The following is a 144,179-nucleotide window of genomic DNA, read 5'->3' on the forward strand; positions in this document are numbered from 1 at the left end:
TGGTTAATACACCAGCTGGATTCCTGGTAGATGTGACGTGTTCATTACCAACTCCACAAGGCGGTCAGTGAAGTGCGAGAGCATGTAATTAAACTGTCCCCTGTCCAGCTAGGACCCGATGTGGTATCAAGTTTAGAGTGCAGCGCCAGCCTGTAGAGGCTTCACTCCAACATAGACTCTGTTGCCATGTTGTTTGGCAGAAAGTCTTATTTAGTAAAGATAATATAAACACTGTTTTTGGGGACTCACAGCAGGATTTCCGTAACATTTTTTATAGCAAACATTTTAGCCTTGATAAACAACATTTATGCTGTTCCAGTGTTTGTTGTTTGTTTGTATGTGTGTGTGTGTGTCACAAAGAGACAACATACGATTTACTGAAGTTTGAACTGTTCTTGGTTCTTTCACAATAAAACACCTTTAACATCAGTATATATCCTCAGTGTTGGCAAGTGGAAAATACAAGCATCAAAGATTACACTCTGACAGGTAATTAGGAAGAGGTATTTTTTATTCAGGGGCAGTGGCCTAAGTTATAAGTTGTCAACATCTGTGCTGTCAAACAGAAAAAGCCAAGTGAACAGCTAAGCCACAGCGCCCTCTTTTGGTACAGGGTAACTACACGTCACTAAAAAGTAAACCTTTTGAATCCCCAGTTTAATAGATTTTTGTTTTTCTCATCTCACCTTTTCCACATTTTCATTTACATCCTGGATGTTGTTACTTAAATTAACACGAGTTTACACACATAAACAATGGGGTCATTTTGGACATTTGGATGCTGAGGCCTGCTGAGCAGCATCACTGAATCATTCTGACATTGATTCAAGGTAACCTTGTATAAAAGCATTCTCTACATTCTTTATGTTCATTTGATGGAATCCCTACACTCCCTGTCCTCTATTTTATCACCTGCCAATATCTGCCATGTCCCCTAATGTGCAGCTCTTTTGTTCATGAGTCAATGAGAAGATTTACTGAGTTGCGTTACATGTATTGATCATCATTGGGAAATTCAATTTGACTCAGCAGAGCAGGGTGAAGCTTCTCTCCAACAAACAGTGACCACCACACACCGGAATGTCCTTGCTGCAAGGCAACAGCGCTAACTGCCAAGTGACTGTGACAAGCGCTTGCTTATCTGCAATTGCATTCTGTGTTGGGATCTGTGCACAGTGCAAAGACAGCAGCATTACAATTACAAACGTGCCTCTTATCACTGCTTCAACCCCACTGCTGCTGGTCGTTTTTGAAAAGTTAAATCTGTGGTTCTTAACCTTTTCGAGCCCCACTCCCTCAAGAATAATGAGGTTGGCATTTACGCACCCCCACCCCCCTCGACGACAAGAGAAAGCACTGCAAACCGGTGTTAAATAGCAGTTTTGACGCACCTCCCCCCGGCTGATTTTGAGTAATTACTGTGAATGCTCTGATTACTTGTAAACAAATAATGCTTTGCTAGCACCTTGTCCAATGTGCTCCTGGCTCTGTCGATTTTTGATGTGTTTGTGACTTTTTTTTCCTCCCCTTTCCCGCCGGAACTGCATCCTTTCTGTGTTTCAGGACCTCCTGGTTTACATGAAGCTCTGAATATATAACAACACATGTACCAAACTTCACACATCATTGTAAAAACCATTCCCCAGTCTAAAATATGTTTTTTCTTTTTTTCTCCCCAACCATCTGGCGACCCCCAGAAAGATGGAGAATCACTGAGTTAAATGACCTTATCTGCTCTGTCTGCATCACATCATTTGTTTACCAGCCTCTACTATAGACACGTTCCCCTATTGTTTCATTAGTTGCACTGTGCAGTGCAATGTAATGATGATGGTGTTTTTTTCTTTATCATAACTTGACCAATACCTAAAAAACTTGGATCAGCTGGACTCACGCCAACACGTTTTAATCACTGTATTCACTTACACAGATCAATTAATTGCACCATTGCTTTATTGTACAAAAAACAGCAAAAAAAAGTAAGCCAACATGGAAGATAATTCCTTAAAGAGCTCATGATAAATTGGGCAAAATCCATTAGCTGATGAAGATTGTGTGATATGATTGAAAGCTCAAGAACAGCTAATGGATCTGTGTAGCGAGTGTATCGTCAACCATTCTGTTGGAACTTGTCTCCCTCTTTAACATTTGTTACACACTCTCTCCCCCAGCTCTGTTTTTGTGTTTAGTTAAGTCAGCAATTATTTTTTACCACCACTGTCTTATTGCAAAACACTTTGGTTACTTAGGAATTTGTTGACAGTGTTGGACATTGTTGACAGTCAAACATTACAACACATTTTGTTCTTGAAATGTGTGTGCGGCTGTTGTTTGTTTTTGCATGTCATGTATTTGTGTTTTATTGAAAGTGTGAATTTCAGACCAATTTGTTCAACATCTGCAGTGAAACTTGTGTAACGTTCTACGACATCCTTTGCAAGCACCCTTGTTTGGGTTTGATCAGGTTGATGAAAGCAAAATGTGACATTTAATGACATGATGATGATGTATTCACCAGGTGGCAAAATGTCTGGCTTTCAAAGCCCTCGTTGAAAAACCAACCACCGTTTGATTTTGTATCAATACCAGGTCACAGTACAATGTGTCATAGGTTTCTCAATTGTGTGTAGCGGTCAGTCAAAGTCATTAGTTACCTCATGCTCCCTTTTCATTCTAAGCCGTATTGATCAAAGTTGCCTCAATAGCTATAGACGTGAAGGTGGAAGAATGAGGTTTGTAATGATAATACCTCAGCAGCATGAATGTGTAACCCATGTTCAGGGTGTCGATGACGGAGTTTCTTTGACCAGATTTGTTCCTTTTCTCTATTTCTGTGCTATACTTTTGGGAGACCTGAGTGGGTGAGCTGTCAAGACAATAAGAGTTGCTTCAGAGCAGATGAGCTGACACTGATCCAACTGGAAATAGCGTTCTCTGGAGGATTTCACCAATTCTTTTGAGACAAAGGAAGATAATTGGTTGTGTTATGTATGTGATGAGTATATTGTCTTCAAACCACGACTAAAGTAAATGGAAATGATTATATTTGGGGCAACAGTGATGGTCATGTGAAATTTCCCGTGATAATATTTTTCACCCATGAATTGTATGTCTGCATGTAAAGCTCTCACAATTGAACAAGTGGTGGTGAACATGTGGGTGGAAAAGTTAAATAAATGTCCATATGGAAAAGATCAAACTGAAAGTATAAATAGAACTCCTCATACGTGCTACATAAAACTACAAGTATAGTGAAAAAAAATTCACACATGAAAACCATCATGTGTCCAACACATATGCTTTGAATGTATATGTGGGTTTTTACACAATTTTTGGGAAATGCGTCACACAGATATAGGATTTCAGTGTCCCCATTCCTACTTTATTGTAGGATACATTATATTGCTTGCTTCTTTGGAAGTGAAAATGTGAAGGAAATTGTTTATCTGATTTTGTATTAAAAAAAACACTAGAGAAAGCTCATTGGCCAAGATGGAAAAAAAACTGCCAATGAAAAGCCAGTTACTGTTTCAGGAAGAAATCTGTGGTTGGAAAAAATGAACCAGTATAACGATAAGATGAAGTGATAAAAAACCCAATTTCATGTCAATGTAATATTTGATAGATTTGCAGCTTCAAGGGCCAGATCTGTGTCCAACGTCCTGCATGATTGCACATTTCTCACTTCACTGAGAACAAATTTACATCTCCTTTCATTTAACATATGACATACATGCATCTACAAATTGACTTACTATTGAGTGGTACTCAATGTTACGATGGCAGCTTGCCAAGCTTTTTATAAGGGAATTTCATCATTTTATATACTTAGCTACCTCTTACACCCCTAAACATGCTTAGAATTTGTCTCATGTTAATATGCTCTTATCTGTTTTGTTGCCTGCAATTGATGACATTTGCCAAGCTATTTGGATTTCCATAACAAGACCTAAGTACCATAACCAGGGATAGTGGTATGGAGACAAAGTAACAGGCTTAAAGGCACATTTAACCTTTCAGAGAGAACATTTCAAAAATAAAAGCTTGTCCTGTATTTTTTGAGGAGAGATGATAAGGAGAGACCCTGCCAGATTAGAAATAGACTGGAGATTATGCATATGTCATGAACACAGTCTCAGCTGTTAATCTTCTGCATCTTATTTTGAGTTCCCCATGGAGAAGCAGTAGGGTGCAATCTTTCTGTATGGTGGATGAGCAAATGTATGATTACACAGGTCTGTTTATGACAGCTTTCATGTTGTTCATTGTCTCTCACCCCATGAATATTGTATTCCTGGTGGGAAAGAAGCCTGGGCTGATTAAACTTGATGATATTGTTAGGGTAATAACATGACCACAGAAAGATGAATGTACAGAATTTAAAAAAGGAAGGAAGAAGAGGAAGTGGAAAAAGGCAAATCTTTAAATATTCTGAGTACTGTACGAACACATGTTCATGCACAAGTTTGTGAAACAGGTACTGAATGTTTGTTACGAGTAAAAAAACAAACAACTTATGGTTATGGTTTCATTTTTGCTTCAATCTTTGATTTACTAAGCAAAGCAACACAGCAACAGATTGACATCAAGTACACATTAAGGTGCCATGGACCCCAGGTTTCTCCCACTCGGTGTCTCTATGTTTCAAGCACACATGCATTTAGTAAAATTAATCATAGGCACAATATAAACCTAAAAAACAGATTTTAACTCTGGGGTCCCTCCATTAGACAGGTCCTCAAGATTAGGTATTGATGCTGGGGTTTAAAAAAACTATTGTTTCCAAGGTCAAGGTAGCACTTCACTTTAAGTCCCAGTTTAAAGATTTTTAAGCAGTATGTGGGCATTTAATAATGATAATAATAATAATAATAATAATAATAATAATAATAATAATAATAATAATAAGAGGTTTTTAACACACTATAAGGAAGTTGAAAACAGCTGCATTTTACTTGATTGTCATTCATTATCTCTTTATACACTGGCCTCTATTTGGGTGAGGAGTTATAGTAGTTGACAAATACATTGATATTCACTCACATCTGCTTCAAACTACATTATAGTGTCTTATAAAACATGTATTCCATGTTCATATAAGCCATACTGCTGGTGAATGTTAAATAGGGATACTTTGCTATTAATATTTAAGTACACAATGGGTGGACATAAGGCCGCACAGCTGTACAATGAGCGCAGGCGAGTTAAAATTTTATTTGGTGACACTGTCAACAACATGATATTCCACATGACAATAAATGACATTTTGCAGTTGCTTTGTGCCAAATTTGCACTCTGTGTGTGGCAGTGACATATGGCAGTGAATGACTTTACTGCTGAAACATCTTTCTCTCCACTGGATAATGCATATGCTCTATGTTCTCTCAGACCTGTTGCTCAGATCACAACAGCAGTGCATCACTACGTGTCAGCGGTGAAAGCTTTTACACCAAAGATATTTTCAGTCTTTGTTTGCTGCTCGGTGTGTGCTGTGTTACAAACAGCAGAGCCTGTGCAGTAATTACTGAATTGTGCAGTTATTCTGCTATTATAGCTGTGGCCCTGCAGGGTTTAATAGATGGAACATTTCACTCAGTTGGCCACAGTTAAGTGCTTGTTCACTATTGAGATCACACATGCATAAAACTGCATTTTACTCTCAGCTGTTAAAGTATAATGGAGCTAGTGTAGCCACTGATTTTACACAATGGCATTTTAGCATTGTATTGTCAATATCTGCAGAATTCATTAAGAGCATGTTTTTGTGTTTTCGTTTGAGAAAAAGGCATTTTATATTCAAACAGTCGGACATCTTCACACTTGAGTTGGCCTGAAGAGGACATCACACTGACCACTGGCCTCGGAGCAGCAGGTAGTAAAACTTTCGGAATCAGAAAGGCCACATTTTCAATGGGAACCTTAACACTACTAGCCTCGTGAGACCATCCTGATCTCGCGAGCTCCAGTTTTCCACTCGCAGATCAGTCTGGCATCTTGAGATAGAGAAAATTTGGAGCCGTTCGCCAAACGACCGGGCCAATCAGCGTTGGTTTTGAGGCGGGTTTAGGTGGTGATAGACAGATGGTTTATCCAATCAACTAACCAGTATTTTCAGCCAGCGGTAGCCCTAATTCTGTTAGCTGCTCGCTAATGCTTTTTTCTCTTGGATCCTTATTTTGGAATATGGACCGGGAACCTGAAAGGGTGCCTTTTATTTGTAAATTCTCGTTACACAAACGGCAAATATCCTTTACCGACATGTTGCTTGCTTGCTGAGCTAACAAGCTATGCTTTGCCTGCAGCAGCAGGGGCTTGTGGTTGTATTTTCATACGCTTCGTTGATCTGATTGGTTGATTTGGCACGTCTAACACCAACTTAGATGATAGACAGATGGTTTATCCAATCAGCTAACCAGTATTTTCACCCCTTCCCAAAAGTTCTCCAACGGAAAGTTCCCAGATGTATATGCTGAGGAAATGCGAAGCAATCCATCTGGCGGAGTCAGGTTATTAACACTACGTGCTTTACAGAATATAAAGGGCAAACCATTTACCACTGGAGAAGGACAGATCAGCTCAAAAAACAAATTTAACGTTGTTTTATCAACTTGATACCCTTGGAATTTGGAGAAAAAGTACCAATACTCCATTACAAGTAAAAGTCATGCATTTAAATTCTTACTTAAGTAAAAGTACAGAAGTATTATCAGCAAAATGTAAAGTATTGGTTCTGCAGTTAATTGTCCCCTGTGACTGATCTATATTTGACATTATTAGATTGTTACTAATGCTGAATTTTACTGTTGACTGGCTTGTCAAAGTGTAGCTTGTTTTGTTTTTGTTCTGTAACTGTACATACTGTAAGGTAGTTTAGTTAAATGGTGAAGTGGGATCAGGCCCCTGCAAAGGGTCCCAAGATAAATCTGATGGGTCATGCATGACATGATTAATAGGAGAGGAGAAAAATTAAAGTTCTGATACACATATTTGTAGACTTTTATCTAATTTTAGTTTCACCTCTGTGGACTCAAACAGTTATCTTAATTAAACTAGAGAGGGGAAATCACTTTTGGTGGAACTGCTAACAGCTCATATACACAAAAGTAGCACACACGCACACATGCGCACACGCACGCACACACATGAACACACACACACACACATACACACACACACACACACACACACACACACACACACACACACACACACACACACACACACACACACACACACACACACACACACACACATTTGCACATGTGTGTGAGCGCCCCTACAGGTGCATGTGAAAACTAACAGGGAGTTAGATCTCTCTGGGGAACTGACCCCAAACAATAGTTAACATCCCTGTGTATGATTACAACTTTTCTTTGTCAGTGAATGACTTATTGACAAAGAACATATATGTGTGTGTGTGTGTGTGTGTGTGTGTGTGTGTGTGTGTGTGTGTGTGTGTGTGTGTGTGTGTGTGTGTGTGTGTGTGGCGTATGCAGTATATACTTCATGAATAGCCCATTAAACATGCTATATTTCCTTATTTTGTGTAATAACAAAGCTGGTTGTTTTTACTTTTCTCAATACTTTTCAACATACTGCAATGAAGTCAGAAGAAAAAAAAAAAAGGTTGCTCTTGCAGTTATTATTACTGTACCCATACAGCAGTAGGTCTGTGGGACTTGAAACAATAAGTAAAGCCAATGTCAACACAACAGGAGTTAAATAAAACAGGTCATCATCAGAAGTGTCAAACATTAAAAAAGCATGAAGTAAATTGCTTTTATTGCCCCGAGACACACTCAACACTGTATGCCAAACCATCCGCTGTTCAATTTCCAAACTTGAGAAATGTGTTAGATGCTCTTGAAGCCTTAATGAAAATTACACTAAAGCAGCAGATGGTGCCTGAGATAAAAACGGATTTTTTTCTGCATTATGTCTCGGTAATCCAATCCTACTAGATGCAACTTTTGAGAGACTGCAGGGGGAAAAAGTGGTTTGGCAAAGGCCCTGCGATCTGTTGAATGTAGAGTTTGTTTGAGGGGTGAGAAAATATGTCATTTCGGAGTCGTGGTTTATTCCAACGTAAGAGAGTGCGCACCAATGAGAGTCTGTTACGCTCCACCCTACCTGCCTCCTTTCCGCCCCCCCTTTTCCATCCACATACTCACTACTGAACACGACCTGCCGCTTGCCACATCTGGAGACGCTTCCTAACACGGGAAACTTCAACTTTTGCGTTTACTCTGAGCAGAAACACTCAGGCGTTTGCGAACTGTCAATCCGTCAGGGATAATTTAGCTTTCTCGTGATATCGTAAGTAGATTCTTGAAGCCAAGTTGGCGTTTCTCTCTTTCGCTGAGCTTTTTTACATCACCATTGCTAAACAGAGCCAGTTTGGGAGTTTCATACATTCAGTTGCTGTGTGAACTGCCACGCTAGATTGTGTTATAATTAGAACGCGGTTTCTGGGAATAACATAAAAAGACACATGTGTGCTTTCATGAGTAAAAAAGAAGGAAATGGAACAGCAGCAGTTCGTTGATTAAGTTGATTCACGCAAACAAATCTATGAAGGATTTTTAATTTATCGCTTTGCTCTGTCACAAGATTATTATTATTATTATTATTATTATTATTATTATTATTATTATTATTATTATTATTATTATATATTTTTTATCGTTAAATGTTTAAAGTAAACCCTGTCTGAGACCACAGCTGCTGCTTCACTGCCGCCTGCACGATATTAGCCTACATGACTGCGTTGATGGTGACATGAGTCAGAGGGAATCAAATTCAACAGCGACTTGTGATGGAGTGATACCTTTCTGGCTTATTTGTGTCCAACACTGATCTAACATTTTGGAAGAGAGAACTGGAATAAGCCATAAGGCGCACAGCTCCATACTGAAGTGTTTAAGTTATAGTCTGAGGGGAAATTTAAAAGACCTAAAAATACAGCGTTGGTTTCTTCCCTACAAAGAATCATTTGAACTTCCCACCGCAGAGCGAGAGCGACATAAATAGTTCTGACATGTGGATGTAATTTCAGAAGAGGAAAAAAGACAGATGCAGAGAAATAAACAGAGCGGGCTGAGCCTGAGCATATAGATTATAGGAAATTAAATCGAGGGCAGAGCGAGGCGATTACAGAGTTATGATTTCACAAGCCGCCATAAGCATCGATAGGCCAGATGGAGTAAAAAAACACACGCGTTCCACTTTGAAGAGAGTTAAGTAGATTAAATTATTTCATCTGAGCATCATCAGTGCCTGTTTGAGCCCCGCAAGGACTTTTGGAGGTAGAGTTGCCTCAGGTCAGGGATGGGATCCGCTCTGCTGCTCCACAATCTGGACTTTCTTCTCATCTCACTACTCAGCGGTTTCTGCCTGGTAAGTCATTTTATATGTAGCCCATGTAATACACCCATGTAATATCAAAATATTATTTTAATGTTGCGTTTGTGGACTCCAGTGGTGCACACATCACTGACAGCATTTTAGAGAGCAGGTAGAAGAGCAGCTGTTATTCCAGCAGTTCATATGTAAGTGTTTAGCATTATAAGATGTTGGAGAAAATGTAATGCCAAATCCATTTTTAATCAGAATGCATGTTGATCATATCTGCAAAATTTACTCCCAGCTTTTGCATTTCTACAAAATCTGCTCACTGCATCTCTTGCAAATCATGATTAAGGTAACATGTGTTTGAGTTTAAGGAAAGATGTTGACCTCCAGAATGAAAAACAGACAGAAGTCAAAAGCTTTGTACCCACATCACCTCCTCACCTCTAATGTTCTCTGTGCATCACACTACTTCTGTTGCCAGAGAATACAGGCTGAATTGTATGTGAGCTTAAACTATTGGAGACACCTTCGGGTATTAATAAAGTTACCTTGACCTTGACACACACATATTGACATACTGGATTGGTCTGTAGGGTTTGATAGGGCTCCTAACAACATGCTGCTGTGATTAGTGATTACACGCATGTTCCATTAAATGCATCTTCCCACAGTTACAACAGCACTTTGTTTGTGTTAAGCAGTGGATGGTAACCTAGCTCCTGTAATAGGCAGGGCATTGTGTTTACTACAGATTGTTTCAAGGTCTCACCTGACTGAATTGAAGCAATTCTTGCAGTGATGATGGGAGTACATTTTTCATTCACAACTCCAGTAGCACCTAAACAATTTCACAGCTGTAAGGATTTGCTTTTTCTCCACAATGTGATTTACAATTGCGCTCTCAAATATTGCCATAGCTGTATCCAGAGGGCTGCTGCGCACACACACACACACACACACACACACACACACACACACACACACACACACACACACACACACACACACACACACACACACTGTGCAGGCAGAGCAGAGCAGCGCACCAAGTTGGTTCTGTGTGTTTTGGCTAAGGCTGTTGTGCATTCAACAGGCAGTTCGCCCAGGCTCTGAGGTACAGTGCATTTTCCCAGTGATGTGGTCCATCACTGTACCGCAGTGGACCTCTAGGCTCATTGGTTTAGATGGCAGAGGAAAACAATTATAACATTGCTATGTATTTATAGCTGATTCAACATTCAGTCGTTAAAAGGCTCTGTCTGTGCATGATGTTTACCCTTTTTTAAGTTTAGTGTTTGCTTAGTCTTCCCCACAAAAAGTATTTTTTTTCCAAACTGTGACCAAACGGTACATAGATTTCACTGAAAGCCAAAGCTGAGAGTGGAAAGTCTATGTCTCTGTTTAAAGAAATAATACATTTTAAATTGAGACATACAGTTGTCAGACTACAGGTCTGCGCCACTTTCCAGAGACTCAACATATCAATGATGATATCCTGGTATCATAAGTACAAATATTCACCACTACAACACTATGAACTGGTTGGGGCCATACGTGTTATCCAACATTTTTATCTGAAGGAAATTGACTGATACAAGAACAGATAAGGTATCTCTCCATTGTGTTTTACACCTCAGCAGGCATGCCTGCAGTGGCAGCTCACAGACAAGCACTACCTCACAGAGTCTTTGTTCACTGTGACTGGCTGCCTCGCTTACACAGTTATTGCATTTATTAAGGGAGAGTACTGCTGTCTGGAACCTAGTGAGCATTTAATTTCTCCCTCATGACTGTGTTTTCCTCCATTATGACTTGCTTGTGTCTGAAGGACTACAGCTGTATCTGTATCTACCTGCCATAACCAAACATTATATCAGCACTGTGAACCCTGTCATGTTTTGTAGTGCACAAGGCAGTTTTGACTAGTTTGACTAGATGTGGAAAATATAAGACTTTAAGCTCAGAACTTTTTTCGCAGAGAAAGAGTGGCTTGGTTCCTCAATGTGACTGAAATTTCTAGATTAAGTAGTTTAATCCATGCTGTGTTCAACCTGAATACTTGTAGGATCACTGTAGTCCACAGTTTCTTCAAAATACATTTTGACATTTGGAGAGAAATGTGTCATAAAATCGCTTATGCCCCGAGTTTATCATTTAAAAGCCTTTATAGTTGATAGTCCTAAAACAAACACATACTGCTCCTTGAAATAACATTTCAGAGTAGCTTTATCCATTTCAAATTAACCTCAATGGAACTTCACAACACAGATTAGAGTGTGGGATAATCTCATCTCAATCTGTCTCTGGTAATTAGGGGCAGCAGATTACTTCTCACTAATTCATGTGAACTGCTGGTACATTTGTGAAACAGGCTTAATATTGAAATGTATTTTTGCATGGCCCTTTAACTGATCTCTAGTGTGACTTATGACATTTTTTCCACTTTTGTCTGGGTTTTTAAGTGTGTATCTGAAGGAGCATGCAAGGAAGAATCTCTTTAAATCTAGTTTCTTTTAATTATACTTAATCTGCATTGTCATGCAGAGTTATTTACCATAAATGTTCCTGAATAGGAGATGATGCAGCTGACCTTACTGTGTAAGGTGATATTTTCCTTTATTGTCTCTCTATGTAGGCTAAACATATTGCTGCAACATTCATACATTAATTTAATGCATTTTATACACTCAAATACTTAAGAGATTTTTTTCTAATTATAAGATTTTATAAAAAATCATGTAATTAAATTAGTGGTGTGATAATGCTGCCACAATTATTGTAGTACAAATATTTTCCTCATTGCCCACCCTTAACTGCAATGTCTTATTATCTTTCAAGCATTCGAACAATAGTTGAGTTGATTTCCACTTTAATGTTAAACAATGATTCATTACCATTTGAAAAACAGTTGATGCCTCTTCACGAAATTACAGCTGTCATGAAAGTTAAACTCTTCCTATAATTGCCACTTTGGTTGTAAACGGAATCTATTATGTTTTTCCGTATTTTCTGTCATATCTATAATGTTACAATGTCAGATTTTCATGTTAAATGTAGCCAAAGCTTCAAATAATGAGGTAAATGTATTTCAGAGAAATCCCCGTGAGCAAAAACCTCAGATTTCCCCATTTTCTGAACGCTCTGCTTTCAAAAAAAGTTTTTTTCTACTCTCGTTCTGTGTCACGTAATTCGGAGCTGGGTTGCTTTGATTGGTCGTCTCCTCCAGGCAGGCTACTGAAGCGTTTTTTTAGGCTAACGTTACTGCAGTGTTTTTGCCACAAGTACTGTAGCTATATGCCACGCCAGATAAGCTGTAATCTTAGCTACCAATGTTGTTCATTTCTCCACGATTTTGGGTCACATTACTGCTGAAACGTATACGTTTGGGTAGTATTTGGTTTAAAAGCCTTTATCTTATTTTTGACAGTAGAAAGTGCTGCTATATTCTATTACTGTCCACTGCTAAGTCCATATGTAAATCCATTTTCCACTCGGTCCAATGAATAGCTTTTACTTGAGGTCCCTCATAGTCGGACTGAGCTTGGCAAGACTGCTTTCTCGTTTGCCGCTCCACATTCCTGGATTGCGGCATGCACAAAGCACCTTACAATTGGCCTCTCCCCCATCTATCAGTCAGTTTAAGGTTTTGATTCTTGTGTCTGTTTTACCTGATTGGTTTATAATCCTTTATTTGCGTTTTCCACGGCACAAAGTCCTGCTGTATACTCCGTTGAAGCCACCGACTCTACGGAGACCTTTAAAAGGAATTGCTTTCAATTTTGTCTTTGAATTTTTCTCTTGTGAAACCCCGTCTGACACCAGCTGTTTGACAATATACTATATTTATTATATATATATATATATATATATAAATATTTTTTTTGTATCTCTTTTCGGTGTAGTAATTTGTAGACGGCCCTAAGCACTTGTCTAACTTCAGGTAGCAGCAGCAGCAACAGAGAGCAGAAGAGAGCAGGCTTAGTGTTCATAAACTTCTGGTGTACTTACAAACTTTCCAATCCATCGTTTTATGTGTACATAACCTATATGTACTAGTGTAGACGTTTGGTATCATTTCGTGCATTATTAGTGGGGTCATTTACGAGATACAAACGTGGGTCCATTAGCCCCTGCGCTAAGCTATTCAGCTGATAACTCTCCCAATGTTAGACCCAGGTGAAAAAAGCTTCTGGGGGGGTGTTTGGCTCGAGGTCATGGTGCAAAGGACCCTAGGGTGAAATTACTCTGAACCATCACTTTAATGGTTTTCATCCAACAGGGATTATCCACTGTCTTTCCAAAGTGCAGGGTGATGAGAATATCTGGTTGTTTGGAGAAATGTAATAGTGTTTATTGTGTGTGCTTCACTGTCTGGGCTCACTTCAAAATGTATCATACTCTGGCTAAATAAAGGTTAAATAAAATAAAAGTTGAATTAAATTAAAAACTATTGGGCTGGTAGGGGGAGGTAGCAATGCATTCTCATGAACGAGTTCGAAGATATCAGGAAATGTCAGTCTCTTTGCGTATAGCCTGTTCATTTGTGGTGGCTCTACATCTATGACAGCAGAATCTCGTTGGATCCACTTAAAATTGTTCTCTCCATCACAACATTACGGGACTGCTATTGTGCAGAAAAAAAACTATTTCAAAGGAAGATAAAGAGGCAGTTTGGTTAGCCATCTCTGATGCTGTCCCTACCGATCATTGAACTGTGCAACAAGTGTGTTGCCCCCGGCCATGAAAACACCAAACATGAGTCACCCTGTGTGCCCTCACTTCCCTGATTTCTAAAAAACTGAGCCTGAAGTGCTATAATCCACCAGTTTACTATGCTTCCGTCTCTACTTTTACTTCAGTTTCACACATTTCACACATGTGAATATGACTGTAGAGACAACTGAAATTACTACTTTAGCCGGTGGCCATACAGCAATATGATATAATACAGTATAGTTAGCTAGTAAGGCTTTGCAATAATTTCACATTATTCTTTATTGACCTTTAGCCCAATTATACATTGTCATTTTATGATCTTTTCATATTATCATTCTACACATTTCTGTTGTCTTAATAAGGGGTTTTCGAAGTCTGAGAGCAGTGAGACTGAACCAAAAAAACTGTGAAAGTGTGTGTCACCAAAAGAATGAGCTGAAAGATGTTAAAACACTTCTATATCTGAAGGGAACTGCAAAGTCAGCTAATAATTATTTGTGAGATCAGTAAGATCAACTCTTTTTGCATTACACATCGTCATTTAATCCATTGTTAAGATATTGATTAGTGCAGCTTTAGAGCTTTGCTTTACACATATGAGAAGTTTGGTCACAGGTAGTCTTACAAAAATGCTCTGGCTTTTTTGTTTGAATTTCTTTAAACCAATTTCTTTAAACCAATCTTAACCGTCCTGGGCGGGGCTAGGCCCGGTGCCCTTGCAAAATAGATAGCAGAGAAAGCAGAAGGGGAGGGACATCCAGTGTGTCAGGCTTTATCCCAGCAATGTACATCCGTTGACCCAGACTAGATCTCAGGTAATGTAGAACAGTTGTTTTAAACACAAGTTTGATTATTTAATATGTGATTTTACACATTGACATATTGTGACAGTTTATGAACATTAGTGCATGTCTTTGTGTACACTGACCTAATAAGCATTGGTTGCATTATCATAGAAACTTTGATAATGTATTTCTTTCTTTTTACTTTTTCCCAACATTATGAAAAGGCTAAAATTTTGTTGCATAAATCGTTGATACTCATCTCATTGATACCATTTGGTGGCAATTATCATTCCCACTCTCATGCTAAAGCAGACAGCATGCCAGTTGCTTGTTCTAATTCCAGTTTGGACTGGTGTTAGTGAAAACAGTGGGTTCACAGTGGGTTATTGCCCTGTTGGACTGTTGGAATGTTGGATTGTTGTTGAATTGTTTGGTGTCCGTCCTGCAGGCTGCCTGTATCTGTATGTTCTGTTCTTATTGTCTAACATGTAGAAAAAGACTACACCCCATTGTTATATCAGGTAGTGGCAATCTACTGATTGTAGGATCTTATAACAAGTTGCTAAAAGTATCACATCAACCAAACACTTCACCACAATCACAACCCCCTTAAAAATGCTGACAGCAATTACAATACTTCTTGTAGGCCACTACATGTGTTTTAACTCTTACAAAGCACTTCTTATGATAACATGATTTATCCTACTGGTCTTGGGTTTGTGTTCTTGGTATATATAAATGCTTTTATTCACTGAATTGTCATACTTGGTGTGGAAAATTACCCTGAAACAATATACATTTAACAATCCCTAAAAGTTGGATGTAAATGAACAGTTAATGTTACGGGTGACAACAGGTCAGGAAAGCTTTTGAAGTTGTGTTGAGGTATAGTTAAGGATAGTGCCACAGAGTTTGCAGCTCCGTGGAGACAGTCCACAGACACTTGCACTCACTTCTCGAGTGAAATGTCACATCTTTGAGTCCCTGAAGCACACCAAAAATAACCCATTTTGAGAGTAGCATGTAATTCCGTGTGATGGACTATGGTGAAATGGATATCAGCAGTAGTTTACAAAGCTGAAGGATTTGAGAGGGAGTATTCTGTAAAGTGCACAGATGGTATGTATACCCACATTGGTTAAAATGTAATTTCTCCATTCAAATGAGATTATGTGGTTGGCAGATTTGAGACATCCTGTTTTGCAATTTAGTTTTACAGCACGTAATGTGGATTTAAGCTGCATGGAGGTGTAAACTCTGTATCAGCTGCTGTACATGGCTTGTCGCTGTAGATTGTGAGTCACTTGCTGTCGTCACTGGTCAGTTAACATGTTTGCCTGAATTTTCCTGGGATCAGCATGGGATTCTGCTCACAGAGGCAACTTGTAGTGGGAAAATACTCTTCACACACATATCATTATGCTCTGTATTTCACTGCAGAGCTTTACAGTAGCTGAGAGGATTCCTGAGATAACTGCAGAATAATCTAATTTCTTGAACTTTCGCTTAGAAACACATACATACGGTTATCTTTTTGTATTGACTGACTGACACATTGCTCTGTTTTTAGAGGGCCTGTGAGTCAGACTCATAACGTGTGCGTTAATAGGAGAGTCTTCAGTTTCCCCAGCATGGTAAGGTTACACCATGGCTGTGTTTGACTCAGGAAAGGGCTTGTTTTCTTGACTTACCGTGACCTCTGCTTTTTTTTTTTCTTAGCTTTTCCACTTGAAAAATGGTTGAGTATGTGTAACTCAATGCCACTTTTACACCTCACTGAAAAAGTTACACTTCTAACAGATATTTTAATGATGTGCCTCTGCCCTATGATCCTCAGCATTCATGCAGATCTGCAATTTGGCTGTTTACTCAATGAGTTTGAGTTATTAGCAACATAATCTTTTTTCCTTTTTTGTATGCCTTTTTTTTTAACCTTGACTTAATGATGCATTTAAATCGGCTTCTTAGTGCTCAGTGATCCTGTGAATTATCATCTTCGAAAGCTGTTAAGTAGTAGTTTGACAAAGATCAGTGAAGGCAAAGGAGGCAATATTTAATGAGGCAATAGATGCTTTAGTAAACTACAATGACATTTTCTCCCCTCTCACTATTTTTCTCACTGTGAACTGGGGCTGCACACATCCAACTTTCTCAGTCCCAATACCTGGGCTTTGGGCATCCAAGTACTAATCCGATACCAGTGTTTAATTGGTGGGATGTATACCTCACTGTGTGGTAGTGACTAGGATATTTTTTTGTGTAAGGCAACATCATTACAAGGTGCACCTGAATGCACTCCGAGTTTACGAGCAGCACCTGAACGCACCATGAAGTCCCATGCCATGCTGTGTCTTCTCTGTTGTTGTCTTTTTCTTCTGATTTGGGCAAGTAGGCTGGGGTGGAGAGAAAAAAAACACAATATTAACATAGAATGGAATTAAACAGATCAATTGTAACTAATACTTGATCTAGCTATTTGATAAGGTGGTCTGGCTTCTCTCTTACTCACTCAGTTTTGAGCATGTCCAACATGTCAATATTGTTTTCACTTAAGCATTGCACTAAGAATTTGTTGGAATAGCATTTTCTTATAGCTAAACAAGTCTAAAAGTCAGGGTCACACTGATTGATTGCCAGACCTATGAGTTTGTGTCCTACAGTATGTGGTCCTTTTTCATCAGTTACCTGCTGTATCAATATTGTGGTACAGACTTCCTTGCAGGCAATATGCTTGGAATCCCGAAGTACCTCAGTTGAGTTGACATGTGAAAATTCTCAGCTATGTTGAACCACGGTTCTGCTCAGCCCTGCCCCCATTGTTGGTAAAGGGATTGAGTTACAAATATACAGAAGCTCCCAGACTCATTCTACTCTCCTAAATGCAACATGAATTGAGTTTGTAGACAATTCCAAGTCAATTCCCCCAATTATCAAGAGCAGGAAGAGTAGGATTTCACACATCTGATCCAGTTGTTTACGTGAGTTGGAAGCCGCTCAAATCTTGGACAGGAATACTCCCCTGGCACATGGCTCATGGCTGAAAGGAGGCCAGATTTCTTAAAGGACCTTTATTAGTTTCATTGCAAAACTCTGGGGCTTATGGGTTTGTAAGTATCCAGTTTACAGCTCAAGATATTCCAGCAATAAGTAAGAAATCCTCACATGGCAGCACAGGGGAAGTCTCAGCCAATTTAAATTCAAATAACACTGCAAAGTTTGGCAGAACTTTTCTGCGTATAGAGCTCCATGGCATTTAACACATGAGCCAATGAGAGCACAAACTCAGAATGCTGTTGCAAAGTTAGAGTTTGAATCATCGCAGATCTGAAGTGCTGCGTATGAATATACTTGTAAGGACCGGGAGGAATTGAATTAATCTGTGGGACTGACATTTGCAAGTGTAATGTTAATTGTGCATCGAAGGCCAGACAGATGATTAATTCCGAGTGTTATTGCAAATGTTTTTGCATGAGTTCTTCCTCCAACATTAGAAGATATTGCTCATCGGTCGAAGTTCTCCTTGTTTTTCCCTGGTAGACTGGTGACATGTGTGTTGGGACAGACTCTAACCAACCCTGTGGCCCTAAATGTTCAGTGGCGAGTAAGAAATTAATGGATGGGTGGGTGAGTGAATTAGTTAACTAACAAATTAAAAAAACACAAAGTTCTAGTTGATTATATTTGAGCTGTCAGTGTAAATGTTGTTGCAGGTTTATTTCGGAGAGTTAAGTTCATGTTTTTATCAACTAAAATCTATGTTTTAAAGTCAAACAACAAAATGATGTTAGTAAATTAGTGCATTGCACAAATCATACAGTGCATGGTGTTAGTCAGCCAATTATACTTAAACTTGCACTATGTCTGCATTTATGTGTGTTTACATGTGCACATGAGGCATTGTTTGAACTGTAGCCTGTGGACTTGCTGCTGTATGTACTGTGTGGTAACCAAGCAGTGTTTTAGTATTTCATAATTTATCAAAATTATCATGTGACTTTAAAGCTGGAACATCCCTTAGAGTTTGTGGCTTATTTCTGGAATTATTTGTATTGCTGATGTAATGATGCATTGTAGTTTTTGGAAGAAACAGACCTTTGTATGGAAAAAGGTTTATTTCATATGTTATTATGTTATGTTATCAATGATAATTCATAAGGGCTACAGTAAAGAGCTATAAAAGTCAATCACAAATCTACATTCAGAATATACTGTAATAAATATTGGAGGCTACAACATTGGTTTGGGAGATTTCCATCGTTTTTTACCCACAAATTCCATGTCCAAAGTGAAAACTTAAAGGGGAACTTCACCGCTTTTACACATCAAAGTCTAAGTCTTGGGGAGCACAACTGCGTATGTGAAAAAGCTGCATTAAGCCTTTTGTGGCTCCAGAGGGAGCTGCGCGAAATCTGATAAATTGCCTCAAGTGATGTCACTTAATTGTGCCTCAAGTAACGTCACTTGAGTCAGTGTCGGTTGGGGCTGATGACTACACCTTTAAAAATGAAAAGCATCTGTGTGTGTGAAGTTAGAAAGAAGTGAGCTTACCAGACCTCTGTAGCCCACTGCTTCTCTCTGCTTCAGGCTAGCATTTTGAGGCTACATTAGCCGCATAACAAACCAAGAGTCAAACCAGTGGAGTTGGTTTTGACAAGAAAGAAGAATATAGGGAATAAAAAAGAGGATATCTCTGGTTTTGCTGCAATGATTTTCAAAGAATTGAAATTGTGGGGTAATGAAGCTGATTTTGGTCTACAAAATAGGGTAGTTTGGTTTCTGGCTGTCAAAATTGACCAAAAATTTTGTTTGATTATTCCTTAAAGCGCCCATATTATGCTCATTTTCAGGTTCATAATTGTATTTTAAGGTTGTACCAGAATAGGTTTACATGGTTTAATTTTCAAAAAACACCATATTTTTGTTGTACTGCACAGCTCTCTCTCACTGCTGCAGATCCTCTTTTCACCTGGTTTCTGTTTTAGCTACAGAGTTTTAGCTCTTTTCTTCTTCTTCTTCTGTACTATCTTTGATTGCACTCGCACATGCGCAGTAGCTCAGATGTAGATCATGTTAGCTAGCTAACTCTAGAGACAATAAAAGAAAGGCTTTTTCTCCAATTTTGGTCAGTTACAAGGCAGGATTAGCTGGGAGACTTCGAAATGAGGGCGCACATGTAAGTAGTTCTTTTGTAGATTATGGTGAATTTGTGTGTGTTGTAGCAGTGCTTTGCTATTGAGAACGAGGTAGCATGCTAACGTTAGCATGCTAACGCTAACGCTACGAGCTAACGGTTGTGGTTAGCCAGCTCGTTTCGGATTGTGACGTCACAATCCGAAACCGATTTTGAACAGCTCACCCAGAGACTGAAGGCATGACACATTCAGAAACCGTATCTCATTCAAAACAGCATGGATGGATTTTTTTTAAAGTTTGTATGTGTGTGGAAGCACCAGAGACACAAAATAACACCCCAAATCCCAGAAAAAGTGTTTTTTTCATAATATGGGCACTTTAAAAAAATCACATGTTCGAATAAATTCAAATATCTATTTTTTGCGCATTATGTCCATAAGAGGGCAAACCAATAAAACAGGAAACATAACTACCTGTATATTTATTTAAACATAAACCTGTATTTTAAAAAGATCTTCATACCTACACATTACAAAATAAACTAATAGACTAATTAATCGTAGAACGTAATTTAAAAACCGTAGACCTCTCTCTCTCTCTCTCTCTAGAGCATGCAGCAGGCAGGGCATGATGTGGATTACAGCCGGTTCGTAATTTGGTTATTAACAACATAGTCTCTTGCCGTTCCTAGAATTTGTTGTACCCTTATACCGAAAAAAGTTCTTGAATCTTGTCGTCTCTCCAGTTAGACATTTTTGTTGTTATATTTGTGTAAATCAACCTTCTTCTTCCCCCTCAGATTTTTGATTTCTTTTGTTTCTGGTTTCGTGCCAGCCGCACAATAGAAACGCCATCAATACGGCCACTCTCGCTGGGAATTTTCTGGACGACCGGCTGGGCTCAATCGGACATTACACAGACTTTGTACTAGGGAGCTGAGCATTTAGGGAGCAGCAGCCCTGGAGAGAACATGCGAGGCAGAAAGCCTCTAACCCAAACCCTTTTTCTCACAATTTAATATAATACTTTTTTTTACAATTTGATTACATATTCAAATATAGAATATTCGTTGACGGCCTTACAGTTCATTGTGGTAAAAAAACAAACAAACAAACAAGCAAATACATTTTTTAAATGGAGTCCATAAAGATGGTTTTGTGTTTTTGTGCTCCTTTTTACAGTAATGGCTGATGTGCAAAGTGAATTTACTTAAACTGTGTTACTGCTGTTTCCAGTGAGCTAAATATGCGATATCAACATAGACTGTTCATCATCTGTGCACTGTTTGCCTTTTGCCACAGACTCTGCCTTTTACCTACATGTAGTTCAAGCCATTTTCAGTGAAATAAAAACATGGTTCAAAGACCTCAGCACCAGTGACACTGTAGTAAGTGGATAGTGGAAAGCTCATGCTGACAGGCCAGTTGCAGGCCTCTTAGTTGGAGCACACCGTGCACAGTGTAGTCCATGTGTGTTTACATTTTCTTCACTCACTAGACGGTCTGAGCATCTTCATCCTCAGATGGGTGCATTAACATTTGTGTCTCGGTTATGTATTAAATCTTTTAAATGCATTCATAATGTGATGTATATATGTATCTCTGTAGTTAATCCGTTAATGGCTCAGCACATCATTTACTGACTTTATTGAATGAGATTTGTGGAACAGCAGCTTTTTATAGAGTCAGCAGGCCAGTGAGCAGCATTTGACAAGTATTATGAAAAGATGACAATATATTGGTCAGAGACAAAGAAAAAGAATAGTTTATATTCATATATATATATATACACACACACTACTGGTCAAAATGTATTTTGTTTTTGTTTTTTATTGACATTTTAGCAGTTCAAGTCAAATGAATAGCTTGAAATGGTACAAAGGTAAGTGGTGAACTGCCTGAGGTTAATAAAAAAATTAAGGTTACCCAAAACTGAAAAATAATGTACATTTCAGTATTTCACAAAAAGGCCTTTTTCAGGGAACAAGAAATGGGTAAACAATGTAAAGCTGTTCTGCAGCAATGGAGGTTGATCAAGCTTTGAAAGGTGGTGGTACCAATTCCCACAGTTGTTCCAACTTGTCTGGATTACTTACAAACCCCTCTGTTTGTATAAAAGTATTGTTGGAACACACTGTGGTAGCATACCCTCGTGAGCATTATTTGAACAGTATTGTACTGCAGAAAGTAGTGTGATGCTATAAAAATGGCGGGAAAAAGGCAATTAACAATGGAAGAGAGACAGACCATCATAACACTTAAGAATGTTGGTCTTTCCTACAGAGAAATTGCAAAGAAAGTCAAGGTGTCAGTGAGTACAGTATTCTTCACCATCAAAAGGCACTTAGAAACTGTGGGAAACTCTGACAGGAAGAGGTCTGGCAGACCCAAAGCCACAACAGAATCAGAAGACAAGTTTCTGAGAATCAACAGCTTGCGTTATAGGCGCCTCACAGGACAACAGCTTCAAGCACAGCTTTATTAGTGATTGTAATAAGCAAGTCTCAGTTTCAAATGTAAAGAGAAGACTTCGAGCTGCAGGTTTGATAGGTCAAGTGGCAGCAAGAAAGCCATTGCTAAGACGTCAGAATAAGAAAAAGAGTCTTGCCTGGGCCAAGAAACATCGTCAATGGACTACTGAAGACTGAAAGAAGGAGTTATGGACTGATGAATCAAAATTTGAAATCTTCGGTTCATCACGCAGGATTTTTGTACGCCGTCGAGTAGGCGAAAGGATGGTTCCTCAGTGTGTGACATAAACTGTCAAACATGGAGGAGGAAGCATGATGGTCTGGGACTGTTTTGCTGAATCCAGGGTCGGTGATTTGTACAGAGTGAAAGGCACCCTGAACCAAAACGGCTACCACAGCATTTTGAAGCGCCATGCAGTACCCTCTGGTATGCGCCTAGTTGGTCAGGGGTTCATCCTACAGCAAGATAATGACCCAAAACATAAGTCCAAGCTATGCCAGAACTACCTTAGCAAAAAATAAGAAGATGGTAAGCTTAAAAACATGGAGTGGCCAGCACAGTCACCAGACTTAAACCCCATTGAGCTGGTTTGGGATGAACTGGACAGAAAAGTGAAAGCAAAGCAACCTATAAGTGCCACACATTTATGGGAACTTCTGCAACAGAGTTGGGAAGAACTTTCTGAAGAATATTTGTTTTCCATTGTAGAAAGAATCCCACGAGTGTGTTCAGCTGTTATATCTGCCAAAGGGGGCTACTTTGATGAGTCAAAAATTTAGAATACATTTAGGTTTATAAATTGATTCCATGATTTCTATTTTAACTTCAATTATTTATTTGTTCTATTCTTTCATTTCAGAGTACAATAAGACATTGAACTGCATGAATTTGAATATGAATGAATACAAACCTGGAAAAATTGGGGTGTTCTAAAACTTTTCACCAGTAATGTGTGTATATATATATATATATATATATAGTATATATTATAATTTATGTAAAGTGTTGTACAGTGCACAACAATGTCCACAATGTACATTTTATTTAATCCTCATTAATAGCTTGTGTTTCAAATTACTGTATGTCGTGTGTCGAATGCTTTTTCCTGGAAGTCACGCTGGAAATAATTATGGTGCGTGTTATTTATGTTATCCCTTACAGCACTGCTTTAGGGAAAGATGCATATGCAAATTTTAAATATCATTTTGAAGGTCATAGTAATGTTGTGACTATCATTTTCTATCAATTTCTATGCATCAGGGAAATCTGTGATTCCATAATAATATTAACCCTGTGCCAAAAATAAATTTAACTTAACATTTAACTAATATGATCATTATTATTGACTCTAAATAATCATAATGGTTGTCAGTACAACAATTACCTTGTAATTACTATTCTTTGCTGTTCTATTGAATTAGACATCTTCAATATGACTGTGACCTTGATTCCTGATTTTAAATTGTCTTTCTGCTTAAATGGCTCTTCTGAAAAGCATCTTAAACAAGGTGACCAACTACACAAGGTTCCCTCTCAGCAGCCTCTTCCATAGCAAATCTAAAGGGTGAAATATTAGCAGGCAATGGGGTAATTAAAGGATGCCTAATTGGTATATAATTTAGAGGCTTTATTGGGAAGGCACTCACAATTATGCGTCTTGTATAAACAGTGTCTTTGTCCTAGTTCTTAGCAGGCGGCAGACTGCTTGGTCTCCCTTTGGTTAACAGTGGCTAGGGGGTTGATTGCTTGGAGTATTGCCCTCTACATTTGTCACCTTTTTATACTCAGCTCCTTCACTCAAATGTCAAACTACGTCCACAGCACTGATTGCTGTGCTATGCCCTGCTCTTGTTGGTAATGGCACATACTATTATTGCTGCAGAAATTATTTTCATCTGGTTCCTAAGGTCAGAAGGACATTGTTGTCGCATTGTTTTCGAATTCAAAGTGTGCTTCATTGTGCTCAATCATACTTGTCAAACAGGACATTCTTTGCACACAAGCACACACTGTGTAACCAATTTTGTGTGTAGGTGTGTTAACTCTTGACAGGCATTTTCGCATCGTTTTCTGGTTCATTGACTTTAGTTGTACCAGTATGTGGTATTTAGGCACCTGACTTAAAATACTGATAAATAATACATTTGTGAAGCTTTTATTGTAATATTGGTATTTTACTTCCTATACTGTATATAAAAATGATGATAAAATATCATCATTGTGGACATTGTGTCTGGACTCTCATGGGCATACAGGAACAAACTTGAGCAAGCTGAGTGATCTGCATGCTGAGAATACTGATGGTGGCTCGATGGTTGACACATCCATTTAGACTTGTGAAAGTGTTTCTCTGTGATGACACTTTGGCATGTGATGTTGAACAAGGTTGAATGAATTGGAAAAACTCCCTGCGGGTAACTAATTGTAATGATAACAGTTAGAACGAGCGCTCCAATACTGGAACTAATTAGAGGCAGATAAATATGTGTGGCAACTGCAAAGATGCTGCTGTGAACTAACAGAAACAAATCTTTGCACACAGGCTGGATACTCCACCTGAACCACTAAGCCCACCTGCACTGACAGTCAATTTACTGTCATCATTCATTTATGAAACCTGTTGTGTAAAAAAAAATGACCTTTGGAAAGCTTTCAGACATTTTAAGCCTTATCCTATGTTTTTCTTGCATCAGTGTGTATTTTGGTGAAAGTCTCATTTAAAAATGGATGAGTCCATTAGAAGGTACCTGCTGTCAATCCTAATAAATATTGTAGAGCCCTACTTTCTGCGACCTCACCTATTTCGTTTTCACAAGTACTGTAGGTCAAGGCGATATGCACATATGTAATTATTACTCACAAACGTGATGCACAGCTGATACTAACACATGGAAAACTAAATAATCAATCATAATGAATGTGTATTTCTCCACATATAGTGTGTGAATGTATTGTTTCTTAGGTGGCAAAATGTAATGGACAGTTTTTCATTTGAGTTAATGTTCCTGTCATGATGAAAATCAACGTGAATGAATGTATGTGTATGTATCTAATATGAACACTTACATCATCTAATGTTTTCTCCTCAGCTGCTGTGATTTAGAGTGTGAGGTTGCCAAGCTGTGACTGAGCGGTTATCATATGCCATTAATGCTATGCAGCGTGTGTAGTGAAACTGCACAATCTGTTACATCAGAGGGTAAAAAAAGCTCTTATGGATTAAAAATCCACTTTAAAATAAAAAGAAATTAACCTTTAATCCTCATAATCTCTCTCTCTCTCTCTCTCTCTCTCTCTATATATATATATATATATATATATATATATATATGCATATATATATATGCATATACATATATAAACATGACTAGATTTACATTTATTGGAACCCATTGTCCTGCTAGCAGTCTGCCAAAAGTATTATTAGTTGACACTTTTGTGACATCCATTAAGATATTATGAAATGTCCAGTGCATTTGACTGTTTGATTGCATGAGCATTAGTATTTTTTAAGCTTTTGATGAAAATTAAAATGTATCATTCACATTCGCATTGGAGGAACGGCTCATACTTTGTGTATTAAATCACTTATGTAACGCAAAAGTAGTCCTTTTTGATTTGAGAGAACAACACAATCACAGCTATCTGGGCTCCATGAGATGTATGCTGCCTCTCAGAGCACACACAATGTTTCCATCAAGGACAAAAGTGCTGTTCTTCAGACTTACGACCAGAGCAGGGTATAATTAGGAACTAAATGCTGCTTTAAGTCAAAATGTGGTCTGCAAGCATTTCCAAAGGACAACCAGTCTTGTGGTTTGTGGTTTTTATCATCAAATGCAAATTGCACAGTTGAAGAGGAGTGGCACTGACTCATAGAGTTTATAATATCCAGGAACCTCATCCGCTAAAACATTCATGCGGTGCAATATGTCAAAAGTAACATATTCATGTTTTTTCCAGATAGTGGACATGCAGGCCATTAAAAACAAGATTCAGCGGAGTTATAATTTTCTAGACCCTCCTATTTTGTGGAGAAAAAACATACAGGAAAGTCCAAAAGCCCATGGGATAAAATTTTGAATATATGCCAACAACAAGGAAGTGAATGTTAGCCTATGGTGTAAAGAATGGCAAATGACCAAAACAAGTACATAAAACAAACATTTGACTGTATTCCCATAATAGAGGTGCTTTACAGTTACCAGAGTAAATATTATCTGTATATTATTTATCATCCATGTGACGAAGTGTGATCTGGAGAGGAAAATCTCACTTTATACAACCATTTACCTAAAAATCTCATCCTCACTGACGGATCAGCTAACAGAGAGAGGCATTATTGGGCTACTCTGAAGTGAGAGAGAAAATTAATATGGTTTGTGTTTCCAGATAAAATAGTAACACAGAGGTCACATAATGAACAGTTTCATAGTTGGTTGAGTTCATGTTTTTAAAATCATGACATCTGCAGACACATTCCCAGATACTGTGAATCACGCAACATATGGTTGTAAAATAACACCTATCAATAAATATCTTAATTTTGTGAAATAATCAAGATCACATTTGCAAAGAAATCTGCCATGACCCATTCAGCTACAATACTGTATATGTGACATGATCAAACTATATTAAAACTAGAGAGTGCAGACCTACGCCAAGAACATGCCATATATCGCAATGTTAGTGAAAGTGAAAAATTATTTGTGTATCCGCTCTGTGATTCGGATCTGCTCTAAAATGTAATGGGTTCTTCCATGGTCCATGCTACACCCTTCCACCAAGTTTCGTGAAAATTGGGTCAGTAATTCTTTTTTCGTTATCCTGCTGACAGACAGACAAACAAACAAACAAACTGAAAACATAACCTTCTCGTCGGAGGTAAGTAATGCACAAACTGTTATTGTGCAAACTTGGTTTGTACCCAATAGGGATTTGATATGCATGATTGGTATAGGGTGACAGTCAATGTACTAGAGCATCCAAATCAATGTCTTTGGTATTAAGACAAATTAATTGTCTGTTATTACTGTTCAGTGACATCATTCACACCTGGGAATTTCTGTTGTTAGTTCCAAAACACATTTTGGATCATCAGGGCCCCACTTTGCTCTAAAACAAAAAAAACACTTAAACCAATTTATCACCTTATGGTTCTGTCATTTGCTAATTGGTCTAATCTTGCGGATTTTTCTATTTTTATTTGAGGGATTTAAATTTTAATATTTTCCCTTGAATAACCACAGTGTTTGTGCATATTTGTTGCATACTTTATAGCTTCTGTTATTCATGCTCCATGGAGCCTTGAGTAGTATTTAGAAATAGCCTACTGAAAAAAAGTAATTCACTTGCATAGTCTGGAATCAATCAGTTGTGTTTGATATTGATATCATGTAATGGTAAAAAAAAAAAACGTCCTCGATATTGCCAGTCCTTTATTTATTTATCTTTTTCTTTTCAATAAGTAGGCTATTGCAAATATATTTGTTAGTAATCTACTGTAACCACAAGTATTTGATAGAGACATTTTATTTCAACTTGACTTTTACCAAGCTCAGTGCAAAGGTCACAAAGGTCTTTCGCTCAGAAATGCATGAGTCTCTGTTGTCATGGTTTTTCGAACGCGTGGCTGAATATGAGTTTTGTTCTTTGGACTTTAAGTTTTGTTCTGTCATGTAATTCTTTTGTATTTAGACCACTTTTTCATGGGCTGTGATACTACTGGCTGTACTTTGACTCCCAATCCATTGTTGACGTACTGTAGATAATCACATGCCTTTGAACTCAGTGGCACTTTTGCGGTTCATTTAAACTTTTTGAATACTCAACTTTTTTGCTTTGTGCTTTCTAATGAAAGTCTACCTCACAAGCTCCAGCATTTCACTCTCGTATTCACTGTAGGGCATTTCAGGAAATGACTTTGGTCAACCACAACTTTCTTGAAAAAAGAAAAAGCGCAAGGCTGTCCACAATCAAGACTGTTGGTAATGTACCGGAAACCCAGTGTCTCCACTCAATGTATGCATGGTGTCTTTCCATGTGACTCCATTTTTACTTAAAAAAAAAAAGAAAAAAGTTTAACGTTTTGTATCCTTCTGCTACAAAATATTAAAAAATCAACAAATGAACACTGAAGACATCTGTGGTACCAGACAAGTCAAACATTTATAACTAAATATGACTTAGCATTGAGTTACTAAAATAATATGGAATCCAAATGCTGGAATTAGAACTAAAACTGTGAATGTACCTTCACTCACATACTATATAGTGTCAGTATTTAGGCGTAGTGGTTCAACACTGTCTTGACACACCAGCCTAAAAACAGTTCTCTCAATATTGGTCTTATATCCTTGCAGAGAGCTGCAGTTTAAGTCATCAAGCCGCAGTCTGCGAAGACATATATAAACTTGTGGTTTATTCAAGTGGAGTTTGTATTCTAGAGACCAGTGATGAAAACACACATATTTATATGGTGTGTATTTTTCTAATTTTCATTTTGGCACACACCTGAAAAAAAGTGTTTAACAAAAAGATTACTGTGTTTTGAATGAAATGCAGTACATAAGAATGTTCATGTTTCTCCCTGTGAGAGTTGTGTTTACTTTGGAGGTTTGGACTCTGGCCAGTGGAGGAGGAATAGTTTTCAGAAATAATCAGGGGGCACACTTATTACCCAGAATTCTCTTCATAAAATGGTAAATGATACTCTTCTATGTCCCTGCGATCTGGCGTCTGCAGATGAAGGAAGAAATTTCCTTAGATTTTGAGAAAGAAAACCCCAAAACTTCATGCCTCGTTTTAGTTTAATGTTTCACAGGGGCTCAAACTGTGCTGTAAAGGTTAAGATATTTGTTCTTGATGTGTTGGATCGACAGCCCCACTTTCCAGGTTTATAGAAAAAAGCCAAAACACTAAGGTATAAAAGTTAACTGTGTATTAGTGTAAAAATGTAGTAAACTGGCTGACATTTCACTCCACTTTGAAGTGTTTGACTGAGGTGAAAATGCAAAAATACAACACATAATATAAAGTAGATACATAACATATAATAAGAGCTTGTTAATTTCCATTCAAACTGTGAAAATACACAAATATGAAACTGCAGAACCACTGATACTATACTTTGCGATGCTGTGATGATAATGATACTTGTCCTTTCAGAACAGTTACCATTCAGATTCCCTGTTTCTGGTTTCCTGTTAGTTCAGCTTTCACCTAAAGTAACACTAGTTATTCAGATGAAAATAGTGTCAACGGCCCAGGAACATTCAGTGGAATATTCTATATTGGCATAGTTAGTACAGTAAACAGCTAGTATCTATCCTTGTTCGCCTGCGGTCAAATGTTGTTCCATCTGTGGTTGTTTACTGTGCAAAGCCATAAACGTCTTCATTCTGTAACCTTATTCAGCTCTCAGACTGGACATCCTTATTTCAGGGCTGAAAGTAGTGAAAATATTGATGGATTGAGGTATTATGGTTTTGTGTGCAGCAACTCCATGACAGCTTGGTATTTACAGTTTCATTTTAAGGTAGTGAAATTAAGCATGTGCATCAGAGACAATGTATGTAAGTCTTTGTTCCCAAAGGACTTTTTCCTCTCAGCATGCAGATTTAGAAGATTCATAGCTGCTTATTTTAGATTATAAACATGCACCAGAGAAGGCTTAAACAGCCTACTGTTGCAATAGATGGTTCTCATGTCATTGGTAGCAGCCGCCTGCAGAAGTATACATGCTTGCTATACTGCTTGGTGTGCAGTACTTCTACTAAAGTAACTGTACTGTATAAGCATTCCAGTGGTGGAATGTTAACTAAGTACCTTTACTCAGGTTCTGTACTTACTTTAAGTGCAAATTTTATTTTTCTTAATGGTTTCTTTTTTTTTACTACTTTATCCTTGTACTTATACAGCTCCACCTCAACAAGCTACGAATAGGCCCTGTTCATAAAAGCCATTTTAACATGTCTCTGCAGGGCAAACACAGGTGAAATTGATCAAATTAATTATGGTCCTGTTCTATTTCGTGTGCCCCAGCCATCCCAGGCCATGGCCTGGATGTTAGCTCATCCCAGCCACCTGAATGGACCAGGACCATTATTAATGTTATTTATTACACCTGTGTTTGCTCTGCAATGCCATGTCAAAATGGCTGCTGTGAAATAGGCCTATTAAAATGCTGCTTACAGTAATAGTCACACAATAATATAACATGTAACAATTCCACTCCAAGAAGGGCATTTCTGTTGCATGATGTGTACTTTTACTTTTACATTTGCTGATACTCTTTTTTTTGTACTCTTTTGTAAAAAAGTATATTAACATTGTTGCATGACTATTTTTTACAAGTGTAAGATCAGAATACTTCATGCACCACTGCATTTTTCATAGTGAGAAACAGCCAGCAACATATATTTCAGGTGCTAACAATGAACTGTTGGATTTAACACATTATAGCTTGTTATATGCTTAAACACAAATATTAGTATGCAATCATCCACCTTATATAACGTTTCCTTAGTTTATTGTCACTCAGAAATGCTAGTTTGTCTCTAGTGAACAACATCTGACATGCACATATGTTGCAAATAAATTGTGTTTGACAGATTAAAATGTCACTTACAAGGGAGACATGGACAAATCAGTGGCACCAAATGCATTCAACCTCTTCACTCTCTCGTTCTCTTTATGTTTCTTTTTTCTCTGCATGTTGGAATTAATTTTTTTCACAATTTGTTTTCCCATTACTATGTAAACTTGAGAGCAGAATATGATTTCTTTTCATCCAGACATGTAGGCTAATTTGTGTCTGCAGCTGATAAATACAACTGCAGCCAGGGAGTCAGCTGCTCTGAGCAAACGTCTGTCTTTAATTTGTACTGTTTGCTCTGCATCACTGAACCAAAAAAACAAGACGGGGAGTTTTTTTAGCTGCACCTCCAAGCACAGTGTAAGACATACATGTTGGTTTGTGTTTCATTGTGCATATACATATTGCATTTTGCTGCAGTTTTGGCTCAAAGCACCATGAAATGCCCTTAATGCCAGTGTAGAAAATCCTGATGATTTGTGCGCTGATCTATGCTTTAGTTTTAGCACTGGGCTTGAATTTCTCTGTTTTTATTTCCACTTCTCTTGTCATGCTCTGTTAAAAATGAATGTGGTCATTTTCAATACAGTCACATTTGTCATTGCCCAAAAGTGATCCACGGGCAAAAAGCGAGCCAGTCAGTGTGACCTATTGGAATGGAAAATGTTTCCATGACTGGAAAACCACACCTGAAGTACCACGCCACTCTCAAACACAATGTTAAAAAGCTGAGAACATACAGTATAAGGTGTAAGAAAATGTTCGGAATAAAATGTCATTTGTCATATTTGATTAGTGACCACAGTGGATATAACCACAGGAATATAAACTGGAACTATAAACAACAAGTGAAACTGAGACTGTTTATTCAAGCTAAACATCCAAACTTTTACAACCTTTTTTGCTTTATAAAAACTAATGTCTGAAAATACTCTCAGATCCCAGAGGGTTAAGACAGAAATGAATATACAGTTTTTCTCATGAACACTTTGACGGGCGGTCAAAGTAAAATCTAATCTAACCTTCCAGATTCAGACCAGGCTGTCTAACACCCAGGCCACCCTGTTGCTTTCCATTTGTGAAATTGACAGCAGTTCACATTTTCGGGAATATTTCACAGAAGGAAAACGGATTTAGAACGTGCTGCCTGCAGCGCTATGACCAGGGATGCAGAAAGCAGTCATTAGAGGGTTTTGAAGCAGCTGCGAAGAGAGGAAATCATGTGTGGAGATAGCAAAAGTCATCAATCCAACATTGAGTTACTGTATGGTCTGAAAGGTTGAATAATCTCATATCAGTTGATATCAACATTTCTAAAGCAGTCACAGTTAAAATGTTGGGAAAAATGTAATTAAATCAACATTGGATTTGGTTCAGGTTTTCAATATGCAACGCAAGGCAACTTTATTTATACAGTATAGCACATTTCAGCAACAAGGCAATTGAAAGTGCTTTACATAAAACATTAAAGAGCAATTTTAAAAACAATTAAAAACATTAATTGAAGAGTATGAAATAAAATTAAGCTTAAAATGGAATAAGACAGGTAAAATACAAGAATATAAGTGCAGTGCAAGAAATTAACAATTACTTGATTTAATAAAAGGCAGTGTCAAACAGAAAATTCTTCAGCCTTGATTTAAAAGAACAGAGTTGCAGCGGAACTGCAGTTTTCTGGGAGTTTGTTCCACATATATTAGTGCTTAAACGCAGGTTCTCCATGTTTAGTTCTGACTCTGGGGACAGAAACCAGACTGGTCTGTCCCAGACGACCTGAGAGGTCTGAATGGTTCATAATGAAGCAGAAGATCAGAAATGTGTTTTGGCCCTAAACCATTCAGTGCTCTATAAACCAACAGTAGTATTTTGAAATACATCCTTCGAGAGACAGGACGCCAGTGAAAAGACTCCAGGTGTGAATGTAAGTCAGACAAGAGGCTCTTCAAGGAGACATTAATGACAGACTGCATGTCAGTGAGTGAGTTTGTACCACAGTTAACTAAAGATAACATGGATTTAACACCTGAGTAGTGACTGTATACAGAATACCTAAATGATGAGCTTTGTGTTGACCATCAAAACAGTTTTTCTGATGTGTTGTGTTATAATAACACTGATAAATGGTACTAGGCCTTAAAGGTATTTAAAATGTAAATATTTAATTCACTGTTTAATTTGCAAGGCATGCTGTGGTATTATATTTCACTTGATATATTTGATCTGTAACTATAGTTTTATAAATATTCTACATTTAATCGTTTCGTTGAAAAGGTTATGTAAATTTAGATTGATCCTACTGTCATTTACTTTTTGGAAATGTTAATGAGTTAGAGTTGTACAGTAGAGACCAATATGTTGTACAAAAGTTTAAATAAAGAAAATGTCATGAAAAGGTCTGGTTTCTCGTGGTTAATTATTGTATATTATGTATTGTAAATTTTTTTCAATGGATCAAAATAAACTAAAATTAAATCCAAGGTACCCTTTTAAATAATGGGTGAACCAGTGTTGATTCAGTCATCTGGGAGCCAACTGATGCATCTCATGCTCCTTTTATAAGAGAAAGGTCAGAATATTTGCTTCAGACTAAAAATGTTCAGTTAAAAAAACACCCTGTCATGTAAAAAATAGCTTCTTTGGACGGATCAAAAGTGGTTATGTTGCTGAATGATGTTGTTTATTGATTGATTTTGGTGTTTACAACCAGCATTTTGCTTACCGCCATTTCCCTTTTATTAACTCCATGTCACTTTCTAACTTTGCAGGCTTTCGCAGATGATGTGCTTACGATAGATGAACAGATAGGCCTGTTGGTCAGAGCCAAACGGAAGTGTGAGGGGAACATCAAGTCAAAGCACAAGGTTCCTGGTGAGTAGAGAAACAAGATGCTAATGTCAAAGTGGTAACATGTTGACAATGCTAACATGCTGATTTAGCAGCTATAATGTTTACAATGTTCATCATCTTTTAAGTTAAGCATGTTAGCATTCAAAAATTAGCTCATTAGCACTGAACACCAAATACATATGAATGTCATTAGATTTGCAGGTATTTGGTTATAAACCAAAGTATTCGACAAATTAAAAATGTGACCTGATGATGATGCTAAAGCTCTGGGGATCACCAAAGTTATCACAATTAATCTTGATAGGAGCTTAAATGTCTGTACCAGATTCCCCAACAATCCAGTTAATAAATCATTAACCTCACAATGGTGCGAGAGGAAAAGTCAGAGGATCACCAGAGTCAGTAGGATTCATCCTCAAGGGACCATTGACATATGTACATGTCATAGCAAACCATGGTATACTTGTTTAGATATTTCATTCTGGAACAAAGTAGTGGGCCTGCTGCAGCCACGCTGCTAGCATAAAGGCTTACACTGTTGATGTTTGATTTTTGGATAGATAAGAGAATCCATAAGCCTGTCAATCATGGTTTGCATATACAGGATCAACCAAAATGCCTTGCTTAGCAACACTTAAAGGAACTAATTATGTAGGAAATTATATATGTGTGATGGAAGGGTTTCCACTTCATTAGCCTTGATTAGTTAGATTTTACAATACCTGAAAAGAGTTTCTCAGAGTCAAAGAATGCTACAGGGAGTCTGAGCCATTAGTCGCAGCAAAATGGTTTTATTTTTCAGAATGGGCTGAGCTATTGAGGAACTCCCTAATTAATTACAGCTGGAGTTAGAGGTTAAGTGGGGAGTTCAATAAATCCCCCAGGGGCTAAACAGAGCAGAACCCAAACACATAATGCACAAGGCAGTCAATGCTAATAAGATGTAAGAGGAGTACTAGGAAAAAGCTGGAGTGATGGAGGAAGACATCAATCAACACAAAAGGTAAAGTTTACCAGGAACTGTGGGAGTGAACAGCGTAACCAGCAGCAAATCCATGATGATCACAAGAGTGAAAGTTAGAGAGACTGTAAAGATCGCCTTTTTGATTGAATGTGATTGTTGATGATAAGCTCTTCTACTAATCAGTAGAAGATGTGCACACTTCAGCGCTCTACAAGAATCACCTTGATCAGGGACACAGGAAGTCAGTCAGCGTGCTGAGACAAAGTCAGTTTATATAATGACGTCACGCTAAATGCTACGCGACATGCATGTTTTTGCAATCATTTGAATGGCCAGGATCATATTTTTAATAGTTATTAACATGTTACACACATTTTTTAAACGTTTTACACTACAACAGACAGCCATCTCAAGCACCAACATACTGTACGTCGAAGCAGCCACAGTCAGCAACATGGAATTAATGCATGAGAACTGCAAGGAAATGATGAGAGACTTGGGGTGTACAGTATTTGTGTATTTAGGGGTGTCTTAAGAGCAGGATTTTCCAGCAGACCCCAGCATCTACTGTATCTCATTGTGGTTACTGTCGTTTTCCCAGTTGATTGTTCGGAGGAGAATTTTGGATTCCACAGCCAAACCAATCATATTATTTTCTCTTTAACCCCAGTGCATTGCGGTCGCATTGAATTCTTCAACCCTCAAAACGGTACCCCCTTGTAAATGAAACACATAATTAAAAATGTTTTCTTTTAGGCTGAGAACACAAAAGCTTTTGTTGACCGTTCCCACTAGTTACAGTACATTGCCCTGCATGGTATTTCCCAACTTTTCTTGGTTTTGATAAATGTCCAAAGCCCAAATTGGATTTTAAAAACTATGACAGAATTGCTAGTATTGAGAACTGCAGGCGCCGAACAGCAGCTTGTGTAAGATGTCAAGGGCTTTTATAACAACGCTGCCTTTTCTCAAAGTGTATGTAACAGGATGGCCAGAGATGCTAATGCAGAGCAGAGTCAAACATTAGGCCTCTCTCCGATGAGTCTGTGCTGCTGATGAGTCTGACCACCGTCATGCTTAATCCATCCTGACATGTCGAAGTGACTGGCAAGCCTGGTGTCGCACTTCACCAGCAACCCCCAAGCACATATATCTCATTTGCAGCTGTCATTATTTACATAATGTTTGTAAATTTGAACCAAATTATAGAATTTTTGGCAAGAAAGTGATTACGTGTTTTTTTTCCCAAAATGACGAACTATACCTTAACTGTAGATGGGTGCAATTGATGCCATTTCTCCATGCAGTGTAGTGTCGGAACAATTAATCAATTAGTTGATTGATTTTAGTGATTGATTAATTGTTTCAGCTTTAATAAATAGTATGTTTCCAGCTTCTCAAAGTGAGTATGTGCTCCTTTTCTCTGTTTCACATGATTAAAAAATGTAATGACGCTGAATAAATCGGGGGTTTGAACTGCTGGTCAGACAAAACAAGCAATTTCACACATCACCTTGAGATTTATTTATTTTTTACTTTTTAAATAAATAATTGAATAATAAATAATGTTGACAGATTAATCTATGATATAAATAATAATTAGTTGCAGCCCTATATGCACTTTATACTCATTTATGGGCACATTTCTCGGTATGTAGACAGTGGGCTTTTTTACATTGAATCTGGACTCTAACAAGCCCATCAGGAATGTCTGATTCTGTGAAATGCTCAAGGTTCTGTCTTGGGGGTACATTAGCACATCAGAGCTGATCTGCATACCTGATGCTGCTGGCACAAACCGGATGTGACTCATCCTGTATGTGGTGTCTGTTTTCTGACCTCTTTTGGAATGTTGCACATGTGTGTTCAATCAAATAATAGTGGAAGTGATTAAGATAAACATATTACCTTAATAAAGAAAAAAAGAGTCCCTGATGTGGTTGTTGTATGCCTGGATAAGCACATATGTGCTCAGTTAACATGCTTGATTTCAGATTTTGTCTTACTTAATGGCACATGTACACATGAATTGCTTCGACTTCACTTTATTTGACCTTTATCGAACTTAAGTGTCTCATCTGGTTGTTTGTTTGCAATGTGGAAATCATTTCAAATCTGGGTAGTAAAATTTAGAGGCTGTCAAGATTTGAGATAAAGTTCAAGGAAAGCATTACATGTGCTTTCTGGTGACCCATGTAAGTGTTTTCCTTGAAGTGATCATTAGGACTTGGACAGCATTCCCTCAACATTCTTTTTTTCCCTTCTTCTTGTATTGTGGTGTGACCTTGAATCTGTGGGTTGAGGTAAACGCAAAGAATAGCAGCTAGCTTGCATTTTTAGGACTCTTTGGCTTTACATCTGTATTTGTCTTGCGTGTGTCCTGCCTGACCACCCCCAGAGTTGTTGTTTTTTCTGGCACTGTAAACTCATGGTTTTCTAAACTATTATAGGAGATGTGGAGTGATGACTATTTTTAAAACGCTAGTGTGAAATGCAGGATTTGCTCTGAGTAATGAATTGATCTTTCAATTCCAGGTTCATAGAGAAAGGATTAGGTAAAACCTAGGCTAAAACCTTGGTTTTGGTTGAATTTCAACATTTTATCTATTTGGTTTTATTTCTCATTTGTGCTTTAAATACACAAAAGTCTCCATTACGTGGCTAAGACAAGCTTTTCATTGAGGGAAACACTGAGGTTTGCCTGGAGAGGACAGTGGAGGGATGTGGGTTCAATGCCCCAGACCTTGCAGTGTGAAAATAGCTCAGCCTTCAAGCTTGTGGTCTGGGTGTAGAATAACATCAGCGATCATTATAAAAGGTTGCATCTATCAGGAGAAAATGCAATATGTATTTTGACATCTGCAGGTCAGCATCAAATGGAATGGGGGGGGGGAAAGAAAACAGTATTAAAAACCCCAGTGACATCACTAACACCAAAGTCCCCCCATAGACACATTTATATTTTAATCGTGGTCAAGAAATTTACGGGAAATTATATGTGTGTGTGTGTGTGTGTGTGTTCTGTGTTTAATTTAAGCCTAAGTTAGTAGGTGGTCCTATGCTAATAAAAGCTATGGTAAAAGCAATTTTACTCCTAGGATGTGTGGTCAGTGTGATTTTCAAAACTAAACGCTGTTTTTCTCCCGCCAGAGATCTGTAGGAATCAGTCAGCTCCACTCAGTCTGCTCTTTAATTTTGCGCTCCAAGTGACAGGCAAATAAAAAGCATGCCGTCATTGCTTTAGATGTTTCTTTGTACGTTTGATTACAGGAATGAGAAAATAATGGATCAACTGCAAAGAGAGGATAGATTTAGTTTTATCCTTAGCTACTTATTAGTGGTCAAAGTGGGGCAGATGTTTTCAATAATACAACATAAATGCCAAGCCATAAGGAAGGCTTTTGCCAGGAATCTGTGGGGAAAGGGACTTTGCTTTGCTCCCACTATCGTAGGGATGAGGTCTACGGTTTAGCTGACAATTAAGGGGCTCTATGCATGGAAATGGCATTTTTCTCCCCACCTTTTGAACCTGCAGCGCTTCCTCTGAAGTATAGATGCATTATTACAAAGTCTTATGTCATACATTTTTTATGAAGATAGATGACAAAGTTTTGTCTCTGTGATCTTCAGGTAAAGCACACAGTCAGCAATCTTGTAGGAAAGTACTGAACAGTCCATGTTATACTGATTCCTGGAAAACGTCCTCACCACAATCTCAGAAATGTGAAACTTGAATTGAAAAAAGTTTATTCTGAATCCTGTAAATGTGAAGTGTAATTACAGAATGTTTTTATCTTATTTAATTGTATTATCTTATAAAATGTATTCATCAAGAAATGCAAAGACGAGAAAGAGATGAGATAGTCTAATTATGCATACTTTATTCATTCATTCATTTTTCTACAAGTCATATGATAATTATGTTTTATTGTTATTATTATTAGGGGCATTTTATGTCTTTTTTTGTCTGTAAGATAGTGACAGTATAGAGATACGACAATAAAAGCATGTGCAAATTTTGTCTTTCCTCCTCTCCCAAATAATTCAGGTATAAGTAAAAAAAAAAAAAATAGTTCTTCAATAGAATATTAATTGGCAACAATTTTGATAACTGATCAAAATTTAACTTATCAAAAATGGCAAATATGTTATTTGTTTCCAGCTTCTAAAAAATATGAATTAACCGCTCAACTCACATTGAAACTCCAGTTTCTTAAATTTGAAGATTCGCAGAGATTTTCTGTGTTTTATATTATTTCAATTGTTATATCTTAGGGTTTTGGAATATTACATTTTTTGGACATACATATTTACGAGTGTAAGATGGGCAATTCTCATAATGTTTTGTCATTTTACAGATTCATTTGAAAAAAGATAAATCAATAATGAAAATAATTGTTTTATACTCACATCCCTAATTAATGCAGGTCAAAATCAAACATGTGACACAGAGAAGAAAATAAGCTATTGAACTAAGCTATAGCACTTTTGTTTTGATATAATAGCCTACTAAGAATACAACAATGTAGCCAGTGTTGTGTTTAAATGAGCTCCATACTGAAACCAATTCCACACAACATAACCCAATATGATGCTATCAACAATGTAGAAGTTATGGAAATCTGCTGCAGCTAACAGTCAAAACTTAATGAACACACTATATTCAATGGATAACTGGTTATCAGCATTCCATGATTGCAAGTCTTAATTATATGACAATGGATTGTTCTCTGGGTGACCCATGTTTTCCTTACATGGCTGCTCTACGGTGCTGATTTACATACAGTGTAAAGTTAACATACTTGGCCTAATTTTTTAAAGGACAACAGAATCCTTGAAAACATACAGCACGACTGCTCTCGTAAATGCCTATGGCCATGTAATGCGGCAGTCCACGGAGAACAGCACTCTGTGGCTCTATTTTTAAAAGTCAGCACTGCTTTTGTCTCCGCAGATGGTTATTGCTCACCAGAATGGGACGGCATTGTTTGTTGGCCTGAAGGGCCCCCAGGAAAGCTTGTATCCACCTCCTGTCCAGATTATATCCATGACTTCAACCATAAAGGTAAGACTGGCCCTGGATACAGTCAGCATTTGAAATCCTGAAGCTCATTCTCAGCTGGTGAAAAAGCACTAGGCCTCGGGTGCTGCTGTATACTGTAAAATCATAACTTGGGCTCCTTATGAAACCTCTTTTGCAATTTCTGCAATTATGCAGGTCCAATTAAGCAGCAAGCTTAGGATGAGTAATTGACTGTGTTGGAAAACAACTAGCAAAATCTGTAATTAAAGGTAGCCTTTTCTGTTTGATGTCTAGGACTAGCATACCGTCGGTGTGACAACAACGGAACGTGGGAACTGGCCACAGCCAACAAGACATGGGCCAATTATAACGAATGTGCAAAATTCCTCTACCCTTACAACCACAGCCATGAAAAGGTGGGATTCGCCTCATCACTATTTACATGTTCATTGTCACAGATACAGGATACTATAGGATTTGTAAATGCATAGAGTCAATTGTCAGGCTATAAATATTGCCGTTTTACACCTCAATTGCAATGCCTTTGAAATGTGTAACACACTGTCGACATGCCTTCTTAATAATGTACAGTGCGAATGAAATAGAATCATATTTGATTATATTTCGAGATAATGCTGGGAAGATAATGACAGGATGGCAATGTGGTTGCTTTGTGATAAAGTGAGGCTGCCATTAGCTAAATGTCTGGTCAGATATAAATTAAAGGCAGTGTCACATTAGTCTTAATTGCTACTTGCAAGCTTCCTAGAAAGTATCCTATTCAGAGAACTCTAAGAACTCACCAATCATCATGTCTTTTATGCTGCACCAGTATTGCCCTCCACGGACGATAAAGATTTGTTGAATTGAATTGAATTGACTTAACCTCCTAGGCGCCTTTACAGCAAGACAGTGATACAAAGACATTTAGACCCAAGGATACCATGTACGTACTGATGTCATGTTGCTTTAGCAATATGTTCAAACTACAAGAAGTAGTGTCTCCCTATTATTTGAGGTTGTATTCTGTCACACACCTTTAAATATACATTTTTTTAATATATATATTTCTATTGTTGTTGTTGTTTATCTTTTATGCACTTACATCTTGTAAATGTGTTAAATTTATATGCACTACATTGCCAAAAGTATACGGAGCTGAACATAACAACCATATGTGACTGATTTTAAAACCTGGCTGAATGAGAGCAGGAAGAATGGGAGACAGATGATTGGTGATAAGACCTGGCTCACAGTTGGCGGCCAACTCATTCCATGTGTCCTCAAGGTGTTTGATGGGGGTAAGGTTAGCGCTCTGTGTAGGCCAATCTAGATCTTTTCTAAAAAACTCAGATAGCCATTTCTTTATGGACCTTGCATTGACCACAATGTCACATTGAAACATACTGTGGCCATAAAGATGGAAGTGCACTGTCATTGTAATATCATTATACGCTGCAGCATTTTGATTACAATTCACGGTTGGTTGTACATTTCACACAAGCAGACATTTGCTAAACAAACAACTTCAGCACAAAAGAATAATGAAAAATGAATGAGAAACCATTCTCCCAGGTTCTTGACACCCCTTACAGTTTCAATATTTCTAACTTTAATATAACTCTTGTGTTTAAAAACAATTAATCTTAAAACACAAATTTTTAATACAACCTAAACATTATAATTAAGCTTCTATGACATAAAATCTAAACATATAACCAGTGTGTGAGAGTCAAACCTCGGATCATAAATACCATAAGCACTATCACATTACAGCGCATGTTGAGAAAATTGTTTTGTAAACCAAACACGGCAACCTTTTACTGCCGTCATCCCCATGTGACTGACAAAGATGTGACCCTGATCGCAGTTGCTCCTACTGTTCCTTTCTCTATCACTGCATGAGGGTTGGATGTCAGAGCATAACACAGTGAATAGGACTACTGGGTATTGTAAGAAGGGTGGAAAACAGGACATGAATGGATATAAATGGAAGAATAGCTATTACTCACTCATTGTTGTGTGTATCTGGACAAGTTTTTCTTATATAAATAAAATGGCATTATGCGCCATAATGATGCTGACGTGGTGTTTTAAGGAATTTTTATGGTATATTTTTTTGAATATAAAAAAGTATGGTCTGGAAGCATTTTCATAATCTCACTTATAAAACACTTTATAGCCTTTAAATGAATGAGGTGTTTTAGTATATTAGAGGTTCATGTTAAGAGGCTATGCAGTTTGTAGTGTTACAAAACATTTTGCACTTTGCCCTTTGGACAGCGAAAAAATAGAGTAATCAGTCACTCATTGATAAAAAAACATTGATTTGATTGTTACACTACAAACTTCAGATGTGACACATACATTTTCCTCTCCCCTGCTTAAATGTGGTGTAGAGGATGTGGGCATAACCTCATCATGGCGCCCTTCAGTTTGTTTCTGACTTCAGATGTTTATGTTGATGGGCTCCCGAGGGAGCAGCAGCAGTTAATGACAAATACATATGCACAAATGAAAGCCCCACGCTGCACAACTGCCAGACCACCACCACAACTTAGACACCCATTTTTTGTTTTGTTTTTTGGCACACGATCCTGATGCTAAATGATAACAGCAGTAGAGTTTCTGCTTACATCACTGGAGGCTCTTGGCCCCTTCAACATGTTGACGCACAGTAGGTCTGGCTAGTGGCTCTCCTTACAGTGTCCTCTGGCTGCCAGCTCACTGCTGGAAGATCAAACTGCCCCACCCAGCCTTTCTCAGCTCCGCCACCCATGTCAAATGCTGTTTCCATCAGTAACTTCTGGGTGCTTGAGACATTTCTGTCACCAGGTGGCAGTGCGTTTCTAAACACACTGAAGTTAACACATTTTGAAGTTCAGTTTTTTGGGGGGAACATGGGAATATAGTGTGAAAGTTGTGAAAACATGCTCTTTGTAATAAAATCACTTGCCTTAAGTAATGTGGTCACTTCAATTTGAACTTGTTCTAATGTTACTAAGCACTAAGAAAAACCCTGAAGCTTAAGTGTGGTAAACCAGATCTTGTAACATCTATCAAAAAAAATGATGTTATTGGGTGTTTTTCCACTATTTGGTGCTCACAGCTATAATATTATATAATATCACTAGCCATTTATTCTTAAATATGGGAACCTATGACCTATAACCAATAGTTATTGTTTTACTGTTAACAAACGATTAAATGATGATTTATAATGTTAACTAATTATTAGTAATGCTATAAATTATGTTATTTCATTATTAGTTTAGTGTATTATAAAATACTTAGTTTATACATAGTTAATTAATATTTTGTCAATGGTTAATCATTGTTTTGTAAACCATGTATAAAGCATGATATAGGTGGCTACATATGCAGTTGCAACTATTGCTTATAATATTTAGTTAATGACTAATAAGTGGTTAATAAAGCATCAAGTAACACTAATTTGCTCCCATTCATTTTTTTGGGGTGATCTATAAAAGATGATTATTTGATTAGTTTTGCACTGATAGTAGCTATCTAAATAATGTCTATAGATGGTTTACACAGTATTTATTAACCATTAACAAGGTATCATAATCATCAGTTGCAACTTTATAATAGTCATTCAAATATTGTTTATAGACAGTTCACAAATTATTTCATTAATTATTTTACAAATCATTTGTTAATACATAATAAATACTTAATTTAATATATAAAATGGTATGTGTGCAACAATAAACTCTAAAACATATATAAACTAGTGCTGTCAAACGATTAAAATATTTAATCGCGATTAATCACATTAATGTCATAGTTAACTCGCAATTAATCGCACATTTTTATCTATTCTAAATGTCCCTTGATTTCTTATTATTATATAATTTTTTTCTCATTTTAATGCTCTTATCAACATGGAAAAGTGGATCGGTTTGCTTTTGTTGCCTGCCTGGTGGAGAATTCACATCAGCTGTGTGCTTGGCCATCAAGAGGTATTTCAAACTGGACGTGCTGCGATGATAGCTCAGTTCACAACGACAAAACACACAGATCACTTTGGTCTTGTCAATGGAACCATTTGCCAACTTTTTAAAAGTAAACTTTCTATTCAGAATCCTATTGGCATCCATTTCGCCGTCTCGCGCTCGCCATCCACTCAAAACGTGACGTTAGCCTACTGCTCTTTGGCCGGCTTGCAAGCCCAAATAAGTGTGTGCGGCGTGCCTGTGGTTTTGTTTCCAGTCTAGCTAGATCCGTTGTGGTGTTGTAGTTTTTCTAACTTTACTAGTTGTTGCAACAGCATGTGAAAAAAACTACAAAGTCTGCTAGGCCAAAAAGAACGTTAATCTCGCGATAAAAAAAATTGACGCCATTAAAATGGGTTTGCGTTAACAACGTTAATAACGCATTTAACTGACAGCACTAATATAAACATAAATAATAGCATTACTAATGATTAGTAAACATGATTTATTGTTATTCAATTGTTCGATTTGCCATTTATTACTGATGGATATTGTAGTGTTAAAGTGTTTTTTGTATAAATCTCAACGATTTGTGATTTATTTATGTACAAGCATACAAGACAAGATACCTTTATTTTTTTGATATTTTGTTTTTTGTAGTTGACACATTCTATAGTCCATCTGTCCTACTTACTGATGGTATTGTTGCTATTTTTTCTAGTCTTTGTTTTACACTAAAATGCAGTAAGTGATGTTCCTCTCCATTTTAGTCTTTATCCATATTGATGCCCTGTTGATTATCTAACACATGACTCTCTTCCAACAGGACGTCTTTCACCGTCTGTATCTCATCTACACAGTCGGGTATTCCATCTCTCTGGGATCACTCATGGTGGCTGTGGTCATCTTGGGATATTTCCGGTGAGTCGATGCTGTTCATTCTGTCAATCTTCTCAACTACTGATGCTCCCAAAAGTGGGATTTAGACAGAGGGTTAGAAATTGAGGTTAGCAGAGATCAAAACTGAGTATTTATTGGCATGATGCCACAATAAAGATAATTTTTTTTACTATGTAATCAGTCGCAAACATACCGTACAGTGTAGCAGAAAGCATTTTAATTTCATGATGGCTCAATGGCTTTATCATGAAATCATGCAAGCATGCAATGCAGGATATTTTGTGTCACGGCAACAACATGAAGCATGCCAACTGAATCAAAGGTTACCTTTCGCTTTTACTTTGACTTTTAACAGACTATGATATGTCTACCTTTGAGGAGGAGTTTGCCTCCAGGCTTGCAGTATTGCATGCTCCACTGTCTGACATTTAGGTTCTTTGTTATTTTCATGCTGATTTCAGGTTTCGATCATAGACTGTACTTTATATGAAGATGACAAACAACCAAAGCTTGGAGATTGATTTTGCCTTTCTACAAAGCTTACAAAGATTACAGTTCTTAAGCCACAAAGTGTGTGCTTCTTTCCCCTTTCCCCACTGAAACATATAAAGATAATAAAAGAAGTTTATAAAAGATGTGAAGAATTGCGAAAGTTATTGTATTTGAACAGCTTTGCTTCTCACCTTAGGACTGTAATAGATAAAAGGATTAACCACAGATGCTGTATTAATATCAGCATTATCTTACCTCTCTTGCCTTAGTGGCAACCATGCTGCACTGAAGAAAAACACTTAAACAAGGTTGAATTTATTTTTTTTGCGGTTTTTTCCACAGCCAATTAATGCAGGGCACATTTGTCATTATTTGCTTATTTTTTTGGCATGGATAGTATCAGGAATCGATGTGAAGGTGCTGTTTACCAATGTTCCCACCAACGTGACTATACAGGCAGGCAGTCAGGCAGGTTTAGGAACGCTCCCAACTGGCACCAGGAAATCTATGGGCCAAATGAGTTTAATAAGTTATCCCAGGGGCCCATCTGACATTCTGGCTCTGCACTCCGGAGCACTCCAGCCATGTCTTCCCTTCAACATGTCAGCTTTTAGACAGGAGAGCTTCTAAATGTTTTCCAGGGAGAGAAAAGGGATATTTCACATTAGCAGTTGTGTTCAGAATTTTTCACCAAGGACATGTACGCTAGATTAGTTTTCCACTTACTGTAAATCAATAGATCTCTCTGGGTAGCTTGTCAAATACTCAGCTCATTAGTGAGGCTTTAGAAGAAAAATGGTTAATAATGGATAGCACTAGGATCATTTCAAGTAATCAGATTGTTTTTACTTTGGACTTCAGAATATTGTGGTTCAAGTTGGCTTTTGGAAATAAAAATAAAAATTAATGAATATTCAGTTGTATTATCATTGGCAATTATTATTTGACTTGTAATGTTACGGCTATTGATCCAGTCACCTTATTCCAATACTGGAGCATCACCTCAAAGGCCGACTTCCGAGTAAATGCTCAGACACAATGTTTTGGATGAAACTTTTGACAGATAAACTTGTGCTTGTCTGGAAGGAAATTTGCATGCTTTTCTCGACACATGCTTGCAATTTTGTTTTTACAGCTCACTTTGAGCCGAGCAATTCAATATTTGTGCGTTTCAAGCCCCTAAATCTCAAGAATGTGTTATAGTCAGCGTGGAATTCAGCTGGCTCTAATTAGGATGAGTTTTGTTTGTGTGTGTGTGTGTGTGTGTTTGAGAAAATACTTACATACACTTAAATGAAGGAGTGCCAGACGACACACACACACACACACACACACACACACACACACACACACACACACACACACACACACACACACACACACACACACACACACACACACACACATATAAACGGAGACAATTTTCAACAGATATATCTTTTGACCTTGTCGCTCTTGTTTGTTTTCTCCATAGACGATTGCACTGCACCAGGAACTACATCCACATGCATCTATTTGTGTCCTACATGCTAAGAGCTATCAGTATTTTTGTGAAAGATGTTGTGCTCTACTCTGGATCGGCCTTAGAGAACATGGAAAGAATCACAGTGGAAGACCTCAAGTCCATCACTGAGGCTCCGCCAGCCAACAAAACACAGTTTGTAAGTACACCAACATACTGTAACACACAGATTCTGCTTAAAGAGGATTTACGTGCTATAACAAGTAGTAGTAGTGTTTATGGTAGGATTCTGATATACAGTATAATACCCAATATAACCATAAAAGATGTTCTGTTTTTTTCCAAACAATGTAACAACAGGAATCATCATTTGATTGCCTTTCATGTGCAGATAATTTGTCTTGTATGTTTATGGCTGTTAAGCGTTTTGCTTCCAAAGAGGAAGTGTTATTTTGCAAAGTCTCACCTGCTTTTCCAGTGCTGGAGCACATAAACTGCACTGTTTGTCACCATGCCAAGCTTTTACTAGGCCAGTACTTGGCTTTCCCTTTCAGAGTCAAGTTTAAAAAATGGGTAAAGACTGGGTACTTTTCATGCATGCTTTAATATGCAAACAAACAATTTGCGCAATATATTTAATGGACACATATCCTGTGGCTCTCCAAATTGAGTTATACTGGATTAAAACTGCTTCATTAAAGTAGGTGGCATACTTTATGACACAATGTCGGATCACAGATGTGTGTGCTTTTGCATACTGTATACTGCCGTGTATTTAGCAAATTAGACCTAGCGCCCTAATGAAAATGGAAATTACAGTTTGTCATCCAAAATGTACTGTAGATATGTCAATACAAATGTGAAGTCTCTGTAAATCTAGATGAACATTACCAGGTAAGATCTGGATTTTTCAGAGATTATGTAGACAGTGTTTGGTGTTTTTGCACATTTCATTTAATTTGCTGACTTTGACTGCATACTCATAATAATTTGATCAATCTGTCTGATTCCTACGCATCTGTCTTTTAGGTTGTGGTTTATTATAGCTGGTTCACAGCACAGGGTTTGCAACAAAGCTTTACTGGCAAGATCTCAATAATCAGCAGCTTTATAAATCAGCAAAAATAAATAAAAAAACAAACAGAAATATCCAAATCACAGATTTGTCTCCCTATAGCAAAATCCCTGCTGTGGCCCAGAAGAGCTTGTTAGAATTCAGCTGATGAGAAAAGATAGTTTCCTTATTCGAATCCAGGTGCTAAGGGCAGAGGGATTGTGGATATAGGACTATAAATTGATGTGACTTAACCTCTGTTCAAACAGAAATAATCTTTAATAAGGTCAAAATGCCACTTGTAATATATATAAGGCATACTGTAGTTCCAGGATATCAAACTTGGGCATTAATTAATTGATCAATTAATTAATTTATTAGTTTTTTTCAATGACTTGTGTGATGTGTCCCCCAATTTCCATTGCTCTTCATAACTAGTCAGCGTGTTTCAAGGGAAATTCAAATGGTCCAAAAAACATAACTTACACAAAGAGTTCACTTGGCCTGTACATTGTGGTGGTTATATCTATTGTCTTACCATTATTACATATTTATTATGTAGAAGGTTGACACATTCATGTCATATCACTTATTAAAAAAATTAACACAGCCAGTCAGCTGGAACAAAGCATCCAATTATTATTATCATTTTTCTTTTCTTTTTCTTTTTCAAACACACTAACTGACAGCTGGAAATAATTTTGCCCATACGTCACACCGAGAAAACTCCCATGGTTTCAAAACTGCATATTGTGGATTTTCACTGATAATACTTTCAAACAAAAAGCTTAGAATAAAGCTTGGGTTTCCACAAGTGTAGATAATCAATCAAGACACTGTCAGAGAGAAATAACAGGCTGTGAATAACAAAGGCACCAATGCCGTTTAAAATGTGTCAATCTTTGGGAGTATGCTGATGGCTGATGGCTGACTGTCAGGCGAGCCGAGATAAATGTATATTCTCAAAGCAAAGGCATTATGTCCATTCACTATAATGTATGTTCTGGCTTCATTTGTGGTCTATCTGCAATAAAAACCCTCTGATTAACAATAATGACAATTTTTTTCTTTCTTTAAATAAATCAAATGTTTTAATTGTTTATTATAAAAATTTGGAATTTAACTTACTGCTGCATGACTTAATAAAAAGGAGGAACATGAATATTTTCTTTAAATTACATTTTTGAAATACATTTTTCCATATACAAATCTGCACACGCAAGCTAGTCCTTACACAGGCTCTGTTCACGCACAGCAAAAATATGTTTCTTTATAATTCTGATTATGGAAATACTTCATTTCCCTAATATAGAAATGTTTCAACTGTACCTCATTTTTAACAATGTTATTTCCAATTAAAGTGATGTTTTTTCTCATTCAGTCATGACTTTGTGCCGACTCTCTCTAAACATAACATATCAGAACTGAGGTTTTCAATTTTGTTCCGCTAATGGTAAATTACCTCACTAATAATACCAGGAGTTTGCAACAATTATTAGTTAACACTAAGTTGTAAACACTTCAAAAAAAATAATTAAAAACTTTGGATATACCAAAAAACCTTTTCAGCAACACCGGGCATTCCAGGCATTATTAGTGGGGTAATTTACAAGATACACCTTTGGTTCCATTAGCGCCTGCACTAAGCCATTCGGCTGATAGCGCTAACTCGACCAATGTTCGACCAAGGGAAAAAAGCTTCTGGGGGGGGGTGTTTGGCTCAAGGTCATGGTGCAAAGGACCCTCCGAAACCATCATGCAGGAAGCCAGTACAAAGCTCTGAAAACTGGAGGGATGTAATCCACTTTCTTGGTCTTTCTTGGTCATGTTATGGCTCTAGCAGCAGCATTCTCAGCTGCAGCTGTCTGCAGACTGTATTGTATTTAAAAGGTATTGGAAAAGTGTAACTTTTTGTCAGTGTGGGTAGTGATTAAATCTGTTCTCATTGCCTGTTGTTCGTGTATAGATCGGCTGCAAGGTGGTTGTGACCTTGTTCTTGTACTTTCTGGCGACCAACTACTACTGGATCCTTGTGGAGGGTCTGTACCTCCACAGCCTCATCTTTATGACCTTCTTCTCAGACAGAAAGTATTTATGGGGATTTACTCTGATTGGATGGGGTGAGTTCTGCTTCATTTACATTATACTTGCACGAACGTGATTACAATATGATTAGTGGGCTTGACATGCAAATTAAATTAAATACGTAAAGTATTTCATTTTTTTGAACGGTCTATTAGTCATTTTCAAAACAAAAACCAAGGGGGCTGCTGTCAAATCCCAGAGATCCTGATATTGTATTAATAGGTAGGTAAGGACAATAGTAAATTAATTGTGTGCGTAAAAACACTGCATGAATATGGGCTTTACAGTTCCTGCATTGTACACACTGTGCGTATAAGTTATATAAGCACAGCGCATACAATGTGGATGCTGTGCTACCCAGGTTCGACCCATATGTATGGACTTCTTATGGAATAATTTTTTTTTCTTTTGTGATGCTTATTTTATCACAACAATTTGAATGTGTTTTATTCTATTTTGTCAGGAGTACCAGCTATGGTTGTGACAGTTTGGGCAACTATGAGAGCCACGTTTGCAGACACAGAGTAAGTGATCTGCATGAATAAAATACACATTAGTCTTGGTGAACTTGAATAGCGATAAAGTGCATTTTGGGTCAGTATGTTTATTTTGCTGATCAGATGTTGTATCTTTTTCTTGTTGTCTCCTTCAACAAATACAGCATACATATCCACACTAGGCTGTAAGAACAGCAGCATTTCAAACAGACTGGATTTTCAAGATAACAAATCTAAAAATATCGGAACCAAATATGCCATGAACTTCTGTAGTAAATGGCTTGAGGACAGGTATGAAAGTCAAGAAGAATTAATGTGGATTCACCTTCTGAGAAAACTGCCTCTAACCAATAGGCGGGCCCTCAACTCCCTCTTACTGGCCCTATTTGTAGTCACAATCAAACATTGAGGACTCTGGAGCTGAGAGCTTATGGCTAAGCTGGTATCCAGCAGCTGTCCAGTGAAACTAAACCACATTTTTCACTTCCAAGAATGATAGTAACTACAGCTCGGGCATGTACAGTGCATTCAGCAGTAAGACGTAATGGTAGGCATTTTGCCAAACATATATCTACAGTAGATGCCACACTGGTTAATACTGACCCACTATCAATGCTTTTTGTACACAGATCTATGAATTTTGCCCCTAATGGCCACTTAAATATGGAGAGAGAAAAAACAGAGAAGATAACCTCAGTATCCTAATTGGTAGCTACAGCCCTAGTTAATGAAACGTGACAGTTTAAGCCGAGTGAACTGTTTTGATACCAACAAAAAAAAAGGCAAAGATTTTGACATTTCAATGCCTTGGCTCAAACTAAACAGTAAAAAGTATTTGCAGAACTGAGAAGGTGTGAAGCCAAGGAGTAATTAATCAATTCAGTAGGTTGGAAATAACTTGAATTCATACCTCACTGGTTTCGTTGCTTGTGTCTAGAACAATATGAGAGAGAGGTGATGATTGAGGAAATGTCTTGTCTAAATCTCTATCTAAATCCTTTGATTTTGTGAAATGGTGGCAGGGATCATTAGAGACATCCGAGGGATCCTGGATCATCACACCTTGCAGCTTGATCCCTACTTATCCCCTGCTGATCCCTGTTACGTTGTTGTTTATCTTTTGCAGGTGTTGGGACTTAAGCGCAGGCAATTTGAAATGGATATATCAAGTGCCTATCCTGGCAGCTATAGTGGTGAGTACATGCTCGCTGCTTTCACTTTTCCCCTGCTGAGTAGGAGTGTTTCACTGCACCTGTGGCATTACAGTTTTTGGATTACAGTTTATTATGTTTGCAATTACACTTCCTGATTCCATGTTTCTATTTTATCTTCAGGTTAATTTTATGTTATTTCTGAACATCATCAGAGTCTTGGCAACTAAACTACGAGAAACAAATGCTGGAAGGTGTGACACAAGACAACAGTACAGGTACTGAGTTACTAGAATTTAGCAAAATTCTTATTTATATAATTCATTTCTGAACCTCACAAGACCATCTGCTCCTCTTGATCTATTCATCAGAGGTATTTTTCACTGCCAGTGTGATAAAAACCATGAATGTACTGTATTCACTCTACATGATGCAATTGCATTTGCATCATGAAGCAGATTCAGAAATGAACCACATCATTACCAATTAATCACTCAGATATTTTTCATTTAAAGCTTTAGTACATTAATGAACGTCCGTTACATTTAAGCCATTGCCAAATGAGTTGATACAAAGCTAATTAAGACTATCCGCTCCACAAAACTCTCTCTGTATTTCTCAGTATGGCTATGTTCAGAACCTGCTGTCGTCCGGCAACTTTTGCACACAGAAAATCAAGTGAAGATAATTTCCTCTTCTGAAGAGAATGTTTTTTTAATCCGCCATGTGTCCTCCTTGGCTACTAGCAACTGCGTGGAGGGGAGGTGGAGCTGGTACGCGATCATGGAAGGCTTGTATCATGTGGACATGCCAACAGTTTTGTTGTCATTACTTAGAATTCCTCATGGGGGCGACAGAAACTACACACTATAGATTTAATAGATTGTTTAGTCTATAACATTTTGAAAAGATTGTGAAAAATGCTCATCACCATTTCCAAGATTACTTCTTCAAATTGCTTGTTCCGTCCGACTAACAGACTGAAACTCTAAGATATTCACTTTCGAATGATTTGAAAAACACATTTAAGAATCTGGAAACAGACCATGTTTTACATTTTTTACTTAAACCTTCTTTTGAACGACTAAAAATGATTGTTTTCAGTCACTCTTTTAGCTCTATAATGTGAAGACGGTTTAGGAAACTAGTATTTTGATATTACTGTTTGGTTGCTGTTACAGAAAACTGTTGAAGTCCACGTTGGTGCTGATGCCACTCTTTGGTGTTCACTACATCATATTCCATGCCATGCCGTATACAGAGGTGTCTGGAGTTCCGTGGCTGATACAGATGCACTATGAGATGCTTTTCAACTCTTTCCAGGTAAAGCTGTTGTGGTACAAATGTCAGAAATGCTAATTAAGCTCTAAAGGTCCCAATAAATATTAATGTATGTAAGTTGAACAAATCTGATGACCTTTCTTCATCAATGAAGTCTTGAAGGTGATTGTGTCTGAGAGAGATCAATTACATAACGTCCAGTAGTTGCTTAATGTCGGGGTATTTGGTTGTGGTTAGATCTTAATTAAGATAAAGAGGAAGGGAGGGCTGGCTAATGATTTAAAATACTAAATATCAAATTGTGCAGCCAAAAGTTCATATTAGGTGCACACATAAGACAGCTGGTCTGGAAATTCATGAAATCATTCTCTACTCTTTTCCAGGGATTCTTAGTTGCAATTATATACTGCTTTTGCAATGGGGAGGTAAGAACTCAGTTTTTTTTTTCATTTTACACCACAAACTCCTGCATGGTATTTAAGCTCTTACATGGCTAAATGACTTCTTCATCTCCAAGGTGCAAGCTGAGATCAAAAAGTCCTGGAGCAGGAGGACTCTGGCCCTGGACTTCAAAAGAAAAGCTCGGAGCGGCAGCAACACTTACAGCTATGGGCCTATGGTATCAAACACCAGTGTTACCAATGTCACTGCCAGAGGGCCGCTGGCCCTCCACCTCACCACAAGGCTGGGACCAGTGCCTGTGAACGGGCACAGGAACCTCCCCGGGTACGTGAAGAATGGCTCTGTCTCTGAGAACTCTATACCCTCCTCGGGACAGGAGCTTCACATTCCTGATGAGGACCATTCGGCTCATACACGGCCCTGCGAGAAGGAGAAACCCTCACCTGTGATGGAGGAGGAGAGGGAGACAGTCATGTGACCTCCAGGCCGCTGTGTTTAGGGATGAAAACTGAAAAACAAAACCAATCATGAAACAGTCTCAGGGCGGTCTGAAGGGAATGGCTGCATGCATTAACACTGCCAGTTTTTTCTCCTGTGAATCAAGCCAGAACATTGCCGACAGATGAGGCTCACGGCAAAAGGGTGTATCACTTTTGTGAGCTGGGCCACCTTTATTTGACAGATGATGACCCTCATTGGAGTGGCAAAACACTCTCTTTCACCAACCACCTGCCACAGTGAATGTGTAAAAGGATAAAAACAGACTGCCGTTTCTTATTTCTTTTCCACTGCCATAACTGTTATCTTGTTTTCTGTTTTCTGTTTTCTTTTTTTTTTGTGCGCCGCTTTTGTGCATAAATCATGGGGTTAGTTAGGTACAGTAGTTGCCAGGAACAGCCTTAATTATCACCTATGTAAAGCCAGGTGGATTCTGAGTGCACTTAGTGACACGTGTGGGCAATTCAATCAGCAAGTATTTGGATTAAGTCAGCGTGAGTAGAAGTAGTAATTGTAGGCTCATCTTAAAAAAAGAAATGAATGCTACTATTTTAGGGCATCTGTTCATGCTTTCTGGCATGGCATCTCATTTGTTATGCATTGACTTAAATCCACTTTAGTGTAAAAGGGAAGGTACTCAGGTAATTGAAGTCCTCATTTGTTGCACACCATTTTTTTTATACTTTTAAAGTGGTGTTTTAGCATGGTCAGCATTTCTCTGAGGGTGTTGGTATGTAATATAAGTCTGTGTTAAATATTCTTTTTTCAAAATGTTGTACAGTTTCTGCTTTAGAAAAAAAATTGTATTCATCTCCCTAATTACAACAGATTTCAACGAGTTCAAATGAATGTTTATATTCAGATTTTCTCTCTCTCTCTCTCTCTCTCTCTCTCTCTCTCACACACACACGCACGCACACACGCACGCACGCACGCACGCACGCACACACACACACACACAATGCCAAAGTAAGAATATCTTTTGGAGACCGTCTCTTTCTTTGGGTTCAACATTAGTTGAGCTTAAGAAGAAATGTATGGAAATCTGACAAAACCGGTATCATATGTTCCCACAGTCAAGTTTTCAAAGTACGAGAACCCAGTTAAAAACACAGGGTGCAGGAAATGGTCATGTATTCCAGTGGAATGTTAATTAAATGAGGATTCCAAGAAAATCTCATATTCCATTGGAATTCCAAGAGTGACATTTGTGGTAGATATGAAGGAAAAGCCAGACATGAACAACACGCAGTAATTCTTTCAGATGGTCCAGTGTTATGCTGCTTTTTGATGTGTATATACAAGTCACAATGTTTACAAAGATCAGAAATACATTCTAATTGTGAGCTAATAGTGTTCATGTGTACGAATATGTTATAATGCTGTTTCAATGTTGTTGTTTTTTCATGTAATTGTTTACGGAATGTTTGCAATATTTGGTTATGTATATAGTCCAAAACAAAACTGGTGAATATATGTACAGGTGACGGAGGGCATTCAAACTAGTATTTAATGAAGCATTCCACAAGATATTTTAAACTCTGTAACTTTTAATGTTGCAGGTTAAGTGTGGTAAATTAAAAGTTACAGAGTTTAAAATACTATCTGTTATACCAAAGAGAAAAGGCTTAATACCCTGCCATAGAAAAGATTATTTTGCAGCATTTCTTTCTGTTTTCATCCACCATCTTTACAGTGACCAAAAATTCATAAAAGTTGCAGTAAAATCACCCTCTCTTACCAAACCAAAAAGTATTTGCTACTGGTGTAGTTAGTGTAGGAAAATGTCAAGATAAAAGTGTTGAAATAGTGCACCCACATAGATCAAAGTTTCTTTAGAAATACTCAATTTCATGAAAACAGCAGTGAGGCAAATGAGAAAACTATTCACAACACTCAGTAGCTTAGTAACAATGGACCAAGACCATTAATATCAAAGGCAGTTTTGTTGCTCTACATGGATTTTTTGTCTGAAGTGCTAAACGAGTTGCTATTTGGTTTGGACTAATATGTCTGATAGAATTGTGATTTAGATCCGATTCAGCTAAATGGAGTTTTACCTCACATTAATTTCAATATGTGACCATAGCTAATATTTGCGGTTGGAGGCAGTGTTACCCCCCATTCATTTGCTCTCTTATTCCATCTGCTGTTGTGCTCCACTGGTGACTTCACACTGACTGAATTATGCTCCCAATACGCTGATCGCCAGTTTTTCTCCACCTGATGTTAGATCCATTGAGGTGTATGCTTTGACTCAGTTTTGAAAGGTTAAAGCCTGGTCTGTTCCAGTTTGTACTGCCTACAAGTCCAGCAAATTTATTCTGCTTCTAAAAGAGTAGATAGAACTAACATTAATTTCTATGTTTAAATACATGTAGACAACTTTACAAACTCTCCACTGCTTTTCCATTTAGCAGATGTTTAAAGGATACGTCTGGTAATGTCCTATATTTATATCTTATTGTCAGCAAATCCCGTGATCCCAAATACCAACACAAACAATAAACTGACTTATGTGCCATATGCCTACAATGCATATTGTGGCCCAAAAAACTATTAAAATACAGTCTAATACAATAAGAAGTGGGCATTGTAGTTTATTTTGAGTCAATCTCACAAACACCTGAGTCCTGGGTGCGTAAATACTCACTCACACACCAAATGTGTAATAAACAGCAGCTGCAAATAGACCCCAATAGTTTGAGTGACGTTTGCTAAATGCGACAGTGCTCTGGTGTTTATTGAAAATATTTAGGCTTTAAAAAATTAATAACATATTCAAATCAGTTTTTTAAGATTTGGAAAAAAATGAGTTTTCGAATAAGAGAAAAAGACGCCATAGGGAAGTACAGGGAGATGGACCAACACATTGATGGTTTGGGTATTTCCATGGCATTTCTTGGCAATAAGAAAAATATAGAACAATATGGACTAATTAGCTGAGGAATTCTAAGAAATGCATTTTGGGCTTTTCGGTGACTCAAATTGATCCCCACTTTAACATTTCCATGGGGATCGGTCATTATTGTGACATGAGGCTAAGTGTATTTTGCTATGACACTAATGACAGGTGGCTGGAGGCCACAGTGATGGGAAGAAAAGCCAGAGGTGGAGGGAAACCTTTGTCACTTGATAGTACAGTATCGTTATGTCTTTAAACATTTATGTCATATTTAGCTGGCTTCTTTGAGCTGTTGAATTTCTTTAGTCTGAATTTGTACCCCATTCACGAGTACAGTTGTACAAAGTTTTTAAAAAAAAAATGCAGTTGACTTTCCACTAATTGTCACTGGGCAGGTAAACATTATGTTACTTTTGTGTAAGACAGTTTTGTTTTTTTTATTAAAAAGGTGGCTGGTAACAGAACATGAAAATCTTTCCTTTTTTTTAATACATGGAAAATTATATTTGAGCACTTTACTACCCTATAATACAGTATTTTGTTCTGATTGTAATGTAAAATGATTGTGTTTTGGAATCAAGTGTACAAAAGGCCAATAATCATAGAGCTAATGTTGTAATTCATTGTTTTGAAATACCTCTCATGGAAGTATACAATGTGTGTGGTTGTCTTTTATTTATCTCGTGCCTCTTCATGCTTTAGATACAGTATGTGGGCCGTGTTCGCCTTCTCGTCACTCTATAGTGATTTAGGGACGTTGTAGATATCAGTGTAAACTTGGAATAAAATAGAATATGTTTTTGGTCTCTAGTGTTCATCAGTGAATTGTGAATAAGACAATAAATCTGTAATTTTACTGTAATCTGATTTTCTTGCAACTGTTATGATTCTGAAGTAGACAAATGCATGCTCTTATATATAAACCTTTTGTTTATTTCAAATATAATTTACAAATTCATTTTAGAAAAAAAATGTTGCTTGCAGTGAAAAATATGAAATTATATTTTTCAGTGTTTGTCCATGGAAGGCAGAGTTCACTTCTGAGCTTTCTTGGCTCCCCCTTTAACCCCTCCTTTGCCTCCATTGCCTCCTTTGCCTCCTTTTTCCACTTTCTCTCCTTTCTCTCCAGATTTCTTTCCTTTCCCGTCACCAGCATCTTTCTTGGATGTTCCCTTTTCACCTTTTTCACCCTTCTTTGTTGACGTATTCTTTTCATCTCCTTTTCCTTCTTTGGCATCCTTGCCCTCTTTCTTGCCCTCCTTGGTCTTCTTCTTTCTTTTTTCCCCCTCCCTTTTCCCCCGCTTGTTTTTTCTTTTTTTTTTTTTTTTTTTTTTTTTTTTACATTATAAAAATAATAAAAATAATAGTTTTTTTTTTTTCTTCTCCCCCTTTTCTTCCCCCTTTTTTCTTTTTTTTTATTAAAATAAATTATAATTTTATTTTTTTGAGTAGGTTGCATGTAATGAAGGCACATCTGTTTCTATTTAATAAGCATGGTCTATTTATTTTTTTAATGAGATTGTTTGATATGCTTTCTGGGTGAGACTTGGAGAACAAAAGTTTACAGTGAGCTTTGTGTGGGTTTAAGTTTTTTCTCTTTATTATTCAGGAGGTGACACCCTGAGGATGTGCACTGCTAACAGAGGTAGTGAGGATGAATATCTTCTTAAAATTAGAAGATTGAGGTTGGAAGGTTCACTTAAGCAGCAAATACAATTAAAATAATACTTACAATACATTTTCAGAAATATGTTTACTCGCTTTCTTGCTGAGAGTATCATGAGAAGATAGTTCCCATGTCTAGTAAATATGAAGCTAGACTAGAAAAGGAGGAAACAGATAACTCCGCTCTGTCCAAATGTAACAAAAATCTGTCTACCGACACCTCTCAAGCTTATTAACTTTGCATTAAATGTTATATCTTGATTGTTTGATTTGTATTAAAGCCGAAGTGTAAAAAATGAAAGTTGCTGTTTTAAGGGGATTATGGCAGACATGCAGACAACTAACGGAAACATGTGAAACGTTGTTGTTTTTAAATATTAAAACGAAAAGTAATCTTTGAGACTAAAATCAAAGGTAATGCTACCTTCAGTTTGCATAAAAATGAAAACTCAAAAAGCATTTTCAGTTGATTTCTGGAACATTGGTGAGCATTTACTCTTTCAGCAACTTTTGTTTAAAAACTGTGAAAATTGCTCAAAGGTCAGACTCCAGTTGGGGCCAAACGGAGCTTCATTGTTTTTTTCTAGGAGCTAAGCAAACATTTTCCTGGTGCTCTGCAAATGCTACAGAGACACTGGATACACAAACGAAACCGAGAAAAAAACGAAAACTCAAAAAACCCACACCAAATGTCAAGTTGCCGGAGGGGGTCAGAGTAGACCTGAAATTATTTCGGTCCGGTGTTTTACTATTTTGGATGAATCCAGCTGACTTAAAATAATCAACCAACCATCAGAATGTTTGTGAATAGATTTCTTTGTGTGCTGACTTAAAACTGTCTTCCACTCTTACCCTCATGCATTTCTCTTCCACTCATCAGCTCCTTTGTGTTGTTTCTTTATATATACCTGATTTAGACAAAACTTTGATTAGAGATTAAAGCCTGGGTTAGTGATGGCTAAATGAAATGCTGTAATTAAATGTCAGTATTTGAAACCCAAACATGCTCCACATTTTTCCAGTTTGGTCAAACTTGGAGTGCTGTTGCCATGAGTCCTGTTATTTACATACTGTGCATGGTGGTGGAATAATTAAAGGTTAACATTGCCCTCTACCAAAGGCCTTGACCCTCACACCACCACTAAATGTCAAATTCAGCTCAGATACAGCTGGTAGAATGTTTAATAAAACTTGAGGGCATAGGGCTTTTTGACATGGTGACATTTCAAAGAAATCCCACTTCAGTCAGACTGACACAATTGTAAATGTAATCTCAGATGTGATGTCTTACTGATATCACAGATAATGCTTATTAAAATGAGTTTTTCCTCTCAAGGAACAAAGCGGGACTTGTAACCAGACCAAGTCGCCATGCTCAAATGACCTTTTCCTCGCTGCGCATTCAGAGCTCTAGTGGACAGAAGTGTGAGAAATGTGTGTGAGTTCTTTACAACAACAGCTGCAACTGTTTGTTGACACTTTGCACTGGTCTGGTGAGAGTTGATGGCCAAATCAAGGTGGCAAAAAAAGGGATTGATTCACAGCTCTGTCTGTTCAGTCACTGTGTTGGTGTGAGTGTTTGTGAGGGAGATGGAGAGAGAGAGAGAGAGAGAGTGGGGGGGGGGGGTGATAGATAGAGACTTTGTTCCTTCCTTTCCTTTCTTCTCAGTGTGTTGCAACATATATTGGCTATGAACCTGGAAAGCTTTTGTTTCTTCAACTTTGTCTTAGATGCAGCTCAGTAAAAATGTGCAAACGGAGGCGAAGATAAATTCTTAATAAATAATGTCAGACATCTTAATGGTGCAAAGAAAGAGAATATTTTTTGCAAACATGTTCACAGTTTTTACAAGCTACTGTGAAAAAAAGCATTAATGCGTGGCCGGGTTGGATCAGTGGGTAGAGCAGGCGCACATATACTGAGAGGTTTATGCCTCGACGCAGAAGTCCAGGGTTCGAATCTGACCTGTGACAATTTCCTGCAAGTCTTCCCCCTTTCACACCTAGCTGTCCTATCAAATAAAGGTGGAAAAGCCCCAAAAAATAATCTTTAAAATGTATTCATGCACACATTCCAAAGATAAGGGGGGGCATTTCTTGATCCTCATCTAAGCTATATTTGGTGTGTACTGTTGCTTTGCATTATCAAGCCCTCGAAAGATTGCAAAAGTTTTGATTATGAATTTCATTTTATATTAAAATGTGTACTACTTTACATTCACTCTATATTCTCTGTGTGTGGTCAGTTGGTTTGTCAGATATTATTGCATAATTCTTTTCAGTGTACCCTAAGCATGACATAACCACTGGGGAAAAGCAGCAATTTGCAAGCCCTCCTCTTTAGTTAATTCAGAAGCAAACATTAAAGTATGGTTAGTTTGGAGTTCATGGTTGATGGCATCTTATAAATATTATATCTCATGGCTGCAGTCAGCATACCTCCCATTCAGCCCCTCTCCTAGAGCAACACGGTTGATTAGTTATATAGTTGTTATAGAGGATCTGCATATTAGATCAACTCTCTAGACTACACTAGCGACAGTAGGTTTATCATGTGATTTCTTTCCCCCTTCTAACGCAGATCTTATTTGACACAGTTTTCAAGAAAAACATATTGACAGCTCAATGCTTTCTCTTCCATAGATAATTAAACAAGAACCAATGAATGTATTTGTGCACATGAATGCATAATATATCATAGCGAGGAACAGGACAAGACAGATGTCAGTCCCTATTTGTCACATTTCTTAACCTGCGAAAGCCACGGCTAAGCAGCTAAGATGGCTTAGATAAACACACAAGGCAACACACCAAATTCCTGAGAGAGTGGAGGTGTAAAGACCAGAACATTTAATTACAGTATTGTTGACATCAATGATCATATTTAATGAACACTACTGGGAGATAGTGTGAACGATTTGCGTTATCCAGAGCTAACCTTAGGAGAGCAAACAGGCAGGGGAACAGACAAACAGAGCACAAACAGCATGCTGCATGCATTACCTTTTTCACAGCTTACAGAAATAGCAATTTTATGTTTCATAATTTACTCAAATTTATCAAAGTCAAAGGCTCTTGACATTCTCATGCAAATATGCATGAAACAAAATTGAATCTATTAAAAAACATCTAAAGAAAAGAAAGAGAACCTGAAAAAATACAAATAGTATAAACTGCAAAAAGTCTAGCTGCCTTAAGGTAATCAAATTTGCAAAAGCATTACAATCTGTATATCGTGGCAACAGTAAAAGTCTTATTTTCTACTGCACATTTACTGCTACACTATAACTTCACCACAAAGCAACATTGGATTAGTGTAATCTATTTTCTGGCTTTACCTTTCAAAGGTGATGTGGTAAGCAGTTAAATGAGAGATGCATTTGTATTTTCTTGAAGTTCTCTTTTATCAATAGCATTAAGGAAGACCAGCTTGATGGGTGTTGAATGAAGAGGACTTTTAGCGTGGCTACCAGTGTATATGCACTGTGTATTTCAAAGTCACATAGGCAAGAGGAGAGTCTGAAAGACGTTGAGAGCAGAAGAAACGGAAGGGTGAAAATCAGCCCGTCTCTGGCAAGGTGAGGGAGCTGGGTTGCTCCTCGCTGACCCTAACTACTGAAGGCTGTCTGTTGTTAGCACTTTGAGTGTGGACATGCTCGGAGACTGTCTGCACTGCAGAAGCATCTGGGGCAGCTGGAAGAAAAGCATTGAGGAAGAGAAAAAGAGAGGGGAAGAGGATTTTTTGTATAACAAAGCATACAACAGAGAAGATGAATTGAAGTGCAGCAAGTTTTGTGAGGTGAAAAGAAGAGACAGTAAAAATGTAAGAAAGTAAAGCTTTCCTAGGAGAGATTTAATGTAAAGACAGCAGACCTCGTAGCCTTAATAATAAACAGCGAAGAGTCTTGTAAGACCCTGTCGATTTGAAAACATTTAATTCTGGTATTAAATACACTTCTCTGCCCATATACAGTATATATACCCTAATCCATAGTGAAGCTCTCCCCACAGAGTTATTTCTTCTGCTTTTTCAGATCTCTAGGGTGTGCTTTTGTGCAATCACAGATTTTTCCGATGGGGTGCAATGCACTCTGTGTATTTATTGATGTCACAGAACTTTTATGTATGAAACACTTTTCAAACATTTATCTCCCATTTTCTGTCAGCCACCAGCATTTGAAGTTGCTGTGTGCAGCTTCAAAGTATTAATACAAATGGTGGCACAAAAGAAAACAAGCAAACGGCTCCGTGATAGTGTCGTGGCTTGTTTACTTATGAGAGGTGGTGTGAGATAAGACACAGAGAGATGGATTTTAGGTTATAATATAATATCTGTTTATTAATGAAACAGATATGAGACAGCTTTTACTTGAGCTTGTGTATCTCAGCTTGTTAATATTACCAATTTAATAGAGTCACATTAATATTGGTAAGATATTAAAGAGAGGTACTTACAGCCTGGGACCTCAGTCAGCTCATTCAGAGGTGGCACTGTTTCTAATGTGTTGGCGTATTTCTTGGCGGCCTGTCTTTGCATGTGCCGTGCCTCTATTTCCTTCTTGGTTCTCGGGATTCTACATTTGAATATACAACATAGAGCGATAACTGAGGGAGGGAGGGGGGGACAGGGGAGGGTGTTTGGGGGGGACAGGGGGGGGACAGGGTTATAATAATTACTTAAAGTCAAGTTTTATACAGACATTCATTTTACCTAGATGATGAATCTTAATGATTTTGGTGATCCCTTGATCCTTTGTCATCTAGCGCCACAATGAAGTTTACATTTGTGTTTTTGAGTGAAATGTGTCAACAATTGTTGAGTGGATTGCCATGACAATTGATACAGACATTCATATCCCCCTCAAGGTAAATTTCAATAACTAATAATTGGACTTTTCATCCAGCACCATCATCATTTATTATAATTATTAGTTTGTCCAATTCTGAGTCCTGCAAAACTAACGGCATTCCCTTCCCATTATTCTCAGGTGTACTTTCTGTTTACTGCTGATAAGCAAATGTTAGCATGCTTACATGCTAATCTAAGATAGTGAACATGGTCAATATTATACCTAATAAGCCTCATTGTGTCACAAGTGCCATTGAGCATGTTGGCCTGGAAACACAGAAGTGATCCCCGCCTTTCCTGACACAATATCAGAGTCATCTTTATTAATCACACTGTGCTTGATAATCACACTGTGGACGCATAATTATAATATAATAATAATTGCATGCAGTTATTTCTCAAGCTTGCACAGTATTTGAAGAGTGTTTTGTGGAGGTATCAACAAAGTGATTTCATTAGCTATACTGACCAATTGCTAAAATAAACACAGAAAAGATGGCGATGACCTGCCATAACCGCAGCCCCCAGAAAACAACTGACTCTGAGGTGATGGGGTCCGGCTTCTTTGGGGGATCTGTGGGCAAGAGCTGTGGGAAGAAAAAGAGACGTAGATTTTTTGAGTATCTGCACACCAAAAATAACCCTTCACAAACAGTTCAGAGCAAACCTCAAGGAGTAAACAAGCTCTTAGAGTAACCCAAGCTTCACATCCTCTTTTCATCATCTTTGGGCAATGTAGTGTGTCAGTAAAGTATAGCGGTGTAAGATTTTTCAGTCACTTTTCTTTCTTTCTGACTTCAAATAGAAATGAAGTAATAATCCACTCTGATTGAAACTAATTACAGACACATATACACAGTCATACATTAAACAAATGTAGATATAGAAGAAGGGTTTGAAGTCCTCTAAAGAGTACCGTTTCCCCAGTGACCTTAATGACATTATCACCAGTTAAGTTTCACATGACCAATAATAGTCTTCTTTCAGTGCAATCTACCCAAACAAAAAAACCCAACATTTTAATTAAAATTTTGTTAGGTTTTTTTTTTTTTTAAAAAATTAATATATTATAAAAAAAAAATTTTTATTTTTTTTTTTTTTCCCAAAAAAAAAAAAAATTACAAAACTACAGGTGAAAAGGTCTAGCATTTCTGCAGCCAAGAACACAACAAAACCCACATAACCTGTGGGTTTTTGTGGCTCTGTCTCCACCTCAATCTCCTCTTACTTGACACAAACAAGTGCTGAGGTCTGCAAACATGATCGGCATGAGACCAGGCAGCCAGAGTAGGCTGATATCTTTTCATTGCAGACTTTTCATGCATTTTTCTAATTTTCCATTGGACTCACATGTCTTAACGCTCTGCTGCACAAAGTTAAAGCTATAGTGCGCGATTATTTTATGTTAATTAATGTCCGTTACATTCAAGCCATTGCCAAACGAGTTGATAGTTAAACCTATTAGCTCCACAAAACTCTCTCTGCATTCCTCAGTATGGCTATGTTTACTAAATGGTGTAGTCCAGCAACATTCGCACGCAGAAGCTTGAGTGATGCTTTTTACGTCACCGCTGAGAAAGGACAACAGCAGCGTTCAGCCTTGGAGACGAAGAGGACATAACAATTGCTTGATAATAACCTCTATAAAGAGTCCATCCTGTTTGTTTTTAATCCTACGTGTCCTCCTTGATTTGACGGGATAAACGCTACTAGCAACTGCATGGAGGAGGGGTAGGGGAGGTGCGCCATCACCGCAGGCCTGCATCATGTGGATGTGCCGACAGTGTTGTTGCATTATTTAGAATTCCTCCAGGGGGGCGACAGAAACTACAGTACGCACTGTAGCTTTCAGTCAATAATGTCCAAAAAAACATTTTCTTGCATTTCAAAATGCCTTTCTCCAGAGCTGAAAATTGGGGAGCAATAAGTATAAAAACTGCGTGAGTGTGTTTATGTTAGATCGATGGCTTCGATCACTACTTACTGCCGGTGCCAGCAGAGCATCAATTCCCTGATAGAATCAGTGTGAGGATTTCTCCCTGTCTACTGTATCACTTGATTGGATGATACAAGGTTGTTTTGGAAACTCTATACTTTAAGATAATAAACCAACAAGCCATGGATCAGAAAATGGACAGTTATTACATTTGCTGCCTTTACTGATAACACCATTATGTGGTGAAATTGAAAAATGTTCTAAGAATAAACCAAGGTGGCTCTAGGAAATGAAAGGGAATTATTTTGTTTTGGTAGAAATTAAATAAAATACTTCTAATACTACTAAAACACATGACAAGTAACAATTGTCAGATTATTATTAACCAAAATGTTTTACAATATTATCACATATTTGCAGATTCTGAATATAGGTTTGTTAGATTAGAATGTAATCTAATTTAGATTTAAAAATTAAATTATTATTAGTTGAACTATAAAGCCAAAACAATACCTCTATAATGCTCTATACTGTTTGAGGACACGAGAGGTACTGTAAACCTTAACAAAGAAGCTGAAAAGAAAGAAATAGTCTCAATAAGTTTACACTCGTGTTTGTGCAACTCCCACAGAAGGATTAGCCTTGATGGGGATATTTAGCACGGCTCTTAAATAATAACAAGTTTTGCTTCAAGAGTGATTATATAATGCTTTAGTCCTTTCCTCTGGGGGCATTTCATGGGGCAGGATTAGTGGCTATAAACCTCAAGTTGTTTGGTGGAACAAACAACACAAACTCAGAAGATTACTGACCTCAAATTACCTCATTATATACCCAGATTTATGACATATTATTGTTTATTGGATGGTTGGTTGGTTAGTTTGATCATCAGATATTCAGTGGCATATTTGGGTATTCTTCCTCGAGTAAGTTTCTTGTTTTGTTTTTCTAAGAAGATCCTTTAGGGACTATTCAAGAAAGATTAGCATAATGGAATGGAGGATTACCATTAACAGAGGCGTTTAGGAGTGGGCACAGGGATAGGTTTAAAGAGGCAAAGTACAGGTTTAGCAAGGCAGTGATATATGCTTACAGACTATACTCTGAGAAACTCCAATAACAGTTCTCGGCTAATGACTCTGCCTCTGTCTCGTGTGGCCTCAGACAGATCAACCAGTTACAAACCTAAAGCACCCCACTCAATCAACGATAAGAGGTTCCCGGAACCTCTTATCAGTCCCTCAAACTCCTGAAGTTTGCGGACGACACCACCCTCATTGGACTCATCTCTGGTGGAGATGAGTCAGACAACAGGTGGGAGATTGACCACCTGGTGACCTGGTGCAGTCAGACAAATTTGACAGTGGACATGGTTGTGGTCTTTCTGAAGAACGCAGACCCAGCTGCCCCCATCACCCTGGGTGACTCCCCAGTCAACACTATGGAGTCGTTCCATTTCCTGGGCTAAATAATCTCCCAGGACCTCAAGTGGGAGCTAAACATCAGCTGTACACCTCCAGGACCTGGGGGACCTGTATGCCTCCAGGACCTGTACGCCTCCAGGACCCGAGGCGGGTAGGAAAGATTGTGGCCGACCCTCCCACCCCGGAAACAAACTTTTTGAATCAATCCCCTCTGGCAGGAGGCTGCAGCCAATCAGGACCAAAAGCCCACGCCACAAGAAAAGCTTCTTCCCGACTGCAGTGGGCCTCATCAATTAGACCTGGGACCCCCGGTGACAGACTCTGACGGACTCTAAACCACCCACCTCCAGCACTACACATTACATCATTAACACACATTCTTGACTAATATCCCTAACCACTGCACATATTATAAATACTACATACTCTTTCTTTCCCTTTGTAGTAGTTATATTGCACATATTTGTTATAGTGTATTTCTTTATTATATATTATATTATTTTTTTATTTTGTACTTTTTATTGTAATACTGTATATCTATTTTGTATTTATGTTCTTGACTGTAGCAGTTCTTTGCTTTAATGTGTATTTACTTTTTAATATGTTTATTGTTTACTGTATGCACCATATACACCAAGGCAAATTCCTTGGAAGTGTAAATTTGCTTGGTAATACAATATTCAGATTCTGAATTCTGATTTAAACATCTAATAAAAGGAAAATCAGCTTTGGAATACAGGTTTAGTTATGCCTCATGTATTAAAGGACCAATTACAATTGAGTGACTTAAATAAAGGATATCCTGTACAGAGGATATATGCAATTGTCTGTCATGCCTATAGTATTTAGATTATATATCCTGAACAAAGTTTTAAAATTGCACCACATGCACATGAAAGTAAAACTGATATCATTCAAGCCTTCATTGTCTGACACCTGCAGATGCTGATGCTATTGAGCTAGCCTTCAGTATAAACAGGATATGCATTATATTTATTCATTAAGCATCTTCAGCTACCAACTGAATGTATGGTATTCTGTCCATTCAGTCATGTTTCTACACAGTGTACTGTTTAGAAAGTAGGTAAATTGCCATTTTTTCAGAAGCAGAATAGTTTTAAAACATAATGGATTTCAGCTGTTTTTTGTAGTCAGATCATTGGCTCATCACAGGCTGCATATTCTCTGCAAAGGCACAAAACAATTGTCATATTCATCATGCTGTTTGCACCAATACAAACATGTGTGGCTTAGCTATTTATGTAAGACCATATAATGTATCAGGTTTCTACATCTATTCCCTCATTCCTCATCACGTAGCACAAGCAACAACTATGGCGCCCAATCAACGAGTGTGAATCACATAAAGCTACCTTTTAAATGGCAGAACACCTGCACCCGTCACAGAGAAACCCTGAGGATATTTCTGAGAGGAACCTGTGGAGGACATGCTGGTGTATCAAGCTCTTACCTCAGGATCCGGAACCTGGGAGAACACGGAGGACAAGCACTGAGACAGCAACACTGCTCCCCAGCCCTGCAGTAGGTGCTGAGGTGGACATACAGGCTGATCCCCAACCATTCTCTCCCCCTCTTTCTCCCTGAAGCCACCCTGCCCCCTCTCTCCCTCTTCCTCTATTCTTCTTTCTCTCTGTCTGCCTGCCTGCCTGCACTGGCGCCGTATAGAGGACAGGACCACAATGGCCCTGGGTGATTAATGGTGACTATGGTGCTGACGGCTTCCTTCCATCCACAGTTGTCTGCTGCTCTGCTCCTCTATCTCTTGCCTTTCTCCCACAACTCTGCAGAAACACCAAAATACACACTGCAGGCAGCTCAAAACTGCTCCACCACACTGCCTGGGAGCGAACACTGCAGTCAGTGTACATTAATTAATTAATAGACCTGGTGTGGTTTACAGCCAGCTCATCCTGCTGGGGACAGGGAGTTAACACAGTGTGGGGGGATGGGCAGTACAGTTAACTATGAGGTTGGCCTGCGCAGGACAGTGAAGCAAATGGCTGTCAGCGTCATCATGTTTATTGTTTCAGAATCTGGAGAGTAAAAACGTTTACAGGCTCGTCCCTTCAGTGTGGCAGAATGTAGTCTAACATCGCCAGACCTTCCTCTGCAGCGCTGTAAAGGAGGGTCTGGTTAGTCCACACAACATTCAGGGATGGGAGAAACATGTGCTCTGGTTTATTGGCATTTCTTTAAACCAGTCACAATTGACTTGGGCAGCGCTAAGCTCCAGACAGAACCACGGTGCCTCTGCAAAATAGCCTCAGAAAGGAACTTGTTTTGGTGGAACGTTAAAAAATGTTTTAGTCGTGCAACAGAAAACTCAGATTGGACATATAGTCTAGCTAGCTGTCTCGATTTACCCTGCAGAGATCCGAGGAGCATTTCAGTTCAGCAAGAAAGTGATTAAGCCTATTTCTTAAAATAAAAAAGTATTGATTAGAGCAGTTTTAAGTACTATACTTGCGTATACGTTGTTACTTTTCACCCCTAGATGTTTCCAGTATCTGTTTTTACTGTGTTATATTTTCATTTTAACAGATATTGGCAATATCTGTTCAGATAAAAATATGTTCTTTAGGGTCAGTTATCCAAACTCATCTCATCTTTTGCTATTGTGAATGTAACATCCAATTATCACACCTATAACAGCCAGACATTAATGACTTCACAGATTACATAAAGGATTTCAGTTAAAGGACAGTAAAACAAACTGACTAAAGCATCCTGCAGAGAGATGCTTTTCACATTGATTCAAGCACCATCCTTATGTGTCAGGGCCGGTCTTAAAGGCACATTAATAAAAAATGCTATAGTCAGAGTGGATTCGTTGTCATTATAGTTCCATTTGCTCAGTCTTTTCTTGGTCCTGGGTAAATCTTTCAGTGACAAATTGTCTTGTCTTCAAATATTTTCTCTCCAGAAGACTATGACTCACTTATTTTCACCATAGGTACTGGAGCACTATGCATTATTTTATCAAGGCAGATACACTTCCATACAGTATGTAGCACACTTGAATTTCCTGATAATGGTTAATAAAGAAACCCATCCTAAGGGTTTTTGGTGATAATAGGAACCCTTGTCAGCAGCAGTTGGTATTAGCTCCCAGTGATTGGCTTTTGTCAGAGGTGTTGGATGCAATCACCAACCATACCAGTGCTACATCAGCTAGATTAAGTCAGACTGGTGGAAAATAAAATAGGTTGTTTACTCATATGCTTGCACAAAGCTTTGGGTTTTAACTTTTTGTCATTAAATCTCTTCTACTCCTATCTATAGCTTGACTTTCTATTTTTTTTGTTACAGTTCACAATGCAATAAAGAGGAGAGTCAGGAAACAACATTTGGTGATGACAATGTTTTGAGAGTATTTCTTTGTCAACCTCCTGGGGCAGCGAGATGGTTCAGCTGGCATGTCATCCTCATTTGTCTCTCCCAGTTATTTCGTTCTCTCCTTACTGTGAACTATCAGATAAAGGTGAAACAAAAAAAATCAGCATTCTATGATCAGCGGTGCTCATGCACACCTCTCCAGAAGTCAGCAGTTCCCACTGGCATTGGTTGTGAAACTGTGTTTGTCAAGGGACTTGCCATCACGGTGGCTGAAACATTCAGGATATCCACACTACTGGTGATGGATACACATGACATATAGTCAATGACTCAGACATATGGTACAGTGTGGCTTTAAATAAATACAGTAAGTCTAAATGAACATGTTTTTTTCTTCTTTGACAGAGGTAGTTTTTGAGTTATATAAAAACGCAACAATGCCAGTTTACGAGCATATTGCATTAAAACAATGCAACTGTTTCTTTTTTTTTGATATGCCTGTCATCAGATGTGAGGTGAGGTGTGTGAGTGTTTCCTGGAAAAATTTAATATTTCCAAGTCTGACAAAACACGGAAAGCAATTTTACAGCCAAGAGTGAAATACAGCTGGACAATTCTACAGTAATGTCACCACCACAATATATTCCTGTGTTGTTTTCTATGTCTAATTCAAATACACAATACTGTTTCTACAAGAACATTGCTACTCTATCATTATTGTACCTATCATATTTATTTATTCATTCACAACATCGCATTTTCTTAACAGTCTATTGATTTAATCACAACTAGGTCATCATAATGGCAATTAAAATGTACTGTATTGAATAGATACAGCACAGCATCGCGGTGTAGAACAGATTAAGCATACTGCATGTTTAATTGGAATTTTGGCTTCAAACCACATTATTGCAGGACAATACCAGGTCACTGACCGTCAGAAAAACACATCAGAAGTGGTTGATATGCAGTACATGACTAACCACACTGCCATCTTGTGATGCTATATTGCTGAAATAAACAAATGACTACAAAGGAGCATATAGTATTGACATGATCACTCACTGACTATGTCTATTAGTGATCTAAAAGCAAAGCCAAAGTTTGAAAATAAAGCAAACATAAAGTTTGACATAAGAGAGCAAGAGGCACAGATCAAAATCAGGATCTGCTAACAGAACTTGTCTCATCAACACATCACTATGAATTGTGGAGGACTGTATTGAATGCCTGCATACTTTATTCTGGACATCAATGTCAGCAACAATTTTACTCGTTGACTTTGATCGACTTGTAAAAAAAGAAAGAAAAAAGTGCTTATCACTGCTTCACCACTGTCTTAGCAGAGATAACAACTTATTACGTTTGTTCTACTTACTGTAAATGAGCACATTAGGACACCACTGTTTATTTTCTTTCCATTACATGTAAATGAGAGGCAACAGGAGATGAATGGACTCATAGAGGCACAAACCGTTTTCTGGCCTGAGAAAAGTTCACAGATCCCTCATATACTGATGGCTAACTTTAACCTCTGCGTTCACAGCTCCACTATTTACTTTAGTTTCTGGATGCAGTCAATGGTCTGCAGGAAGCATTGGTCCAGAACGAGGGAATACCTCGGAGGAGAAGGATGGAGAAAGGAGTCATTCAAACCTGGAATGACAAATAGGTGAGGCTGTTTACGTATGCTGTGTTTACATAAGTTTGTGTTTGGTTTGGTGGGTTATTGGGCATTTTGGAATAAATCTACACCTTTCTGCGTAATACAGCTACATAAAACAATATTAAAATTGTTTGGTGAAGTGTAATTTATTTGAAAGTGATGACACTCTTTAATGACTGAAGTCAACAAGAGTAGTCACATTAATCTATGATAACATTGGTTTTTAACTGAAATTACACAGTAAAATGAGTACTAGACAGCAATAAGCTTGATTTAAAGTCCAATACCTGGTAAAATTGGCCTTCTCCCTATCAACTACCACAAAATAAAAGCTTTAGATTACATGTTTGGGAAAACATTCGACATGCTCACGAACACTAACTTCATTTTTATATGGGGTTGTGTTATGGCAGAATTAAAAAAACAACCAAACAAAAATGTATTAAGTTAAACATTTTGCCTGGAATCGGATGCAGTTAGGGACCATGACAAGTATTTGCTCCATCTACACTCTTTCTGACGGACATTGCTACATTTGATATATATTTTTGGGCAATCCTGCAGGGCATGTAGTCATGAAGCTTATGGTATCTCATCTTTTCCTCCAATGACAGATCTCACTCTACTATATTAAAGGGTGCCTCACCTTCTATCCAGTAGGTATTCAACACAAGCTGTTTTTTGTTACTCTGAGCATAAAGGCTTTCTTCATCACATCCAAACTCTGATATTTTTGTCTTGTGGCACTTTCTCGCTCAGTCCAATGGGGACCTGCCAATCTCCCACAAGGCCCTGGAAGAAATAGTGCGGTATTTGAAGCAACACACTAACTCAGCCATGGTTTTAAATTAAGCGTGATGTGGAGGGAGAGGAGAAGCAGGAGGGTTTCTGCTAAAAAATCCTTTTAGCTACGTGAAGAAAATAACTCGGATGTTAGTATGAATGTAGAGGGCACTCCCACCAGGCTACGCATACCCAGACAAGCTTTGGATTAAGCAGCTAAGATCTCACACTGTAAACTACATACGTTTTACATGCTCTGGGGAGTGGAGGACTACAGTGGGAGTTTGTGTAGCTCGAGCCTGCATTCATTTTCAACCACTATTCCCACACAGCTGGTTTCAAGTCAGAAATGATTAGCAGTAATATTTAAAAGGAATATTGAAGTTTTTAGGAACCTAACTGAGGTGTTTACTATTTGGCTTGGCCTGTCACACATTTATACAACCATCTGGAGCCAAAAAAAACTCAAAACTCAAGGAAGGTCATGGCCATGAATGTAAACAATAAAACATTTGGTGAAGATTTGGTTCCTTTCATTGATCAAATTGGATGTTCCATTAGTTTACAAAAATACTTTAAAAACAGACATGTTGCTCTCTACACAGGTGCCTGTAATGCACTTCAGGTTACCAGCAGAGGAAAGGACACCGAAAAAACGTGACAGTGACATTTATAAAACAGCAAGCAGACAAAATCAGCATCAAACATGTCTGTAATCAGAAGGAACACTTGTCTGATGCCATCACGGTTACGCTGAAAGCTCGGCTACTCAAGGGACTCAAGCGATTAAACTGAGGTCACCGAACGCACAAAGGAAACAACAAAAACCATCTATGAGGATTCAAATGGTGAAAAAGACCTAGATCCTTATGATGTTTGTGTGGCAGAAGAGGAGAGCCTGTTTCCTGCAGGCTGCTGTTTGTCACATGTGACAGGAGAAGGTAGGGCTCAGCTGGACGTGAGGTTGAGCAGGGACCTGCCAGTTCCCCTGGTTAGTGTCTAGTCTGGGCTGTCAAGGAGCCTGCAGGAAAACATGCTTGGCTTGTCTCATCACGTCACTGCAGAGCTGCAGGTCATGGTGGAGAGTGCTCTTTAGCGGTGCCCTCAGCGCCTCTAGTTCCTCCAGCTAAATGACCACCCAGGAGACAACATACAAGAGCAACATGAACATCTCTCTGGAGCCCAAACATGAGGGTTAGAATGAGCACTGTCCATAGGCAGTGTGTCCATTGCCACGCATCATTATTTCTGTCGCCTGGTGTAAATCTTGTAGTTGGAAAAGCAACTTCTTATTAGAAATAAAATGTTAACAAATGCTGACAGATTTGTTGGACAGTCTGTTCAGATCCTGTTGCTCTGCGACTCCTGCCACTCAGGTGCCGAGGGACACAGGAGTTGTGATAGCCAGAAGTGAGACAGACATGGAAGAAATTGAGTCAAAAAATATGGAAACCTGGTTAACACTGTCACATCACAATGTCACTGACCTTGGCATATACCTGTTCTACCCTTGCTACTTTGGATCTAATTTTGTGCTCCAGGATCACTATGCTGCGGCATTCCTCCTGGTACTTCTGTTCTACCTCCAAAAACATTTGGTTTCATCTCTTTCTCTCTGGAAGATCCAAGCAAGGTCTCTGATAGTTAGACATTATATTCCTCTTGATGATGACTGACTAATGAAACTTCAGATGGCTATACATAGATGAATGAATAATATAGATTTACTTACTTAGTTAATAATAAAAGTAATTGCCTACACTAAATAACTTTTATAATTATTTATTCATGACATAATACATTTTCAGATTAATAATTATGTAACGTGATTCTAGTGAAGGAAAGGGTAGGAAATTAAGTTACTTTGCTACATGAATATAGATAGATACATAGAATTTTAGCAAAAAAGTAAATATTTTTTAATACCAAGCCTCTCAAAGAAACTGCAAAACTCTTGGTTTCAGTGCACCCATCAGTCATTTTTACTGAATACATCAATAAAAAAAGATATCCAAGACCTAGTTAAAACAACCTTGCAATATATAGAAAGCAGTAACAAGTGTCCACAGCCTTCAAATGGGCATAAAAAAAAACCCCCCCCGCCCCCCCCCCACATGATTATTACTTAATACCTTTAGGTAATTTTGTTTTCTGTGATGGTCAAAACCATCAAAATTGGCATATTGAAAAATTGCATCTCAAAGGTTCCTCATGTGAATCATTTATATATTCATGGAAACTGCCACCTGTGGAGCCAATTTGTATGCTGCTATGATTGTGTTATGGCAGACTTCCACAAGCAGCTAACATTACAGGCATATTATATAAGCATAACATTAGTATTTAAGATTGCATTGGATAATTTTCACACATCAATATCTTTGATAAGGACCGCAGCCAGCAACAACATGGTATAGCTCTTGCTTATTTACCTGTAGAGCTGTTTTGCTAAGAAATCTCAGACTCAGTAGGAAATGTACCAGAATGAAAACGTGCTTGCTTTTGAAGACCATTTATTGTTTTAAAGTTACTTATGAAGTGATATTGTGTATTTCAACAAACACCATGTCACAATAGAGTAGCTTTAAGTCCACTTACTTAAATTATATAGTACTTCCCACAGCAGGCAGCACCAGCTTATGACCAAATTTAGAAACTGAACTGGAAAGAAGATGACAGACATATATGTCATATTAACATAAATCTCTGTGGTAAAGTTGTGAGGCATCAAACAAAATCAATAACCTGATTACAGAAAGTTCCACATTAGCCAGAGCGAATTATTAACCCTTTTTTGCCAGACAAGAGTTCTTAGAAACCAGTATTACTGTAACAGTCAGCACAGGAGATTAGTTTGACATGTACATTAGCACACACATACCCTGAAGGTGGTATTCTCTTGGTAATGTCTCCCTCTTCAGGGGGAAATCCTGAACTGCAAATTGTCTTGAGGCTGGGCTGTCTTTCCGTGCCCTCGTCCTGCAACAGCAGTACACACAATGTAATGGCTTGGCCAAGCATTGAATGTGAATGACGAAAGCATTAGGTAAAAAGTTTGAATGGACAAATCAATTTTCATTTAAAATTTAGTGCCTTTTGCTAAAAAGTAAAATGCAACATTACATTTTTGCTGAGGTGAGTTTATATGTCATTCCTATGATTTTTGCCTTATTTTTTTATTTTTTTTTACCTTGATAGAGAGCTGTTGGATTTCCTCCTCCAGTTCTTTGATCCTGGCCTCCCTGGCAGCAACCTTCTGCTTAAGATTCTGGATGAGAGTGTTGTGCTCTGAAGGCTCAGTGCTCAGCTGTTGTCTCAGGCTATGCTGGGTCTCCTTGCTCTGTACGTTCTGTTGTTGGCCAAGCCGTCGCAGAACCTCCTGCATCTGAGTCTGCTGCTTCTGCCAGAGGTAGAAAAGGCCATTAATGTTGAGAACAATGAAGTAAAGCATGGGCTTATCGCAGAAGATCCTTCTTTCTGCAGCCCACTACACAGCTCACTTTAACTCGTGAATGTGATGTGAAATCCCTGGTTATCCCTGGTCTGTGTAACAAAATATGAATTGTCAACATTTCATGCCTTTAATGCAGCATTTGCTGCTAAGCCACAAATTGTCAGATGGGCTTTAATCACGTTGCGGATTCATCTCACTCAGAACAACCTCATATTGCACTGTGGTCAACCTGAATACATCCAAATGTATTTACCTCTCACAACACATACTGAGAGATACACACAATTTGTGTGTGTACACATAGGCAAGGCAAGGCAATTTTATTTGTATAGCACATTTCAGCAGCAGTGCAATTCAATGTGTTTTACATAAAACAATAAAACACATACTGTAATAGAAGATACAACAAGTATTTAAACATAAATAGACTTTTGTCTCTTATATTATGCCTTACCAGCAGAGCATCCACAAGCTCATCATCATGTTTACCCTTCTCCAGGAGGGTGGAGATCTGGACCTTCACAGTTTTCATTTCAGCAGACAGAGATTTGTTTCTAGCTTTAGAGGCTTCAAGCTTTTTCTTCACATCCTCGTGGTCTTTCAGGAGGGCCTCATAGTCTACTGAGATCCTCTGTACAGTGGTGGAAGGAGAGCAGGGCTTCTTTAACAAATTCTTGTTTCAATTAATTTACAAGTATTGTATACACACACCTCAAATGCCTCCCTCTTCTCCTTCTCGATGGTGCGGATGAAGCTGAGGTTCTTGTCTTGAGGAGGAGTTTTCTGTAGGACCCCCATGCCCAGAAACTCTTCCTCTAAGCTCAGGACACTTTGCTGTCTTCGCTGAGCTGACTGGTTCAGCTGCTGCTCAAGGTCCCGCACCTGTTGCACAATACCCAGTTTTGTGAATGCTGAATTCAGGTATTTGTTTTATGTGTCTGCGATCTTATTTTAGTGACTTTGCAAAGCATTTTCTTAACTCTGTAAAGAGTTTGATACATTTGAGAAGCACATTATGACTTTTAGCTTACCCTTGTCTGAAGAGCCAATATCTGCTGAGAGCGACCTCTGAAGCTCCCAGGGCAGTTTAGTAATTGCTGAAAGTTGACCTCCTCTCCAACCTCACTGATCAAAACCTAAAACAACAGTAGCAAATATTCTAAAATATATTCTAAAATAGGGAATACAAAAGTCACTGATAATTAATCATATAAATGCAATATTATTTTTGAGCATTTTAGACTCAAGGCAGGACAAAAGGATACCACCTTCTGAGCTACTTTCAACTCCTGTTTGACGGATTGAACCTGGTTACGATACTCAGTCACTTTCAGCTGGGCAGCAGCTAATTTGTCCTGCAGAGATTTCACCACTGGATTGTCCTGCTTTTGTGAACAGATGATACATGATTCAATTTAGGTTGTCATCATTAAAGTTAGGAAGACATAAACATATGCTTTTGGTGAGTTTTCACATCAATAATTACCTCACAGTCTTCAGATGACCTCTTGTCCTGTGACTTTGTATACATTTTTTGCCCAGGTGGAGAGTGCACCAAAGCCGCCTGCAGCTATAGAAAGCAGTACAACATTCATAAACTTATTTATTCATTTACTGTATTCCCTCTCTAACATATTCAAATCATTCTACCAATAAACTTATGAAAAACATATCTTGATTCAAGCAAATATTTAGTTTAATACAAATGTTGTGTGATGAAATGATGACCATCCATCCAAATTAAATGAAACAGCTAACATAGAACTTTGTTACCTCTTTCTCAAGCTCTTTGTTTCTGTTGCTGTTTTGCTTGGATTTAATCTTTTCTCGCTCAATTTCAGCAGTTAGCTCTCTATTTTTCCTGGACAGCTCAACAATCTTGGTGGCTGCGATATCCCCTGCCAAGCCTGATGTGCCTGAATGGATGAGTGGATGAGTCACGAGAAAGCTGTGATATATCTTTAAGTGACTGTGTTGCTATGTTATGGTATTATACCTGCTAAAACCAGTCGTTCTTCTTCTCTTTTCTTCTTCAGGTGTTTAATTTCAAAATCCTTTTCACTTAGAAGTTTGAAGAGCCGACCATTTTCATCCTCAAGCTCCCTCAGCTGGTCCAAAAAATTTTGATTTTGACTCTCATTCTGTAGCAGTCTATTGGGAGGACATTAAAATGAATACTAAATAGGTGAGAGTGATTCATTATAAGTCAAAAACATGATTCATTAATATTTCCAATTAAGAATTTTAATGTGTGCTTATTTATATGTTGTGTTTAATTAACAAAGCATCAACACAATTTGAGCTGGCACTGAGAAAAACATTTATTTTAGCCTTTGTAAGACTCACCTGTGTTCGAGATCGTCTGCCTGAATACCTTGCTTACATAGATCCAAATCCTCCTGGGTAACACTGACATTAAGCGTATCTGGTTCTTTCTGCTTTTTCCTATTCAGTTTTCTTTTCTCCTGCTGTTTTTGTAGAGCTTGGAACTGAAGCCGCAATTCATTCAGTTCATCGTCATGCTCCATGATCTATGATTTATAGCATAAGGAGAAAATCTTCATAACAACAATATTTTGTGACAAAAAATTATGTGGGAATTTGGTGATAGTAATATCATGGATACTTGGATTAGATATATTTCGCTTTGAAGGCTGAAGTAAGCTGTTGTTTGTTTTAGCTAAATGAAAATAACCAATACCTTTACCTTTACCAGATTGGCAATCTTGACTTTGTCACTAGCTAATATGCTTTTTAGCAGACCAAGTTTAAAAACTTGTTTAAATAAATAATCAGAATTTGCGTTCATCCTTGTGAAAGTAACGTTAGCAGCAAAACAAGAGACCTTTTAACGGCTTGTTGTTTTGCAGAGTCCATGATTGTCTGGCATGGGGCAAAAATAAAAAATAAAAGAAGACGAAATAGTTGCTACATAACGTGAGAAGCAATTCGCTAACCATACAGTTAATGGTAATGATCATTTGAGTGACTGTGAATACTTAACGTTAGCTAGCTCTCAGAACTCTAGTCTTCTTAAGGTTGAATTAAGAGAAAATTGCTCACCTGTGATTTATCCAAGTACTGCGCTAGTAAACAAATTAAAGGCTCTTTTGCACGACATCATTTTGTACCATAGTCGAAAAAACCATAGACAGTATATAACTGCTCACTGATTGCGACGCGTCTGTATCCATAGCAACAGCACTCCAGAGACTTAGGACAAGATCTCGCGGGAGCAATAGTCATGGGAACAAGAGGGTGCTGATGGCTGCTAAACAGTTGACAGGTCTGCGAGTTAGCTAGCTAAATATGTTTACAATTGTCTGTTTTCTTACGAGTTAGTCACTTACAGTGAGGAATAAAACCTGCGAGTGTGTAGTCTGTTGTATTTCAATTGTTTTCTAATTTGGTGAATATTGAGAGAATCAAATGAGGAGGAAAGTTAGCAAACAGTTAACAGTAGTAACGTTAACAGGTGCAAAACCTCTTGACTGATTAAAAGGTTTATGTCCAGTGAAGGAGATGTTTAAATGTTTAAAGAAGGTGTTCGAAAACTTGCTAATACCCATTAGTAACGTATGAGAATATCTTATGGGAATAGAAAAAAACTAGTCGTTTTTCTTTATTATCAAGCAATGTCCTACATTGACCACAAGAGGGCGAGATAACGTTACTCTACAAAACAGCTTTTGTCAAACTGCCAAAGGTAAATAGACTAGGCCGCTAGGGTTCTCATTCTCCTTACCACGTCATCCCAAATACACAATAGCACATTCATTTTGTTTGTCAGGTTGGAAGATACTAGCTGTATGTACATCCAATCCATGTTTTAAAACACCCATTCATATACATTCTAATTATAATTAAAAATAATCCCACCAATTTTTAACATTACTCTTATTTTTTGTTGTTTATTTCTCTTTTTCTCATGCTTCTTTTATGGCTTTTTATATGTTTATATACTGTATATATTTTTTCTTTAGGGATTTTATTACTGTATTGTTTTCACATCTGTTTTTAATACCTGTGTTATTTATTTGTTTCTTTTGTAAAGCACTTTGAGCTGCATTTTATGTTATGAAAGATGCTATATAAATAAAGTGTATTATTATAATACACTCTAGAAACAGAAAAGTGAAATACTATTTCTCATTTGATAGTGAATCCCAGAGATGCTTCAGTACGTCATTCCTCGACCCATGTTTGGAGGTAAGGAACAACTTCAAGAATGCTGGTTTGGTATGATTTTGTGAACAATCTACGAGGAGTTATGAAAGCTACATAATTAGCCTAGTCGTGCTTACCTGTTTAGTTCGTCACAATAACGTCTCCTCAGATGTTATTGTGACGAACTAAAGAGGTACGTGACATCTGTGCTCCCCACTTGCATTTTTATGTGGTTACCTGATGAATGGAAGTTGGCATCTTATTTATTGGATCTCAGGTTGACTCAATGTTCTTTATTGTGAGTAATAAGCTACTAATCAGGAGGTCCAAAGTCACAATGACACAGCATTTTAGAGCATCTTGCCAACTTGGAATGCATTTCCTGTTGAAATTGGATCTTAGGGTGGGACAATATACAGAGCCTAAAACAACAAAGCAGAGCAGTTTTATTTGATGGGAAAGGCAGGGCAATGTTCAAAAATGTGAAGTGAGCACTTAACATTTTCCAATTACCAGGAGTTTTAAGTAAGAATGTGTGACCTAACATACAAGAAAACAATTTGTAATAAATGGTACACTATTAGGAAAGTATGTTAGGTACACCTAACTAAAACTAATGCAGTCTTCAATAAATCCTACCTTCATTAATGTTTTAATGTTCAACTTTCATCGCAACTGTTTTAGAGACTGTAATGTTATTTTTGAGGCTGTAGTGTGTGCTGCTGTTTACTTGTATTGTGATATACTGAGAGGTGTTTCTAACAGACTAACTGTTGACTATTGGACTGTAGTAGCTTAAGCTAGGTGTAAATAATGAACTGGTAACTGAATATATCTTGGAATTTGTTATGAATAAGCTACAACAGTCAAAACATATTGTCAGTACAACTTGGAGAGGTTTCAAAACAAACACAACAGAATTCCAGAATTACATGACTGGTCATTTTTATTTCCAGAAAAAGAAACTTTAGAAAAAGGAACTGTATTTGTACACAACATTTAAAACTTAACTTTGCAAAAAATTTAAAAAGGCATCCATTTAAGCACATCACAAGCTATGGGTTACTGCACAGTCTGTAGGTGCACCTCAGTTAGTTTAGTCTCAGGAAGACTTGTGAAGCTTCTGTAATGAAACATCGGAGCCCTGCGTACAATATGTAACAATGATTCAAATGAAAAAAAGACTTGGCCTTTACAATACATTTGTATAACGCCTACTGAAAGAAATCACACACTGTATTTCTATAACATTTTCTCTGTTTTTTTTTTCTTTCATTCCCATGTGATTGCTTGATACTGTGGTGGGTCACACACCATTTGTGTCATTGTTTTTTAAATAATGTGAAAGCACAGGCCTTGTCTTTAAACCACATGTTGTCAAAGCCTTCCAAAACACACACCTAATGCACTGGGAAGCCAATGAAGAAGAAAAAAGTGGGCTAAGGTGCAAACATTTTCCATTTAGCAAAAATCCCTACATTAGTACATCAAAAAATATAGCATATACACACATATACATACACACATATACATATACATATACATATATATATGTATGTGTGTGTGTGAGACAATAAAATAAAACACAATGAAAAGAAGAAATAAATTATAAGTCTACCTGCGATTGGTGGATATTTTTTTTAATCTAGGCTTAGCCTAGTCTATCTGCTATATGTTTTAGTTTTTAATATTTCACTCATACACCTTTTAAATAAGAGGCAACAAAACTCTGCCAGTCAAGTCACCTGTTCGAATAGATATCAAAGCAGCTGGGTTCACAGACGCAAACACAGAGAGTGCAACCAGTGTTAAAACAGCTGGAGCAATACACCTCCTCAGTACAGAAGAGATAACTTGACCCTCTGGTACGCTACTTAGAGGATAGGAAGTGTAATCAATAAGTTAACAGTAGATGTGAGCTTCTGAAGGGATGTGTGCATACAATAATTATGACACATCTAAAACTAAACTTCTACACACCTTAATATGAGGTAATATTAAGGGACATAAAATGTCAGTCCATGTTCATTTGTGTTGCACTGCTTTCTGTTCCTCTCTGGGTTTTACAATGTACTCTTTGTACATTGAATACAGGACCCCTAAAACAAAGAAACAGGGGGTTACATTACACAACAACCTTTACATCTCCTTAAAAACGTTTATATTGGTAAATAAAAATGGCCATGATGTAACCAGCCCAAAATCTATAGACCTATATATTTTTATAATAGTTTTAGCCCAAACCACTTCTGATAACCAGAATTAAAAATATGTCACTAAGTAAAAAAACAAAACAAAGCAGTTTTGCACAAACTGAAACAATGTTACTAAGATCTAATCAGAAACATGACGATCCAAGCTACATACCAACAGTCATGGCTCCAACCACAAAGCCTTGGGCAGCTACACGCATGTGAATCAGGTGAACTGACATTTTTGTGTCTCCCCGACTTTTCATTTTCAGCAGTCTGTACCCCACAATGGCAAAGAATCCAGCCATTCCTGCAAGGAGCATATAGTATAGGAGCATAACTTAGATGACTCACTAAAAAACAAAGTCAGAGTGTAACAAAAATGTATTAAAACTGGGATACACCTAACTGCATACTTTTAGACAAAACAATTATGTTTCTGCCAACTTTTTATTTTATTTGATACATGTTAACTTAATTTAACTTTTTTTAAATTATATAAGGCAGAACAAGATACTCACCAACTGGGACAAATGGATTCTCCTTTGCCTTACGAAGGAACTTTGACTCATTCTCATCATAAGAAGACATCTTGTCTAAATAGAAAAGAAAAAAAAAAGTTAGGTATTAAGTTTAAGTAAGTTTGAGGTTATTCCCAAAACATAGCATGCTAGCTCATTAAGTATATCCATTGTTAGATGCATGTTAAATCCTCGTTGTCAACCTAAATTACAGTTATGGATAAGCTTTAAGTATTAGCCTACGTAATACAATACTGTTTAAATTCGTAAGCCAAGCTGGTTTTTAACTCTGTTCAGATCTAACGATATTACCACATGGACTGCTCAGAGGTTACACATGAAGGGCAGAGGGGAAGACCCATCCTTATATAAGCCTAAATAGCTAACGTTACCAATTACGCATTTTATAAGACACATAACGTTAATATTTTGATGTGGTATTTAGATCAAATGTCACATAACAGAAAGACTCCAGATAATAAAATACAACAATCGAGAGCGAGTACTAACGTTACAATTCTGACATCAGATAAAATCTCTATTATGCCATAGTTGGCTGAACTAAGTCTTACTTGTTTAGGGAGTGTGTCGCTATTTGAATCGCCTATCAAGAAATTATTCGGACAAGTTTAGGAGCCGCACGCGTTTATATACTGTCTATGGTCGTACGTAGCTAAAAATGATGGAGGAAGTAGTTAGCCGGCCGGCTACGTATATGTCAATGGTTGTAAACGACTCACGCAGGTCTGACGTCAGCAGGTTATCACGAGTGTGTTATGTTCAGGTCGTAGGAGAGAATGGTAAAAATGGCTTGCGCCTTGGAAATGCTTTTAAATTGTAAAGTTCCATCTCAGTTCAAGTTCGGATTAAATATTCTGTGTAGGGCTATGCATTATTCAAGATGGCTAAACATAACATCACATATTTATAGTGTTCCCTCTGGCAGCTGTTATCATTAGGGCCGCAAGTTAGGCTACAGTGCAACATATTGAGAGTTATAGTAAATCCGATGTGTTCTGGACGCAACATAGTCAAGTGACACAATCCACTCGCAAAGACTCAACGAATGTGAGATACTACTCGGCCCGATAGGAGTGTGTCAATTTCGCGATGAAACAAAAAAGGGTTTCATTCATCTTTAATGGGCAATAATAAACAAACCGCTCTTTCTCCGTCCTTAAGTAAACCAAATAACTTTCAACGTTGGTTTACGCTTTTGACCTCTCCTTACGCGATTCCCTGCCTTACCAGTTATTAAACGAAGGTGGAGATAGTTGGAAGTGAACACTCTTGTTTCACATGTTGCTCTCTGGGATGAGTGGGCTCTCCGTGCGTTCATGGACATCGGAAAAACGTTTTTCCGAGTGAAAATGGCACCATTCACGTAACGTCCTGTGGGAATCAGAGGTGGGAAACTCGGGCTGGATTTTGATAACAGAGTTCCCCAGTTGGTGACGTGTTTGACGTTTGATGGAGGCGACTTTGGTTCACTGAACATATTTCAGTGACAATAACCTGTTTATTGTGGACAAATGCCTCTGCCAAGAAACATACACAGACATAACATGTTTAAAAGTATTCATAAATAGGCCTATGTATAAAAAAACAACACCTTATCCGTGTCTTTTCCCGTTCGTTGTCCTGCAGATAACACAAACAAACACCTGACGATGTGCTGTTTGGATGCTAGCATAAGAAAACAGCAGAAAATCTTCTGTTATTGTGGCCTCCATGTTTTCACACACCTGATGCTCTAGGTTACGGCCAACCGTTGGTGGCAGTCATGCAACAAGTTGTTATGCCAAACGCCAATATAACAGAAGAAGAAGAACACGCATCCCGACCAGAGAATGTCTAATAAGGGGAGAACTTCCACTCTCTGGAAAATTCCGGGTTGGTACAATGGGGCTAATAGGGAGTGAGATAGGGAGAGAACAGGCTCTCCATAGACAGGCTCTGATCCCGACCATGTAAACGCTGCCTGTCGGAAAAACAACGTAACCAGGGGGGCGGTGCCTGTTATTCCGAGGTGGCATGAATGCAGCATCTGACCTATGGCTATGACGGCTCGTTGCTGCACGTTTCTGCAACGTGCTGCATCCCCATTTCAGAACATTGTAACAATAAACTATTACAATACTTCTAATAATAGTCCGAGTTGATGGTCCACTTTTAAATTATTTTAAATAATACATTTGTTTTCTAGGCATATTAGTAACTGCTGGTTTTATCATTATTGTAATAATGTATTGCAATACTAGTATTAGTAATATACTCATTGTTGTTATTATTATTATTATTATTATTAGGCTATACAATCAAGGGCATAACCCTTAGCAGTAAAATGTGGTAGTATTATATGTTGACATTATTGTTCACAAACTAGATAACACTATATGACTAAACTTGAGCATTTGGAGCATCTTTCTCATGCATGTCATTTTAATGAAAAAATCTTGTCTTTCTTAAATCTGACAACTTCTAGACCTAATTCTGCATTGAAATAGTTTAATAAACCACCCAAGTGATATACTAAAAATGTTTTGTTGACATAGAGACATTTGCTAGGCTAATTAATGGAATAATACATTATGCATACTTATTAGTTGTAGCTACTTATTCTTGCAAATAATTGTACCTAAGCAGGACATGGGCAACTGAAACCAATGTGGCCAACTTAAAACTAGTTTAAATATGTTGTAAAGCTAAAGCAGCAGAATAAACCTTTGGTATGTTAATAATAGCAAATTAACACATATTTGTGAGAGTGTGTTCCTTCTTGACAATGGAAATCAGAAACAGCTTTGAAGCCCTAATGAGCCTGTGGAATTGTCTTTATGCAATTATAGACTATCTGGTCCCACTGATCATGCCCCAGGCCCTGATGTACACAGTAGATTAAAATGGAGTGCTGCAAACAACCATCATTTATCTCCCAACCTTCTAAGAACATAATTGAATATATATATATATATATATATATATATATATATACACATGTTATACCCTGTTTGGTCCAAGATAGCCGCTAAATCATAATACACCAACCGGGGCAGATCTGACACATAAATCATGAAAATGATTAAGAGGTTTTGACATAAAATTTGCTATCATTTACCAACATCACCGCTCCCTGTGTCTTTCCTTCACAATGATGATTTACTAATACGGTCTTATCTCTAAGTTAATGTAGGATGTTTCAACAGAGATACTGCTGGCTAACGTTAGCTAAATAAGTGCAAATGCCATCTTAGTTCATTGACTAACAAAGTAACAAGTACCTGAACGGTAAATTATAAAGGTTCAGAGGCAGATACAATTTGGTGATTAGCGCCATCTCCTGACAATAATAGGAAACATTATCAATAGAGCTGGCTGAAGTTAGGCTGACATCCTGAATATTATTAAATATCATTACCAGTTTCGTTGGTTAGTTATTGATAACAAATATGCTTTATTACAATTAAATACAAGTACAATCTTACAGGCTTGGCACCAATGATGCATGATGACTGACTAACGACTCTTCCTTGGCGCATACTTGGCACTGAAATTCAAAAAACTGCCTGAGTGAAATAGCCCAGCAAGCAGGAATGTTGTTAATAAAAGAAACATAGGCTACCCATTGATGAATTTGCTAATCAGTAGTAAGTTGAGATTCATATTTGCATATGTGTGTGTGTGTGTGTGTGTGTGTGTGTGTGTGTGTGTGTGTGCGTGCGTGCGTGCGTGCGTGCGTGCGTGCGTGCGTGCGTGCGTGCGTGCGTGCCACACCGGAGGCGCGACGAAAAGGCGACACGAAAATGCAAAATAATTGCCGGCGAAAATTTTGCGTTAAAACTATTCACACCAATGTCTGCACTTCTTCTTCTTCTTCTTCTTCTTCTTCTTCTTCTTCTTCTTCTTCTTCTTCTTCTTCTTCTTCTTCTTCTTCTTCTTCTTCTTCTTTTAATTCCCGCAAGTTCTGCACAACATCATTTGTTGATGTCTTTATTCACTTTGCAAAAGCTCAGAAAAATCTACCTTGTTTTGTGTGAAAGGAAAAAACATCCCTGGTGTGTAAAGGCCTTAAGCCTGAACTTTATTAGAAGCTGGTGTATTTGGTGGCAGCCTTAGTGCTACAGCATATTCATCTGTATATTCCTGCTAGAGCAATAAGCAGCAATGCTATGATGAACAAAAATGTCTTCTGTCATCATAAGCAACCTACAACTACCACCAATAAAAGTTATAAAGCTTAAATTATTTACAATAAATTTGAAGTTTGTCATAGTTTAGTATAGACGAGCACAACTCTTTCAGGGTTTTTTCTGCATAGAGAATTCATTGGCGCTTGTCCGCAGTGGGCTGCACTGCCATCTGATATAGTATCATCAGTATTAAATTGACAGTTTCATAACCAGTTAAAAACTTCTCGTAGTCGCTTTAAATAGTAGCCCACTTCCATGTTTTGGTACGGTTGGTTTTCCCACCTGATGTGAACTGATGGGAGTATGCATGAACTGTAGCCTACTCGAGACCACCGTTTCAAGTAGACTTATCACGGATCGACCAGCCGTACCCGGGTACGGTACAATATGTTCACACTTATCAAACAAACTGGATTTTGATCCCACATCATGACTCAGGTCCCTGATGTGAAAGCCCTGTTACTGCATTATATTCCATTATATTTTAATATTTTGAATTGCCAACTGCCTCCTGAATTAATGTTTTCCTTCACATAAATAAAGATGTTTCCACCATAAATGGGTGCATACAAATGTATCAGAATGCAGGAAATGAAGTGTTTAATGCTCAAAATCTCCTTAATGAGACAACTTAATAAAAAATTATCAGTACTTATTTCCTGTGAAGTTAAAACTTGACTGAAGTTAAGTCTGAACACAAACTCAGGATGTTCCATCTCAGCCTGGTTGGACCTGATGGTACGAAATGTTCTGTTTTTTTAATTATTCTGCCCTTTGCTGTCAAGGCCTTCTCTTGTCTTGGAGGTAATAGGTTCCTCTATAAAATTTGATAGTCCAAGAAATGTTTTTCGGATTTAGAATAATTTCGTTCATACAGTGCACCCTTCAAAAATGGATACTTTTACTTTGAATATAATTTATTGTCTCTTCTGCTTATAAATCACAATCTAAATCTACACCTTTAGCCTAACATTAGAAAGCTGTTTAACTCAATACAGATGGTAATTTATTATCTTATATAAATAACGCTCTGTTGTAGGTTTCACACATGAACCCCCTTCCGCTGCTGCTTTTTAGTTTTTTTTTCCAATGAGTAAGACCAATAGGCTATACATTCCAGCAGGTGGTGCTACATGTCCACTTGCGTAGTCATGGAACAACATAGAGCAGATTTTGGAAATCAGATGATTCTTGACATTTATGCTCAAATACATTTTGTGCTTCTTTTTTTACTTCTCAAAAAATCTATATAAAATAATAAAGGGGGGAATTCAGTACTGTACATATTGCTGTAAAATCACCTTATTTCTTATCCCTTGTTCCTGATTGAATTCTAAACAGCACATACAAGGTTAATAATGTGGATGAAAGCAGAATATAGCAAAGATGCAGCAATCTATAACATAGTCATTAACCATAATACCCTGTAGCTTGTTAATGTGTAAATGTGTCTGTATTACACGTTCCCACTTAATAAAGCCTTCACTTGACCAAATGATCACATTTCATAAAGCCATGAGACAGGATTAAAAGCAAGTATATTGTCCTTGACTGTAACCAGACATACCATGTCTTCATCAAATCTTTATTTAATCTGGTAACCCCCATTGAGATCAAGATCTCATTTTCAAGAGACCCCAGTACATAAAAACTTAAAGCAACAATTTGAAATGCACAATATCAACCGTGATAGTTACAATAATGTGAAAAAATAAAGGAACCTACATAGAACCCTGCCGGACCAACCAATCCTGTAAGTGGGTGGTATGTGTTCCAACTCTCCAGCCAAAGAGTGATGTCAAATATAACAAGTTCAAGGTTGTGAACTTTCCTATGTAAGGTTTATCCAGGAACTATAATAAATGAGAGATTGCCACATCTAAGCAACACAATGAACAGTTGACATTGTCAAGGTTATACTCAAAATTATCTGGGTGTGGTGTGATCCATTTTAAATCACTAAATTCAAATACAGTATGTGTTAGAGAAATTAAACTTTATATATTAACCTAAAATGTGGCTGTACGCCTTTCCAATAATTTGTGACATCTCACCATGTTAAACAAATGTGAGAAAATAATACATGAGAACAGAAGAACTTATATTTCCATATAGTATTGGAAATGCTTTACTAGGTTTTATTCCTGCTGCCACTGGTCCCCTCGCAGATAGGCAGTACCTACAACATTTCTCTGACATCTGTAACATACAGTAGGTGTTTGTTACAATACATTTTTTTGAACAGACAGAAATTTGTTCAGTTGATTTCTTACTGGCAATATTATGATATTGGGTTTTCAAAGTATAAATAAGTGAACACAATTTAGAACAGCACTTCCCAGCTCTAAGCACAAAAAAAAGTTCAGAAGGAATAACCTTTTGTTATTTCAATACAGTTGCATGACACATTGAGTGTGTCACTCATGTTTCACATGATGTTTACCTCTATACTCAAATTCCATTCCACTCAGCAATGTTTTCTCTATTGTTTGACTGAGCTGAACTGTATTTTAAGATTTGTAAATCATAAACAAAATGTATTGCTTATTCAGAATGTCTGGTGTACTGTATCTTTACTGTGTCAACAGCTTCTGCTACAGCTAAATTAGGTAAAAGTTATGTTATAATGTGGCCTGTTTGCGGATATCTTTTTTTAATAAAATACCTATGATTTGATTTGCATTTCATTTAGAAAACCTGAATGCTTGGTCGGTTGGTGTTACACAGTGAAAGTATTGCCTTATGTTTGTTCTCCTCTCTGGAACCATTTCACCGTTTCATGCTTAAAGGGATGATATTGACGTAGCAGCTTGTGGAATGCTGAAACCGATCCCCCAAGCAAAGGGAGGAGCAAAAGTCTGTATTTTAAGCCTGATGTGAACCTGAACACTAAAACCCTGTGTGGCTGACAGAGAAACCAGTCATGGGACTGCTGCTGCCGATTCTTCTTGGCTTTCTTGCTGCTCTGATTGGAGGGCTATACCTTCTCGGGGTGTTTCGACAGCGGCGACTAGGAGAACCCCCTTTGGATAAGGGGCTCATTCCCTGGCTGGGTCATGTCTTAGAGTTTCGCAGGAACACATTTAAGTTCCTAGAGAGGATGAAGCAAAAACACGGTGATGTGTTCACAGTACAGCTGGGAGGGTATTACTTTACATTCCTTCAGGACCCTCTATCGTTTGGATCATTTGTTAAGGAGAGTCGAGAAAAACTGGACTTCAGGAAGTTTTCTGTGCAGCTGGTGCGCAGAGTGTTTGGTTACACTGCTTTAGAAAACGAACACATCGTTCTCCAGATGAACAGCAACAAGCATCTACAGGGGGCTGGACTGGAGGCAATGACTCAATCCATGATGAGTAATTTGCAGAACCTGATGTTGCACAACATTGGCTCACCTGCAGACCAAAGAACCTGGACGGAGGATGGACTGTTTATGTACTGCTACAATATTGTTTTCAGGGCTGGCTACTTATCTCTATATGGCAATGAGCCACACAAGTCAGAAGGAAGTGAGGAGAAAGACAGAGCTGAATCAGAAGCCTTATTTTACGAGTTTCGTAAATATGACCAACTCTTCCCCAGGTTTGCTTATGGGGTCCTGCCACCAAGGGAAAGGTTGGAAGCACAGAGGCTCCTGGGACTCTTCTGGAAAGCTCTGTCAATTCAGAAGATGAAGACCAAGGAAAACATCAGTCGCTGGGTGTGGGACATCCAGCAAGGCAAAGAGGAGATAGGTATAAAGGAATCAATGATAGACAGGTACATGTTTGTGCTTCTTTGGGCCTCTCAGGGCAACACAGGGCCTTCTTCATTCTGGCTGCTCCTCTTCCTCATGAAAAACTCAGAAGCCATGGCAGCAGTAAAGGAAGAGGTAAATACGGTCTTGAAGGAATTTGGGCAAGAAGTCCGACATGGTGGCCCTTTAATCAACCTCACCCGTGAAATGCTGATGAAAACACCAATCCTGGACAGTGTTGTGGAAGAGACCCTCCGACTCACTGCTGCACCCCTCCTCACCAGAGCAGTGATTCAGGATATGACTCTCAAGATGGCTGATGGGCGGGAATACTTGATCCGCAAGGGAGACAGAATGGCAGTCTTTCCTTACATTGCCATTCAAACTGACCCAGAGATCCACTCTGACCCACATTCATTCAAATATGACCGCTTTCTCAATCCAGACAGGAGCAAGAAAACACATTTTTACAAAGCAGGGAAGAAGGTGAAGTTTTACAACATGCCCTGGGGGGCCGGGGTCTCCATGTGCCCTGGGCGTTTCTTTGCCACCAATGAGCTGAAGCAGTTTGTTTTCCTCATGTTGGTTTATTTTGAGTTTGAGCTGAAGAATCCTGATGAGAAGATACCTGAGATGGACTTCAGTCGATGGGGCTTTGGAACGATGCAACCTGACAGAGACATTCAGTTCCGATACAGACTCAAATATTAAACTAATCAATCGTTTTCTGACAAAGTGTTTTCTGATTTTGATCATCTCTGCACATTTGACAATTATGTAGGAAACATGAGATTCCACAACGAAGTATTGTTTTTATCTCCATACCAGTAATGTGATAAGCACATTATGAATGTGGCTTTAAAACTTGTGTTTTAATATTTTTGTGTATAACTATATTGTCAACCATATTATAAATAAGAACTACAATCAATTCCCTCCAGTTGTACTATGCACAAATACACTACTATTTTTATATTTTGAACACTTTATTATGAATATAGCTCCCTCTCTCTTGTGAATCACTAATCAGAGAGCAGTTCATTCTAGTCAACAATAATTCAGTAATCTTTGTATAAACAGTTAGTTTAATAGAATATTGTGAATATTATGGCTGCTTCTTTGCACAGCTTTTTTTTTTTTACAGTATGATATCATTTCTAGCAGGTGTTGTACTTTAAAGTGTTGTCTAATAATTACTTCCAAGACAAAAATAAATTAGATGAGCTTCAGATGCTAACATTTTGAGGGTTGGGACTAGTTAACATTACTTGTTAAATATAATGTAAATGTCTATATATGGATGAGAAACTAAAAAGAAGTAGAAAAAGCTGAGAAGCCATTGCTCTGTCATCATGATGTTAGTTAATAATTTGTTCAACAAAAATACTTCTCTGTTTGTGTAACCTTAAGAGGGCCAGCGTTAGGTGTGGGAGGTGTGGGCACCTGTTAGCTATACTTATGGCTTGTTAATTAACATGATTATGCTAAAATGTTTGTGAGTTTTTAGATTTTTTTCAATCTGTAATAAAGCCTTCATTTGACCAAAATAACAAAATATTATATTTCACTGTGGTCTCTGAACTTTATTGTTTCAAAATATAATTACTCAATAACACATGATTGACATTACGTTTTAGCTATCACCACATTTAAACAACATAACTATTCGTTGCTGATCTCACTATCATTCCACTGCTGACTATGCAGTTTTGCATAAGTGTTGTTCTTTTTTTAGATGTACCATACATATAGCAGCATTTGGCCAATTGCTGTCTTAACTTACAGTAATTTTGTGATATGTTTTGAATGTACATTTAACAGTTTTACAATAGTATGTGAACGTACAAAAATAATGGTAAATGAAAAACACATTGGTGATTTAGTTTGAGTAAGAAACCAGTTCATGCATTTTAAAAGATGTTGTCATTGAATGCATCTTGTGTCAGATCAATGAAAATGTATCCACACTTTAGTCCACATTGACTTCTATTAGGCTGACTGTGAAGAGTTTGCTTAGATTTTGGGACATATTCACAGGTCAGTAGCTCTGTACTGTAGTTTATTGGAATGCTAAAGGTCATGGCTTGGCCTCTGTGATTCTAAAAGCAGTTACTAGCTTGGAGAACAAAGTGACATGAAGCAGGGTTCAGTTTAAAATGTTCTAAAGGTTTAACTTAATTTAATTCCGCAGATTTTAAACATATTAAAAATAAAAAATCTCAGAATGTCACATCTCAACCCCAGGCAGGAAAACAATCTATGAACAATTTATGATAGCCTCCCAATTGAAATGGATGAGAGACATTGTTCAGAGTTTTCACACAATGGAAGAGTACATATTTACAATTTACATGGTTCTTTGAGGGTATTTAGGTAGTGAACAAAGAGACATGAAGTACCTGATATAAAGTTGCGTAAATTATGTATGAAGAGTGAAAATTGTAGGGGACAGAGCAAGTCCTTGAGAAAATTTACTGAGGCTCTTTAAGCTGCTCTCCACTTTCACACTAATTATAACATTTTGTGAAGACAGTGCTTGATATCAGATTGCCCATTTGGCCCAATAAAGTCTCGTCAGGTTTCTGTGATTTTGGGATTGTGCATTCACAGTCTGTACATGCTGATTTTCAAACAATTATAATGAATAAGTGCAATATAGGATTACCTCCTGTATCTTTTTTAACTCTCTGTACAGACATCACAGATAGAAAGATGTGCTGATTCTCACATTTGCAATCACTTTACTAACATATTGCTGTTGTTATATCAGGAACAGATTGCACTACATGTTCCTCTATTGGTCGAAATAAATGCATGCTTTAAAATTGCTTTCACAACCCACTTAACTAAAAAATGCCTAAAAATCTGATATTTTTTAGAAAGAAGATATTTACCCCACAGTCACACTGTTTTGTAAAATAGCTGCTTTGATGTGGGTCGAAACACTCCATGCTGTGTATTACCTGGCACGCCACACACACAGAAAAACAAAATCATACACATCTGGTACTAATGCATGCCATATGCTGTACTTCTGTCATCTCCAGCATCTGATAAAACATGGAGGAAACTTTAGAAAAACAATCTAATGGGTTGCTTCATTTAGCCCTATCCAATTTATCCGCTGTCCAATGTCAACCATTGAGATTCTAAGGTGTTTTTTAAAAATCTTAAAACACAATAAATGGCCAGGAAAACCAAAAACCTTGTGATAAGCCTACAGCACCTTTCATATCCTATAATTACTGCCCTTGCCCAACTAGTTTTTTCAACCCTATAGTCATTTTTTGAGGACTGTTGTGGACTTATTGGATTACGTTATTTTAAAATGTATGCCTTATATCTTTTCACCTTAATATGCTACGCATTAATAGTGGGACAACATTTTTGGAAGCACCTTTCAGTATACATACACATATTCCTTTCATATAAATATTTTTTGTGTGTACTTTACATCTGTTTATGGGGTTATGAAACATGTTTTAGACCAGTTCAATATATCACAGCAAGTTCAGGCCAGGGTCAGGTGGACATACCCTTAGGACCTTTTTTTACCTACATGATTCAACAAATGTTTTACGAATGATTTGGAAACACTGGGATTCAGCTAACTTCTCAGTTTGGACTATATTATTCATATAGCATGTTTTTTCATGATTAAACAGCTATGAGATATTAATGCATGCTTTGTATTCCTTTTGTACAGATGATGTGGGTTGGTGTGCTACACCATGTATGAAACGAGCATTCGTGGGCAACTGGCTTTTGTGAGCATGGGCCCCTGTCGTGGAAGTTTTCCTCGAAGCAGCAGGGTTAGTACATGATAATTCACCCTCTGCTCCTGTTCATTAGCCTAGCCTAAACAACAGTTAATCTCAGGAGGCAGAAGGAGACACGGTTTGTGGCCTTCTCGACTTTGTCTGCTAAAAAGTCAACAATGTGAGAAGGTTCAAACTAGTGAAACTAAATAATTCTACTGGGCTATAGTTCACGGTTGCCAACTATTTCACTTGGAGCCTTTTGAATCTACACATGAAGAAGCTAAATCTTGTGGCGTTATAAAACAATCATTAAACCAATGGTTAATATCATTAAACAAATGGTTAAAATTAAATTTGCCACCACACCCCTTGAAGAGGGCAATGAGGATAAGCCCTGGATCATCCAAGGTAATTTCAAACAAACAATGCAAATGCATGATTTAGTGCCCTGTAAGTGTGTCATTTTACTCACAATGATGTGGTGTGATTACAGGTTCAGCGGCTCACCAGGCACTGACCGCCATCGTGCTGGACAAAAGGTGGTTGATCCAAGTGAAGAAGGTCATAAACTTCAGATAAGCATCTATAGTCAAAATTGTATTTGCCATATTTTAGCACTCAAGCATTTTTGTCTTAATTGTCTTATTTTACAAGAGCAGAATGGAAGTAGATTCATGTGGTGAGGAGTTCTTATTGTCTATCCCAACCACACAGGACCACATCAGACCTGGAAAGCTTCCAGAACCACTTATTAATGTATGCAGCAAAGCGCATGCCATATACTCCCTTTGTCTACAAGACCCGGACTTTGCTTGGAGCTATCGACAAACACAACCAACGACTGCCAGCACGCAATAGGGAGGGACACAAGATATAAGTTTTTACTGTTATATTTTTGTATAGTGAACACCTTGCTTGTGACTAATACTAATGGCTCTTCTTTTATCTCCAGGTACCGACGGTCATACAACAAAAAATCGAAGACTTGGGGTGTGTACACAGTGAAAGAAAAGAAACTATACTCCTACATCCCAGACATTCAGAGGGTCATTCTGTCCAGGAGGCTGAGAAGTGGGACTGGCCTTCCCCGCAAGATTTCACTTAGGCCTAACGACCCATGACGGCTGAGTCTTCTTGCTCTAGCACAACCACCACCCACATCCAAACTTGTACGAGCACATGTGGTCCCCTGCAATATAATACTATTGTCAAGACTAATAAACCTAGGCTTACTAGCACCAGGCATTACATTTTCAACATTGTGAACAGGTAGATTAAATTATCTATGAGTCTCTGGATCAAGGCGAGGCAAGCACTTCTTCCTCGTTTAATGGTGGGTACTGTGCTCCAAAACATAGGTGCTGATTGGCCAAAGAGGAGTCTTGTGTATCTGCGCCACTAAACTCTACCTATCGATCTGCGCTCGATTGCTCTTCCTTCATCCTCCAACTACCCGGATGTCTGTCAAAGTAACTTGAAATTGAATTTTGAGAACTGAATCTGAATTGTGAGAACTGAATGTGAAGATATATAGAGAGCTGAATTTTCAGTGAGGATCAAATTTTATTGGACTTCAGTTACAAACGAATAAATTCAATTTCAAATTATACTATTCAGATTCAGTTTTTCAATGCAATGATTCAAATTAAACAATACAATTTCAAATGATATGATTCAAATTCAGTTTTTCAATGCAATAATTAAAGTTTAGCAATTCAAATTCAAGTATAAATGATTCAAATTCAGTTTCTGGTGGCACATATTTCAGCCCATACCTCAGCGCCACAAGAAATAGAGGAGAGTGACTAGGCAAGGTGTGATTTCTGTTTGTTTATTTGTTCTGTTTTCCTCGAGACCACAGAGGGTGGGAGAGGGTTTTTGTTCTTGTTCAATTTGTGTTTCTCTGTTCTGTATGTCTAATGATAAAAACAATAAAAAATTGATCTTAAAGGTGCTCTAAGTGATGTTGGGAGATGTTATTGTTGTTGACGTTCAAAGTATTTTCAAACAAAACGAGACTAGCTCGCCCCTCCCTCCTCCTCATCCCGTCCCCTCCCCCTCCCTTCCGTGGTTCAGCGAACTAACCCCCCCAACCCCCACCCCCAAATCCTTCTTGTCTGTTATTGGCTGAACACTGGAACACAGTTTATGTTTTTGTGGTCTAGGTTGGCCACTTTGTTTTTGTTGGCGTTTGTGGACTCTGGGCTGTCTGCAGAGACCGTGTTCTTTTACAGTGTGTTCAGGGGACCGGCAGCTCGCAGATAGTGAGGAGAGAGGGGGGGGTGGTCGAAATAAATGCATGCTTTAAAATTGCTTTCACAACCCACTTAACTCAAAAATGCCTAAAAATCTGATATTTTTTAGAAAGAAGATATTTACCCCACAGTCACACTGTTTCGTAAAACAGTTGCTTTGGTGTGGGTGGAAACATTCCATGCTGTGTATTTCCTGGCATGCCACACACACAGAAAAACAAAATCATGCACACATCTGGTACTAATGCATGCCATATGCTATACTTCTGTCATCTCCAGCATCTGATAAAAAATGGAGGAAACTTTAGAAAAACAATCTAATGGGTTGCTTTATTTAACCCTATCCAGTTTATCCGCTGTCCAATGTCAACCATTGAGATTCTAAGGTGTTTTTTTTAAATCTTAAAACACAATAAATGGCCAGGAAAACCAAAAACCTTGTGATAAGCCTACAGCACCTTTCATATCCTATAATTACTGCCCTTGCCCAACTTGTTTTTTCAACCCTATCATCATTTTTTGAGGACTGTTGTGGACTTGTATTGGATTACGTTATTTTAAAATGTATGCCTTATACCTTTTCACCTCAATATGCTACGCATTAATAGTGGGACAACATTTTTGGAAGCACCTTTCAGTATACATACACATATTCCTTTCATATAAATATTTTTTTGTGTGTACTTTACATCTGTTTATGTGGTGATGAAACATGTTTTAGACCAGTTCAATATATCACAGCAAGTTCAGGCCAGGGTCAGGTGGACATACCCTTAGGACCTTTTTTTTTATCTACATGATTCAACAAATGTTTTACAAATGATTTGGAAACACTGGGATTCAGCTAACTTCTCAGTTTGGACTATATTATTCATATAGCATGTTTTTTCATGATTATACAGCCATGAGATATTAATGCATGCTTTGTATTCCTTTTGTACAGATGATGTGGGTTGGTGTGCTACACCATGTACGAAACGAGCATTCGTGGGCAACTGGCTTTTGTGAGCATGAGCCCCTTGAAGAGGGCAATGAGGATAAGCCCTGGATCAACCAAGGTAATTTCAAACAAACAATGCAAATGCATGATTTAGTGCCCTGTAAGGACGCAGTCATTTTACTCACAATCATGTGGTGTGATTACAGGTTCAGCGGCTCACCAGGCACTGACCGCCATCGTGCTGGACAAAAGGTGATTGACCCAGGTGAAGAAGTTCATAAACTTCAGATAAGCATCTATAGTCAAAATTGCATTTGCCATATTTCAGCACTCAAGCATTTTTGTCTTAATTGTCGTATTTTACGAGAGCAGAATGGACGTAGATTCATGTGGTGAGGAGTTCTTATTGTCTATCCCAACCACACAGGACCACAGACCTGGAAAGCTTCCAGAACCACTTATTAATGTATGCAGCAAAGCGCATGCCATATACTCCCTTTGTCTACAAGACCCGGACTTTGCTTGGAGCTATCGACAAACACAACCAACGACTGCCAGCACGCAATAGGGAGGGACACAAGATGTAAGTTTTTACTGTTATATTTTTGTATAGTGAACACCTTGCTTTTGTTGACAAGCTTTTTGAAAATGACTAATACTAATGGCTCTTCCTTTATCTCCAGGTACCGACCCAGACATTCAGAGGGTCATTCTGTCCAGGAGGCTGAGAAGTGGGACTGGCCTTCCCCGCAAGATTTCACTTAGGCCTGACGACCCATGACGGCTGAGTCTTCTTGCTCCTGCACAACCACCACCCACATCCAAACTTGTACAAGCTTATGTGGTCCCCTGCAATATCATACAATGAACCATTGTCAATATGACGTTTCAAGCCTATCATTATGAACGAATAAATTATAGGCCTACCCTACTACACGTATTTATGCCAAAGAAAAAAAATATACAAACTATGGGTGTGACACAAACAATCCCTCTAATCCCCGTCAACATTATAAAAGAATGCAATGTAAAGTTTCATTTTGATACTGCCTAATCTCTATTAAAGTCTATAATTGAGATAGGCTAAGCTAAAAAAAAATAAACACAAATAAGCAGAAACATTTCTTAGTTTCTTGTTTTTCACCATAATGTTACGGATTACGTTTGATAACACAATACAAATATACACTATCTCAACATTTATATGCTAGCCTTCTGTGTATCATACATACCCAGGGCTGGACTGGCCATCTGGCATACCGGGCATTTTCCCGGTGGGCCTTTAAATAGGCCTTTTTTTTTTTTTTTTTGGCCGGGTCAGCCCATAAAGAACTCACTGCGGCCCATTGGTTAATTTTCTTTATTGGCACTGGCCTGACCCAATCAAATCCAGGATCCCCCTTCCCCATTCCGGGCCGCAAATTTACGAATCCCACTATGGCCACGCCTCCCGGCCCTGAGACACGAAGCTGTAATATTATGCTGGAAGTTTAGCATTCACGTTAAAATGGACAAACGACCACCAAAGTGCAAGGGAGGTGTAGAGAAATTAAGGAGAAAAAGATTAAGAATCTACAGGCGGATTCCTCAAATTTCGGACATGTTTGGGACTGTAGTAGCTTCTTCAACATCAGCATTACCTGAAGTACTAGTGAGGAGAGGTGGCTGGCTGGCTATACAGAGAAGCAGAAACAACATGATCATGACAGGGAAGAAGCCGAGTGATATGTCAATGGAGTGACCATGACAGGGCCATGGGAGCGAGTGAGGAAAAGATGGAAGAGAGAGTAGATGACGATGTGGTAAGGAGTAGGAAAATTAACAGGGACTTTCATGAAGGGAGGGAGGCTGTGTGTTAGGGTGACCATATTTTGATTCCAAAAAAAGAGGACACTCGGCCCGACCTCGAAACACAAATTCAGACAGGCTTAATTAACGGTTAATGAACATGCCTCAATGGTGCAAAAATAACTTCTGTAATAAAATAAAATCTGTAACAACCTTTAACAAAATAATATCTCTTTTAAAATAAATAAATAATATGAAATAATGTTGTAAATATGACCTCTTCTGTGTTAGAAAATCCAGCTTCAACAAAATATCTCTTAATACCTTTTCAGTGTAATAAGATAAATAATAAAGACACTGAAACGTATGTGCCAGCATTGCACATGGTGCACTGCGCCACCGCACAAGTTACTTATTGTTCGGGTTGCATCGCCCGAGCTTCGCGTAGCCTAATGTTAATGCGCTGGTGTGTGTGTTGGCCAGCAGTCTGTGTGTGTGGGGGTGGGTGATAGGAGCGAGGTAAGTGAGAGAGTGGTGGCGAGCGAGTACGACTTTAGAGTCATAGTGAGAGAAACAAAGTGTCTCCCCTATGTTTTCTGACACGGTGGGAAATCTTTAGCGAAACACGGCCATCTTGTGTGCAATGCTGCTCCGCTGTCTGCTCTGGTCCCTGTGTATGTGCGCGTCGCAGAGCCGCCCACAAAGCAGCCTCTCAGGAATTATGTCACAAAACAAAGTACCGTAGCATTGTGTGCAAAGCGCCAGTCAATTTAATTACACGCTTAATGGTCCCATGAAAAACAGTGAAAACTGTTGAAGTTAAAAAAGTTAAAACAATGTACTTTTGGTTATGCAGCTTGCAGGTAGATCTAATCAAATAACTACACTAATCAGCATTTGACTGCCTCACCCAAAACCTAGCTTCTAAAGAATTAATCAGGTCATGGCTGTTATTTAGCATAATGTAGGAGACTCATTGTCCCCACAGGAAAGGTAACTTTTGTCTCCCTTAGGGGAGCCATCCCCAGACGTGATTAGAACAAAGGAAATGCAAACTCTGTAAACTTGAATATATTCAACACTACCATGATAATTGACCTTTGTCTGTGACCTGGAGTTAAGGTGTGTCCTTAACCTGAGAGACTTTTCAGTCAAGGAAACACCCACAATTCTAAAGGGAATAAATGTGTGATTTTAAGAATGATTCAGGACTGTCTTATGTGACTCCACAAGAGAAGCATGAGAGCAGTCCGCTGTCAGCTGCAGTGTAATATTTGTGTTTTTTGTCGTTTTTCATGTTGTTTTATTAAACCATCTTGCTTAATCTTTCAATCCGAACCTAGCCTCTCCTTCGTCCTCAGAAATCTAAGAACACGTCATTTAGTGAAATTCTAACAAAACCGGACATTTTTATGAATTTATAAAACCCCCCCGGACGCCCCGGACAGTACGTAAAAAGTGGACATGTCCGGGCAAAAGAGGACGTTTGGTCACCCTACTGTGTGTGTATGTGTGTGTGTGTGTGTGTGTGTGTTCGTGCGTGCGTGCGTGCTTGCGTGCGCACACGTGCCACGTCATAACGATAACAAGCAGTTTGGCAGTAACATTAAAGTTAGTGGCTGTCAGGTAACCTAACTGTTTAAGCTTACATTGAAAATGCTGGCGATTAGCCTGTTGGGTAGCTGAAAAGTCTGTGGGATCTATAAAATCAGTGTTGATACAAGCATCAGTGTTCCTTGAATAGCTTAATTAGCTTCTCTTGTATTGGTGCTCTTTTCCAGGGCATATACTGTACTACTTTCAGCTTTATTGTAGCTTTTGGGAAGGGTTATAGTTATGGTTATAGAGAGCCAAAGTCCCGCCCTTCTACTTCCGGCCAATGGGACCTATCTTTCGAAAAAGTATGAACTAGAGTCAATGGAGAGATATTAATTATTTTTTGATCTCGTTTGAATTGAGCCATGGATTACAAATATGATGTTCGTCAATTTAAAACATTATTTTTCAACCAAAGAAAGTCTCCGTTTATTGTTGAACTGTTGAAGTATAAGACTGTGAAAATACGTAATTAGAAAGACTACAAACTTCATGGATGACGTCTCGCTGAAGCTACGATGTCTGTGTATCGTACCAGGGATGTAACGTTACTCTAATGAGCAGAGGATCTTGGTTGTTCTTTTGCTTATCTGCTGAAAACACTTCACTGGATAAAACACAGCAGTTACGATAACGTTACATGTGTTGTTTAACAGAGCTAAGCTAGCTAGCTAGCGAGCAAGCCGATCATCAAGCTAGGTGAGGTAGCTAGTGTGAGACGGGAGATGTAGTTCACTGAACGGTTTCACACAAAACTAAGTGGTACTATGACAAACCTACGGCTAACTGAGACTTTCTTCGGTTGAAAACTTATCTTTTAAATTGACGAACATCATATTTGTAATCCATGGCTCGATTCAAACGGGATCAAAAAACAATTTGCCTCTCCCCGTTCACTACCATTCATATTTTTTCCGAGTTTAGGTCCCATGAGGTCCACCGGAAGGGGCGCGACTTCGGCTCTCAATAGTATTTAGCAGACACTTATGTCCAAAGTGACAAAATATGAATCTTACAATAGTTAAAAATAGTTAAAAATTAACAGTAAACAGTTTTTAAAGTTGCTTAGCCAATATTAAGCAAAATAGTAATAATATCAATAATGACAATACAATATATAAAAAAAAAAAATCATAACTCTAAGAATGAATGAATTATTTAAGTGTAAGACCAACAGATAAGTCTTGACACCCCTCTTGAAGGATCCAAAACGATCACATGAACGCTGAACACTAGGCGACTCATATCATAGCATGCACTCATATCATAGCATGCACGCATATTTTAAGAGGACTGTCTGCAGGGAATGTGTCTGACCAATCACGGTGGGTGTGGGCCGCCTGGGCCAAAAATGCCAGGGCCAATTTTTTGTCCCAGTCCAGCCCTGTACATACCTTAGTGGACATGGCTCTGTGCGTTCGCCGGCTTCATTGAAAACAAATGCACATGACCAGAGAGAGAAGATTGGAGGGGGGAGAGTCGCCAACCAGTGTTGCCAAATATCTATTCCAAAGCTGTAGGGGGAGCTCTATAGAGAAACCTGCGAGAAAAAAGTGAGAAAACAGCAAAGAAATTGCCAAAACTGCATAGCGCCCCTTTAAAGGCCATGTTGCAGGTTAACCACCACTGTTGTTAATGGGTACATAAAGCACTCAAGATATGTATATCATTTTAAAAATGTCTCCAAATTACCCCAATATGGCACAATGTAAAGCCTTTGCTTGTAACCAGTGGAGTGACAGAGGTATTTATACTTTAGACCAGCTATTCAATTAGAAAGGTATGTTGACTTTTGAAGACCTGAGAGTTTTGAGGTCCCCAGGACATCCTTCTTCTTTTATCTTCACTTAAGATAAGCCCTAAAATGTTATGGAGTGCCATGGGGAAACAGTCTTGAGGCGCACCCAGTCATTAAATGGTTTGTTAATTTTCCTGTGAGAGGATTAGTGTCCAAGATTCATGCTAAATTGATGCAAGTATCCATAGAAGAACTCCCAATAGCAAAGAAATGGGAGGGAGAGCTGAGCCCTGAGGGGAATCCAATTAATTGGGAGACAGTTTGGGACAACATTTTCCACTGTTCAAAGAATGCAAATAACCAGTATATCCACTTCAACATATGTCATAGGTCATATTGGACTCCCCAGAAGAGATACATCTCTAAAGTCATTCTGACTCCTCGCTTTGTATAAAACAGTGCTTTGCGTATTTTCTAGACATAGTTATGCTTGAGCTCTCTACCGCAAGGATTAACAAAGCCAAATCATCGACTATCAACCTATGGAAAAGCACAGCAGCACAAATATCAGACCTAGGGACCTCAGCGCCACAAGAAATAGAGGAGAGTGACTAGGCAAGGTGTGATTTCTGTTTGTTTATTTGTTCTGTTTTCCTCAAGACCGCAGAGGGTGGGGGGTGGGAGAGGGATTTTGTTCTTGTTCAATTTGTGTTTCTCTGTTTTGTATGTCTAATGATAAAAAACAATAAAAAATTGATCTTTAAAAAAAAAGTCTCCAAATGGTGTTAAAGGCCAGTTTGTCATTTTTGGTATTAGCAGGGGTTAACGCAATTCGGTGATGACGTAATTTGGGGAGACGTGGAGGAGACTACCCTCAGCCTAGTACTAGAACTATGGCGATAAGGAAGAGGTGGCAAGAACCACTAATAACGTGTATGATGCCCCGCAGCCGTATAATTTTGAACCCGTCAGACGTGAAAGGGCGAATAAGGAATTGCCAAGAACTGATGGCCTTCCAAGCCAATTACATGCGTGGTCCAAGGAGAATGAGTGGAGAGTTGGTGAAGTGTCCTGGTGAGTTGCTATCATTTAGCAACGCAGCAGCAAGTGCTGGAACTAGTCTACGAACAGCAGTGCATACAATAACGACACTTTTTTTTTTTTTTACTGTAAGTGAATAGCACAGAGTGAAAGTCAACGTTTTCTTTATATCTAGTAACAGTGATCATGTCTGTTAGTTCAGATAAGTACCGGTAAACTTATCTGGATCTAGAAATAGAAGGCATCATGCTAGCTACGGGCTAACTTGCCAGTCTCTCCCCAGATAATCCCTAATTAAATCTTTCCCCCAACGTTGTAAACACATTTCCGATCAGATATCCCACGCTTTGATGGTAGCCTACTAGCTCCAGTAACAACATATTTGCCCAGTGTTTATTTCTTCCTCCGGTGAAAATGCGTCCCATGGGAACTGCGGTGGAGAGCTTGTGCTGTAGGGAAATAAGTGCATTTTGGTCGCTGGTCGAGGAGCTCGCCCCGTGACCAGCAGATGTGACATGCCTCACTCTATATATATCTACTGTATGTATTTACAACACGGTCTCACGGCAGTTCGTGAAATGGTCACGTAATTTTTAATCTATTGATTTGTGTACACGGACATGTTTTTCTCGTTTATTTCATGGTGGTCAGCACGAAATGGGAACACAGAGGTACGTGGTGTTCAGCACATAATGGGAACACCACCAACAGAGGTTGGCGAACGGGGAAAGGAAACGTGACACACGGTAAATGATCTGCGGTCTCTGGGGGACGCGGGTTGGGTTTAGGAAAAGAAGAACGGGGAAAGGAAACCTGACAGGTGGGAAACGATCCGCAGTCTCTGGGGGACGCGGGGAAAGGAAACCTGACACTTGGGAAATAATCCACGGTCTCTGGGGGACGCGGGTTGGGTTTAGGGAAAGACGAACGGGGAAAGGAAACGTCACACACGCGGGAAATGATCCCCGCTCTCCGGGGTGAAAGTCCTTTGTTGTTTGACCCATCCACCACCCCAACCAACCTCCCTATGCGGATTTTCGGCCTTTCATACTACTCGCTACCGTAGTCGTGCTGTGATCACGAAAATATTTCCCATTAAAATAAATTAGTTTAAAAAACGTGGTGGCCACTACAAACTAAACGAGAAAAACGTGTCGTGACACGGGGAAAAGAGAATCATTGCAAACCACTGTAAAATAGTACCTACTTTTTCGTATTATATTCCATTTTGTGATACCCAACAACATCAAATACAATGGATAACAGTTTAAATGTTTATTACCAACAAGCAAATTGCGCAAATTTGTTGGAGAATGAACCCTGCAACACGGCCTTTAAATCATTACCCTCTGAGTGCCTCCAATTTTGTCAACCTTCCATTACTAGATTAATGTTTAACATCATTGTCCATCATCATAGAAGCTACTCCTGCCTCTGATGAACCTGATGAACCTGATGAATGTCAACATGGAGAAAAAGCTGTTACCTGAGTGGTTTGAACCTCTAACAATTCTCCTAGCCTTTTTCTTTACATGCCTGGTGTAAATATGTATGTTCAGCCGATCGAACCACTCTCTGCACAAATATGTGATCTGGGGCCCACCACTTCCTATGGGTGAAATTCAAACATTTGCTATTCCTCACTTGTTATTGTTTTAGTCGTTGTTGTTCCTTGAATTAAAGTTAATTATCACATAGTGCAAGCTTCTACTTTAACTACATGTAAGTTCAACTTCAACAGAACTACATTTCTGATGCAAAAGAGGACAAGAGGTCAACCTTAATGCCAAAAATATATCAAATCTTTTGTAATCTTCATATTTTTGGCATGCCATGGCACATCAGGAAAAGGAGTTGTCATGCCGTATTTCCATCACTTGACAAAAAACAACAAACAGCCTTCTGCAACCAGCTGAGGAAAAGCCTTCCACAAGCTTTCTTGGCCTTGAAAAGACCTTTGAAAAATGACAAAGAAAACCCATTAAAATCTTCTTCAACTCATGTGGCATAAAAAAGGTTTCAGTGGATAGTATGCACTGGAGTTTGAATAAACCCCTAAAAAAAATAATGTGAATGTGCATGTCATGTAGGCACGCTGTTCACACGTCTGCACACTCACACACAGCTAAATCAGGAAAAGCAAGGTTTTGGAGGTCCAGAGCTATGCCACTGTTAATTTCTGGGTGAATGAATGGGGTTTTAGTAGGAGTCATCCTGAATTAAATAAATACAAGCAGTGGTCATGGCAATGGAGGCAGACAAGCTGGGAAACAATGGGGCCTTTGGCAGGATGCTGCTCCTAAGTGTCCTGCCTGTACTTGGTGGTGAGGGGTTTTGAAGAAAAATGACCCATTGTCTCTCTCATCCTGTTTCTGAGCCTGAGCAGTGAAACGATGCCTCTGGATGCCCGCCCAGGATGACCTACCATAAAGCATAGAATGAGCTCCTGCTTTAGCCGCATGGACAGGTAGGTAGAGCCTTCATTCTTCTTCTTTTTTCTGTGGATTATGCTGTTTCATAGTATGCAGTTGTTGGTTTTATTTGCATAAACAAAAGCTTCAATTTTTACGTGAATTAGTTCACGTAACTTGAAGTGGCAAAAAAAGGTTTGCTTGTTACATTTTTGCCTAAACATATTTTAGGCTTTTTCTATTCAATTTTAATAGAGGGTAGTTAAAGCGACCCCAAGTGAGGCTTAACACCATGCTGAGAGGTTTAGTTTTAATGCTACTGTCTCACATTGTGTTGTTGTGTCACATGACGTTTATTTTCTACTTTAACTTTGAAAATCTGTCTGACTTTATTATCTGATGGATTAATTGTACATTAGAAAGATTAAGAAATGATATGAGCTAATGAGGCTCAAATTGATATAATTCTAGTAAACCATTAAATACTAAAATAAGTTATTGCTTTATGTCCTGTAAATGCATTTTTTTTTATTTTGGCACTGTTTCTATAAAGCAAAAACATATTAGGTAGGAGTTTTGCAAATGAAAAAAATAAAAATAACCTATATTAGTGATACAGAGGTGCAATCAGTTTAACAGGAAAGCCATGACCAAAGCCTGAAACAATGGGACCACAGCACATATAACAACCCTTCCTATTTCAGTGTAGCCTCCATGTGAACTGTTGTAGTTGTTGGTATTTTACGCTCCTCGGCTATCTTAATGAGATGCTTTAAATGCCTTAAAATACTGTCACTTAACCTTAAAGGCTTTAAAGGATTCAGCTGTGATGTTTGTGTAGTGAAAAGGTAATGACAGGTTGGTTTATCTCCTAATGTTACTCAATGTTAACAGGGTCATAGCCCCCATTATTGGAATTGTTGACCACATGTCTGGGGGCAAAAACAGTCTACAGGACTTTGAACCGTGATATGGAAAGTCAAACAAATTCCAAAATGTTTGTTAACCATTGTTAACACAAGATGATTGTCCATGAATACATGATTGCCATCTAGTGGATAAAAAAATCCACTGACAAAAGTAGAGAAAAACTAGAAGTATTCTTTTTCTATTTAGTGAATGCAGAAAATATCCCCAGCACACATTAGCACATGGTTTTACTTTGTTAATTCTGTTAGCCAGTGCTTTTAAGTCAGCAGATTGCCTTTTCTTATCACTGGCTTAATAGCTGAGCTTTAAATGTGTCCACCAGTACACTATACAGTATGTGCACATATACAGTATTGATCCAAGCTTTCCTTGCTTAAGTTTACACAAAAGAGAGAGGGTATATTGCTGTTGTCAGTGTAATCCTGCAGCGTTGCTACGAAGTCCACTAAATTAGAGAAGGGCAACGGCAATAAGGCATCTGGAAGGAAGGAGTTGCAGTAAACATATCTCTGGTAGTCCAAATGACCCTGACTAGGTCTGCTGCACCTTTGGGCTTGCCCCAGATCAGCTCATGACATGGCCAGTTAAGACAAGATAATGTCAAAGATTAAGGCCCTCCAGCTCTGCGAGCGAAGCACTGTTATTTTGTTCATTTGGCTGGGTAGTTGTGTGTTGGATTTTACTGCCCTGATGGAAAACAGCAAGTGAGTGTAGAAATGATGACAAGATTGTGATCTATTAAGAGGGCATGCAAACATACTGTTTTTTGTTCTCAAACAATATTATCACTAGAGTATTTTCATTTAGACATTGGCTCCATTAATCACTTTTTTCAACTGAGCTACAATTTGCTGACAGCTTGTAGATAATAACCAAACATGATATGGGCCGAGTGTATCATGTAGCCCAGTCAATCATGTACTGTGGCTACTGGTTTGGACACTTCCAGAGTTTACAACTTTTCTGTGAAACTAGTCTATATCCATGATGTTCCACTTCCGGGATTGCGCCGGTACCGCCGGAAATTCAGCTGGATATTCCGCCAATTCTGCCAGATGTCATTCTATTTTGCAGAGGCACCGTGGCTCTGCTCAGCGCCTACCACCGCCCAAGACGATTGTGATTGGTTTAAAGAAATGCCAGTAAACCAGAGCATGTTTTTCTCCCATCCCGGATTGCTGTCAGGAGTAACCAGACCTTCCTCGGCAGCGCTGTGCAGGAAGGTGTGGCAATGCGAGACTACTGCACTTTATTACTTCCTTCCTCCATCATAAACATAAATGAGACATGATTTTTGAACTCTTGATATCAAGTCTATATGCCAGCCCGATACCTCACTTAAAGCATGTACAGTAATGTGTGTAATAGTATTTATTGGCAAACCTTTACTACCAGAATTATTGGAGTATTTCAGGGCAGTAAAATAAACAGAACCTCCTTCTGAGACAGGAAACAGGCCTTTTTCCAATGGAAGATAAACTATTTTTAAGACTATTAAAATGTTGCTATATATCCTCATTTTCTCCAGTGCTTTAAATAGTTTGACATGCATTTTTAAGTGAGTCCAGATGTATAGCATGGAATGAACATGAGGGCTTCGTCTGTTATGTTAAATCATTTTAGGTGGAATACACTCCTTTTTTATTTCATTTACACATCAAAAATATTAACCAAATAAGTTGTGTTTGTTTAATTGTACAGTAGTGGTGCGGCTCATTTTTAAATACAAGTTGTTTTGCTCATGTGGGAGACGCAGAGTCCTGGCTGAGGGTAGTTGTTGGCATCCACCTCAAGGCTTTTCATCTCAGTCGCTTCAGTGGAGTCCAGCCTTAGTAAAACTGGCACGGGACGCACTCACCCCGGGGGTTGGATAGGCTTGGCTGAGAAACTGGGAGAAAAATGAACAAATGAGATGGGACTGCCACCACTCTCAGGCTGCCTATGGGATAGCCCCCCACAGCCTGGTAAGAACAGTTTAATGATAGTAGTAGGAGAGATGGGAGAGAGGAGGAGTCCAAGCACCAAGTTGCATGATTTTTGCTCTGGTGTCTTGTGTCACTCTTTTCTCTGAGGGGGGAGGGGGGCATCCAAGTCACATGGTGGAGCTTGATCTGTTACATAAACACAGACCCTTACAGCCCCCAGTCTGCTTGCATCAACTTTGTTCAGTAAATACATTTGGATAAAACTCTTGTCATGACATTGGTGGCGGCCAAGGAGAGTTGTCGAGATGTTCACTCCTCCATGTTGCATCACTTCAACACTCGGCTATGCTGCAAACCCTCACAGCTCCCAGTGACCTCTTAAAGGTGAAACTGTCAGGGAATAACCAAATCATTCTGTTAAAATATGTCTGTGAGTATACATTTAAAAACAATTGCAATAAATGTATTATATGATTCACACAGCCATTGCACCACAGAAATTATGCTGATTATTTTTCATCAATTTTGTCTTTAAAGTAATTTAGATTTTCTGTTTAATTGTCATCTGTCATATTAGATATTTTTGAAAGTTTTTTGCATTTCACAAATGCTACCACATCTGTTCTATTTTACATTTAATACTAAATATAACCGTAACCTAATGAATATTAAGCATTCTCATTTGGTGCCACATGATGCCAGTCCTTGTGACAAGAGCAATGTCAAACCATATCTTACAGGGGAGTATTCTCCTGGCTCTGGGCAGTCCAATCAATATTTATCAACATGAACTGAAGTTACCCAAAGCTAAACTAGCCTGAATTGTCCAAGGACACAGGGACAGCACGTTCAGAACTAGACAGTCATTGGTTTGACTGTATGCGTTTGTGCACTTTTGTGTGTGCTTAACTGTGAGCAATTCCAATGTATTAATACAGTTTCAAAGACTTTTTATTTATTAATTGTTGGAAAAGAAATCTAGTTTTATAATTGTAATAAAGTAATAGGTCTAAATCAGTTTGTTTCTTTTGTACATACAGTAAAAAGTAAAACCTTGTACTGTGAGGTTCTGAGAAGAACCAAAAAAAAACATTATGCATATATAATATTAAACATAACTGTATAAAATACAGATCTGGGAATAAAAACATAATTTTCATACATATATGACCTAATATCAATTAGAGCAGAGCATAGTGGCACCTCAGTAAGAGTGTTAATCGCAGCAAGTTGTTGAGGAACATAAACTCTAATTGACTTTTAGTTGAATGTTTACTTAACAACTGTCTTCACTGGACCATCTGTGTCTTTTGGATGAAAGATTTTGCACTGCAACTTAAAAACACGTGCTTATCCGTCCCTTAGGACAGCACATGTCCAAAACCCCAAATGCTCTAGTCATTCCAGCAGCATCCCTCGTCTTCTTTTCTTCAGTGCTGCACCAGGGGTGCCGCTACGCCACATCTCCTCAGTCAGACGGAGAGGGGATCCCTGAAGGCGAGGCCTCAGGACGATGGGTCCTGCAGGCCCAGATGGCTGGCTCTTACAGCTTTCTTTCGACCACAAACTATTCAAACAGAATGAGATTTAAATGCAGAGACGTCTATAACGTGCTTGTACTATCTCATTCTTGACATGTCTCGCACAGTTGTCTTTGCTCTCTTACTAAAGACAGTCTGATATTCTTAAAATATATTAAGACACAGGACACCAAGATTTTTTTTATTATTATTAAAATTATAAAGAACTGAGATGGATTTGTGATCTGATTGATGATGGCCTTGCTGGTGTTGTTGAACGTTATTCTTGGCTTTATAGCTGTATACAGGTCATAATTAAGGCTTATTGAGGGCCTTGTGAAAGTAACATTATAATAATAAGGTCACTGTGACAATGACCAGACACATTTCATAAATGCAAGCCAGACACTAACCCGTTTATCTGTCCTCTATTAAAAGAAGTTGACTTTAGATCCTTTCCCAAACTTGACAGCAAGGTCTGGCACATACAATAAAGAGAGGGAGACATTCCTTTCCGATTTTAATCTTGCATGAATCACCACCTCATCTGTACTTTGTTTTGTTATTTCAGAGTTACAAAATAAAAAAGGAAGTGTGTGTGAGTGAGTGAGAGAGACAGAGAGAGACTGCTGTCCACATACAGCCGCTCTTGCCATCATGTGAAAAGAAATCCATCTCATGCCTGAAGTAACAACGTGTGCTACTGCACTCTGCAGGCCGAGGTGAAAGCTTGAAAGTATAAACATCAACTTGGAAAAGACGTGTAGCAGGAGTGCAGAGTGCAACCTGTCCACTGCTCTGTTATCTGGCCATCTGCCTGGATGGAGGATCTAAATGTTATGACACTTGATATGACTGAGCGTACCTGCTGGTTACATTCTAGCGGATCTGCACTGAGGCAAGGTGGCTTATGTCTCAGTGACGTGTCTGTCCTCAAACTCCCTGTCTTTGTCTCCCCAAAGTTGTTTTTTCATAATTGTCACCCACCGTAAACTGGTATGTAATTGACGTATAATATAGAGGTTGCTAATTGCAGTTATTGTGGTTGATGTGTGTGTGTGTGTGTGTGTGTGCGACAAGATAGGGAGAGAAATAAAAAGGGAGAGGTGTGTGTGTGTGTGTGTGTGTGTTTTAAATGACTATTTGCATTTCTACACATGTGTGTGAAGTGTGCCACAACTCTATACATCACCTTTTTTCTCAGAGTAAGCTACTGCTGTTGCTGTGTAAATGGCTGGACGGCATGTACAGTAGACAGGAACCTGTAAGAAGCCAAGATACATAGATAGATGTAAAGAGAGGGAGAGAGAAAGAGAGACAAAGTGAGAGAAACAGAAAGAGAGAGGGAGAGACCTTCATCATCTGTGTTACAAATGTTGCACATGAGCATTGGGGGAGGTTGACTGTGTTGCGATTAACACGCTCCCTCAGCTGGGTGTTCATTTCAATCTGCAGTACGATATCCTCAAGTCTGAACCCTTGGATGAGGGTCACTTGCCAGAGGAGGATTTTTTTCTGCCTCTCTGTTTTTTATACTTCCTTCTTGGGCAGAAGGCTGGTGTAATAGAAACCAGACACAAGCCAGAATGTGAGGCATTCACAGCGGCGAGACCTCACTGCTTCATAGAATGGGAAAACGGAATAAATAGAAAGTCTAGTCTGATAAGTTCCATTATTGCTTTTTCATTTTTGCCATTCTGGAAGTTATTAATAAGACGGAAAAGGCCAGGACATTAGGATGGAAGTGGAATTCAATGGATCAGACTGTTCAGGGGATATCTAGAGAGGGCACAGGAGACCTTCAGGATGGGAAATGCATGTACAACTTTTCCAGGTGGGTTGTTTTAGTTATTGACTTTCCCCTTAAGAAACTCAATGATAGTTTGTGTTCAATTATCAGTGAAATTGTGGACTGTTTGTAAGATCCTGTGTCTGAATCCACCCTCCTGAAAGATTGTTTCATGCCTTTGCAGTGGTCTTTCAAATATGAATATATCTGCTATAAAGACAAATCAATTGAACCAATGTTACATAAAGCTATTTACCCAACACAATACAATATGATTCATGTTTAATAATGTAAAATATAATGGGCCTGCATCTGCATGTATGATGAACCACTGCTCCTGCAATAAATACATTATTAAAAAAAAATAGTTCTTAAACATAGAGTATATCCCTGATTATCTAATTTCTTAAATCATATTACACCTTTATTTAAAAAGTGGCTCTATTTTGTGGAATTGTAATATCAAGAGTGAATGTATTTATTCAATTTCAATATTTTCTGTAACTACAATACCTCTGTAGCTAACTTTGTAAGATGAGACAAGGTGTATTTCAGAAACATTTTAAATCCTGAAAAGTATGTTTTTCCCTGTTTAAAAATATTATGAATGAAAAATGTCAATGACTTGGAGTAAGTTGCGTTGTATGATGATCTCTGCTGCATCACATTGCTGCTTGACCTTTTAGTAAAATCAAATCTGTATTTATTAAACAGGAAAGTCCCACTTAGATTAGAAATCTCTTTTCAGGGTAGACTTTGTTAAAATGGCAACAGCACTGAAAACTAAAGACAGACAAGGCAGCAAATAATCAACATCAACACGCTGTAGAACACTTTGCAAAACACATTAACACCAGGTGGATATCTCAAGATCACTTCAGTGTTAGGGTACAGTATGATGTTGATGCTATGATATACAACAGATTCGTTCAAACTTATACAGTGCATCCTCAGTGCAGCTGCCCTCCTGTCATGCCATCCTGGGGCACATGAGTCGCCTACCATAGGTGCCATCTGTCTCCTTGTGGCTGTACCCCTCCCCAGCGTCAGCAGTGCTGGATCTGGAGGGGAGGCCTCGTGGCAGAGCAACAAGCCTCTCCTGTTCACTCAGATGGCAGGGGAGATGGCACATCCCACGCCAGGGAACACAGTGCCGCAGTCATGAGATGAACATGAACTCTGCAGCTCTGCCCCATGAATGAAGGGACAGAAGCGCTACGCTATCTCCTTATCGCAGCTTCATTCACCTCACAGAGTCAGAGTATGACACTGTGAGGTTTCATGTCATCTGTTATTCTGTGCGTGTCCCATGGCATGATGCGATGAAATGCAGAGTTCAGTATGTTTCTGAAGTGGCTCTCTGAGTGGAGTACACTCTCGTACCAGAATGGTCTTTTCTTATATTCACAGCTCTGTCAGTTTCATTTTGTGTTTTTAGCCTGTCAACCCTCTTGTAGTGTACAGCGTTTTCTTTGGTCAAAGCTATAATCAAAATGGTAGTTGTTGCTGGTGGGTTTATGTGTGTTCTTTCTCTTTTTCTTTTTTTTTTTGTCTCTTTCCTTTGCTATTTTTGCCATTTCAACGCTTTTATAACCTATTTCAATCTGTTAGAAGGGGATATAAGAACTACTGTGTGATGTGTGTTTAGATAGGGTGACTGAATGACATCACCCTATCACTGACATGAACCAACACAAGCCATTGTCTTGTGTTTGGACGTGCAATCAATTGAAAATGAATGTCTCTACATCTGTGCAGATGAGTTGATGTTTGCAACATTTGCAAAGTCCACATTTCCTAGTTATACTGTAGGTCCACACTGGATTATAGCTGAACTGGCTGTAGTTTGATCAATGATTAATTGATTAACGGAAAATAAATCGGCAGCTATTTTGATAATCGATTAATAATTTAATAATTTTTTCGAGCATAATTGCCATGAATTATCTAGTTCCATCTCCTCAAATGTGATTTTGCTGTTTTTATTAGTCTTCTGTGGTAGTAAATAGAATATATTTGGGGTTTGTGAGTGGTGGTCAGATAAAATAAGAAATGAGACATTTAAAGATGTCACCTGGGACGTTTTATAGCCAAGAAAATAATTGATAATGAAAGTAATTGTTAGTTGCAGCCGTAGTCTGCATTTGCTTTGGTTTGACAACTGCATACACAAACAGCTCAGGCATTTGGTATAAGGAACACAACTGAAAGAAGTATATACAGTTCCAACATTATACTACAAAGTAATATTAGCTGTGATTGCATACATACAATTTACTAACACTGAACATGAATTAATCTGCAACTCACAGCTTTTTCAAGTTCCAACCAAATTCTTCCATAGGTATTTGGATTAATAATCAGTGCTTTATTCTCTCTTCACAGATTCTAGTTGAAAAGCTTGTTAGAGCAACATGAGCTGGAGCTTTCTAACTCGTCTCCTGGAAGAGATCCACAACCACTCCACCTTTGTGGGGAAAGTGTGGCTGACTGTGCTCATCATCTTCCGCATTGTGCTCACAGCGGTTGGAGGCGAGTCTATCTACTCGGACGAGCAGACCAAGTTCACCTGCAACACCAAGCAGCCAGGTTGTGACAACGTATGCTATGATGCCTTTGCCCCGCTCTCGCACGTCCGCTTCTGGGTCTTCCAGATCATCATGATCTCCACTCCTTCTATTATGTACATGGGTTACGCCATCCACAAGATAGCCCGAAGTACAGAGTTGGATCGCAGGAAGCAACTCAGGCTCCGCAAAAAGTCTTCTCCTCTCTCCAGATGGAGAGAAAGCCACCATCTGGAGGATGTCTTAGAGGAGGATGAAGATGACGATGCTGAGCCCATGATCTATGAGGATACACTGGAGGTGCAGGAGGCCAAGCCCGTACCAGTGAGCAGCACAAGCAAAGACCCACCAAAACATGATGGCCGCCGAAGAATTATGCAAGAAGGCCTGATGAGAATCTATGTTCTTCAGCTCATGTCGCGAGCTATTTTTGAAATCGCTTTCCTTGCAGGACAGTATCTCCTCTATGGTTTTCAAGTTAGTCCTTCATATGTATGTAACAGGGTCCCCTGTCCACACCGAGTGGACTGTTTCATCTCCAGGCCCACAGAGAAAACAATCTTCCTCCTCATCATGTATGTGGTAAGCTGTCTTTGTCTAGTGCTAAATGTGTGTGAGATGCTTCACTTGGGAATTGGCACTTTTCGGGACACCCTTCGCATGAAGAGGAACGGCCGACGGACGTCCTACGGCTACCCGTTTTCTCGAAACATCCCAGCCTCTCCTCCGGGGTACAACCTTGTGATGAAGACAGACAAACCTAGCAGGATCCCCAACAGCCTCATTACCCACGAGCAGAACATGGCCAATGTGGCCCAGGAGCAGCAGTGCACCAGCCCAGATGAGAACATCCCTTCTGATTTGGTAAGCCTACACCGGCACCTACGGGTTGCCCAAGAACAGCTCGATATGGCCTTTCAAACATATCAAACCAAAAACAACCAACAAACCTCCAGAACCAGCAGTCCTGTATCTGGGGGTACAATGGCAGAGCAAAATCGCGTCAATACAGTCCAGGAGAAACAAGGAGCAAGGCCGAAATCAGCTACAGAGAAGGCGGCAACCATTGTTAAAAATGGAAAGACCTCTGTCTGGATCTAGAGATAAATCTAATTTAGTAAATTAACAGTAAAAAACGGAGGTCTCCAGGACTCCATTGTGACACAGCTGGAGGAAGTGTGTGTGTGTGTGCGTGTGATTGAGAGATGGGACTTTGGACAATAACAATTGACAATTTCAATCAATCTAGCTGAAGAAGTACGGCACAAAGTTTACGAAAATATTAAAAAAGACACATGAGGAAATTATCAAATCCAGTATATCAAGATTCTTCTTTGTTACTGTAGTGCATTATTCTGTGCTTGCCGTAGCTTCTGGACATGGTTTACATGTGCTTATTTAGTTAAACATCTCTAATTCCAACTAAAATGTCAAAGTATAAACATACTGCTTCGAGCTATTTATCTGTTCTACCCTTGACTGCCGCTGAACTGGATTAATCAAAAAAAAAAATCTAACTCTGTAAGTGTGTGATTGTACCCTTGATCCAAATTAGAAAACGCAGTGAAAAACACCGTACAAATGCACAATGACTCATTTCTGAGGAATGATGATTATCGTTGGAAAGATGCATGTTTAATATTTGGGAAAGTATTTTTGGATGCAGAACGGATGCTGAAAGCAGATTCAATGTGAAATATTTTGATAAAGATAATGAAACAGGGCTGTGTCACTGCAGGCTCTCCCAGTCAACATCTGATCAGTGTGATGATCTTCAGTCATTGCGTGCAAAGCCTTTATCTATTTTATATTTTCCAAAGCCTTTCAGTGTCACATTAGAAGGGAAAGAGGTAGGTGAACAGAGAATCAGATTATTTTCTAAACTAAATACTGATTTGCTGCAATCTGAAGCAGATGATGCATGCTTTACAAATGGGAACATACAGTAGAGACTACAGTAGAAACCCCATCCTTAGCTATTCAGTTAGCGCTACATTTATCTTATGTTTAGGCATGTTAGTTCTTGAAAAAGACCGTTTCAGTTTTTCTGTCATTGAAGCATAAATTGGTTTCTGAGTAATATTTAATCCTGCCTTCAATGTTGTCATAATTCAAAGTGCCTCAAACTTTTAAAGACTGTTCTCATATTTTATTCATTAAGAAATAAAATTATTTGAAAGGTCTGATTTCTTGCTTTGTAATGCATCTGCCTCTCTGCCTTGTCACACTAATAGCAATAGTGTGTTTTTGAAACTGCAAAGTGAAACGTTTTTATTGAAATGTATTTCAAGGTTGGAAGCTTGCAATAAAGTTTTATTGTTACAACAAATGTGTCTCATATGTTGTAACAAGAAAACTATCCGATCAAAGCCTAAACAAAATACATAAACAATTAGTCAAATTGTAAATGACTAATTTATACAAACTGATGCTGGGATGAGATGTTGAGATTCTTCTGTTATACTAATCACAACAAATGTGTCTTAAAAATACACTCACGGGCCATTTACAGGTTGGATCCCCTTTTTGCCTTCACAGTACAGTGAACTCATTGTCATGTTCAAGAAACCAGTTTGAGATGATTTAAGCTTTGTAACATGTTGCGTTATCCTGCTGGAAGTAGCCATTAGAAGAGGGGTAGACACTGTAATCATAAAGAGATAGACATGGTCAGTAACAATACTCACGTAGGCTGTGCTCAATTATTACTAATGGGCCCAACGTTTGCTTCCCCATTCTGATGCTTGGTTTGAACTTCAGCAGTTCGCCTGCATGTCTACATGCATAAATGCATTGAGTTTCTGCCACGTGATTGGCTGATTACATATTTTCATTAACAAGTCGTTAAACAGGTGTACCTTATGAAGTGGCCGGAGAGTGTATGTACTCTAAGAAGAATTTTTAAATGTATGGGGCAGCAAACTGTAATGAGAAGAATGGTATAAAGTTTTATGGAAAATAATGGGTGCAGGAGGGGCATATTGTTTTATAACCTACAGAATCACACAGCATTTTTATTCTCAAATATGGGACAATACCATAAAAAGGGTTCTTTTCCAGATTCAGCTGCAGCAATAAGAAAATAAAAACATTTAAAAAGATTTACGATTTACCTTTGGAGACAAACCCATTTACGTATTCATTATGTATCCATTATTTATTGGATAAGTAGCATCAGATGTGGACTGCCACTTAGAACAAACAAACAGAACCTACATTGGAGCAGCTCATTGTATCAGCAACCCCCACCACCAATCCACAAAACGCAATCTTAAAAATGACTAAATTATCTCCATACTCACAAATTATCACTGTATTTCAAGAGGTACAGGCAACCTATGAATATACTGAATATATCTAAAGTTGACACAATTTCCTCAATCTCCGCGCCAATGAATCAAGTTGCACTCCACACCTGCAGCTATTTAAGAAATTGTTTAACAGAGAGAACAATCTGTGTTTGTCCAAACTTTAGCAAAAGACCTCATGTCAAATTACAATGAGCTTGTTTTTCAAAAAATAAAATATTGGAGAGCTGCTTCTTATGCTTAGCCTATATGATATATTTTTTTCCAAGCATCTGTATCCTTGAAGAAACCATTTGGTGTTTTATTATCTATTTTCCATCAGTTTTGTTAGAAATAGCTTGTATGTTTTAAATCTTTTACCTGGTAATAATGAGTTACACATTTTGTTCCGTAACTACAGTGCATGTGTTTTTTTTGGCATTTTCCCATCTGTTAAGGAGTTTTACTGAGCAGTGAATGTTTATAGAGCCTTTGTGGGAGTCACGTTAAACTGCATATGCTGCCTGCTGCGCTTTTATTATTATTATAATTAGCTGAGAATCAACATTTGGGCTTTAAATATTCATAATCAGCTGAGTGAAGTAGCTTAATTACATTCATAACCCTATAGCCATAAAGAGACAATATTTCTTATCCAATTTGTCATGGTTTGTTATATAGCAATACAATAGTTATCAGTTGTGTCGCTGCTTACTTAAACTTCCTGAATATAATTTTCTGTAAAATGACTGCTGATAATGTAGCCTACATGAATCTGGGAATAGGATTTGTGTCTTTGTGGTAAGTCAATCAATAGATCTATTTATTTGTCACGTGAAATCATATAAAATAAAATTTCAGTGAAATGTAATTCATTTAATTAGTTATTCAAGTTAATAAATAAGACATTATGCTAAATCCAGGAGGTAGAACTGTTTTTTTCTTCTGTATAACCCTATGCATTTCAAAAAGCATCTTGGTATCATCTTGGGATGCTGTATTTAACATCCCTGTATCATAAAATTGTGTTAGGTTTTACTAGTACATTGCAATTTTTTCTATCGAATCTTATGGGACCCCACATATGAAAGGTTCTTGTTATAATGACATTAAAACGTATCTTGTATAATCTTGTTATAACAAGGGCATATTGCTGAGAAGAAGTTTAACCATAGACTGTATATAAAGAACAATTCCAGCAGATGTGTTGTCACCGAGAAACATTTTATAATAGGAACTCATTATGATATAACTGAACAATTTTCAAAAAAAAGCATTAGCCTACCTGTTATTTGTTTCAGTGGGAGGGAAACATGCAGATTATGTTGCTAATAAATGTTTAAGCATGTTATACTCCAACAAAACGACATCTTAAACTGAAGTAGCCTAACACACACTCCTAACAAGTAGCCTACAGACCACTTCATATCCACGCGGTATATATATATATATACAGGGCATGAAGTTAACTTTTTTGACCACCAGCCACTTTTTTTTGCCTCATAAAGGTGAAAAACAGGACTTGCTGTGTCTCTATTATCCTGTCCTGTCCTATTCATGGTACTCATGGACATTGCGCCGTCATCACGTGCTGTAGTAGGGGGGCCAGCCTTGATAATACTGCATAGGGGTCCGGTGTTGGCTCGTTACGCTACTGCATATAAGAGATGAGAGGACTGACCAAATCAGGAGTAGCCTACGCGCACCACAATAACAAAAAAACACTGGTAAATGTGGACCATAACACATGAGTTGTTGCAAAAAAGTTGCAACTTTTTTTGTATAGTTCTTAAAAATAAAAAAATAAATAAAAAGGAAACTTGTTTTGGGGAGAATAATAATTAGTACTATTAATTAATTACTCTGGGCTGAGATTTTCTAGGAACCTTACCAAAAAGGCTCAGGATGATGATGTTGGTATAATATCAAAACGGCTGGTGGATTTAAGACACAAAATAATAATTTATTGAATTAATCAAATATGAACATATCTGTCAGTGGCTTGTTGATCTTTACATTGTTAGTTAATTTCCTAACCTGGGCTGGGACACACATTCATACGGTTTCATATTGGACTTTAAAGTGCCCATATTATGAAAAAAACACTTTTTCTGGGATTTGGGGTGTTCTTTTGTGTCTCTGGTACTTCCACACACATACAAACTTTGAAAAAAATCCATCCATGCTGTTTTGAGTGAGATACGGTTTCTGAATGTGTCCTGCCTTCAGTCTCCTAGTGAGCTGTTCAAAATCGGCTCGGACTGTGACGTCACAGTCCGAGCACCTGAAAATGAGCATAATATGGGCGCTTTAAGTTATTATTTCACTTACAATAAAGTAGCTGTCCTCAATTTAGGTCATCCTGTAGGTCTCATCTGCGTTTTTTCCTGCATCCACCTTGTGTGATTGTGTGCGTTTGTGTGTGTGTGCGCGTCAGTCGACTTAAGAGTGAAAAATCGTTACAGCGTACATTGATGTTACATGTTGGCAGGACGGTCTGAAAAGTGTTGCACGGTCTTTCGCTGTACGTTTTGTTGGTAAATGTGAGATGTTGGAGTCACACACACGTCTCGTCTTCTTCACATGCTTCTTCATAACATAAACAAGGAAATTAATTTGACCCGTTCCAAAGAATTTCTCACTCCCGCTTGGTCAGTGGCTGCGCGATAGGGAGCCCCGGTTGTCAATCAATGTCTTCCAGTGATGCAGGCCCCTGATTGGACCAGGAATCACTCAATTCTCATTGGCTACCCGCCAAAGTGTAGATTGACAGTGCTACCCGCCAATTGCAAAATTCATCCATATATATATATATATATATATATATATATATATATATATATATATATATATATATATATATATAGTTTAGTGTCCCAAATTATTTTCCAAAAACTGAGTGTCCCAAATGACGACGGTGTTATTTGGGACAGGTTAGTTTATTATTGTTTTTATTTTCCAAAATCCGAGTGTCCCAAATGATGAGGCTATAACATGTACGCATGCGAGCATAGCATAGACAGCTAAGGCATGCGAGCAAGCTTCTGAAGAGCGCCAGTCGTGTTCCGTTATTATCGAGCAATGCATTGTGGGATTTCAAAATGGAGCCGACCGTAAGTGTTATGTAGCCGTACACTGTTGTTAACGGTTGTTAATAGGAGGAGAAACCACTTTAAGTTAACACGTACTACTCTTCTGTGACAGTGTACAACATGGGGTTGTTGTGTCTTGCCAGGAGAGCGTTCACGTCCGCCAGAAAATACTCCGGTCGGTATTTGTGCGTCACGTTTCTCTCCGGTGTTTTAGCTCCAGCAGGTATCCGTGTCAAAAGGTACAGCCAGGAGACTGTCCAGAGACATGTCCCTGGACAGTTTGTGTGCTATCACTTACCTCACAGGACCTTATTTAAAATCCAGGGACAAGACACGAGCCCGTTTCTTCAGGGGATTATAACGAATGACATGGGGCTGCTGGAGGTGCCTGGATTCTCAGCCATGTACTCACATATGCTAAATGTACAAGGAAGAACACTATATGATATCATGTTGTACAGGTACAGTAAACTTCATTAACTTATACCGTTTAAACTACTTGCACATGTTTTCAGTAAACACGAGGGTGTGGCTACATATCTTGAAGTGCAGTTGCTGGCGTTGATAATAGATATAAATTCGGGCGTTTGTACTACGGGCCGAGTAACGTTAGCAGACCTCAGGGCTGGAAAGCCAGGGTAGTGACCTTTTAAGGTCAATGAAATGAAAAAAAAACTTTTCCAGCTGAACTTATTACTTACTAATATGGACCGGTTTTACGTACACAATTTAAGAATGTTCTAGTTTTGTCTTAATTCTTTTTGATCTTCTGGAAAAGTGTGCTCAATTGTGACCCCCATGTTGCAAGAAACACAGCATCACATATTTTTAAGTAATCATGTGCCTCTAAAATTGAATTATCCTTCCTGTGTTATATCTCAACTCGACATATTTTTCAACAGGAAAAATACATTACTTCACCAAATACAGGAAGTAAGGTGCTGTCTAAATGCTATATATATTAGGCTTTAAAACCGTTGTTTTGCATTGCTAGAGCACCTATTTGTGATTAAATTTACCTAGCCTATATGGGTGGTGTATCTTTTCTTGTTTGCAGGAAAACTAGTCAAACTTAGATGACAAGTAATCACATGTTGAGATAATTCCAGTGTAGGAAAGCAATGTTTTTGTGACAATCTGTAATATGACCAAAAAAAAGTTATATTAAGCTTATGTAATTCAGTGAAACCTTTTGACTGAGAGATGGCTCTACACAGAACATGACATATTGTAACCCAGCCTGTCATAAAATGCTAGGTGAACATTTGAAGGACACATGTATACATTTTAGTTGCCAGTGAAGTTTGCTCAACAGTTTCAGCAGATACTAGTTTATAGTAGCAAATAAATAGATACTAATATGTGACTGATGCCAAATGTGTGAACTCTGCCTGGCAAGCCTGACCTCTTATCCAGCTACAGACTCATTTTATTCAGTTTGTTAATGCACTCATCCAATTTGTATCACTTGGATACATCTTAAGCCAATTGTTGAACTTTGTAGAATAAGAGACATATGTAATTTTGCCACTGGTAAACTAAAAGGGTTAAGAAAACTATATGCCGATATGCACATCTTTTGGTGCTACTCAAAAGTCTCTTTGGTAAATAAACTAAATAATTAATTTAGCTAGATCAGGCAGATTGAGAAAACAAATTGCTCACCATACACATATGTTGTAATTACTTAATTGTCTAGTTTTTATAGCTTCTTTTTTTTTTACAAGGCACTAAACTTGCTGTATTTCCTTTTAGTCTAAAAGAAACTGATGCAGGACAAGGTGTTTTCCTGGAGTGTGACAGCGCAATTAAGGACTCAATCTTGAGACATTTGAAGATGTACAAGCTCCGCAGAAAGGTCAACATAAACCCCTGTCCAGAGCTCTCTGTATGGGCGGTGCTTTCCAAGAAAAAGAACGCAGGTCATGAGGCCAGTAAACCCGAGCTCTCTTCCCCAGACAAAGTTCTGGTATGGGAGACTGATCCTCGAACTCAGGAAATGGGCTGGAGATTGGTATTGGAAAGTCAAATTGACCCCTTGGATATCATTGCATTATGTCAGAAAGGTGACACAGAAGAATATCACAGACATCGCTATGCAATAGGTAAGACCAGTTTGTATGTTAGAATCCTTGTTTGTTGTTTGTATTAAATGAAAAAACAGGATAAGTAAGGATTTGTATGGCCATGTGCTCTTGACACTTTTTTGACAAGTTTTGTTTATTTCCTCTGCTGTCATTGTTGTCTAGGACTTCCTGAGGGAGTGAAGGACCTTCCCCCTGGGGTGGCACTACCACTAGAGTCAAATCTTGCCTACATGCAGGGTATCAGCTTTAGCAAGGGCTGTTACATTGGCCAGGAGCTCACAGCTAGGACTCATCACACTGGGGTGGTTCGGAAACGTCTGATGCCAGTACGCTTTTCAGCTCCAGTCCAAGGCCTCGAGGAAGGAGCTGCGCTGCAAACGCAGTCAGGCAAGCCAGCTGGGAAGCACCGAGCAGGGGTTGGAGAGCTGGGTCTGAGCCTAATCCGCATGGCTCATGCCAAAGAGGTGTTGACACTCAAATCTTCTGACGACACCACATTGGCACTTGAGGCCTCTGTGCCAGACTGGTGGCCTAAAGATGTGAAAATCAACTGAAGAGGAGGGTGTTTTATAGGTCCCTCAAATGTGACATACATCGCATCTGACAGACATTTATCGTAGACAGAACCCTTAAGTACAGTATGTACTGTCATTGTTTAACAGCTGTGTGGCACTAATCCATGTGAGAGCATTTGTTTTATTTGCAATATAATCAACTGTTAGTGACTTTTCCCAAATTGTAATGTATTATTTACCACAGAATTATGCTGTTTAATTTATCTATTGCAGCACTTTACAACAGAATATATCAACAGTGATATGTTATTGTTAGTTGTTGAATAAAGCACACAAACTCAACTTTTGTATTTCTTTTATTTTTCAGTGCAAAAACTAATTCCAAACATTGAAAATTTGAGATTGCAATTCATCTCAAATCAAAAGTGTAGTAAAACCTTTATCATCATCTTTTTTTGCACTGTACAAATCGGCACTTTTCGTTCAAGCCATTTCCGGGTGATAACAATGTTAAGACGCCTCTGAACATCTTATTCCTGATAAAGGAGATGCTGCCCCCTTGTGGATTGTATTGTGTCCCGAATTTGCTGCAACATGGTTTCTGGCTGCAAAGTTGAATGATCGAGCCGCTTAAAGTCTTCATTGCAGAGTAGGCATTCAATTATGTGAGCCACTCTTTGTAGGTCAAAGGCAGCATGGTAAGGTCCAAGTGTGGTGAGGGTCTCTGAGAGATGCCGTGGGCAATCAGAGGAATCCCCAGAGGAACAAGCATTCAGGAAAGCCATTCGGTTGTCAGCAATGATTTTCAGAAATGAGGCAAATTCTGCATAATTAATACCAGAGCAGGCCTTCATAATGACCTGAAAAATAACAAACAATGACTTTTAATATGATATTACAAACATTCACGGCAGCGCCATGTTTCTAGAAAGCAGGCAGGTTGAACAGTTTTACCTGGCAGTGCTGATGCCACGAGTCCATCGTGTTTCTCCACTCCTCTATCTCTTTTTGAACGGACAAAAGCTCATTCTGAAGAAACTGCCACATGATGTCTACGTTGCAGCCATTCAGCCAGTTATGATTAATAGAGATAGTGTCCTCCTGTCATACAAACATTAAAGAGAGAGAGTTCCTAGTATGTGACAATTAGATAACACACCATAATGTACACAGTAGTATGTCATTTGGTAGGTATTTTTACTCTTATTTTGTTCCCTTTACAGTTCTTACCAGGTTATAAACTTGGTGGTGCCAGCCACTGGGCACGAAAATTATTTCACCTGCCTCTTGAATAATTTCAAGAGGTTGACATGCTTTTTCGGAGTGTGGAAAAAGGCCTCTGTCTCGAAGCTCAGCTGATGTTACATCATAAGGGAGGTTGCCGTGAGTGTCTCGTAGAAACTCTTCCTGACCTGGGGGATACAGGAGCCATTTCTTCCTGCCACAGATGTTTGCAGACCAGCTGTAGGACCGAAACACATCCGCGTGGAACGGGGTCCTGGTGATGAGAAAGTGCATCTAATTGATGGATGTCCCACATGTGTTGCCTCACAACTACAATAATAAAAATAGAAGAACTTTTTTTAAACTGCCAACATTATGTTAGATGTTACATACCATGAGCCTTTAGGTCCCATGTAGACAAATCGGTAGTCATCCACTTCAAGTGTATCCCAGTATTCATTAAGCCAGTCAGAAGAAAAGAAGACTGGTGTGGTGTAAACATTATGTTCTGGGAAGTCCCTGTAGAACAATAATATTAAATTCATTAAAATGGGTAGTTACATATTTTGCATATTGTGCTGTATGAAACAAAGTGTAGTTCAATCCGTATTACTTGCTACCTTGACATGTGCCAGTCTTTAAGATAGAGACATCCTTTAGGTGATGAGTGGCCATACTGGATGTATTCCTTCCAGTAGAGTATAAATTCTTTAAAAGGCATAACTTGTTTAGGGTTTGCATTGTTCTCCTTTGCATTGCAATTTGCAACAGGAACAGGAATCTCATCTGTGACAAATAATGAACACATTAACATGTATACAGTACATGACCAGTCATTGCAGCAGCTGGATTGTGATGTATGGCAGTTACTTAACGCATTAGTAACACTTATTTACCAAACTCTTGCAGCAGTTTCTGGAAATTAGGCTTCCCCTCCTCAGACACCCACTGTTTTCTACACGTCCAGTTCTCCGTAAACCTTCTTGAAAACATACATGGGTGATTGGGAAGCAAGTATTTCTTGAAAAACTTAGAATAGCTCAGCTCCTTGTCGATGTAGTCAACAAAATGTGATGACCAAAACTGTTCATACGACTGTCTTGGTATTTTGACCAGGCTGCAGCAGTTACGGTACGCCTCCCTGTCCATAATGGTAAACAGACTGTTGGGTAAACAAGACATCGGCTAGCCAGTTAACGTTAGCAAGCTAGCTGTCACCGCTTGGACAGCAAGAAACGGTAAGGAAAAGCGAGCGGGTCGATTGGTTTGACATTACATAGCGTACGTCGTTTCACTGTTGCTGTCAAACTTAGGCTAGAAAGCTAACATTATGCTAAAACGTATTTTTTTCTATTTTGATAGCACTCCATCCCGAAGATATAGCTAGTTAGCTAATGTTACTAGGTTATAATTCCTGAACGCCGCACATGCAAAACTGTTGCTGTTTATATATAGTCACCACTGCTATATTAATGTTTCAATGTATTTAATGCGAATAGTGCATGCTATTTTAGCTACTTCAGAAACCGCCGTCCTAGCTAACAATACGTTTCCAAAACCTTGAAGTCGGACAGTAAATACAGCCGTGCTACTGCGTGACGTCACTTCCGTAATAAACAAGCGAGAGTGTGTGCTCAGCCCAACAAGGTAATATTGAAGATTAATGTGGTCTGGGACGAATAAAATTGTTGCAAGAGGAAGTGATACATGCTAAGAGGGTTTATAACATTATAATGACGCACTCGTTTTTCGGTCAGTTGGAAAGAAAGGCTCCTCCACAGCTGAAGCTACCAGTGTGAACGCCTCAGCTAAGCTCATCTGCTGCTAGATCCCTTATTACACTGAAGAAACTGTGTTTACTCTCAGGACAGAGAGATCACTCAGTACAATGTTCTTATGATATTCTTAACAGCAACAATGTGCATGTGTATGGTACATAACTGTAATATTGAAGCTCATTTGTCCTTCTAGGTGAATCAGTGTATCTCCTTTCATAATGAGCCGGGACGTCCCTATCCACAGCTGGCCCGGTTCCTATTACATCAACAGTGAGAAGCGGTGGGAAAATGGCACCCTGTCCGTCACCAGGACCATGGTGCGCTTCATCTCTAACCAGAGTAAGGAGAGTCTTGCCAGCTTTCGCCTCTCCAGGATCATGGAACTCAAGATGGAGTCGTCTAGTTTTATCTTCAGCACTCTCACAGTGCTTGAAGAGGGCAATGTGAAACACTGGTTTGGCTCCCTTAAGCCCAACAGGGTGGTGGTTTATAATGTCTTAGAGCATTTCTGGAGAGAGCGTCTTTTGTCCCCCAGCTCAGAGTCCCGGGGAGCCGAATGTAAACCCTCTAAAGGCAGAGAGCTGATCAGCCTGGTGGCAGGGGCCCAGAGAAGACTGGAGGACACCGGCAGTGTCCTCAGCCACCAAGGAGAGCAGTTTGACAATATGATGCAGGGACTGGAGAAGATTGACTCAGATCTGGGCGTGGCTGATAAGTAATTATCTAAATAGTTTCTGACTCGATGATGATATTATGCACTTTTTTTATTTGGAAGTCTTGTTCATGTTTTATTCGTATGCTGTTGATTGCTATAACTCAAGTAGTAGTTAACAAAAACTGGCATAAAATAATAGTGAAACAAGTCATACATTTATTGTATGTGTTTTGTCTTGTATTTGTCTGTCTTTTGCTATGTTTTGTATTGTGCTATGGACCTTTTTTGTGTGTCCTGAATAAAGAATAAAGTACACACTCTCATAAAATTCTTCCTTTCCCTTTGTACTCTGTTGCAGACTTTTGTTAGAGCTGGAGTCTCCCTCCTGGTGGCCTTTTGGTAAACTTCCTTGGAAGACTCAGCAGGAAGCCAAGGCTCAGGACGCTGCAAGAGCTGGAGCTGCTGCTGCTTCTGCAGCTGGCAAAGGGTCCAGTAGAAATAAGGTGATCACAAGCATCCCAGCTGTAGTGACCAAAGGCGGGGACTCAGACTTAAAACCCGGATGCTTGTTGGTGCTGGTGTCCTCAGTGGAGGTGCGAGACACAAACTGTCAACTCCTTCACCGTTTTGAACGAAATGACATCGACGAAATCAGGGTGCACAGTCCGTATGAGATCACTGTTAGACAGCGGTTTATTGGGAAGCCAGATATATGCTACAGGTTCCTGTCTGCCAAGATGCCAGAGGCATTGTCAGTGTTAGAGATGCAGTACAAAAAGAAAGTGGAGTTCATGAATGAATACAGTGCTTTCAAAGCAACTCCAGTTTCATCTCCGTGTGATACAGAGGGTCCAAACTGGAATGAAGGTAAGGCATGGATGACATAAATAAAGGTTCTTTCACTGTTTCCATGTCTAGTATGAAATTGACCACTAAGTGGCAGTAAAGGTCTATGTTTCCACATCTGTTTATTTATAGGTGTGTAGCCACATGTAAAAACATTTAATCCACATGACTTTTGGACACGGTTATTGGTGTCTCTCCTTGACAGAAATGTGTTTTGATGAGTCACTTCATCCTGATTGCCCCAGTTACTTTGAGTTTACTGTCTGGTTTCCTCATAAACAACATATGCACTCTCCACTTTTTCACCATCTCCACCCATGGAGTCAGGTTTGCTGCAGAGGTGCCAAGACACAGAGCTCCCACTGGAGGTCCCAGCAGGAGAGCTGTCCCAGTTGCAGGTGCACGTCCTCCAGCCATCTGTCAGTCAGGCTGAGGCCCAGGAACTCAAACAGGTGAGACCTGTGTGAATATATGACTTGCACCATTGTGACAGTTAGATTTTTCATATTTGTATACTTATGTGTATTATAGTAAACAACCCTACGGTTTAAGTGAGATGTATTTTGATAGTTCCATTCCAACCGACAATTCACCATAATGATTTGTATTTTTCATCCTGTATGATTAAAATGTTATTTAGTGAAGCCACAAACCAAAGTCCATCCTGGTTTTAAGAGAAGGAAAGAGACCTGTTCTGTCATTTGGTCAGACTTTACAACGTCTTTCCATTCAGAACCTCGCAACACTGAGAAATGTTACAGACATGGTCTGTGGTGGCAAGACCTACACAGTGACGCAAATTCAGATGTATGAGTCGGACGATTTGTGTGTGTGTGTGTGTGTGTGTGTGTGTGTGTCATACTATTCCAGGTGGCTTATAATAAGATATGTAATGTAAAACCTTTTCAGTAAACTACTTTTGTTTGTTACATCATGCTTATATACACATCGCATAGGGTCATTTTGATGAACGAATAAATGAATGTAGACTTCATGGGATGAAACCAAGGTCCTACTACCTAGTGCCAAGATTATATTAAAGCTTGGTAAATGATTTAATTTGTCAAGTAGAGCAGTCGGGGGCCCCCGGATAGCTCAGTTGGTAGAGCGGGCACCCATATATAGAGGTTTACTACTCGACGCAGTGGGCCTGGGTTCGACTCCGACCTGTGGCCCTTTGCTGCATATCATTCCCTCTCTCTCTCTGTCTCTCTCTCTCTCTCTCTCTCTCTCCCCTTTTATGTCTTCTGCTGTCCTATCGAAAATAAAGGCTGAAAAATGCCCCAAAAAATAATAATAAAAAAAAAAAAAAATGTAGAGCAGTAGAAAAAAATAAAGACTATATTTACAACGAGGAAAAGCAGTCACAAGTAAGAACATGATTGACATATACAGAATATTGGGGCTGACAAGTAATAGGCATTTGCTTGCATCCTTATATGTTCCACCTTTGTTGCAGTGCTTTCCATCGTAGTTTAGTTACTTAAACTTAGTCCTATTTCATGTTACATTATTTTGTTGAACCACTGCATGAGTTTTATCTTGAACAAGGCACTTTATACCTAATATGTTGTTAATGATTGTGCATAATAACAATGTACAATGTATTACAGTTGTATTTGTTTTTTTTTATTTTTCAAACAAACTTATCATAGCAGTGACAGCATCGGGTCAGTCATACAGGTTGGCTTGTCTATTGTGTTCATAAGTGGTGTATTGTCTACAGCTGATAATGGCTCAAACTTCAAAGGCTGCCAGTTTGGATTTAATGCTATACTTCTGTACACACCCTACTCTTAATTCATGTCAAGATTAGAATCTACAGTGGGACAACTTGTACAGAGGGCCACTAAGTTTAATGTCCTGCAGTGAGTGCTTTAGCAACCATTCCCCTTTGTCTGAGCATTTTCATACCATTATTATTGTTTGAGGTTGGAAATTCCTACCTTGCTAACACCACAAACTGGTTCACTCATTTGTAGATTTCATGTACTGAATTTTTCTATTAATTTACAGTCTTGAAATTACCCCACTCATGCACCAGACTAGCATTTAGCTCATGTGTTTTTCTATCAGTTCTAGCCTAAATGTTTAATTTTAGGGCTTTCTACATGACTTAAGTCCTCCAACCATTGTATAAGCAACAGCTAAAAATATTCATTTTCTGTGTTTTTCTATGACACACCAAAACTTCAGTGAATGTTAACTGCAAGGTGCGATTCAGTCATGTTCTCCCAGTTGAAATAGTAAAGTCATAGACCTGAGTGAACAAATACAGTTGTGCTTTGGTGTGTATTGACATACTATCTGTTTTTCAAACTGCTGTCTGGAACTGTTTCAGTCGCAATGTCCACGTGTACCGGCCTGTGAAAACTGACATAACGTCGGTGGGTGTGTGAGAGCATGTGTAGTATAGCATAATATTAGTTTAGAAACCATGGTAATGGGGTTTGGAGTAGTGTTTATTAGGTTTTGCTTGGCACATCACCTTATATTTAAGTTGTTCCATCAACCATAACATACACAGTTGTTGGACGATGGACATGTAGTCGCAGTATTCCTTAAAACCACTGAGAGCACAAAACAAACAGTATTGTATGATATCAATGATCCCAGGAGATAAGCCAAGACCTCTCTGAATATCTTCTCAAGCAGCTTCATATACAGTCCCTCATAAAATAAAATATTATCATATCTGCCACGTGAGTAGCTCTTATTGCATTCATGGTTGGTGTAAATTTTCGCTCTCATTTGCAGACATTAAGCGGCAGGCTATTGTCTTTGTAGCCAAGGTTAGAAGACAGGAAAAAAAACTCTGAAATTTTTTTAAATTTCACTTTATCTATTCCTCGTTCTGTTTCACTAACACACTCGCTTTCAAACTCACTCTCCCCATCTTTAACATATGTTCCACATGTTCCACAATGCAACTGCTCACCAATTTTCTGTAGGTTTCAGTATTTAATCTTCTTTTTCTTGCTCCTCAGCTGTCTATGTTCACTGAGCGCTGGTGCGTAATTACTTAAACAAAGGTGTGTGTGTGTGTGTGTGTGTGTGTGTGCGTGTGTGTACAGATGCTGATGCAGCTGAAGAACCTTGCCCTGGAGGCAGAGACAGAGCTGGAACGACAGGATGATGTTCTTGATGAACTAACCAGCTCCACTGACCGAGCTACCATGCACATAGAGAAGCACACCTGCCGCATGAAAAGACTGCTGTAGCTCTGACAGTCCAGCAGACGCATGCGGTCACATCGTCCTTCCTGAGAAATTCATTGTAAGCTTCCTCATTGCCCTCACAGGATTGGTACAATGTGAGAACAGCGGAAACAGCAGTAGGGACTTGCATTTACTCAAAATAGGATTTGTTTTGTATATAATCACATAAACACATGGGTTCAAGTGTCCGTGATTTCTGGGAAGTTTAGCAATGTTCGTGTAATACTAAAGATGTTCCCCAAAATCTAGGAAATTTGGAAAACGACCCCATATGTCATTTGTACAAACAGCAATTACGACTCATATTTATGTTTATTGTTGGGCAGTGCCCTTTAGTGGCCGCAGTAATTATGACGGGAGCAAAGCAGGAAGTAAGGTGACGAAGCATAAGAGCGGCAAACTCTGCGTAAGGAGGCAGGTTGGGGGGGGTGGATGGGCGACTTTCGTCCAGGAGACCGGAGTTTGTGTCCCGTTAGAAAATAAATGTCAACGTCAGGTTTTAAAAAAATATATTTTTTAACCTAAACCATGATATTTTTCTAATCCTAACTAAGACGTTTTGGTGCCTAAACCTAACCAAACTGCGACCGTTTTCACAACATTAACGGCCGTTAAGCTTAGGTATAAGGACGGAAAATGCTCCTGTGGGTCGTATTTTCTGCCACCACTAGGGGCGCTGATTTGTCTAACACTCCTGTAGGTCGTTTAAGAGGGTGGCTTAGAGGACTAGTCGTAAATTTGCCTTTCAGATTATGATTTTGCACTTTGTGCAAATATACGTCTTCATTGTTTTATTTGAACAGTTCAATCATGTGTGACTGAGATAAATGAGCAGTCTTTATGAAGAGTAGAGTCTCCACCCTGCCCTCGCAGCCGTGGCTAGCATTGTTAGCATTACATTTGGCTTAGATCAGGGGTCAACGTTCTTTAAGCCAAGGACCCCTTAACTGAAAGAGAGACGGAGCAGGGACCCCCTACTACATATATTGTATATGATTAAGTTGCATATTACACTGGGCCTACAATAACGTGTGGGTGGCCTAAAGCCTTTATACATACCTTTTTAGTGCATAGAATACTAAGCTATTCAAATAATTGTTGGTATGATTTTATAAATCAAGTTTAATGTTAAACATACATGTGGCACAGTGAATCCTTAGGATTAACTGTATCTGTGGATGGCTAACGATGGCTGTCCTTTTGAAACCACATTTGTTCAATTTTCTTTCTTTTTGGAGTTGCCATATAGAAATAACTTACTTGAGCACCACATAAAGATTCTGTGGAAAGGAAAGTGCGTGATAAAAACTGACCAATAGGCATATAACCAAAATGGGCACATGATTGCCCACCCAGCACTATGTTCAGTGCCTGGTACTGGTGCTTATGGCTTGGCTCAGCCTATTGAACCCCATTGGCAGGATTCGTGGTGGGAAGCCGGTGAGGGATCACATCCTCAACAATGTACTAGTTACTCCTACTTATTGGTTTTGGTTCCTGAGTGGGATTTTTGGGGGAAAGCTTGAATCAATAATGCATCGATTTCCTCTGGAAATTTCCTCAGAAATCTGGCAGGTGAAAAAATAAGCTGATGACTCCATGTGTATCACAGGTGATACACAGCAGTTTTACATCTTCCAGGCCCAGTGGGAGATAGCAATGGCACAACGACAAAGAGAAGGGCAAAATGGACATTCACAAAGCTAAAAAAGAAAACGAGTAGTCTATTTATTCGCTCTGCACAAATTTATTTTAACAATCTGCTTGTTGTTCCAATTGCAAGATGGATGTAGTGAAATAACAGAATTCGTGTAGAGTGAAGGATAACAGGGATTTGATAGCATCACAGTGATATCTATGTTTCTGATGTACTGTCATTCTTCCTTTTTATGACTATTTCTGTCCTCATGACCTCCTCTTGACACAGTTTCCATGTGGCTTAATGTTGCATGTTTCAGTATTGCTGCTTTGTATTGCATTGCAATTGAAAATGCCCCATCATTACTAAAAAATATAAATATAATAAATGTGCATCTAAGTTCTGGGACTCTTGAAAACAGAACAGAAACACTTCCAATGTTTGTTTTTAAATATTCTATACAAAATACTAGGTCCACATCTACTGTATATGTCTTGCTGAAGGTTGATACTATTGTACAGTACCAGTCAAAAGTTTGGACACACTTTCTAATTCATTTGAATGGGAAAAGTGTGTCCAAACTTTTGACTGGTACTGTAAATCTGCATTATCTGTAAATTACATGACACATGTACTGTAATTCTATGATTTTATTGTGGTCTGTTATCACTCATTGTAATAAGCTAGAAGTTGAACTTGAAATGTCTCTACCATGTTTAAAAAATAATGATTTCATTGCTGTATAGAGGCTTCTTTTTGCTGATGATATCACATTTATTCTGATCCTGGATACAACTAATTGATTAGCTCAAAATATAAGGGTATAGGTACATCTTCATCTTCCTTATGAACAAATTAATAAATAAAGCAACACAACTGGCATTGTAAGTATTGGAATTAATTCATTTGTATGAATTCAGCTAAAAAGTCATCATTGAAAGTAGGGCAGGGCAATATGTCAAAACGTGATCACGATATATTTTCCCATTTCGATACCAGAGGTTTAATTTCACTTAAGAATATAGTTTATTAACATATCAAATAAACAATATGCTTTTACAATATTCAGCACAATGTTTTTGTAGAAGACTCACATTACACATTCACATTATGAAATGCCCCACTGGTCAACAGAGCAGTAGTGCCCTCTTCTGGAAAAAGAAATTAGGAGTAGCCCTCTATTCCTCGTACAGAGTCATCTTACAATTACGTTTTCCTTTTTTGTCTGCTAAATACTAAAGTGCAAACTAAGCGAGTAGTAAGTTTAGGCTACATTTCTTTTGATTTTGCAACAACCTAAAACTACTTAAAAGCAACAGCAAAAAAAAAAAACTCCTGCCAAGAAAGCATCTCAAATGTTTGTAGTGGTAGCACAAAACAAAGTGAACATGTGCATGCGTAAACTAGTGTCTTTCGCTATAACAAATAGGGCTTGTTATATTTTTGCTCCTTTTTGAATGTTTTTTGGATGGGGCAATGGTTGCAAAAGAAAACGCAAATCCACATTTTCATACTAGGTGTGGTCGCAGGGATGGTAACTGTTCAGGTGAAGGAAAAGATTTGATGCATTTCCTGTCGTGGTTGGCACCAACCGCTGATACATTTTACAGATTGGCTTAATCGCTTTTGTGAAATCGGAACCCTTTTCACACAACTGACGTAGTGTAACCCTTTTTATCAACATTGTCTTCAGCTTGAGAGGATAGCACAAGTTCACGTTCATGTCCACCATCACTTTCATTGCCCTCGGCTCCACCTGCGCCATCCAAGACTTCCCCCGTCGGTATGTGTTTCCCCCTACCTAAACCTAAACACCGGAAACTCAAATGCTTTGTTTATTCAATACTTTTGTTGGTTTAATCAACTGCTATAATCATTTGTTTTAAATTGAAAATGAATCAAATTATGAATGTGTATGACAAAGGTGTCAGACGACGTGAGAAAACCACATTTAACACCAGACTCTAAAGTTCCTCCTCAGGTCTGTGCAATGGTTTAGCGCCTTTGAGCATTTTTAGCTACAGTACAGCTAAAAACACTCTGATAAATCCACTCTAGCCTACCTGCCCAGCACCAAACAACATACAGGCAAAGTTAGCGACTAGCTGGTGAATAGAGTGCAGCATTTCGTACCTACAGAGCCAGATATTTCTCGGTGGAGAGCAAAACAGAGCTAAAAGTAGAGCAAATAATGAACTCCAAATTAATTGAGTTCTTAAAATTATTAACAGATTAGCAACAGCATTTTTGAAAACAATTCCAGTTTGTAACCATTTTTCTATCGTAAAGAAAATATTTATCCTCTGAACCTAACAACTACGCAGTAAACGACATCAAAAATATAAATTAAGCATTGGCAGCAAGCTTAAAAAGTGTTTCCATAATTACGAACTAAAAGAAACAATGTTTGACAATCTTTGTTTTACAAGACATTGTTAAATGAAACTAGTTCTGTTGCCAATATGCATTTTGGAAGATCAATTGTCATTTATAATCCCTAACTACACTGTAAACAGTGCATTCAGAAAATATTCGGACTCCTTCTCATTTTTGCCCCCGTTCATTTTATAATGTTGGCTCCTAATGCTAAAATCGTTAAAATAATTTTTTCCCTACCCTCGATACCCCATAATGACAAGGTGAAAACAGGATTTTAGATATGTTTGCAAATGTATTAAAAAGAAAAACTTGTTGACACAAGTAACTCACCAAAATGCAACATAGGGTCTTTTTGTGAATGTACCCGAGTTGTTTGTGTACAGAGAGTTTACTAAAATGAAAGGTTTTGAGCAACTCACTGTAGCTGTTGTTTTTCCAGTCGCCGTCCATCTCGCAAGTCAAAAATAGTCGAGGGAGGAGAGTAAAGATGGAAAGCTCCTAAAGCTTAGTTCCATATAAATGCACGGATAATTTACTGTTTATATTGACCTTGTAGTTGAAAAAGGAGCCTCATATAAGAATGACATTTCCTCTTATGGAGTGCGTTTATTCGCATTCGGAGATCAATTCTTTTTGACTAAGAAAATGACGTAAACAACAACTGCTAACGTGAGTTGCTCAAAACCTTTAATTTTAGTAAACTCTGTGTACACAAACAATTTTCTCAATGCTCGATTCATGTGTAGAGACCCTGGTGATACTTTCATGTTGTGTCGAGCCTTCTTAGTGTTTTAAAAATAGTGATTTTGATGAGATCATAGAAGTGCCTCTAGCTCTCCCATTCAAAAGGCCACTTAACCAAAAAACGAAAATACAGTAAATCTTAAAAGTGGCATTTCCGTTTTAATTATGCTTTTAAACGAAAGTTTGACTTGGGTATATTCACAAAAAGACCCTAAGTTGCATTTTGGCGAGAGTTACGTTTTAAGACCCTTTGCAGTGACACTTGAAATTTGGCTCAGGTGCTGCCATTTCTCTTGATCATCTGAGATGTTTTGATTGTAGTCCACCTGTGTTAAATTCAATTGATTGGACATAATTTGGAAAGGCACACACCTGTCTTTTTAAGGTCTCACAGCTGTTCTTATCAGACCAAAACTATGCCATGAGGTTCAGGAAGGCTCATTGTGGGACTGGCTTTACTGGCTGTAATTCTGCACCAAGGCTGAATTTCGGGAAAGAAACTTCAGATACAGTATAAGGGGACCACTAAGGCCTATATAAAAGCATCCAAAAAGCAGCATGTCATGGGACCTTTAAAGCCCCAGTGTGTAACGTTTGTAGTTGTTCATTATCAAAATCTGTATTGCCCTTCACAAACTTGTCCTTATTCATGAATATTGACCACCACCATCAATTTCAAGTATTCCTATTAGCTTGGAATTTGACATTTGCGCTTGCATGGAACTGGGGTAGACGCTCCATAATGATGCGCCATCTTGAAATACATTAACCGGTAAGGGACATAGGCCTACAGGCTAATACTGCTCCACCTTTCGCGCTTTCGACTCAGAGCTGCTGCTAATGGGTATCGTTGCTTCCCGGCCCCGGCAAGTTTGAAGAAGGAAACATGGAGGATCACACATATTCAAAATCCAAATTTCAGGAACAGGTGTCTTCTTCTTCGCCCAGAAAAAGAAAACGGATATTGAAAAGAGCAAGAGACCGGAAAAAGAGTGAACATTGGAGCTGCTTTGGAGGCACACACCAAATCCCAACTAGTTAATTATCCTCCATACCGCTGCAGTTTCCTTTTCTTTCTCTCTCCTTTCCGTCGGGTGGCATGCATGCCCGCTCGTGGTGTCCGCGCCACTCTCCGACATGAACTCATGGATCTATTAAGAGAACGCATGAACTCCAACAATGACGGCTGATAGGTCTTTTGTACACCTTCGCTTTTTGAAGCGTGAAGGCTACCATAGCTGCAATACTGCATGGCGAGTGAGAGTTGATTGCGATATATGATCTCAACGCTAGATGGGAGTAATTCTTACACAATGTAGCTTTAATAAAGTTGCAAAAATGTCTAAAAGGCACTTGAGCACTCAATTATGAATCAGGAAGACGCCTCACACAGGGGGTTTGAAAGAAGACCGACAGCCTCCCTCAACAGTCTGCTACCAGTTAGCATGAACTTATCACTTCTATTAAACAAAGCCCACCATGGAAGATGTTGAACTGAAAACACATAACAATAAAAGGGATGCCTAGTTATGACATTATGAAAAAGTTCTTCCAGCATGGTTGAAATTTATTTCACTGTGGACTGTTGATTTGAGTGATAAACAGTGAGATTCTGGAAGTCCCAAACTCCAGAAGCACACCACATGGTTATGTGAATTCCAACCCTCAAAAAAAGGTTAGGGAAATAGAGCACACACTGGCGTGGTTTTGAAGCAGCCTTGCAATACGAGGAAGTGGTGGCGGTCTTGTCTGACCACAGATACATGAGATCCGGCTTTGCCTTCCTAACGGATGGTATGGAGACACAAGGGATTTTGCTGGCCTTGACTTCCAAGTCTGTTTACTCGATAGTTTTGCGGCGAGCACGCTCATTCTAGGAGCATGTCTCCATTGATGGCCAATCAATCAACTCTTGCTGGGAAAAAACAGCCTGAGTTTGTGGGCTACGAGGGCACATGTGGGGTGTTTCAAAATGTGGAGCCATGTGACTGCAATACAAATAGACTGGAGTTTACATCCACGGGAATATGTTTTTCAGTGTCTCTTTGTAAGATGTTAGTAAAATTTAAAGCACCCACTATTTCTTGTTTTATTTGGCATAATGCAGCAATTATTTCGAGTCATATGCTTTCAATTAGAAAATGTGTTTTAGCAATGCATAGTATTTGTCATGAATTACACTTTCTTTTAATATATGAGTAATCGTTGATGTTGAGCAGACCTACAATATATTAAAAAAATATTAGAGAAATTTCCCTTCCAGTGCACTGTTAGACTATGTCTGTCTAATGGCCTGATTTTTGACTCACGTCCTGGCCGGCCTCTCACTAGTGCAGGTGTTGCTGGGTTTCCTTTTGCTGAGGGAGTTTCTGGTTTCAGGAAATAAGGCCTGTTGGTTAATGTTAGAACTGGGAGAAAACGTTTCTGGAAGGAAGGTGCTTGAGTCCAACCAGGGGGTGTATATGTAGTCTACAACAGAAAGCGATATGACACTCAACATCCTCTTCTTGTCTCTGGCTATCACCGTGGTAACATTTTCTCATTGTTTTAATCAATGGCAGACATTACCCTGTGGATTTACATTTTGCTTTATTTCTTGTGAATATACATTCTTTTCACATACATCGTTTGGATTCAGATCTTTTGGTTTGGTCAAACCATAAACCGTACTCCGCATGGCTGTTAAAATATGGTACTTTCCCAGATGCTGAGCTGCATGATGATATCATGTGCTCTTGCACTTATTGTTATGTTTTCCTTGGTCTATGAGGCACACACATGAGGTTTTCTGGCTTTTGTTTCACAAACTTTTCTCATTTCTGTGCGACAGAGTTAACAGCTAGGCAGCCAAACCAAACGTAGCTGTGGTTTTATACAGTAGTATCAGTCTCAAATCAACTCCAGGTGAAATCCCACATTACAACCTACCTGAACTCTGCTGAAGTGCTTGTCTTTCTGGCATATACACACTGTATTACTTGCTTCTTTATTCAGTGTTATTTTTTTAGTCTAAGAAACGGTTCAGCAGAAAAACGTATTCTTACCATGTCAACAATGTCCTGTATAGGGCGTTTCTAATGACTTAATGATACCCCATCACTCCCACTTACTCACTTGGTTGAACTTAATCATCCTGCTAGCCATGGGGTGATAACATATTCCATAAAAAAATTTCATTTTATGAAAGTAATTGTTAGTGTGCTGATTTAATTCAGTAGAGGGCAGCAGTAAGTTGCTCATGGTGAGTTTCAATTCATTAACTACAAAACAAATCAGTGTCTTGTGACCTTTGCACTTTGTTTGAGGACAGTATTATTGTATTTACATTGTGTGGGGTCAGGTTCTGTACTGCACTGTCTACTGGGTATGCAGTATGCATGTAAATGCACAAGCACAGTGATAGTAACCAACAACAGACTTTTCTTTGCATGTCTTGTTTATTTTCTTTGGGGAAACCTCTTTTAAAAATGCATCCCAACTTCTTGCATAAGGTAAATAAGAGCACAACGTTCAAGAGTTGCAACTTTGGCAAGTGTAAGGAGTCCTTTTTGTAATTACTGGATTATGTATTCATTAAAACCCCATCTACACAGCTCCCCAAACAGGTTGTCAGGCCATGAGCCAGCTCACACTGCATCAGTACTTTTACAAGCGGGCCCCCCAGAAACCTTCAGCGAGTCTGTTTTTAGTGGCTCTTACTGCAAATGGAAACACTTAGCTCCCACAATAAATTACCCACCTGACTGATGCCACACTGCATAGACCCCCAGCCAGTCATACAGACTATGGATTTATATTTTAACATTAAATCCTCTTGGACTCTACTATGTTATAGTGACTTTGAGTCACATGAGCTAACAAGAGAACAGGAAAAATAATTAATCATGCAAAGGTTGCTGCACTAGTGTGCAGCCTGCAGGGCTGGCGGTTTGATTAAAGTTAAGGATGTGTGTCGTACCCCCCCCTTCACCTCGGTGGGGTTGACACTGGGGTCATTTCAGGATAAAAATAGACTTTCTTGGTTACTTATTTTCTCTTGAAAGTAAATAGCCATTAGTGCAGCAAGCCAGTGATCTCAAGGGCAACACTAGTGTTCATTCGAAACTATTGTTTATACTGAAGCAGGATAATTAAAAGACACAACGAGGATAGCATGGCCCTCTGTTAAATAGAGCATCTCCAGCAAAAACAGTAATGATGGTGCTTCTGTGAACACAGTCCAGTGGGGTCAAGTTCAAACATTGTGAAAACATACTTAAAAGCACTTGACTTAAACTTCTGTATTAAATGTCGAGGTGTGTTAGGAAATAAGAGCAGCGTCTAGGACCCTTGCTAAGACTGCCGGTGAAATAATCCTAATTATCATTCCAGCAAACTAATGTGTTTGACCACCTAGTGATGTAATTGCAGCTGACCAAATAGATTGTTGTTGAAATAATGCCCCGCTGTTATAGTTACGTTGTGACAGCGTTGTGTGTTCACTGAGGGCCGGTGCAACCATAACAAACACAGCTGAATCTGGGGTTTACATTTCAGCAGGATGACGGCGCACGCAGCGTCTGGGTGGAACTTGGGAAAAAGAGCCTGGGCCAGCAGCCTCGTCTGGCTCACTTCCAGCATGGTAAGAACAGCCTTCACAGTGCGACCTGTGAAATCATTGTCAGATGCACCCGTTTATAAATGCAAATGAATGAATGGACAGCATTGGTCATGTCTTTGCTTCAACACTAGGCAAAGAGCATGTTTGATAAAGTAGGTAAAGCCATGCCAGGACAATAGTTTGGGCTTGTAATAAAAGGTGTGGAACTTCAAATTCAGGTTGGAATTGTGTAACGTGCTCTTTGAAAAACTTCCCAAAAGGAAGCCGCCAGCCGGCTGTGACTTTTGAAGTCAACACAACCACAAGCGGAAAGAATAATTGTTACCATCTTTGGTGTAAGAATGGGTTTAATTTAGAAATAAAACAAAACTTTTGTAATGCTCTCAGTCCAGCAATTCATGCACTCATCTTTAGTGCAACTAAAATAAAAACAAGCCTTCAAAATGCTTGTCTGTTTTTACTTGAATGTGTTGACAAATTTTGCCACTTAAATTATTTCACTTCGTTGCAGATTTTGGAGATGAAAAGTTAAAAACAAAAGAAAAAAATTAATCCAAAGGCATGCCCAGAAGATCACGATATTTACTTTTCTGAGTCTCTATATCGCTTTTTTCTTTTTGTGGGTTTATTTCCATAACTGCAAGGAATTTTTGGACAACACCTATTTTGTGGAAACTCCTTCCGCAATCCCAAATGGTTTGTCCACGTAACCTCAGGGGAGCAGCCAGCAACTATGTAATTGGAGAAGATTGAGTACACACAGAGAGACCATAGCCTGGTGAGCTATTGAGAAGCTGAAACAAAGATTGCCAGATGTTTACCCAGACCTGCCATATGTGAGGTGGTTACTGAACTTATGTGCAAAATGTGTGAGTGGCAGACAGAAGGAGTGTGAACCTTTGACCCAGTGTCCATTACAGGTATAGAAAAAAACTGTAATGCCGATTGACCAAGAAGCCAATGCAAAACAATGACGTGTTACCCTGTTTGGTTTTCCTCTAAATGGAAATCTAGTGTTCCTCAGGATATCACTCAGGAATCCCCTTTTACTGATGGAAACCATGGAGCCATCAAAACAGGACTGCCTGGTTTCAATTAAAGCATTGAATATCAAAGACAATCACTCCCATTTTAATGTGCATTTTTTATGTGTTCACAGTTTATTTTGATGGAAAATTTGTGGGTGGAGCACATGCTAATTGGTATGGAAAACTTGCACCTGTGGTAGACCAATGTTTTGAGAGTCAGAAACGTTGAATATTTGCGTTCTTTTCTTGTGAGAAGGAGCCTGGCTTTATCCCAAAAACAATTCCAGACTGGATCTGATGTGTATGATTGTCTGGAACAATACAGTCACACTGTGGTTGTGATATTTCCGTGCTTTGCACTTCATAGTGCAGTATAATTTGTCACTCATCATGACCATTTACAAACCATTCAACCATTCACTTACCATACTGGCATTGAAAAACAAGCTTAACAAAATACCAGACTTTGATTCCAGTTCATATCTTAGTATATCTAAACCATCATATTGGTGATATTAAACTGGTGGTAATAATAGTTAATAGTGATGCCATGCACACGATTAGACCATTCCCTGTCATAATTGAGTGTTAACATATATTACGTCATTGTTTTTGCAGCACATGTCAACCCTTTTGACACATCCTGTATTATGTCATAGTGCTAATCGAGTGAAGTCTGTGTGATTTGCTCTGCTACACTCAGAAGATATACTCAACTTAATGCAACTTATGTATGTATGTATGGAACACCCTTCACATAAGGTAAACTATTTGCTGCCCCGGCTAACAGTCCAATCGTGTCGCTTCGGGATGGCTTTGTGAAGGAAATCATCATTTTTGCGCTACGTTCCGCTGCTGCTGCTGCTGCTACCAGACTTTGGAGACTCATCTTCCATTCTTCATAATAGCTGTCAGTCCACTTTAAGCTTGAAGCCAGAGTTTCTCATTTGTGCTGTCATAGCTTTGGAACGTGACAATCCTGTCTGACTCTCTACTAAATTGATAAGAATCAATGCAGTATTTTCTGCTTGTTCAGATATGCTTATTGAGTCGATGTCTTGGCTCTTTTTAAATGTTTGTTGTTGGTAATATGGTAGGGGTAGAGTTTGTATCATTGTCACTCACCAATCTCTGCTATTCTGAAGTTTTTTTTATGCTTGCAGGAAGTGACACGGTCAGAGCCTAGAGAGCAAATATCAACTCCGTGCACAGGCTGTTTGTTTCACAGTTTAACTTAATAACTGTATTGTGACTGTTGTTATTGTTATTCAAAGCATGTTTAATAAGCATTATATTTACAAGAATGGCTGCACATTAATTTCAGGCTTTTATGTTGGCACTATGTTTCTGTATACATGTGTGTGTATGTGTGGGGTGGATATATCAAGACATTCCTTCCATTCTGGTGAGAGAGAGGTGGAATCACCATGTCTATATATATGACCAAGTGCGTCACTCCCCGCCCTCCTCTCCTCCTCTGTGGTTTTCAAGACTTGAGGGAGATCTATAAGTTACTGCGGTGTTCTGTCATTAGTGGTGAGCTTTTATCTCCAAATTAGAGGGGTAAATCATTAAATATTGCTAACATCTGCAAACAGAAACACGTATGATGAGAGTTTCCTCTTTAATAAAACAGCTGGCTGAGATGTAGACATGTGGTACACTGGCTGCTAAGTGACTTATGATCATTCTGATATGAGCATATTACTTTTGCAATGTGACTGCATTATTGTATAGAAAAGTCAGAAAACAAAATGCCCAGGATTTACTGCATCATGATTGTCTATATCAAAAAAGACATTTATTTAACTATTTGATTATACACATCTGTTTTTGTTCATCAGGGTGTGAACTTACATTGTCAAGGACATTCATTATGCAGTAGGGTACTTTGGTTCCAAAGTACAGTAAGCCAATTGTATAACCACATTAAGTTTAACCATTCAACACATGGGGCTATGTACGACCTGTTACATAATCCATCCAGGGAATTATTATAATGAAATGGTAATCAACCTTGTAAACTCAATTTTGACACACACAAAATAAAAAATGATTTTAAGATGCAGCATATGTGTAATGTGCTATCTCATGTCTTTAAAATAAGTATGTTGGAATATTAAAATGTAGTTGCACAGCTCTATTAAAGAGATTAAAGGGATATTTCACCATTGGAAAGATGAATATATCTTTAAATTGGGTCACTTATGTAGTAGAAATGTGAATTGTTTTTAGAAATTGGTGGCTTCTAGGCCGAGAAAAGCCAGAAAATGTGTTTTTGGGTCATGTGGATGAAAGACACCAAATCCCAGAATGC

At 38.5% G+C, this 144,179-nt stretch overlaps 9 protein-coding genes across 13 annotated transcripts; 5 read left to right on the forward strand and 4 right to left on the reverse strand.

Moving 5' to 3' along the window:
- Nucleotides 1-8,185: 8,185 nt before the first annotated feature.
- pth1r (parathyroid hormone 1 receptor) lies at nucleotides 8,186-56,360 on the forward strand. The gene is made up of 13 exons (XM_039816305.1): nucleotides 8,186-9,396; nucleotides 33,818-33,920; nucleotides 39,818-39,928; nucleotides 40,181-40,302; nucleotides 44,669-44,763; nucleotides 46,709-46,895; nucleotides 49,717-49,870; nucleotides 50,299-50,359; nucleotides 51,459-51,525; nucleotides 51,667-51,761; nucleotides 52,665-52,806; nucleotides 53,148-53,189; nucleotides 53,282-56,360. The coding sequence occupies exons 1-13, from the start codon at nucleotides 9,328-9,330 to the stop codon at nucleotides 53,642-53,644; spliced, it is 1,611 nt and encodes a 536-aa protein (XP_039672239.1). The 5' UTR covers nucleotides 8,186-9,327; the 3' UTR covers nucleotides 53,645-56,360.
- Nucleotides 56,361-57,551: 1,191 nt separating this feature from the next.
- tmie (transmembrane inner ear) lies at nucleotides 57,552-68,318 on the reverse strand. Its single transcript, XM_039816213.1, has 5 exons — nucleotides 67,915-68,318; nucleotides 63,553-63,670; nucleotides 62,690-62,839; nucleotides 61,797-61,927; nucleotides 57,552-57,840 (listed from the first exon to the last, which is right to left on the reverse strand). The coding sequence occupies exons 1-5, from the start codon at nucleotides 68,023-68,025 to the stop codon at nucleotides 57,604-57,606; spliced, it is 747 nt and encodes a 248-aa protein (XP_039672147.1). The 5' UTR covers nucleotides 68,026-68,318; the 3' UTR covers nucleotides 57,552-57,603.
- Nucleotides 68,319-74,730: 6,412 nt separating this feature from the next.
- Nucleotides 74,731-78,878, reverse strand: ccdc13 (coiled-coil domain containing 13). 2 transcript variants are annotated; one of them, XM_039814544.1, is made up of 12 exons: nucleotides 78,767-78,878; nucleotides 78,050-78,234; nucleotides 77,700-77,854; nucleotides 77,477-77,619; nucleotides 77,190-77,273; nucleotides 76,972-77,088; nucleotides 76,735-76,839; nucleotides 76,415-76,585; nucleotides 76,158-76,334; nucleotides 75,440-75,649; nucleotides 75,131-75,228; nucleotides 74,731-74,910 (listed from the first exon to the last, which is right to left on the reverse strand). In XM_039814544.1, the coding sequence occupies exons 2-12, from the start codon at nucleotides 78,229-78,231 to the stop codon at nucleotides 74,853-74,855; spliced, it is 1,500 nt and encodes a 499-aa protein (XP_039670478.1). In that variant the 5' UTR covers nucleotides 78,232-78,234; nucleotides 78,767-78,878; the 3' UTR covers nucleotides 74,731-74,852. The 2 variants fall into 2 exon arrangements, with proteins under 2 accessions (XP_039670478.1, XP_039670477.1); XM_039814543.1 differs by lacking the exon at nucleotides 74,731-74,910 and having other exon boundaries at nucleotides 74,962-75,228.
- A 1,920-nt stretch (nucleotides 78,879-80,798) lies between these two features.
- On the reverse strand, nucleotides 80,799-83,327 carry higd1a (HIG1 hypoxia inducible domain family, member 1A). Its single transcript, XM_039814556.1, has 4 exons — nucleotides 83,156-83,327; nucleotides 82,584-82,658; nucleotides 82,238-82,372; nucleotides 80,799-81,969 (listed from the first exon to the last, which is right to left on the reverse strand). Exons 2-4 carry the CDS (start codon nucleotides 82,651-82,653, stop codon nucleotides 81,896-81,898), a joined length of 279 nt encoding a protein of 92 aa, XP_039670490.1. The 5' UTR covers nucleotides 82,654-82,658; nucleotides 83,156-83,327; the 3' UTR covers nucleotides 80,799-81,895.
- A 6,325-nt stretch (nucleotides 83,328-89,652) lies between these two features.
- Nucleotides 89,653-92,076, forward strand: LOC120567629 (7-alpha-hydroxycholest-4-en-3-one 12-alpha-hydroxylase-like). The gene has a single exon (XM_039814545.1). It carries the CDS (start codon nucleotides 89,697-89,699, stop codon nucleotides 91,218-91,220), a length of 1,524 nt encoding a protein of 507 aa, XP_039670479.1. The 5' UTR covers nucleotides 89,653-89,696; the 3' UTR covers nucleotides 91,221-92,076.
- A 7,174-nt stretch (nucleotides 92,077-99,250) lies between these two features.
- gjc2 (gap junction protein gamma 2) lies at nucleotides 99,251-118,315 on the forward strand. Of its 2 annotated transcripts, XM_039814553.1 has the most exons (3): nucleotides 99,251-99,267; nucleotides 106,006-106,095; nucleotides 114,589-118,315. In XM_039814553.1, the coding sequence occupies exon 3, from the start codon at nucleotides 114,618-114,620 to the stop codon at nucleotides 115,869-115,871; it is 1,254 nt and encodes a 417-aa protein (XP_039670487.1). In that variant the 5' UTR covers nucleotides 99,251-99,267; nucleotides 106,006-106,095; nucleotides 114,589-114,617; the 3' UTR covers nucleotides 115,872-118,315. The 2 variants fall into 2 exon arrangements, with proteins under 2 accessions (XP_039670487.1, XP_039670486.1); XM_039814552.1 differs by lacking the exons at nucleotides 99,251-99,267; nucleotides 106,006-106,095 and adding an exon at nucleotides 111,786-112,248.
- Nucleotides 118,316-121,104: 2,789 nt separating this feature from the next.
- On the forward strand, nucleotides 121,105-124,093 carry iba57 (iron-sulfur cluster assembly factor IBA57). Its single transcript, XM_039814554.1, has 3 exons — nucleotides 121,105-121,610; nucleotides 122,905-123,254; nucleotides 123,399-124,093. Exons 1-3 carry the CDS (start codon nucleotides 121,270-121,272, stop codon nucleotides 123,788-123,790), a joined length of 1,083 nt encoding a protein of 360 aa, XP_039670488.1. The 5' UTR covers nucleotides 121,105-121,269; the 3' UTR covers nucleotides 123,791-124,093.
- jmjd4 (jumonji domain containing 4) lies at nucleotides 124,090-126,527 on the reverse strand. The gene is made up of 6 exons (XM_039814547.1): nucleotides 125,872-126,527; nucleotides 125,596-125,761; nucleotides 125,369-125,494; nucleotides 124,982-125,249; nucleotides 124,706-124,852; nucleotides 124,090-124,611 (listed from the first exon to the last, which is right to left on the reverse strand). The coding sequence occupies exons 1-6, from the start codon at nucleotides 126,155-126,157 to the stop codon at nucleotides 124,282-124,284; spliced, it is 1,323 nt and encodes a 440-aa protein (XP_039670481.1). The 5' UTR covers nucleotides 126,158-126,527; the 3' UTR covers nucleotides 124,090-124,281.
- On the forward strand, nucleotides 126,132-132,501 carry snap47 (synaptosome associated protein 47). 3 transcript variants are annotated; one of them, XM_039814549.1, is made up of 5 exons: nucleotides 126,132-126,213; nucleotides 126,947-127,468; nucleotides 127,767-128,275; nucleotides 128,582-128,706; nucleotides 131,329-132,501. In XM_039814549.1, exons 2-5 carry the CDS (start codon nucleotides 126,972-126,974, stop codon nucleotides 131,473-131,475), a joined length of 1,278 nt encoding a protein of 425 aa, XP_039670483.1. In that variant the 5' UTR covers nucleotides 126,132-126,213; nucleotides 126,947-126,971; the 3' UTR covers nucleotides 131,476-132,501. The 3 variants fall into 3 exon arrangements, with proteins under 3 accessions (XP_039670483.1, XP_039670482.1, XP_039670484.1); XM_039814548.1 differs by lacking the exon at nucleotides 126,132-126,213 and adding an exon at nucleotides 126,541-126,622; XM_039814550.1 differs by lacking the exon at nucleotides 126,132-126,213 and adding an exon at nucleotides 126,632-126,858.
- Nucleotides 132,502-144,179: the final 11,678 nt, after the last annotated feature.

This window comes from Perca fluviatilis, chromosome 11 (genome assembly GCF_010015445.1).
Source record: "Perca fluviatilis chromosome 11, GENO_Pfluv_1.0, whole genome shotgun sequence".
Classification (NCBI taxonomy): Eukaryota; Metazoa; Chordata; class Actinopteri; order Perciformes; family Percidae; genus Perca; species Perca fluviatilis.

Bases quoted from the DNA above. Each gene is read 5' to 3' on its own strand.
- pth1r (XM_039816305.1), top strand. From the start codon at position 9,328: ATGGGATCCGCTCTGCTGCTCCACAATCTGGACTTTCTTCTCATCTCA. The intron at 33,921-39,817 runs GTGAGTAGAGAA...TTGTCTCCGCAG, and splicing joins GTCAAAGCACAAGGTTCCTG to ATGGTTATTGCTCACCAGAA. The intron at 50,360-51,458 runs GTAAGTGATCTG...TATCTTTTGCAG, and splicing joins GCCACGTTTGCAGACACAGA to GTGTTGGGACTTAAGCGCAG.
- tmie (XM_039816213.1), bottom strand. From the start codon at position 68,025: ATGGTTGGGGATCAGCCTGTATGTCCACCTCAGCACCTACTGCAGGGC. The intron at 62,840-63,552 runs GTCAGTATAGCT...TCCCTCCCTCAG, and splicing joins TGTGTTTATTTTAGCAATTG to TTATCGCTCTATGTTGTATA. The intron at 57,841-61,796 runs TGATTTTCACCC...GAAAAAAGAAAG, and splicing joins TCACCTTGCCAGAGACGGGC to AAGAAGACCAAGGAGGGCAA.
- ccdc13 (XM_039814543.1), bottom strand. From the start codon at position 78,231: ATGGAGCATGACGATGAACTGAATGAATTGCGGCTTCAGTTCCAAGCT. The intron at 76,335-76,414 runs GTGTGTGTATAC...ACCACTGTACAG, and splicing joins AGAAGAGGGAGGCATTTGAG to AGGATCTCAGTAGACTATGA. The intron at 75,650-76,157 runs GTAAGGCATAAT...TACCTCTGGCAG, and splicing joins AGCTTGTGGATGCTCTGCTG to AAGCAGCAGACTCAGATGCA.
- higd1a (XM_039814556.1), bottom strand. From the start codon at position 82,653: ATGTCTTCTTATGATGAGAATGAGTCAAAGTTCCTTCGTAAGGCAAAG. The intron at 82,373-82,583 runs GTGAGTATCTTG...TGCTCCTTGCAG, and splicing joins GAATCCATTTGTCCCAGTTG to GAATGGCTGGATTCTTTGCC. The intron at 81,970-82,237 runs GTATGTAGCTTG...TCTTTGTTTTAG, and splicing joins GGTTGGAGCCATGACTGTTG to GGGTCCTGTATTCAATGTAC.
- LOC120567629 (XM_039814545.1), top strand. From the start codon at position 89,697: ATGGGACTGCTGCTGCCGATTCTTCTTGGCTTTCTTGCTGCTCTGATT.
- gjc2 (XM_039814553.1), top strand. From the start codon at position 114,618: ATGAGCTGGAGCTTTCTAACTCGTCTCCTGGAAGAGATCCACAACCAC.
- iba57 (XM_039814554.1), top strand. From the start codon at position 121,270: ATGGGGTTGTTGTGTCTTGCCAGGAGAGCGTTCACGTCCGCCAGAAAA. The intron at 121,611-122,904 runs GTACAGTAAACT...ATTTCCTTTTAG, and splicing joins TATGATATCATGTTGTACAG to TCTAAAAGAAACTGATGCAG. The intron at 123,255-123,398 runs GTAAGACCAGTT...ATTGTTGTCTAG, and splicing joins CAGACATCGCTATGCAATAG to GACTTCCTGAGGGAGTGAAG.
- jmjd4 (XM_039814547.1), bottom strand. From the start codon at position 126,157: ATGTCTTGTTTACCCAACAGTCTGTTTACCATTATGGACAGGGAGGCG. The intron at 125,762-125,871 runs GTAAATAAGTGT...TATTTGTCACAG, and splicing joins GAAACTGCTGCAAGAGTTTG to ATGAGATTCCTGTTCCTGTT. The intron at 125,250-125,368 runs GTATGTAACATC...TCTCATCACCAG, and splicing joins ATGGGACCTAAAGGCTCATG to GACCCCGTTCCACGCGGATG.
- snap47 (XM_039814549.1), top strand. From the start codon at position 126,972: ATGAGCCGGGACGTCCCTATCCACAGCTGGCCCGGTTCCTATTACATC. The intron at 127,469-127,766 runs GTAATTATCTAA...ACTCTGTTGCAG, and splicing joins GATCTGGGCGTGGCTGATAA to ACTTTTGTTAGAGCTGGAGT. The intron at 128,707-131,328 runs GTGAGACCTGTG...GTGTGTGTACAG, and splicing joins AGGCCCAGGAACTCAAACAG to ATGCTGATGCAGCTGAAGAA.